This window comes from Chiloscyllium plagiosum, unplaced genomic scaffold, assembly GCF_037043375.1.
Source record: "Chiloscyllium plagiosum isolate Xiang-an unplaced genomic scaffold, Cpla_swu_hap1 HiC_scaffold_31, whole genome shotgun sequence".
Classification (NCBI taxonomy): Eukaryota; Metazoa; Chordata; class Chondrichthyes; order Orectolobiformes; family Hemiscylliidae; genus Chiloscyllium; species Chiloscyllium plagiosum.
The window spans coordinates 82,516,920-82,658,298 of NW_028270169.1; positions in this window are offsets into that span (position 1 = coordinate 82,516,920).

Sequence of the window (141,379 nt, forward strand, 5' to 3'; positions counted from 1 at the left end):
ATCACATGTCTGTGTGTCTGGAGTCACTTTTAGGCCAGACCAGGAAAGCACGGGAGATTCACTTCCTGAAAGTACATTGGAAAAGCAAATTGGTGTTTACGATCAACATTGACATCAACGTCACTGTTACTGACACCAGATTTGAGATCTCGATGTTTTATTAATTGTTCTTAACTTCCATTAGCTGCCAGAGCATTATCCTGGTCTGGATTATTCATCCAGTGTATTTTCCAAAACAGCACCATCTCCAAATGGGGGGCTATCAGAAACCACACAGAGCAAGTTATGTCTGTGCTGCTTGACAGCTCTATGAAAAGTCAAGGCCGATTGCCTTTGTCGTATCTACTGTGTTCAGCTGTTTCTTCATGTCACGTGCAGCAAATCGAATTGGTTGAAGACTGGCATCTGTGATTTTGTGGGCATCATGATGACGGTGAGTTGAATCGTCGACTCATCACTCCTGGCTAGAATGGTACAGATACTATTTCCTTGTTTTTTACACTGACGTGCAGAGCTGATCCATTAATAGAATGGGAATAATTGTGGAGCCCTCTCCATCAGTTAGTTGTTTAATCGTCTATCACGATTTTTGGCCGGATGTGGCAGGCTGCAGAGTTCCATCTGGGTGTATTGACCTTATGACAATTTCTCTCTCTCTCTATCATTAGATTTGGTTTCATTTGATTTGATAGGAGTCATTGTCGCATGTATCTAAGTAGAGTGAAACTCTTTGTTTATACACAGTTCTGGCAGATCATTGTGAGAGTTGGAGCTGCCTTTTTTTAAGAGACATGGAGTGGCCGAAATTTAAAAGTCTACTTCAACTGTCTGTTTTTGAAGACCCACAAAATAGCCAGAAATTAAAACAGATTGCTTCAGCATTAGTGAAAAAAAGGGAATTGAGAATGGCATTATTCCAAGGCAAAAGAAAGGATAATCTGATTTGCAAGATTCTGAAACATGCCAACATAGTGGTAAAGAAGGTTCTTTTTTTAAAAAAAATGATGATTTGTAACAGAACACGGATGAAATAATGTAATTGTAGTACAAAACCTTTGAAGAATCACTACAAAAGGTTACTTATTCTGATCTCAGTAAGGATTCTTTTCATCCACAAAAACAGCAACTCAAGTTATCTTTCAGAAGCTAGCTGCGCCTTTGAAACTAATTACAATAGTAATAAGTTCTAGTTAAACATTTAGTAAATAATTATGGGCACAGATTTTAACGTAATTATAAAACCTTAAAGAGATGCCTGCATGTCTTGTCTAATTCGCTGAGAAAAATGTTAACAGTAGAAATAATAATGATATTCCGAATTTCGTAACAGAATCAACTTTGTTATGTAAAATGTGACCACGGAATTTGATAAGAGATAGCCTGCGCATTGGAGAATAGAATTCATGCAATCCTTCAAGATAAACAATGAGGGGTATGACTAAAAAGAGCCCATCCACTAACTTTGGAATGCATTATAGAAAGATTCGAGGAGAAAGTGAGGTCTGCAGATGCTGGATATCAAAGTTGAAACTTTATTGCTGGAACAGCACAGCAGGTCAGGCAGCATCCTGGGAACAGGAGATTCGACGTTTCGGGCACAGGCCCTGAAGAAGGGCCTGTGCCCGAAACGTCGAATCTCCTGTTCCCTGGATGCTGCCTGACCTGCTGTGCTGTTCCAGCAATAAAGTTTCAACATTATAGAAAAATCCCAAGGACTAGAGATAACAAAAATCGTTAAACATCCGAAAAAAAAGAAGCTCGGACTGTGCATGCGAGTGTCCATCATTGATCAATTGTTTTACAAGATTGGTTCTGCAGAAGGGGTGTGGAGGGGACACTGACAAAGTTGTGTACGATCATTGCAACACAGAACGTATAAAAATACTGTCTTTTTACTGTAAAATCGAAGTGTGTCATTGATTTGCCTTCTGATCTGAGCTGAAGATTAAGGAAACGAATGTCTTCCCATGTCAAAGCCAGATTCGAGGAATATCCTTTGGTATTCTCCCAGCATTAACCAGGTTTTGCTTGAATTAAAGTTCATTCCGTACCTGTGTCCTGTCTGCCTCCAGAGTCTTTGATCCTAGCTGGGGAATGTCGCTCCTACAATAAGCAAGGACATATAAATCATAGGGTAAAGGAAAAACTTAGACTGAGGCATACAGGCTACACCAGAAAGGACATGCAATAGACAGTTAAACAGAGTCCAAAAGGCCAAGTGATTTTTTTTCCTCTACAGTGAGAAGTGATTTAATTTAAATAGACTGAGTGAACAGCAGCAGAAACTGAGAACCCCCTCAATACTGAAATACAGCGCCAGAGAATCTCAATGATATGGATCACTGACAGAGGGGAAATCAGCATCTCAGCTATGGGCCAAATGGTGATTGAAAAAGATTGCACACCACTTCCCTGGTTTTCTAATACACATTTCAATTTATGGAGCTCAATATCGTGAGTGTGTCTTATTTCTTATTTTCCAAAGTTTAGCATGGACAGAAAATCATTTTGTCGCCGTATTTTGTGTTCAATAAACAAATTTTACTCCTCATTCCTCACTTTAGATGTATCCTTGAATCTGTTCTTCATATGAGTTATGAAGGGTAACATTCCAATACTGATGACTGAGGAATATTATTTTCCATCCCTCCAGTCTGAACTGCCATAACCCACAATTCTCCCTGTTTTCTGTCTCCTCCACAATACCATAATCACAGTGTAATTGAAGTCCAGTAAATGACATTTCATCACAGTTCACTAACATCGATAACATTAATAGCACAGGCCTCATCTGCCTCTCTCTGAATCTGGAATAACAATCTGAATTGCATTTGTCACGTTCAATTCTTTGTTAACATATCCATGCCATTTGTCTGTTATAACCCCATGTTTCTCAGACGCACATTCGCCTCAGATCATGAACTATAAAAATTGTCTCAGTGTTTAATTGAAATTATGATGCTTGATCAATAGTTCCAGGATGTATGTTTCCATTTATAATCAGAGACGCATGCTTCCGTTCTGATTAACTTATGGCATTTCTCCTGCATCCAAGACAGATTGAATGGTTACACTCAATTGATCTACGAGCCTCAAGATTTGTTCCATCAGTCGCCCTCACATAGCCCATCCAGAAAATGACAGTTTGAATCATTGTTTTGAATTTGAATAGAACAATATTGAATTGAAAGGCGTTGGCTGGAGCTATTTGTTTAGTGGCTGTTATTGATGTCAGTCTCCGTGGATCCGAGATGTGTCACTGGAGGGTTTGCCTCTTCTATTAATTAAGGACTCGGTTCAATGTGTTATCCCAGTATTGGCGGGAGCATCAATGACTGGACGAACAGGGATCAGTAGCTCGAGAGACAGGGGAGGAGAGATCAGAATCTGAGAACATTAGACTGGAATGTTCCATTAATGGATCAGAATCTGTGAACTTTAGACTGGAATATTACAACAGACAGGGGTTTATCCTTGCGTCTTTACTGCCTTTCTCAGACATTCCATCTGACCATTAAGCTGAGTTGAACTGAATTGCAGTTCATATTCAAATTTTAAAATTTGGAAGTCATCATTTTCAGATCCTGTCAAAAATTTCACACCTTACTGATTATAACTAGCAAATTACTATTCACAACTTACTCAACAATACGCGAGGAGAAACTAGACTGTTCCTAATCTCCATTATCTTTTTTCTTCATTCATATTTACATTTCTGCATATTCTCCCCACTCACCATCCTGCCCAAGGCCACTATCAGGATATTTCAGTCTCCTTCTCAGCCTCAATGCAACTGCTGAATAATCCATCGTTTGTGCCTTTGGTAGATCCAGATATAACCGTTTTAAGTCCCTTCTAACTATGCTTACGTCACAAAATATTTGCACTTGAGATGGTTAGTTTGTCTTCTCCACAGAATCTGTCAGATGGGCAGACAGTGCAAGGTGGTCAAGTCATTGACTCATAATCAAACGGCACAGAATAATAATCTTTTGGTGTCTCATGAAGGAAGTTCATGGAATGCACTGAAATCAACACCACTGGTTTTCAACAGAAGCATATCTGTTCGCCTCATGTCCTTTAGAGAAGGCAACGGGTTATCCTTTCATGTTCAGGTCTCTGTGTGACTGCAAACCCACAGCATTGTGTGTAACTCTTTATTACCCTGTGCAACAGCTGAATCAGCCACTCAGTTCAAGATCAGCATAACATGCTGGCCTGACTAGAGCTGCACACATCCCGTGAGGGAAGAACAAAAGGAAAGATAGCTCCCTTTCTCTGCCTGATTTCCACGTTCCTGTAAGTCATTTCCATTCAGGTAGGTGACCATTCCCTGTTTCAAGTGAATTCTTTCTGATTGAGTGTCCCTCTGAAAGTGATATACATCTCCATCGACACCTTTGGTGTTGATTGACGCACAGATGTAAGAAACTTCAAAATTCCACATCATTCGCAGTGCAGAGAGAAGGAATGGCTTTTTTTATACCACAGGAAAGAAGCTGAGACAGCTAAGTGAGGGAATAGAATTATTGTGATCAACCGTAGAGTGTTGTTGAGATAGCATTTGGAATATTGTGCACAGATTTTCTCTCCTTTCTCAGGAATAATCCTCTTGGCAGAAAGAGTATAAAGGAGTTTCACCAGACTAATTTTTGGGATGATTGTACCATCGGGAGTGCATGAGGCTTAATCTGTTGCGCTTTGAAGAATAAGAGGTGATTGCATTGAAACTTAATCTGATGGACAGTCACTCATTATATTCCAAATAGAACTATTACGGTGATAAATTCCATGTTTTTATTTACTTGATTTACATGATTCTCGAATGCTTAAAAGACTCTGAGAACGTTCCGCTCACTCCACGCCATTCCCCATTTCGATTGAGAGAGAGAGAGCCAGTATTTAACGACACTCTTCCAACATTAATTCAGTGCATTTGGTGTGTGATCATACATAGAACTTCACGTTATCCACCATCGCGACAGGAGCCACACACCTTCATTCTAAATCATTCTATCCCCACCAGCTTCTGACCCCCACGGATGATTTCCACATATCCATGTAACCAGCTTGAGGTGCTGAATGAGCTCCTCTTTTAACTTTGGAAATGTGCAGTGCCTGGCAGCACTGTTACATGAATGTTACCGACACTTTAACAGTACAAACGTGAATTTTGTTTTGGTCTTGCTGAATATGGACACAGACTCGTTCAGGAGCTGAGTGGGGAAAGAATGTTCTGAATATTGTGTGATCTTCAGTGATCACTCCGCTTCTGATCTTGGGATAGATGGGGGGCGCCGGGAATGGGGGCACATAGACGTTGACGAAGGAGTTGAAGATATTTGTGATGAGGAAGTTAATCTGGGGATCTCCTGAAGCGATGTCCCGGCACTGAGAGGATTGTCGGCCACCGACCACAAACATCTTCCTTCGTGCTCTGAAAGACCCCAACCAATGAGGAGTTTAGACCTGATTCTCATTAAGCTCAAATAAGTAGGTGGTCCCGATGACATCCTCAGTCAACTACTGCCTTGATATCAAGGCCATTCACTCTTTCCTGAGTCCTTGTGTTCACCTCTTGTTCATATCAATAGGTGACGGTGTATGTGTAGAGAGTGTTTTCCTCTCACAGAGAGTAATCAATGTCAGGACTTATCTGGACTAGAGAGTTAGGGGAGCTACATCACTGTAAGTACTTAAAGAGGTGGTGCATGAATCTTTGATCTGTCAGAGAGCTGAGGAGTGTGAAGAACTGGGCATTAAGGAGGAGTTAATGCTAGCAGTAGATCAGCCATGATTGTATACAATGGCTTGACCGTCCGAATGACCTATTCCTGTTCCTTATGTTTTCATTTTCTGTAATTTCAAAGTAAACGGCTGTAATTTTCCTGGATGTACTGTTATTGTATGTTGTAATCAGAGAGACCAAAGCATTTTTGAGTAATCTCTGAGTGAGGTATGGAGCTTTATTCATAACGAATCCTGGTCTAGACCAAGACCAACAAATTAAGCACAAGTTGCAGAGAGGCGGCACTCTGTAAACAGACCAGAGGCGTCTTTCAAAACCAGTCTGAATTTCCAAATAACATTTTCCAATTCGTACCAATCTGTGCGTGACAGTTGTGAGGGATTAAATGAAATCCTGTGTTACTGTGGACCAGGTATTTGGAGCAAGTAGCCCCCATCTGCACCTTACAGGAGCTGTGAGAGGCTGAATGCACCATAGTAACACGGGACTGTGGAGCAAGAGTGGGTCATCAGACACTTTGTCACGGCTCTACCATGCACTATGATCTGATTAAGGTCTCAGCAGCACTTTTCTGTCAGTGTACCATTTCCCTTCATTCATTTGTCTTTCAAATGTCTTACATAGATAATTTTGAACAAATAGAAATATCCAGGCATCACAATCTTCTGTGGAAGGGAATTTACACTTTACAACACTTTGAGAATATCTTGTTCGTGGTCTGACCAATGTTGGAGGGTCACTCATGTCTTTTCCCACTCCTCTATTGGTGAAAGCAAATTTTAAATGTAACCAGTTGAGTGCTGTGTCCAATGATATAGGTATCGGACTGTGTAATTTTCTCGAAAAATCTGAGACACAGAAAGTTTAACTGTGGACAAATGGTAAAATGATAGAGTGTCTCAAATATTACTCTGACTTTGGACTTATTCTGCTCACAGAAATATCTGGGAATGCGGATTTCTTCCTGGAACAGTTGGATTTGACTGAATTCCCTTTATTTCGAGGTGTACAGAGATTCCTATGAATCCTCATCAGGAATCCTCCGCGAGTGATAAAGATGACTCAAGATTTTTGTGTTCTCACACCTTGCTTTCAGGCAGAACAAAATAAGAGAGAGAGAGAGACCAATTGGCTGCTGCTTCTGAAGCAAGTAATATTTGTCTCCGTCTCTGTGTGGAAAAATCCAAGAATGTCAACTGTACACCAAACTGGAGCATGTGCACTCTCCATGTACATTCTCTGGAATGGGTGATAATAGTCTGTATGCTGTATGCAGCATCATTGTTGTTGTTGTGCACAGTGCCTTGCATTAGCAAAAGAAAATAGTGTGCCGTTTTGTGATTTGATGAGATGTTTATATGCATCTGCGTAATTTTTAAAAATGGGTTAATATCTTCATAATATTTGTGTTAATACCAATGCATCTCATTCAAAAAAATATTATCTAGCAAGAGAAAATATGTATCCAGCTGAAAGACTTCTCTGAAAATCGTGGTTCAATAGGATTTCTCATCTTAGATCTAAACAGATAATCTCCGATAACAGAAGGCCTTTATTTCAGGAATGAGTAAAGGGAAGCATCTTTGAACATCTCTGAAAGGAATTCTATCCGGTTTTTAGTTTAGAGGATCAGACCTGCACCCAATGTATCTGATGTGGTCTCAGCAATGCCCTGTACAGATACAGTGAAATATTCCTAATTAAACCCAGTACCCGTTGCTACAAACAACATCACTCCACTTACCTTCAGCACACTTGCTGCATCTGCAGACAGACTTCATATGATTCATGTACCAAGAACATGAAAAACATCTGCAATCTCTCTCCATTTAAATTGTTCCCGACTGCAATAGACAACTCACATTATGTTATTACTGCTGAGGGTATGCTCACTAACCTTCCCTGTCTACATCATAATGCAGATTCACTACCTCCATTTGAAGATCTCTTGAATGATCATTTTGGTGTACGAGGTAGTTCAGCTTTGATCTATTCAGTCCCTTCATGCAGATATTTTACATAGATTATTGATCATTGATGACTCTAAAGTGATTTCTGAGTCAAAACTAGTTACAGATTTCTTTTAAAAAAAGATCATATATCTCGACTGTCTATTTCCTGTTAGTGACAGCATCCCTGTTCCTGTGCAGCTGTTCAGGCGGGTTGAATGGCCTCGTCCTGGGCTGTGTAATGTACTCAACGAGCTGAATTACTTCATCCTATATTCCTGTGTAATTCTTTGGACGGGCAGAATGGTCTCCTCCCGTCTCATTGTAACGATCTGGGCTGAATGGGATGGTCCTCTACCCTGTAATCGCATTGAGGGGTGGATTGAGGAAACAACACATGGGGTAGGGGCAGCAGTATATCTCTAGAACAGCCGGGAGCGTGCATTGAGGGAACAACACATGGGATAGGGGCAGCAGCATATCTCTGTACAGCCTCGAGGGATGGATTGAGGTAACAACTCATGGGATAGGGGCAGCAGTATATATCTGTAACAGCCTCGAGGGGTGGATTGAGGGAACAACAGAAAGGGTAGGGGCAGCAGTATATCTCTGTAACTGCGTCGAGGGGTGGATTGAGGGAACAACACATTGGAAAGGGCAGCAGTTGGCCATTTAGCGGCACCATTCAGAATGATCATGGCTGAACCGAGTGTGTCTGACCATCCGTCTCCTATCTGTTCCCAATAAACATTGACTCACCTTTCCGGCAAAGATCAGTCAAGTTCAAACTAAAATACCTTAATTAACCGAGTCTTCACTGCTCCCTGAGGATGGCGACACCACAGATAGCACAACAGTAAAGGGAAAGGGACATCCTTCTTTCATTGTGGGACACATTTAAAAAAAAACGGTGTTGACCTCACATCAAATCACTGCCCCTTTTCGGATATAATGGTACAATAACCAAGAATCGAAATTAACCATTGTGCCCTCCAATCTTTTCACACATTACCACTGACTGTTTCCAATCAAATATGTTGCTGCTGCTGTCTCAGGAAGAGAATACCTGATAGCATAACACCACACGAGCATTAATAAAGCAGCAGAATTAGACAATTTGGCCTGTCGAGTCTGATATACCATTCAGTCATTTCTAATATGTTCCTCAACATCATTCTCCGACCTTCTCCCTAGAATCCTTTATCTACTTATAATTCAAAAAACTTATTTATTTGTGTCCTAATGGCACTCGCGTCTTTGTCTTAATGTGTATTTAAGTGTGTGTGTCCATGTGCTTGTTATTTTTTGTATTTGCGTGACTATGTCTGTCTTTGTATCTATCTGTCTGTGTGTTTCTATCTATGTTTGTGTCTATTTGTGTGTGACTTTTTATGTCTTTGTGTGCTTCTACGTGTGTGCTTGTTACCTCCTTGTATGCATTGTGTATGTTAGTATATTGGGGTATTTACCAATCCGCCTGTGTATTTCTATGTGCAATCTCTGTGCAATGGGTTATCTGTTCTTCTGCGAGTGAGAGAGATGAGGTTGGAACTGACAGTAGGTTTGAATTGCGGATTGCTCTTCAATGAACACTGCTTCTTATTCGGTTGGTGGGACGTGTTTTGTTTCAGAATCTCCACACAAGGCCACATGGTCCTCTCTGGCTTTCTCCAGAATCCATCCCACATATCAGGGTAGGGGGATGAGGGAACTGATATCCGGCACTCCACCATCCGGCTTGGCCCTTTCTGTCTTATTCAAGGCTGTTTCTCCTGGAATGGGAGAAAGGGAGGGAATGAGTGAGGGTGGGAGTGGATGGACCTGCTGTTAGTACTGGACTAGGTGAGGTGTGACATGGTGAGGTGGCCGGAGGGAGTCTGTCCACATTGTTGTATCCATGTAGTGCTATTAGCGTGCGGGGCCATTGCACCAGGGACAGGAAATGTGGGGGATGGAAGGTGGTGAATTCAACAGTGAGCGTGGTCATGCTTGAGCCTTATTTGGAGATAGAGTGTGAGCCTTGGTCGAGGGTAGGTGTTATAAGAGACATACAGAGCATGTGAGGAAGCAGTGAGAATATAAGGTGACACTTATCCTGACAGAGCGGAATAGATATTGATACTCGTCCTGTATTTCTGGACATGTCTTCAGCTCATCTCAGCATCGTAGTAAGCCTCCCCGAATGTCTTATCCAAGTCTATCACTAATAGCGACACAGGCTGTGTTCCTCAGATTCCACAGAATAAGTTTGGGTGGGTCTTACAAATAGCAAGGAGAAACAGACTTGTGTTATATATCTGAACCAAAACTGTCGCGCAAATATTTTGCATCATATGCTCTGGAAATTATATGTGCAACTATACTCAAAGGGAAGCTATGACATACTGATATTATCGCTGGACTCTTAACCCAGAGACCCAGGTAATGTTCTGGGGACATGGTTTCAAATCCTGCCATGTCAGATTGTGGAATTTGAATTCAATAAGTATCTGGAATCAAGGGTTTATGATGATCAGGAATCCATTCCTGATTGTTGGAAAAACTCATCTGGTTCCTTTAGGGAAGGAAACGGCTGTTCTTATCTAGTCTGGCCTGCATGTCATTCCAGATCCAAGGCAATGCTGTTGACTCTTAAATGCCGTCTGGTATGGCCAGTAAATGCTGGTTATCCAGAGAAGACCTCATCCTGTGAATGAGTAACAAATACTCCTAGGTTCTGCAATAATAATGGATGGTGTCAAGTTGCATCGAAACTGAGTTAACTAAGTGACTGCTAATATTGTGAAAAATAAATTCCTTAAGTGTATATTAGGTAGGTTGAAGAGTATGTTGTGAACCAAACTAGAGAGCAGATCATTTCGGATTTGGTGTGTGATACTGTTTAAGGATGATCAGTCATGATCATATTGAATGGTGGTGCAGGCTCGAAGGGCAGAATGGTCTACTCCAGCACCTATTGTCTTTTGGCTGTGGTGTGGTCGGAAGGACTGATTACTAACCTTACTCTGAAGCAGCATTGAAGGAATAGTGACATTAATATTTTGTATTTTACACGGTGTCTGCATTCAATGTGGAATGTTTGAACATTCTGGTCAAATATCATGGAAGCCCAGAGGCTAGAGTGTCAAGTTCGCTCCAGTGAATTGGGAAAATACATTATAACATTCAGTAGGAGAGCAATGGTTGTTAGACCCATATAGTCTTACAGCACGGAGACAGGCCATTCGGCCCAAACTGGTCCATTCCGAACAAAATGTCCATTCACACTAACCCCATTTCCCTGCCATTTCCCTGTATCCTTCTTATCCTTTCCTACCTGTGAATTTGTCCAAATGTATTTTAAATTTTGTGAACGTACCCGCCTCAACCACTTCTGCTGGCAGCTCATCCCATATGCATACCACCCTGTGTGTAAAAGACATTTCCCCTCAGGTTCCATTTTACTCTTTCCCTCTGACCTGAAATTGATGCCCTTTAGTCCATGATTGCCCATTCCTGGGGAAAAAAAGAATGAGTGCATTGACTCTATTCATGCCTCCCATGATCAGATCTACCTCAGCCTCATGCATTCGAAAGTAAAAACTCCTAGCTTGTTCAACCTCTCACTATAACTCAGACTATTGAGTCTTGACAACATCCTTGTAAATTTCTTCTGCACTCTTTCCAGTTTAATAACATCCGTCCTCGAGTAAAGTGAACAAAACTGAACATGACGCTACAAGTATGGACTCGCCAACATCTTGTATAACTGCAAAATAACTCCCTAATTTCGATACTCGGTGCTCTGACTGATGAAGGCCGGTGAGTCAAATGCCTTTTTCAGTGCCTTGTCTACCTGGGATTCCACTTACAGAAAACCGTGCACCTGAATTCCAAGGTCACTCTGTTCCCCTGCACTCCTTAAGGCCTTGCAATTCACCATGAAGCTCCTGCCTTGATTTGACTTTTTAAAATGCAAGAACTTACACTTATCTGAATTAAACTCCATTTGACATTTCTCGGCCCAATTCCCCACCTGATCAAGGTCCTGCTGTAATTTCTGAGATTTCTGATAACCTCCCTCACTGTCAACGATATCACCTATTTTAGTGTCACCTTGAAACTTACAAATCATGCCTGTACATTTTCATCTAAATCATAGATATGTGTAATATATGAATATATAGTCCCAGCACTGACCGCTGAGGCATTCGACTCATCACAGGCCTCCAGTCTGACAATCATCCTTCCACGATTACCCTCTTCTTCCTATCATCAAGCTAATTTTGGACCTAATTTGCCAATTCCCCCTAAATTCCATGTGATCTAACCTTCCAGAGCAGCGTACCATGTGGAAACTTATTGAAGGCCTTACTGAAATCTATATATACAACCATGCCCTTGCCAAAGTTACTGGTCACTTCATCAAAGCAGTCTAAAAAATTTGTGATCCATAATCCCCTATTCACAAGGCCCTGTCTTTCCAAATGCATATATATCTTCTCCAGCAGAAGCTTCTCAAGTAACTTACCTGCTACAGATTTTAGGTTTACTGGTCTATAGTTCCCAGGTTTTTATTTGTCGCCCTTCGTGAATAACGGCACAGCATTCACTACCCTCCAGTCCTCCAGGACCTCACCCATGGGCTACCGATGATGTAACAGTACCAACCAGGGCCCCCGCTATTTCTTTCCTGTCCTCTTGCAGTGTTCTTGAATATATATGGTCAGGACCAGGAGATTTATAGAAATACTACAAAGTCTGAAAAATATGTCTATTTATTTCAGGTAAAACACCCAAGAGTGAGAAAGTGAGTTAACAATGATGAGCATAATAAATTAAAGATTATATTAATCACAGGAAGTGACTTCAGAAGAATTCCACACAAGAATCCTGAGAATTCTCAGAAATTTACAATCCAGGAAAGGAGGGCCATGAAACGGGTAAGGAAGTCAAAAAGCGAACATACATGCAAACAAACAGGAACACGAAGACTGCATAAATCTATGTTCTATATTTCAAAGGAAAGAGAAAAGCATAGTCAAATGTGGTAATCTTCAATCAGGAGAGACGAGTTTATTGTGGGTAACAGGGAAATGGCCAAGCAAATAACCAGTTACTTTGATTCTGTCTTCATGGAGGAAGATCCAGAAAATACGACGTCATCATATAGGACTTGTTGATCGACAGACATAAAGTCAATTTATATCAGTAACAAGACTCTACATGAACATGGAGCTGGATTGAGCATTGCTTACCTTGACAAACCAGATGTATGTCTTACCAAAATCTTCAGAAATAAACCACTAATAGAAGTATTGTTTGCACTGTCGATGACTGTGTTATAGATGAACGGTAGTGATCCAAGCATCTACAAAGAAAGAAGAGATAGTGTGGAGAACTGCAGACCAATTAACTTGACATTTGTGGGGAAACTGTTGGAGTCTATTATATAGGATGTGATATTCGTTATATAGAAATTAACAGCAACATTGGAGAGAATCAGTATGCATGTCTGAAAGGGAAATCATACTTGACAAGCTTTGGAATTGTTTGAAGTTGATTCTTACAGCACACATAATGGGGAACCAGTACAATTGGCATATTTTAGATTATCAGAAGGCTTTCTATAAGAACTCATATAATGAGTTCGTAAATGCAATGAATGTGAAGGGTATTTGGAGGAATATATGCAAGTGGTAAATTAAAGTTTGGATTGCCTTCTTTTAAGGGAGTCAGAATATGTATATGAAGACATGTTGAAGCAGTTTAACAGAGTGTTGGTGAGTACTGTACCTGGAATATTGAGTTCAGTTTTGGTCACCAAATCTGAGAAAGAATATACTGACCACAGAGAAAGTTCAATGGACATTCTCCAGATTAATCCCTCAGTTGGCGAGATTGCGTGATGAGGAAACTCGGCCTGTGTTCTCTAGAGTTTCAAAGAGTGAGAGGTTGGTCACAGTGAAATTTAGAAAATTCACAAAAAAATTGACAAGTTGGAAATAAACAGAATGTTTTTTTCCGGCTGCCTAATCCAAATTCAAGGGAAATAGTGCCAGGATAAAGGATAGACCATTTAAGACTGCAATAAGGAGGAATTTCTGCACGCTTGGGGACTAACTAACAGAGGGGCATGGAAACCTGCTGCCAGGAATAGATTACGGAGAATTCCCAGATATTCTACAAGTGTGTCCAGCGGAACAGAATGACCAGGGAACAGGTAGGACTCATTAGTGACTTGCCAAATTGCATCCAAATGAAGTTTAGTGGTAAGAGACACAAGGTGGTGGTTGACTCCTTGTGTGACTGGAGGCCAGTGTCCAATGGTATACTACAGGGATCAGTGCTGTGTCCCTTATTATTTGTGATTCGGATGTGCTGGTGTTGGGCTAGGTGGACAATGCTAAAAATCGCATAACACCAGATTATAGTCCAACAGGTTTATTCGGCGGCACTACCTTTCGAAGTGCTGTTTCTTCATCAAAGCGCGCAATCACCTGATTGAGAAGTAGTGCTTCGAAAACTAGTGCCTCCGAACAAACCTGTTGGACTCTAACCTGATATTGTGTGGTTTTCAACTTTAATATTTGTGGTAATCAAAAATGATGTCGCTGTGAATATGGACGAGGGGTGGAGAGTGTGATAAGTAAGTTTGTGTTTGATACGCAGATTGGCCGGTTGGTTGGCAGTGAGGTAGAAGGCCTTAAGTTACGGGAAGATACAGATGGAATGGTCAGCTGGGAAGATCAATGGCAGATGGAATGTAACCCTGATTAATATGAGGTGATGCACTTTGGAAGAAGGAACCAGACGGGGGAGGACTCAATGAATGGCAGCACATTAGGAAGGTCAGAAGGTGCTCTCCACAAATCCCTGAATGTGATTACAGGTTAATACACAATTTGGGAAAGCATGGGGGACTGTAAACATAACCTTGATTCATTGTGACACAGATTATAAGAACTATTCGGAACTTTGGTGATGCCAACATGGAATACTGTGTGTAGTTCTGGGAATCACATTACAGGAAGGATGTGACTGCACTGGAGGGGGTGCAAAGGAGATTCACCAGGATGTTCCATGGGATGGAGCACATAATCTATGGAGAGAGGCTGGATAAGCTTGGGTTGTTTAGTTTGGAGGAGAGGAGGCTGAGGGGGATGCGATTCTGAAGGATAGGATTACGAGGAGCATGGACAGTGTGGATGGACAGCAGCTGTTCCTTTTAGTCAAAGGGCCACACTTTTAAAGTGAAGGGTTTGCGTTTTCGTGAGGATTTGAGGATTGCTTTTCACCCAGAGTGTGTTGGGGTCTGAAATGCTTTTCTTGAGAGGCGAGTTGTCATGGTAACCTCAAAGTCAATTAGAAAATACACGGTCGTGCACTTGAAATGCCTTAACATTCACGGCGACGGTTGTTGTGTCGCAAAGTGTGTCTAATGTAGACCGTGCTGTATTTCTGATACTACAGAGTCTTTGCTTCTGTGATTGTATGGCTGTTGAAGGCCAATCACTGAGTACCTTAAAATAGGAATTGATAAGATTCTGAAGAATATCTTAACAAAGTTTTTTTTTTACGCAGAACCTGTAATATTTTCTGAAAATATGTCAACGGCAAAATTAGGGGAAAAATGTGCACCTTTCCTACAGTTTGATACCAGATAATTGAGGACCGGAAAATAGCAGAACTATGGGGCAAATACATCAGTTATGCCTTCACAGAAGAAAGCAAAACAAAAAAGAAAACTTCCAAGCAATACGAGAAAACTTTAGTCTGCTGAGAAAAAGGGAATAGAATTAAATTATCAACTAAACAGTACAGACGAAATATCGGACTGAAATTAATGGGCATAGACAAAGTCAACAGAGATTCATGAAATAGGAATCATATTTGAGTAAGTGGCTTTTAGCAAAATTATGTAGAAGCTATCAATGCAATACGAGTGGAATTTCAGAAAGATTTTTGATAAATCCCCAAGCCTATTGTGCAAGTTTGAATCCTGTGGGATTGGGGCTAATACATGGACATGGTTCTCGAAGGACAGAGCTGGCAGGAAACAGTGAGTAGGAATAAAACAACTTTTTTTTAATGGAAGGCTCAGAGTATACAGCAAGTATCGTGGCTTGGGAGCCAGCTATTGCCAATACACATCATATATTTGGTTGAGTGTCTCAAATGCAATATTCCCAAGTTTGCTGATAGCATTAAACAACATCAGCTTGTGAGTGGGTGAGGAGGATGTAAACAAAAGCTCCAAGGTGACTGAGATAACTGAAATGACTGGGCAAATACGTGGCGGATGGAGAGCAATGGGAGAGATGAGATGCTGTGTACTTTGATGGGAACAAAAGAGTGGCAGCCTATCATTTGAAAAGGGAGTGGTTGAAAAATGTTGCTCTATAAAGGAACTTAAGCTGTATTTTTGTTTATTTCTGTGCATCGTCCGAATCCATGTAAGGAGTTCTGAATCCAGGAGTCAATACTGGTAATGGCATTGGCACGCTGACCAGTGTATATAGATCCAGCAAGTGGGGAACTGAACAGCAAGTGGGCGGCACGGTGGCACAGTGGTTAGCACTGCTGCCTCACAGCGCCAGTAGACCCGGGTTCAATTCCCGCCTCAGGCGACTGACTGGGTGCAGTTTGCATGTTCTCCCCGTGTCTGCGTGGGTTTCCCGGGGCCTCCGGTTTCCTCCCACAGTCCAAAGATGTGCAGATCAGATGAATTGGCCACGTAGTGTTAGTTAAGGGGTAAATGTAGGGGTTACGTTTCGGCGGGTTGGTGTGGACTTGTTGGGCCGAAGGGCCTGTTTCCACACTGTAATTTAATCTGAATATTCAAAAGAATCTGGATCGCCCTGTACACTAGTCACTGAAAGCAATATTTCAGGAGCAGCAAGTAGGGAAGAAGATAAATTCCAGTGGGATTTGAGTACAGGAGTAAGAGTATTTTACTGCACCTATACAGGGCCTTGGCGAGACTCCATCTAGAACATTGTGCAGCATTGTGTGCAGTTTTGGTCTCTGTTCTCTCAATATCAACCTGATATTGACAGAGGGCAGTAAAGGATGACCAGACTGATCTCTGGGATGACAGACTTGTTATGGGATCTGAGTTTGGGGGTCTAGACTTGTGTTCCATGCGGTTTAGGAAAATGAGTGGAGATCTCAGTGAAATATATAACACTCTGATTGGGCGAGACAGATTGAAAGCAGGGATGGTAATTCCCCTGGCTCGGATGTCTAAAACAAGGGGCCGAAGTATCAGGTACAGACAGGCCGCTTTGCATTGAGGTAAGAATAAATGTCTGCACTCTGAGTCTGGTGAACCAGGGGTACTCTCTCCCAGATCAGGCTGTGGAAGTCATGGCGCTGAATATAAATAAGGATTTCTGGAAATTAAAGGGATAGGGCGAGAGCAGGAGTACGGTGTGAAGATAGCAGGTCAGCTATCAGTCCAATAACACAGTAACTGTGTTTCTGTGCAACACTGTGTTGTCGAAAATCGTGCAATATTAATAATGGGGTGTATGGAAAAAAGAAGGTAAGGGGCGAACCCCCAACAATATCAGTAAAAACCAAAAATTAAGTTTGGTCTAACAACCACACTAGTTGAGTCTAAATAAATCTTTAAATCACATTTTGTAATGGAACAGTGCTATAAATCTAACACTTTCACACTGCAGTCACTCACTGGAGCACTGTACCTTTCACCGGAAAGCACGTGAGGGCTGAATAACCACGTGATGCCGATGGGGAATTCCGGGTCTCCTCAAGATTCTCTCCACAGCTTGAAATAAAGTTCTTTCTCAATGTAGTCTACAATTTCCAGTTTCAGGATCAGTTTCAAGGCCACCTGAGCGTATTGCATTACTGTTTTAGCTGACCACATTGTTTGTACACTTTGCAGAGAGAGGATCCTGAGGAAGGGTTTTGCTGTTCAGCTGGTTCCTGACAAGGAAGCGCGTCACAGTGAATGGGAATTAACTTTATAGAAAAAAGATTCGCGAATCACATTGCAGCCAAATTGTATTTAATCAACACGTGTTATCGGAGAACTGCCTGTATATTGAATGGAGGAGCAAAACTGATGGGCTGAAGGCACTCCAGCAGTTTTCATTTTATGTTTCACAATGTTTAAACATATTAAGGGATATGATTATGTCTGGAGAAAACTGCACTGAGGAGATGTTCGGCCATTAACTAGCACAGGGAAAGCTCAATGTGTTGTATGACCTGCTCCTGTCACAATGTTTCTGTGCAGTGTGTGGGAAAGCTCTGCAAATATTGTCACAAGCTCTCAACTGTTAGGAAAGAGGTCTCTGCAGGGTCGACAGGATTGTGTTTCCCATTCCCTTTTCTACTAACGAGGCTGGGGCCTGGGGTTCGGTACAGGTTTATCATTTAAGACCTCAGTGCAGTTTGATACAATTGAGTGTCTTGTTTGGCCGATTCAGAGATCATTGAAGAGTTTATCACATGTCTCTGTGTCTGGAGTCACTTTTAGGCCAGACCAGGAAAGCACGGGGGATTCACTTCCTGAAAGTACATTGGGGAAGGAAATCGAAGTTTACAACTGATATTGAACACAAGATCACTATTACTGACACCAGATTTTAGATCTTGATATTTTATTAATTGTTTTTAATTTGCACCAGCTGCCAGAGCATTAGCCTGGTCTGGGTTAGTAATCCAGTGACATTTCCACAACAGCACCATCTCCACATGGGGACCTGTCGGAAACCGCACTGAGCTGGTTATTTCTGTGCTGCTTGACAGCTCTGTCAAATTAGGACTCCCACCAATTTAACTGTCGTGATGGGACTGAAGGACTAGTAAAGAGTCAGATTTTTGCAGTAATCCTCCTCTAAGTGGATTGGATATAGTTGAGTAATTTTCCACATTGCTAGGGAGATGTCGGAGTTGGAGCTGGAATGAAACAGCTTCCCCAGGGGCACGGTTGTTGTGCAGCACAAGTCTTCAGTCCTATTGCAGGAATGTTGTCAGGGCCCACTGCCTTAGTCGTATCTACAGTGTCCAGCTGTTTGTTTCATGTCACCTGCAGTGAATTGAATTGGTTGAAGACTGCCATCGGTGATTCTGTGGGCATCATGGTGAGGGTGAGGTGGATAATTGACTCAACACTTCTGGCTAAGTATGGTGCAGATACTGCATCTTTTACACTGACGTACAGGGCTGTTCCATTATTTAGGGTGCGGATATTTGTGGAGTCCTCTCATCCAGAAAGTTGTTCAATTGTCCATCGACATTTATGCATGGATTTGACAGGCCGACGGAGCTTAGATCTGATTTGTTAGTCTTGGTATCATTTCTCCCTCTGTAGTAGATGTTAGTCCTGCTGTTTGGAGTGAAACCAGTCAGGTGTGGTCGCACTAATGGGTTGTCATCAGGTTTAGGTGCACGTGATTCCGACCCTGGCATGTTCGCACACACTCGTCACTGAACCATGGATCAGCTTGATGGTAATGGTAGACTGATGAAGTATCGTCGGCAAAATGTTACAGATTGTCATTGAATACAACTCTGCTTCTTCTGCTGTTGATTCTACAGCATCAGATGATAACCCAGTTTTAGCTGCATTATTTACAATTCAATTCAACTGACTGTTCCCCATTTGACACCGAGACCCATTCACCGATCAGCCCTGTACTCAGTGACCTACTCTGGTTTCCAATGTGGAAATACTTCCATTTTCATATTCGCGTTCTGCTGGAGTCTTTCCTTGGTGCCTCGCCTCCATTTTTTTGCATAAATTCAATCCATTTAAGGTACTAATCTGAATCTTCTCCTTTCCATAATGCCATCTTCTGTATTTGAAGTGAGTGTGTTTCCCTCTGTTTTTCTCCCTGACCATGATTCAGAGCTCTGTAGTGTCAGTGATGCCAACCTTATGCAATTTTTGAGTCAATGAACTTGTGCACTATGTGCTATTGTTCAGTTCCCAGTGTACGGCGCTCCATGTTGGACAAGATGTTTTGGCATCTTTGACATACGTCATTGGAAATTGCTCAAAAACAGAAATTGCTGAAGAAATTGCGAAAGGTGTTGCAGCACTTTCTGGAGTGAATGCAGAGTTAAACTTTCAGGTCCAGTTAATCTATAAAGCTACCAGTATCTCCAGAATTTTTTGTACACTTATTTCCAGTGTCCATAGTTATTTGTCGAATTGAATTTTTTTTCTGTGCCTATTCATTTCTGGTGAAACTCAGCAGGTCTGTGAACATCTGCAGAGAAAGAGAAACAGTGTTAGCGTTTCCAGTGTGACACTTCTGCAAAACTGAATACAATTGCAATATCGTCTTTTAATCACTTGCCAGAATTGGGGGATGGGTGGCAGGGAAAGGAGGGTGTGGCAAAAGACAAACAGGCTTTTAGCAGTGGTGAATGAGAAGATTCTGTAAAAGGTGTTTAAATTAAAGTGCAAGTGGGGGAAAGGGGTTCACTCTATTGATTGCAAGATAAAGAAGACACAACCACACACAGTCAAAGGGAGGCGAGGAGGGAGAATGTTGACCATATGGTATTATATAGATATGACCACAGATACGTTTTCACTGTAGTGATCAAAATCCCCTTTAAACAAAGGAATTCAGGTGCTTAACTTCTTATTGGCACTAGTAAGCGTTTTATGTCGCCTTAGTATTGTAACATGGAGAAAAACAAATAACAGTATGAAGATTGGGCTGAGTATTGGTTACCTGTGATGTTTAATATCGCTTCAAATTTGCAATGCTTATCTTTAAATGTTTATTCTTGAAGTTAGTATCAGATGGAGCGTAGAGATTGCGGGCTGACATTGTAGAAGCTTATAAAATCATGAGAGGAATGGATAGGGTGAATAGCCAAGATTTTCCACGGGCTGGGGGAGTTCAAGCATAGAGGGAATGGGTTTAAGGTGTTAGAGGGAATATTTAAAAGGGACGAAGGGAAAACGTTTCTACACAGAGTGTGGTGTAGGTATGGAATGGGCTGCCAGAGGAAGAGTGGTAGATTGCGTGTACAGCTGCAACATTTAACATCATTTGGACAAACATATGACTGGGAAACACTTAGAGGCATATGGGTAAAAGGAAAGCAGATGCGACTAGTATAGGTTGGAAAACTTGTCCAGCATGGACGTTTAGAAAAGCTTCACGCAGAGTCAGTGTGGGTGTGTGAAAGGGAAATGTTATTTTGCCTGTAAAATCATGCAAAGTACTTCTGGAGATGCCTGAAAATGTAACAAGCGGACTTGATAAAGGGGATCTGGTAGACGCAAAACGTTCCAGAGATTTTCCACAAGTATTACAAAATGATAGTTCTTACACAAAACAGAAGCTCTAGGACGTCGGATATTGTATTAACATGGGATGATGATTGGTGAACACAGAAATCAAAGAATCAGGATTCATGGATCTTTATGATAAACGTGTATCTGCTGGAGGACCACAGCTATCAGTCTGATGGCATGAGTTATTTACAATCTATACTGATAGTCTGAAGGAGGGAACTGAGTGCAATATATATCCGAGTTTGTGGATGACGCCCAGCCTGCAATTTCCACGTACATTTCCGCAACTGCACCTAACCATCGGAGTGGCCTTGATCTGCCCCTGTGTAGCAGGTCCGAAGGGCTGAATGGAACATCAGAACACAGGGCTGAGGAACACGAGGGGGCCATTCGGCCCTTTGACACTATTTCACCAGTAAATAAGGTCGTGGCTCATCTCATTGTGGTCCCAGTTGCACTTTGCTCTCCATCCACCATTATCTCTGATTCACCTGTCTATAGGCAAAGCCAGCCTCGGTATAATATAAATATCTGGCCACCCCAAATTCTGGGAAAGTGAATTCCCACTGGAATGAAATACCACTTTGTGATTTTTTTCTCACTCCAGTTGTGCCTGAGGATGGCGGGTGTCACTCTTTCCTTTTCTAGTCCAACTTTTCCACTGCTCACAACAAATTTTAAATGTAACCAGGTTGGTAATATGGCCGATGATAAAGGTCTCAGACTGGGTGAGGTTCAGTGACAGGAACAAGTCAGGCAGATTTCTTAAGTCAGCCACAAGTAACTAAGAGAACTAACGGATGCACATAGTGGATCTGTGGTTAGCACTGCTACCTCCCATCGCCAAAGAGCTGTGTTCAATTCCAACCTCTGGCAACCCTCTATTTGGATTTTGAACATTCTCCCCATGTCTGTATGGGTTTCCTACCAGTGTTCCAGTTTCCTCCCACAGTCCAAAGATATGCAGCTCAGAGTGGATTAGCCATGCTAAATTTCCCATAGTGCCCAGGGATGTGTAGGTTAGATAGGTTAGTGATGGGAAATGCAGGGTTACATGGATAGAGTAGGGTGGCAGGTCCGGGGGAGATACAGTTCTGAGGGTCAATGTGGACTTGATGGACGGAATGTCCTGCTTCAACACTATAGAGATTCTTTAAAAATGACAAGAAGTTTGGACTATACAAACACCCAGTGGGTATCTATCTGTTGCATTCTCCTCTAGGTTTTGTATGTTTCAATAAGATCACCTCTGATTCCATGAGTAACCTGTTAAAGCCTTCATAATATGAGGCCCTCATCCCTGGAATACATGAAGTGAAACATCTCCGAACTGCTTCCAATTTAGTTATATCCTTTCTCAGGTAAGGAGACAAAAATAATCTCATACACAGTTGCGGTTAACTTTTATTTTCTCAGTGGTGAGAGAATTTGGAACTCTCTTCCCCGCAGAGCATTGGAGGCAGAGATATTGAATATGTTTGAGGCACAGACAGAAGTATCAGAAGTAACAACAGAGTCAAGGATTATCGAGGAATTTGGGCGGCATGGTGGCACAGTGGTTAGCACCGCTGCCTCACAGCACCAGAGACCCGGGTTCAATTCCCGCCTCAGGCGACTGTCTGTGTGGAGTTTGCACATTCTCCCCGTGTCTGCGTGGGTTTCCTCCGGGTGCTCCGGTTTCCTCCCACAGTCCAAAGATGTGCAGGTCAGCTGAATTGGCCATGCTAAATTGCCCGTAGTGTTAGGTATAGGGGTAAATGTAGGGGTATGGGTGGGTTGCGCTTCGGCGGGTCGGTGTGGACTTGTTGGGCCGAAGGGCCTGTTTCTACACTGTAAGTAATCTAATCTAAAAAAGAATGGGCAGCAATTTGCAGTGTAGGGGAAAATGTAGACAGTGATACAAAATCACACCGCTCCAGAACATCCAGGAATATAATGCAAACCGAAATGATAATATTAATAAAATGTTAAGGGGGAATCCAAGATAGTAACGATCTGGAAGGTGTGCTTTGTTGGGCTCTGCATCACAGCACGGGCAAAGTGTTCCCTAACCCACTCCATCCCACCAATTTACTTAGAATTCAACCCTAAAAGAGTGATAGAAGCTTTACTGATCCCGGTGGAAATGATAAAACACGGGAAAGGATCGAGTAAGTCCCAACAAGTGGTGCCCCCGTCAGAAGCATCGAGCCTGCCTGAGGCTGCAGCTGCAACCCACTCTGCTCGTTCCATAGACCCAGTGCCTCACCAGGCCTTGGTCACTGAGTTCACCAAGTTATGTGAATTGATTGAAGCCATGATTGAAGAAGAGCTAAGCAGAGGCTAGAACCACTACCACTCTCAGACGCGCTCCAAAAACACGAGCAGCAACTTGACAGCCTTGGAAACAAAATGGACGATGTCAAGCGCCGAACTGCATGACAGAGTCTGCGATAATAAATTCCTCACGAGAGAGGATGCTCACCGTTGAAAAACAGGTTCATATCTTAATTGAACATGATGACGACCTTGGGAACAGGGGCAGGATGAAGAATGTTCACATCGTCGGTCTGCTGGACCAGACAGCAGGTGGTCAGCCAGTGAGGATTTTTTGAGAACTGGCTGCAGCGATTCCTTCACTTCGAAACTGAAGAGGGACGGGTGAAGACTGAGACAGTCCATCGGGTTACGGTGCACAGATCAGGCTCAGAATAGCGCTCTCGCCCTGTCCGCGTGCGGTTACACAGTTATGGGGATAAACAAAGACTAATGGAAGCTTCCAGAACCCAGCGGCAAGATCCAATGCCTTTAATTCACGGGCTCCAGGATTATGTCCTTTCGGAACGTTTCGGCGGCTGTGATTCAGAAAAATATCTTTTGATGATATAGAACATACAACATTACAGCGCAGTACAGGCCCTTCGGCCCTCGATGTTGCGCCAACCTGTCATACCAATCTGAAACCCATCTCACCTACACTATTCCATGTACGTCCATATGCTTGTCCAATGACGACTTAAATGTACTTAAAGTTGGCGAATCAACTACCGTTGCAGGCAAATCATTCCATACCCTTACTACTCTCTGAGTAAAGAAAGTATCTTTGACATCTGTCCCATATCTATGACCCCTCAATTTAAAGCTTTGCCCCCTCATCTTCGCCATCACAATTCTTGGATAAAGGCTCACCCTATCTAACCCTCTGATTATCTTATATGTCTCTATTAAGTCACCTCCCAACCTTCTGCTCTCTAACGTAAACAGCTTCAACTCCCTCAGCCTTTCCTCGTAAAACCTTCCCTCCATACCAGACAACATCCTAGTAAATCTCCTCTGCACCCTTTCCAAACCTTCCACATCCTTTTATAGTGCAGTGACCAGAACTGTACACAGTACTCCAAGTGCGGCCGCACTAGAGTTTTGTACAGCTATAGCATAACTTCATGGTTCCTGAACTTGATCCATCTATTGATAAAAGTTAAAACACTGTATGCCTTCTCAACAACCCTGTCAACCTGGGTGGCGAATTTCAAGCATCTGTGTGCCTGGACACCGAGATGTCTCTGCTCATCTACACTACCAAGGATCTTTCCATTATCCCAGTACTTTGCATTCCGTTTACTTCGACCAAGGTGAATCACCACACACTTGTCCACATTAAACTTCATTTAACACCTCTCAGCCCCGCTCTGCAGTTTATCTATGTCTCTCTGTAACCTATAACATCCTTCGTCACTATCCACAACTCCACCGGCTTTAGTGTCATTTGCAAATTTACTAAGCCACCCTTCTACACACATCGAGGTCGTTTATGAAAATGACGAACAGCAGTGGAGCCAACACCGACCCACTACTAACTTAACTCCAGGATGAACATTTCTCATCAACCACGGCCCTCTGTCTTCTTTCAGCAAGCTAATTACTGATCCGAACTGCTATATCTCCCACAATCCCATTACTCCGCATTTTTTACAATAGCCCACTGTGGGGGACCTTATCGAACACCTTGCTGAAATCCATATACACCACATCAACCGGTTTGCTCTCATCTACCTGTTTGGTCACCTTCATAAAGAACTCAATAAGGTTCGTGAGGCACGACCTACCCTTCACAAAACCGTGCTGACTATCCTTAATCAATTTATTCTTGCCTAGATGATTATAACTCCTATCTCTTATAATCTTTTCCAACACTATATCAACAACTAAAGTAAGGCTCACTGGTCTATAATTACCAGTGTTTTCTCTACTCCCCTTCTTGAACAGGGCAACCATATTTGCTACCCTCCAGTCTTCTGGCATTATTCCAGTAGACAGTGACGATTTAAAGATCAATGCCAAAGGCTCGGCAATCTCCTCCCTGGCTTCCCAGAGGATCCTCAGATAAACCCAATCCGGCCCAGGGGACTTACAGACTTTCACACTCTGCAGGATTTCTAATACCTCCTCCTTGTGAACCTCAATCATAACTAGTCGACTAGCCTGTATCTCAGTAATCTCCTCGACAACATTGTCATTTTCTGGAGTTAATTTTGTTGAAAAAATATTCAGTTAGTGCTTCCCCTATCCCCTCTGACTCCATACACAACTTCCCACTAATATCCTTGATTGGATCTAATCTTATTTTCGTCATTCTTTTATTCCTTAAATATCTATAGAAAGCCTCAGGGTTTATCCTGATTCTATCAACAACTTCTCATGTCTTGTCCTGGCTCTTCTGAGCTCTCACTTTCGGTCTTTCCTGACTACCTTGTAACCCTCAAGCGCCCTAACTGAGCCTTCACATCTCATCCTAAAATATGCCTTCTTCTTCCTCTTGACCAGAGATTCCATTTCCTTCGTAAACTATGGCTCCCGCACTCTACAGCTTCATTCCTGCCTGACAGGTACATACCTATCGAGGACACACAGTAGCTTTTCCTTGAATAAGCTCCATATTTCTAATGTGCCTATCCCCTTCAGTTTTCTTCTCCCACCTATGCTTCCTAAATCGTGCCTAATCGCATCGTAACTACCTCTCCCCCAGCTCTAACTCTTGCCCAGTGGTATACACCTATCCCTTGATATAACTAAAATAAATATACCAGAATTGTGATCGCTGTCACCAAAGTGCTCACCTGATTCCAAGTCTAACACCTCTCAAGAGAAGAGTAAGGGAACTCGGGAATCAGTATTCCCTCTGGTACCCAACGGTTCTCCATATTGAATTTAATGGATCCATGAACTAGTCTGACTCTGCAGAGAAAGCGAAAACTTTGTGGAAATTTTAAATTCCCCTATCGATTTTTTTCGTTTTTTTGTTTTTTTTATTTGTTTAGTTTTGGAAAGTTTTGAGAGCTTGTCAGTTGTAATAGTTTTCAATTGTGCAGTTTTTAAGCTCTTTGAGACTTTGTTTATTAATGATAAGTAATTCGAGTTCTTCCTCTATCGAGTTCAAGTGTTGCTACAGTCTGTTCTGGAAAATGGTATGCTTAAATGGTGTACCTGGAACATGAAGGGGAGCCATTGCCCAGTCAAGAGGAAAAACTTACTTTCTAGTCTTAAAAAAGAGAGGGTGGATTTTGTCCTAATGCAGAAGATGCACCTCGATGACTAGGAACATTTGATGTTACAACAGGGCGGGGTTGAACGGGTTTTTATTTTCGTCTTTTAATCCTAGGAATAAGGGAGAAGCCATACTGGATAAGAAGAATCTTCCATTTAAATTGCGAATCCCACACCTGGGATTGGACAATATTCACCACTATTAGTGATTTACTCTGATACTGAAGCAAACTCCTCTTTCCTAATGCCTTGGAGTTAATGCCAGAATTGAGAGAGATGCCCTCCAGACTGTCAAGCAACAATGTGACATGACAAAACCTCATGGGTTCATATCAAAGCCTGACACGGAAACCTCCTGCGGATTCACCTCTCTCAGCCTCACGGTGTCAGATCAAACACTAACACGGAAACCTCTTGCTGACTCCCCTCCCTCACCTTCACGGTGTCAGATCAAACACTGACACGGAAACCTCCTGCTGACTCCCCTCCCTCAGCCTCACGGTGTCAGATCAAACATTGACACGGAAACCTCCTGCTGACTCCCCTCCCTCAGCCTCACGGTGTCAGATCAAACACTGACACGGAAACCTCCTGCTGACTCCCCTCCCTCAGCCTCATGGTATCAGATCAAACACGGACACGGAAACCTCCTGCTGACTCCCCTCCCTCAGCCTCACGGTGTCAGATCAAACACTGACACGGAAACATCTTGCTGACACCCCTCCTCAGCTAATGGATCAGTGTCCCTCTACATTGAACAACACTTGATGGAATCCCTTTTTTAGTCCCACTCCTCCACTGCTCACAACAAATGTTAAATGCAACCAGGTTGGTGATGTGGCCGATGATATTGGTCTCAGATTGGGACAGTGTCAGTTTTAGGAACAAGTCAGGCGAGGTTCTTTAATAGAACATAGAACATAGAAGAATACAGCGCAGTACAGGCCCTTGGGCCCTCGATGTTGCACCGATCCAAGCCCACCTAAACTACACTAACCCACTATCCTCCATATACCTATCCAATGCCCTCTTAAATGCCCATAAAGAGGGAGAGTCCACCACTGTTACTGGCAGGGCATTCCATGAACTAACGACTCGCTGAGTGAAGAACCTACCCCTAACATCAGTCCTATATCTACCCCCCCTTAATTTAAAGCTATGCCCCCTTGTAATACCCGACTCAATACGCGGGAAAAGGTTCATACTGTCGACCCTATCTAACCCCCTAATCATCTTGTACACCTCAATCAAGTCACCCCTAAACCTTCTTTTCTCTAGTGAAAACAGCCCCAAGTGCCTCAGTCTTTCCTCATACGATTTTCCTTCCATACCAGGCAACATCCTGGTAAACCTCCTCTGCACCCGTTCCAATGCCTCCACATCCTTCCTATAGTATGGCGACCAAAACTGCACACAATATTCCAGATGCGGCCGTACCAGAGTCTTATACAACTGCATCATGACCTCAGGACTCCGGAACTCAATTCCTCTACCAATAAAAGCCAGTACGCCATATGCCTTCCTCACCGCACTATTTACCTGGGTGGCAACTTTCAGAGATCTGTGTACATGGACACCAAGATCCCTCTGCTCATCCACACTACCAAGTATCCGACCATTAGCCCAGTACCCCATCTTTTTGTTATTCTTCCCAAAGTGAATCACCTCGCACTTAGCTACATTGAATTCCATCTGCCACCTTTCTGCCCAGCTCTGCAGCTTCTCTATATCCTGCTGTAACCTGCCACATGCTTCCTCACTGTCAACAACTCCTCCGACTTTTGTGTCATCCGCAAACTTGCTCACCCAACCTTCTAACCCCTCTTCCAGGTCATTTATAAAAATGACAAACAGCAATGGTCCCAAAACAGATCCTTGCGGAACACCGCTAGTGACGGCACTCCATGAAGAAACTTTGCCATCAACTACTACCCTCTGTCTTCTTCCATCCAGCCAATTCCTAATCCAAACCTCCAACTCACCCTCAATGCCATATCTCCGTATTTTCTGCAGTAGCCTACCATGGGGAACCTTATCAAACGCCTTACTAAAATCCATATATACCACATCTACCGCTTTCCCCTCATCAACCTCCTTCGTCACCTTTTCAAAGAATTCAATAAGGTTTGTGAGGCACGACTTGCCCTTCACAAAACCATGCTGACTATCCTTGATCACATTATTCCTATCTAGATGTGCATAAATCCTATCCCTTACAATTCTCTCTAAGACTTTGCCCACAACAGAAGTGAGACTCACCGGCCTATAGTTACTAGGGCTATCCCTACTCCCCTTTTTGAACAAGGGAACCACATTTGCTATCCTCCAGTCTTCTGGGACTACTCCTGTAGACAAAGAGGACATAAAAATCAAGGCCAATGGCTCTGCAATCTCCTCCCTTGCTTCCCAGAGAATCCTAGGATAAATGCCATCAGGCCCAGGGGACTTATCTATTTTCACCTTTTCCAGGATTTCCAACACCTCTTCTCTACATACCTCAAAGCCATCCATTCTACTTATTTGTGCCTCAGTATTCTCATCGACAACAATGCCCTGTTCCTGAGTGAATACTGAAGAAAAGTATTCATTCAGTGTCTCCCCAATCTCTTCCGCCTCCACACGCAACTTCCCCCTACTATCCTTGACTGGACCTATTCCTACCCTAGTCATTCTTTTATTCCTAACATACCTATAGAAAGCCTTAGGGTTTTCCCTAATCCTATCTACTAAGGACCTTTCGTGTCCCCTCCTTGCTGCTTTTAGCTCTCTCTTCAGGTCCTTCCTGGCTACCCTATAACTCTCAATCGCCCCAATTGAACCTTCACGTCTCATCTTGAGATAGGCCGCCCTCTTCCATTTAACAAGGGATTCCAATTCCTTATTAAACCACGGCTCCCTCGCACGACCCTTTCCTACCTGCCTGACAGGTACATAATTATCAAGGGCACTCAATAGTTGCCCCTTGAACAAGTTCCACATATCATTTACACTCTTGCCTTGGAGTCTACTTTTCCAAGCCACACATCCTAAGTCATGCCTCACCGCATCATAATTTCCCTTACCCCAGCTATAATTCTTGCCCTGTAGTACACACTTATCCCTCTCCATCACGAGTGTAAAAATCACCGAATTATGGTCACTATCCCCAAAGTGCTCACCTACCTCTAATTCTAACACCTGGCCTGGTTCGTTACCCAGAACCAAATCCAGTATGGCCTCACCTCTTGTTGGCCTGTCTACATATTGTGTCAGGAAACTCTCCTGCACACATTGAACAAACACTGACCCATCTAACGAACTTGAGCTATAGCTTTCCCAATCAATATCAGGAAAGTTAAAGTCCCCCATAACAACCACCCTATTACTGTCACTCATCTCCTGAATCACCTTCCCAATCCTTTCTTCAATGATTCTAGGACTATTAGGAGGCCTGTAAAAGACTCCTAACAGGGTGACCTCACCTTTCCTATTCCTAACCTCAGCCCAAACTACCTCAGATGGCAAGTCCTCATCCATCGTCCTTTCCACCGCTGTAATACTATCTTTGACAAGCAATGCCACACCTCCCCCTCTTTTACCCCCACCTCTAAACCTACTAAAACATTTAAATCCCGGAACCTGCAACAGCCAATCCTGTCCCTGTTCTAGCCATGTCTCCGTAATAGCCACAACATCGAAGTCCCAGGTACCAACCAACGCTGCAAGTTCACCTACCTTATTTCGTATACTTCTTGCATTGAAGTATACACACTTCAAGCCACTTCCCTGTTTACAGGCACCCTCCTTGGAAATTGATGCCATGTTCCTCACCTCCCTACACTCCAGGCCCTGCACCCTGAAGCTACAATCTGGGTTCCCATGCCCCTGCCGAGTTAGTTTAAACCCCCCCCCAAGAGCACTAGCAAACCTCCCCCCAAGGATACTGGTTCCCCTCAGGTTCAGGTGTAGACCATCCTGTTTATAGAGGTCCCACCGTCCCCAGAAAGAACCCCAGTTATCCAAAAACTGGAACCCCTCCCTCCTGCACCATCCCTGAAGCCACGCATTTAATTGTTCTCTCTCCCTATTCCTCGAATCTCTATCACGTGGCACGGGTAACAAACCAGAGACAACAACTCTGTTTGTTCTAACTCCAAGCTTCCAACCTAGCTCCCTGAAAGCCTGTCTAACATCCTCAGCACTCCTCCTACCTATGTCGTTGGTGCCAATGTGGACCACGACTGCGGGTTGCTCCCCCTCCCCCTCCAGGACCCGGAAAACACGATCAGAGACATCACGTACCCTTGCACCTGGGAGGCAACATACCAAACGTGAGTCTCTCTCGTTCCCACAAAACCGCCTATCTGTGCCACGAACTATCGAGTCCCCAATTACTACTGCTCTGCTCTTCTTCACCCTTCCCTTCTGAGTAACGGGGACAGGCTCCGTGCCAGAGACCTGAGCCCCGTTACTTACCCCTGGTAAGTCATCCCCCCCACAAGTATCCAAAACGGTATACTTGTTCTTGAGGGGAATGGCCGCAGGAGGTCCCTGCACTGGCTGCTTCCTCCCAGTCCCCCTCACTGTAACCCATCTATCTGCCATCTTTGGAGTTACTACTTCCCTATAACTCTGATCTATGACCCCCTCTGCCTCCCGAATGATCCGAAGTTCATCCAACTCCAGCTCCAGTTCCCTAACACGGTCTTGGAGGAGCTGGAGATGGGTGCACTTCCTGCAAGTGTAATCGGCAGGGACGTCGATGGCATCCCTCACCTCATACATGTTGCAGGAGGAACATTGCACTGCCTTCACTGCCATCCCTCTAAAGCTAACTGTTTAAACAAAAACTGTGTCTAAATAATACAAGCAAAATTCAGCACTTACCTGCTTGCCACAACAGATGTTATTATTAGGTTAGAGGAGGAGGGCGGGTGGGAGGCACTACCCGTGTAGTGCCTCGGGTTCCTCTCCTTCACGCTTTTAAAGGGGGAAAAACTAACCCAGCTAAGCTTACACTAACTGCTTCCGGGTCTCGGCTGCCCCTCTGCTTGCCGTCACTTCCTCTGCTGCTCCCGCTCTTTCTGTGAAGGAGAGAGAAAACAAAACACCGATGCCCGCTACAGGTAAGTAATTTTGAAAAAAACTCTTACCTTAGCTGTAGTCTCCCGGGTTCACCTCAACTCGGCCGCTGCTCCCACTCAAATGACCGTTGGTGGTGAAACAGTGAGTATTTATACTCACAGTTCTCCTTCCCGGCTGCCCCTCTGCTTGCCGTCACTTCCTCTGCTGCTCCCGCTCTTTCTGTGAAGGAGAGAGAAAACAAAACACCGATGCCCTCTACAGGTAAGTAATTTTGAAAAAAACTCTTACCTTAGCTGTAGTCTCCCGGGTTCACCTCAACTCGGCCGCTGCTCCCACTCAAAAAAAAAAAAAAAAAAAAAAAAAAAAAAAAAAAAATCTGCTAAAACAACACGTTTATGATCCAGAGCAATGTTACTCAAAGTATGATGGAAAGATAAATGGCAATCTGTTTGGGTATTGCAGATATACAATCAATATTCCCCTTTTTAAAAATGCTGACACACACACACACACACTAAATTGTCCGTAATGTTCAGGGATTTCTAGGTTATGTGCAATAGTCAGGGGTAAATATAGGGAAACGGGTTGGGAAGGTTGGTATGGACTTGTTGGGTCGAAGGGCCTGTTCCAACACTGCAGGGATTCCATAAAAATAAAAATGGTAACGATGACTGTAGAGGTCTTTTTTAGCTCACACACATTGCTGTGATGAGGAACAATGAAGGAGAGAGAGTGCAATAGGTCATTCCTTCTCGGACAGATTACATTTTCTCCCTCTCTGAGTTGAATCACACAGTAATGTCATCCTCTCCCAAACTGAACCATGTGAGGTCTCCTTGTACATTGTCCAAACTATGTCTCCATCACATTCCCTGTTCCATGTAGGTGCATCATTGCTGCTATCATACACAGAGCCATACCCTTGACAGAAAATGGTCCCGGTCTATTTGAAGATCTGTTTATATGTCCCTGCGATCATTAAAAATTAAAAATGTTTAATTTATTCAGAATACCTATGTTAAACTGAATGCATTTTTAAAAGAAATATAGAAATTGCTGGAAAAGCTCGCCAGGTCTCTCAGTACCCAGATGCTGTATCTGTACCAGCCTCCACCACTCCCTCTGGCAGCTCATTCCATACACATACCAACCTCTGCGTGAAATGGTGCCCTTTAGGCCTCATCAAAACCTTTCCCCTCTCACTTTCCACCAATGCCCTCTAATTTTGGACGCCCCTAACCTGGAAAAAACCCCTGACTACTCATCCTATCCATGGCCATTTTGATTTTATAAACCTTTAATGCTGCAAAATGTGATCCCAATCAACACGAATGGCTGTACTTTCAGTCATCCTGGGCCTAAATTCTGAAATGCAATACTGACACCTCTTCCTTCTCCATCAAGTCACAATTCTAAATCCATTTTAATTAGTTTGTTCAGATATATCCTGAGACACTTCTGTGAGCTTTACGCATGGACCTTTGTGCCCTGAGGTAGGGATACTAGCATCACTCAGCAATACCCATAAAGCTGTATCAGTATTCTCCTGTTTTTTATTTCATCCGACTGTCCTGATATGCTGAGACATAGCTCTGCAACAGGCAGAACGTGAATCCAGGCCTTCTATCCCTGAGCTAGGAACACTACCACACAAGTTCAGGAATTGGAATCAAATCCAGAGCTCTGTCTCAGAGACAGGGACACTACCATACCCAGATTTAGGGTCATATTTTAGTGGCCACTTTCAGCTTGGTGTGGATTTATTATAATCAGGTTACCATTACTGAATTACAAACAACACTTTGTATTATTAAACAAATGCAAGATATTTATCTCAACTGTAGGATATTGAGTGTACGTGCTGTACCATCGAAATTAACTATAAACATCTTTAATTGCTATTATCTGTAGTCTGCAATTTTAAGGAAAGAAATCCTGCAGACACACTCTGCACAATGGAAGGGTCTCAAATAGATATTTATTACTGAAAACCAGAAACAAAGGAAGAGTTTAATTTCTGACCCCAAAACACCGATCACTCTTACCCAACTCTCACGTGTGACTTCCCTTTTTCCTAAAACCATGAAATGACACCAGGCCGCTGATTACTGTCCAGCCTCTCCTCCCCACTGACTGTGTCTGCAATCTGTCCCTCCTCCCCCTAACCATACAAGGCAAACCAAGCTCAGGGTCTTTGTGAAAATCAAAGCCGGAGTGTGTAGGCCTCCTGGAGACGATGGGCATTTTAAAATTGAAGGGGGAGGATGCGGTGGCAGTAATATCACTCACTGGGCTGAGGGGTGGCTGATGGAGTTTAGTTTGGATTAATGCGAGGTATTGGGTTTGGTAAATCAAACAACAGCAGGACATTTACAATTAAAAGTAGAGTCTTTGGCAGTGTTGCAGAATAGAAACCTAGGTCGTTAGGTATAATTCTTTAAAATTTGCATCTCATATACATAGTGTGATTAAGAAGGTGTTTAACACACATGTATTCATAGGACAGACCTTGGGATTGGGATGTCATGTGGTTATACAAGACATTGGTGAGACCTCTTCTGGAATATTGTGTCCAGTCTGGTCATCCTGCCCGCTCATTTCATAGGCACACCACCCTCTGGGTGAAAAAGCTGCCCCTTAGGGCACTTTTGAATGTTTCCCCTCTCACCTTAAGCCCATGTCCTCTAGTTTTGGACTCCCCATACCCTTAGAAAATACCTTGACTATTCACTTTGATATTACTGACGTTGATATTATTAAGCTGGAGAGGATTGAGAAGACAATAACCTGGATGTTGCTGGGAAAGGAGGGAGTGAGCTATGAGGAGAGGCTGGGACTTTTTTCACTGAAGAATATGAGATTAAGCAGTAACTTTACAGAGGTTTATAAAATAATGAGGGTTACAGAGAAGCTAAAGGGCTGATGTCTTTTCTCTAGAGTTAAGGATTCAAAACTGACGGATTTTTAAGGTGTGAGGAAAAAAGATTTATGAAAGTCATGAGAGGTAATTATGTTAGACAGATGCTGGCTTGTGTGTGAAATGAACTTCCAGATGAAGTGATCAAAGCAGGGGCAGTTACAACGTTTAAAGGATATTTAGATCAGTCCATGCATAAGACATCAGTTTGGATGGTGCTGTGAGCAGCTGCCCTCTCCCTGCCCGTCTCTGAATGAATCCCTGTTGGTTTTCATCCTCGGCCAATGCCTGTGCAGTGGCGTGTGGCGGCCAGCAGAGTGTGGCATTGTATCACTTTAAGCACCACAGAGGCTGCCAAACCTGCCCCACACAGACACACGCAGATACATACACGGGGATGGTGAGGACACGGCGTGAAGCTCATCTAGTAACGTTAATGAAACATAAAGAAATGCTCAATTCGCCTAGTAAACTGTTAAAATATGAGTGACAGATCTGCCAAATTCGACTGTTTAAATAAAAAAAACATCAATTTATTCTTTTCAATCTGAAAGTGAACATTTTACATCAACTACTCACAACTCTGGGACCCTCTTTCTCTTAACTGCTTATTACCCGACTCCAGCTCGATAGCAATATATTGTTTCTGGGTCTTCTATCCTCTCGTATCACAGGTGCTTGTAAGCTCTCAGTTCAGAACAGCATTCCCTCTCTCTTGAAGGTATAGTACACACTTTCAACTTCATCACATTATACCCTGATGAATATCGGTAAGTGGGACCTATCCGGGTTTCTTTTGCTCTGTGCTTTGTCAATATTTCATTCGCTCCGTCTGGTTTGTATCAGGACGTTTGTTGCTCCATTGACAGCATGTCATTATTCGACTTTGTCCATCGGAATATATCAGTATTTCACTTGATCACACTCGTGTATGTGGGGCAGGATTTCAGTTGTTTCATGTGGGCTGTGACACGATGACAATCTCAATGTTTCTAGATGGCACCGAACCTCGAAGAACTCTGAAATCTATGGAGGACAGTGTGGAACTCTAACAGGACAGTGACACGTTGATGTAGTGTTCAGGTTTATGGCAGATGGGGATCAGTGCAGATTAGTTTGAGGTGATACACTTTGGTAGGAAAGACAATGAATGACAGTTTAAAACAGGCTGTGCCATGATAAAGGGGCTGCAGGAACAGAGAGCGCTGGGTGTATATGGGCATAGATTGTTGAAGATGTCAGGACAGGTGAGGAGAGTAGTAACTGTCACAGATTAGTTTCAGTATCTGAGCTGTTTACAGGAGGAGGTGTAGGAGGGAGTCTCCGTGCTCCCTTCCTGGGAGGTGGTGGTGACGATGTGTTGTCAGCCCACCCTCCTGCCCACTGAGACCGTGGGGATTCCATTTGTACCAGCTCAACACAAAAGGGAGATGTCATCAGGGCCACGGCTTCTAAGTTGTGCCGGGGGGAAACGGAGCTGCCAGTGGGTTTAAAGTGAGAATTGCCCTTCACTGAACATTGCTCCTTACTCGGTCGGTGGGACGTGGATGTTTCAGAATCTCCACACGAGGCGTCCCGGTCCTCTCCGGCTCGTGCCAGGGTCCTCCCCACATGGCAGGGGGAGGGGGGAGGGAAAGGATATCGGGCACTCCACCACCTGGATAGGCCCTTTCTGTCCTATTCCAGGCTGTTTCTCCTGGAATGGGAGAAAGGGAGGGAGAGAGATGGTGGGAATGGGTGACCCTGCTGTTAGTGTTAGTGTAGGTGGGGACGGCCTCATGGTGAGGTGTCCGGAGGGAGTCAGTCCACAGTGTTGTATCCATGCATTGTTATTAAATTGAGGGGGTGGTGGTAAAGTTGAGAGAAAGAGAGAGAGAGAGAGAAAGAGAGACAGACAGAGACAGAGAGAGACAGAGAGAGAGAAGGTGCTGCATACTGCAGTGAGAGTGGTGGACCATGAGCCTTGTTCGGGGGTCGGTGCTGTAACAGATATACTCTTTGAGTGTGAAGGAGCAGAGAGAATACAGTGAGCCTTATCCTGACAGTGCGGGGAAGGTTATTGATGCTTGTCCTATATTGCTGGACATTTCTTCAGACTCAGGATACTGCACTGAGCTGGGTGGGGAGCTCAGACCATGCTCGGTGGTTCTGGTGGTGTGGCCCACTCTGGGAAGAGAATGTTCCCCCTCTGTACTAGCCCATCCACCAGGACCTCCGTGCTCCTTATCTGTTATGATCGGGGTAAACTGTGCAGGGCAGCTCCTAACAGAGAAAGCTCAACCTTGTGCTCAGTGGCCTTTTAAAGATGGCGCCAGTGTCATGGATCATGGAATATCCAGGGGCACCCGGGCGATGGTGAGTACCTCCAGCCATATTGGGTGGGAGAATCGGGCTGGTATTGAATGAGAGGCACACCATGGGGTAGGATGGGTAGTTAATGAGTTGAGTTCGATAAGATAGCACCAGGAAACTAGCTCGGCCTTGTGTAAATGATCCCTCTGTCACAGTCAATGGAAATGGCACTGAGACAAATTATTGTTAGATTTAGCTCAATGAGTCAAAGACTCTTCTGACCCTACATCCAGATACAAAGCTGCAGAACAAATACTCATCAAAAACTCTGCATCATCTGAACTCCCACCAATATAATGTTCACCTACAATTCCTGGAAACACTTATGTTACAGGATGCTGTTAAAATGTTTTCATTTCTGCATTCTGAAACCAGGGAACACATCCTTCCATAACACTGTCTCGCAGTATCCCCCTCTCTGTCTATTTCCCATATCCCTCCCATTTGTTGTTGCTTAAACTGATTCCCCCTCCAACTCTGTATCTCTGTGGCAGTGATGTTCACACTCACAGCACCCCATTGTCAGGGCACAACGGAGAGATGGAGTTGTAAAAGGATGGGAGCTGCACATCCTGTCACTTCCAGCATGGGCTGCAAGTTTCCCACACAGGGCAGGTATCTAACACAGTGTTACAGATCAATGCACTGGGGTGGTGTACACAGTCCTACATGCTGGGAGGGTAACTGCTCCTGGTTTACAGATTAATTCACGGGTGACCACTGCACAGGTCGCTGTGCTGGTCAGACTGTCTGGTTGAGGTTTATAGATAATGCCCTGTTGTGTTCTGCACAGCTCCCCGTGCTGGGCAAATATCGAATCCGGGTTTATAGATCAATGCACTGCTGTGATCTGCACAGCTCCCGGTGTTGGACAGATATCTAATCCGGGTTTATAGATCAATGCACTGCTGTGGTCTGCACTTCTCCCGGTGTTGGACAGATATCTCGTCCGGTTTTATAGATCAATGCACTGCTGTGGTCAGGACTTCTCACCATTCTGGTGTGGTCTGGGTTTATCGATCAATGCCCTGATCTGATCTGCGCAGTGTTCCACTCTGGACAGATTGCTGGATTGTATTGACCAGTGCAGTGGATGAATCTGGGCAGATTGCTGGGTTGTACTGAGCAGTACACTGGCCTGGTCTGCACAGTGTTCCACGGTGAACAGATATCTCCTCTGAGTTGATGGTGTCTGGGCTGGTTCTGTGAGGTGGATTGATATTGTGGTATATCTAACCATTTCAGCTGATCTGGAGATGCCTTTAGTTCCCATTCCTGTGAATGGACCCTCCGTCTCTCACCCCATTAATATTACAGTGTGTCCTTGCACAGTACATCATGTTGGTGGGGTGATACGGGGGAAAGATGATGGACAGGTCAAGGAACGCTCTGTTCCAAACATTCGATAACTGCCATTCCCCAGAAAGTTCTCTCCCCGACATTCTATAACTGATATTCCCCGGAACGTTCTGTCCCTGACATTGTTTGTGAACGGCCGGACGTCAGTGAATTGAACAAACGATAAGATCCCGCGGGTAGAGATCCCGTTCCAGGGAGAAGGAGACACTGTTCCGAAGGCCCCTCGGGCAGTTAAAGGCGTGAATACGTTTTCCCTGCGTTTACATTTCTCCACGACACAGGATCGACCACAATTTAGACCAAAATACAGGAATTCCCAAACTCCGTTTGTCTTCAGGAAACTGGGAGAGAATCCCTCAGGACCGTAACGTTTCCACCCTCTGTATTAGGAACTGGGAAGGAGTGACCTGTGTCTGCTCTCAGTGATCGAGTGTGTGGGAATGTTCTGGAAACCATCTGTCCTTATGGATGTGTCTCTGTGTGTTTGGGGAGGGAGGGTTTCTTGAGGTTTATGTCATATTTCTGTCAGTAATACCGACCTTCCCAGTTGTTATTCCAGCTCCAATTATTTTAATAATACGCTGAATACAGGGAACACATTTAAAAATCTCACTGGGTCCCCGATCAAACGGGTCTCTTTGCCTCCAGGCTGATGGATAATGGGTTTGTCTTCCTTCCTCACAGTTAACGTAGTGACCATCTACGTCCTGCTTTATAAAGATTGTGGATTGTCTCCATGTGTCAGACGTTACCTGGGGGCCATGGCAGCGGCGGATCTCCTGGTCATTATCCTCGACCTGATCCTGAGACACATTCCCATTGTATATCGGAAACAGTTTTATATCCTGAGGGATTCCGTCCCCGTGTGTAATATCCACGCCATCCTGGTTTATGCAGCCACTGACTGCACTGTCTGGTTCACCGTCACTTTCACCTTTGATCGGTTTGTGGCCATTTGTTGCCAGAAGCTGAAAAGTAAATATTGCAGTGAGAAGACGGCGGCTGTGGTACTGGGAGCAGTGACTGTGCTGAGCTGTTTAAAGAACATTTCCTGGTACTTTATGCTCACGGCTCGGTATTGGCTGTGGAACAATTCCATGTTTTGTTCTGTAACAATAGCTGTTCGATTCTCCAGTGTTTGGGGCACAATCGAGTCCCTCCACCACATTCTAACCCCGTGTGTCCCATTTCTCCTGATTCTGCTGCTCAATGTTCTCACCGTCAGACACATTGTAGTGACCAGCAGAGCCCGCAGGAGACTCCGCGCTCACACCAATGGGGACGCTCAGTCTGACACTGAAATGAGAAACCGAAAAAAATCCATCATTTTACTGTTTGTGATCTCGGCCAATTTCATCCTGTTATGGCCAACGCTCATGCTGTATTCTATATGGAAACGGATGTGGTGGATTGGGTATCAGTCTGTGTTTCTCCATCCCTTTGTGCAGGAATTGGGCTTCATGCTGCAGCTCCTCAGTTGCTGCACAAACACCGCGATTTATGCTGTGACCCAGACTAAGTTCAGGCAGCAGCTGAAGAATGTGCTGAAATATCCCTTCACCCAAATCCATCCATCCATCAAATTCCCTCATTAATCAATCCATCCGGGATTTTCTCATTTCAGTTCAGTGTTTCAGCGATGGAGCAGCCTGTCGCTATGGTAACAGACTGAGGGTAGCGCTGGGTTGTCCATCCTTATCCCACAGCGAGGTTACAGGGAAACATTTCAATGTTTCTCACAACTCAGGGGCCAGTGAGAAAAGGCACCATCCCACTGACTGTATCCATCATTTCCGTTTGTAAACAATAAAAATGTTGATTAAAACGTGCCGAGCAGCAGAGTGACCGATGTTGTTGGGTGTCTTTGTGTTGGAGAAGCTGAGCTGGAGAGAGACAGACTCAACCCCAAGTCCTGGTCCTCAGGGAAGGGGAGGGGACCACGCCCTGAGCTCAGGAGCTGGGTTTAACTCCCTCTGACACCCCCCTACTCCAACCTGACCACCCCATTTCCTCTCCCCCACTCTTCCTCCTCAATTCTCTCCCTCTCTCTCTCTCTCTCTCTGCACACTGTGTCTCTCTCACCTCCTCTCCCTTTCACTCTCTCTGGTCCCCTCTCAGACACCCCCCCCAACCCGGTTTCTCCACCTGCCTCCACTATTCTTTCTGCCGCACTCTCCCCCTCTCTCTCTCACACCCCAACATGAGTTTCTCCACCTGCCTCCATTCTTCTCTCTCCCCCTCACCCTCACTCTCTCTCTCCTGCCGTCTCTGTCTCCCTCCCGCAATTCCGTCTCTACACCAATTTCCCCACCTCCCACATCTTTCAATCATCTCACCCCCACCCCCCACACGCAGCTTCACCACAAACACCCAGTCTCTAGGTTAGAGGGAGAGGGAAGGACCAGGGAGACAGAGTGTGTCAGAGAGAGAGGAAGGGCAGGACAGGAGGGAGAGAGGTTGAGTCAGAGAGAAACGGAGGGAGGTGGGGCGAGAGAGAGACACCGAGAGAGGGGGATCGAGAGTGAGAGAAGATGGAGAGAGAGCGAAGGAGCAGGGAGAGACAGAGGGAGAGAGAGAGGGAAGGGAGAGATAAGGTGAGGGACGGAGAGAGAGAAATAGGGGAGGACATAATGAGAGAGGGGTCAGAGAGAGGGGGACAGAGAGAGGGGGACAGAGAGAGGGGGGACAGAGAAAGGGGGGAGATAGAGAGGGTGACAGAGAGAGGGGCACAGAGAGTGGGGGAGATAGAGGGTGTCAGAGAGAGGGGGACAGAGAGAGGGGGACAGAGAGGGGGGAGACAGACGGTGTCAGAGAGAGGGGGACAGAGAGAGAGGGACACCGAGAGTGGGGGAGATAGAGGGGTGTCAGGAGAGAGAGGGGGACAGAGAGAGAGGGGGACAGAGAGATGGCGACAGAGAGAAGGGGGAACAGAGAGAGGGGTACAGAGAGAGGGGGACAGAGAGAGAGGAGGGCAGAGAGAGGGGGGGGCAGAGTGTGGGGAAGATTGAGGGGGACAGAGAGAGAGGGGGACAGACAGAGGGGGACAGAGAGAGGGGGACAGAGAGAGAGGGGGACAGTGAGGGGGGGAAAGAGAGAGGCGGGTGGGAGGGTGAGGGGGCAGAGAGTGGGCGACAGAGAGAGGAGCACAGAGAGAGGGGGATATAGAGGGGGATAGAGGGAAGGGACAGAGAGAGGGGTACAGAGTGGGAGAGAGAGAGGGGGTCAGAGAGAGGGGGACAGAGAGTGGGGGGATGGAGAGAGTGGGGGACAGAGAGAGGGGGACAGAGAGAGGGGGCAGAGAGAGGGCGACAGAGAAGGGGTCAGACAGTGGGGGAAGAGAGAGAGGGGACAGAGAGAAGGGGACAGAGAGAGGGGGAAAGAGAGACGGGGGGACAGAGAGAGGGGGCAGAGACAGAGAGGGCAGAGAGAGAGGGACAGAGAGAGAGGGGGCAGAGAGAGAGGGGGCAGAGAGAGAGGGGGACAGAGATAGAGGGGGACAGAGAGAGGGGGACAGTGAGAGAGGGGGACAAAAAGAGAGGGGTGACAGAGAGAGAGGGGGACAGTGAGGGGGTATAGAGAGAGGTGGGTGGGAGAGAGTGGGGGTCAGAGAGTGCGGGAGATAGAGGGGGTCAGAGAGAGAGGGGGGCAGAAAGAGGCGACAGAGAGAGGGGCACAGAGTGTGGGGGAGACAGAGGGGTCAGAGAGAGGGGGACAGAGAGAGGGGGTGATAGAGGGGACAGAGAGAGGGGGACAGAGAGAGGGGGACAGAGAGTGGGGGACAGAGAGGGGTACAGAGTGGGGAGGAGAGAGGGGGATAGAAAGAGGAGGACAGAGGGTGTGGGGATGGAGAGAGTGGGGGACAGAGAGAGGGGGAGAGAGAGAAGAGGACAGGGAGAGGGGGAGATAGACGGGACAGAGAGAGGGGATAGTGAGTGGGGGGATGGAGACAGTGGGGGACAGAGAGAGAAAGGGGGACAGAGAGAGAGGGGGACAGAGAGGAGTACAGAGTGAGGGGAGAGAGGGGGACACAGAGTGGGGGGATGAAGAGAGTGGGGGACAGAGAGAGAGGGGGACAGAGAGAGAGGGGGACAGAGAGGGGGGCAGAGAGAAGGGGGCAGAGAGAGGGTGACACAGAGGGGGCCAGAGAGAAAGGGGAACAGAGAGAGGGGGACAGAGAGAGAGGCGGACAGAGAGATGGGGACAGAGAGAGAGGCGGGTGGGAGAGAGAGGGGGTCAGAGAGAGAGGGAACAGAGAGAGGGGTACAGAGAGAGAGGGGGACAAAGAGGGGGGATAGAGAGAGGCGGGTAGGAGACAGAGGGGGACAGAGAGAGGGCGACAGACAGAGTGTGGAGGACAGAGAGTGGGGTAGATAGAGGGGGGCAGAGAGATGGGGACAGAGAGTGAGGGGGACAGAGAGAGGGGGCAGAAAGAGGGCGAGAGGGAGAGGGGGACAGAGTGGGGGAGACAGAGAGAGAGGGAGACAGAGAGAGGGGAGACAGAGAGAGAGGGAGACAGAGAGAGAGGGGACAGAGAGAGAGAGGGGGACAGAGAGAGTGGGACAGAGAGAGGGGGGTCAGAGAGAGGGCGACAGAGAGGGGTGGAACAGAGAGAGGGGGACAGAGAGAGAGGGAGACAGAGAGAGGGTGCAGAGAGAGAGGGGGACAGAGAGAGAGAGGGTACAGAGAGAGAGGGGGACAGAAAGAGAGGGTACCGAGAGAGAGAGAGGGGCAGAGAGAGAGGGGGGGGGGTCAGAGAGAGAGGGGCAGAAACAGGGGGGGACAGAGAGAGAGGGGGACAGAGAGAGAGGGGCAGAGAGAGAGAGGAAAAGAGAGAGGGGGATAGAGAGACGGTGACAGAGAGAGGGGGGCAGAGAGAGTTAGACAGAGAGAGAGGGGGACAGAGAGAGAGAGATGGGGACAGAGAGAGGGGTCGGGTGAGCAGAGAGAGTGGGGGCAGAGAGAGGGCAACAGAGAGGGGGTCAGAGAGCGGGGGAGAGAGAGAGGGTACAGAGAGAGGGGGACAGAGAGAGAGGGGGACAGAGAGAGGTGGGGACAGAGAGACGGCGACAGAGAGAGGGGCGACAGCGAGAGAGGGGGACAGTGAGGTGGTACAGGGAGAGGCGGGTGTGAGAGAGTGGGGGTCAGAGAGAGGGCGACTGAGAGCGGGCGACAGAGTGAGGGGGACAAAGAGAGGGGGGACATTGAGGGGGTCAGAGAGAGAGGGGGTCAGAGAGAGAGGGGGCCAGAGAGAGAGAGGGGTGAAAGAGAGAGGAGGGACAGAGAGAGGAGGGACAGAGAGAGGAGGACAGAGAGAGAAGGGGTCAGAGAGAGGGGGGACAGAGAGGGGGCAGAGAGAGGGAGACAGAGAGAGGGGTACAGAGTGGGGGAGAGAGAGGGGGTCAGAGAGAGGGGGACAGAGAGTGGGGGGACAGAGAGGGGGGCAGAGAGAGTGGGGGCAGAGAGAGAGGGGGCAGAGAGAAAGGGTGAGAGAGAGGAGGTCAGAGAGCGGGAGAGAGAGAGAGGCGGCAGTGAGAGGGGGATAGAGAGAGGGGGACAGAGAGAGGGGTACAGAGTGAGGGAGAGAGAGGGGGTCAGAGAGAGGGGGACAAAGAGTGGGGGGACAGAGAGGGGGGCAGAGAGAGCGGGAGAGAGAGAGAGAGGGGTCAGTGAGAGGGGGATAGAGAGAGGGGGACAGAGAGAGGGGGACAGAGGGGGGGGCAGAGAGAAGGGGGCAGAGAGAGGGTAACAGAGAGGGGGACAGAGAGCGGGGGAGAGAGATAGGGGACAGAGAGAGGGGGACAGAGAGAGGGGGAGATAGACGGAACAGAGAGAGGGGATAGAGAGTCGGGGACAGAGAGGGGTACTGAGTGGGGGGAGAGAGGGGGACAGAGAGTTGGGGGATGGAGAGAGTGGGGGACAGAGAGAGGGGGAAAAGAGAGAGGGGGACAGAGAGCGGGGCAGAGAGAAGGGGGCAGAGAGAGGGTGACACAGAGGGTGCCAGAGAGAAAGGGGAACAGAGAGACGGGGACAGAGAGAGGGGGACAGAGAGAGAGGCGGGTGGGAGAGAGAGGGGGTCAGAGAGGGGGGATAGAGAGAGAGGGGGACAAAGAGGGGGGATAGAGAGAGGCGGGTAGGAGACAGAGGGGGACAGAGAGAGGGCGACAGAGAGAGAGGCGGACAGAGAGAGGGAGACTGAGAGAGGGGGGCAGAGAGAGGGGGGACAGAGAGTGGAGGACAGAGAGAGGGGGCAGAGAGCGGGGCAGAGGGAGAGGCGGTTGGGAGAGAGAGAGTGGCTCAGAGAGAGGGCGACAGACAGAGGGGGACAGAGAGTGGAGGACAGAGAGTGGGGTAGATAGAGGGGGGCAGAGAGAGGGGGACAGAGAGTGAGGGGGACAGAGAGGGGGCAGAAAGAGGGCGAGAGGGAGAGGGGGACAGAGTGGGGGAGACAGAGAGAGAGGGAGACAGAGAGAGAGGGAGACAGACAGAGAGACAGGGAGACAGAGAGAGAGGGGACAGAGAGAGAGAGGGGGACAGAGAGAGTGGGAGACAGAGAGAGAGACGGTACAGCGAGCGAGGGGACAGAAAGAGAGGGTACCGAGAGAGAGAGAGGGGCAGAGAGAGAGGGGGGATCAGAGAGAGAGGGGCAGAGAGAGAGGGGGACAGAGAGAGAAGGGACACAGAGAGAGAGGGGCAGAGAGAGAGGGGGGCAGTGGGGGGGGGGAAAGAGAGAGGGGGGACAGAGAAAGGGGGAACACAGAGAGGGGGGATAGAGAGACGGTGACAGAGAGAGGGGGGCAGAGAGAGGGAGACAGAGAGAGAAGGGGAGAGAGAGAGAGAGGGGACAGAGAGAGGGGGGGACAGAAAGACGGCGACAGAGAGAGGGACGACAGCGAGAGAGGGGGACAGTGAGGTGGTACAGGGAGAGGCGGGTGTGAGAGAGTGTGGGTCAGAGAGAGGGCGACTGAGAGCAGGCGACAGAGAGAGGGGGACAGAGAAGGGGTCAGAGAGAGAGGGGGTCAGAGCGAGAGGGGGTCAGAGAGAGAGGGTGCCAGAGAGAGAGGGGGGGAAAGAGAGAGGAGGGACAGAGAGAGAGGAGGAACAGAGAGAGGACAGAGAGAGAAGGAGTCAGAGAGAGGGGGGGACAGAGAAGGGGGGACAGAGAGGGGGGAATAGAGAGACGGTGACAGAGAGGTGGCAGAGAGAGGGAGACAGAGAGAGGGGTACAGAGTGGGGGAGAGAGAGGGGGTCAGAGAGAGGGGGACAGAGATTGGGGGGACAGAGGGGGCAGAGAGAGCGGGAGAGAGAGAGAGGGGGCAGTGAGAGGGGATAGAGAGAGGGGGACAGAGAGAGGGGGACAGAGAGGGGGGCAAAGAGAGAGGGGGTAGAGAGAGAGGGCGACAGAGAGGGGGTCAAAGAGCGGAGGAGAGAGAGAGAGAGGGGACAGAGTGAGGGGGACAGGAGTGAGGGGGACAGAGGGGGGGCAGAGAGAGGGGAACAGAGAGAGGGGAACAGAAAGAAGGGGACAGAGAGAGAGGTCGGGGGAGCAGAGAGAGCGGGGACAGAGAGAGGGCAACAGAGAGGGGGTCAGAGAGCGAGGGAGAGAGGGGGACAGAGAGATAGGTGACAGAGAGAGAGGGGGACAGAGAGACGGCGACAGAGAGAGGGCGACAGAGAGAGTGGGGGACAGAGAGTGGGGGAGATAGAGAGGGTCAGAGAGAGGGGGGGTCAGAGAGAGAGGGGGGGACAGAGAGAGAAGGGGCAGAAAGAGGAGACAGAGAGAGGGGGACAGAGACAGAAGAGGACAGAGAGAGAAGGGGTCAGAGAGAGGGGCGACAGAGAGAGGGGGGACAAAGAGAGGGGGAACAGAGAGAGGGGGCAGAGAGAGACAGAGAGAGGGGTACAGTGTGAGGGAGAGAGGGGGTCAGAGAGAGGGGGACAGAGAGTGGGGGGATGGAGAGAGTGGGGGATAGAGAGAGAGAGAGAGGAGGACAGAGAGGGGGACAGAGAGAGAGGGGGCAGAGAGAGGGCGACAGAGAAGGGGTCAGAGAGCGGGGGAGAGGGAGGGGACAGAGAGAGGGGGACAGAGAGAGAGGGGGCAGAGAGAGAGGGGGCAGAGAGAGAGAGGGGGCAGAGAGAGAGGGGGCAGAGAGAGAGAGGGGGCAGAGAGAGAGGGGGACAGAGAGATGGCGACAGAGAGAGGGGCGACAGACAGAGGGGGGACAGTGAGGTGGTACAGGGAGAGGCGGGTGTGAGAGAGTGGTGGTCAGAGAGAGGGCGACAGAGAGAGGGGGACAGAGAGCGGGGGAGAGAGAGAGGGGGTCAGAGGGAGAGGGGGACAGAGAGAGAGGGGGGCAGAAAGAGGCGACAGAGAGAGGGGTGCAGATAGGAGGACAGGGAGAGAGGGGGCAGAGAGAGGGCGACAGAGAGAGGGGGCCAGAGAGAGAGGGGGAACAGAGAGATGGCGACAGAGAGAGGGTGACAGAGAGAGAGGGGGACAGAGAGAGAGGGGGACAGAGAGTGGGGGAGATAGAGGGGGTCAGAGAGAGAGGGGGTCACAAGAGAGAGAGGGGACAGAGAGAGAAGGGGGCAGAAAGAGGAGACAGAGAGAGGGGGACAGAGACAGAGGAGGACAGAGAGAGAGGGGGACAGAGAGAGAGAGGGGACAGAGAGAGAAGGGGGCAGAAAGAGAGGGGGGCAGGGGGGGACAGAGAGAGGGGGACAGAGAAAGGGGGAACAGAGAGAGGGGGGATAGAGAGACGGTGACAGAGAGAGGGGGCAGAGAGAGGGAGACAGAGAGAGAGGGGACAGAGAGAGAGAGGGGGGGGCAGAGAGAGGGGTCGGGGTGGCAGAGAGAGTGGGGGCAGAGAGAGGGCAACAGAGAGGGGGTCAGAGATCGGGGGAGAGAGAGAGGGGACAGAGAGAGGGCGACAGAGAGAGAGAGGGACAGAGAGAGGGGGGCACAGAGAGACGGCGACAGAGAGAGGGGCGACAGCGAGAGAGGGGGACAGTGAGGTGGTACAGGGAGAGGCAGGTGTGAGAGAGTGGGGGTCAGAGAGAGGGCGACTGAGAGAGGGGGACAGAAAGCGGGGGACAGAGAAGGGGTCAGAGAGAGAGGGGGTCAGAGAGAGGGCGACAGAGATAGGGGGCCAGAGAGAGAGGGGGCCAAAGAGAGAGGAGGCCAGAGACAGGGGGGCAGAGAGAGAGGGGGAACAGAGAGTGGGGGAGATAGAGAGAGAGGGGACAGAGAGAGAGGGGGACAGAGAGACGGCGACAGAGAGACGGTGACAGAGAGAGAGGGGGACAGAGAGTGGGGGAGATAGAGGGTGTCAGAGAGAGAGGGTGTCAGAGAGAGAGAGGGGGACAGAGAGAGGAGGGGGCAGAAAGAGGAGACAGAGAGAGGGGGACAGAGACAGAGGAGGACAGAGAGAGAAGGGGTCAGAGACAGGGGGGCAGAGAGAGGGGGGGACAGAGAGAGGGGGGACAAAGAGAGGGGGGCAGAGAGATAGGGGACAGAGAGAGGGCGACAGAGAGGGGGTCAGAGGGCGGGGGAGAGAAAGAGGGGACAGAGAGAGGGGGTCAGAGAGCGGGGAGAGAGAGAGGGGACAGAGAGATTGGGACAGAGAGAGGGGAGCAGAGAGAGAGGGTGCAGAGAGAGAGGGGGCAGAGAGAGGGGGTGACAGAGAGGTGGTCAGAGAGCGGGAGAGAGAGGGGACTGAGAGAGGGGGATAGAGAGAGGGGGCAGTGAGAGAGGGGGCAGAGAGAGAGGGCGACAGAGAGGGGGTCAAAGAGCAGGGGAGAAAGAGAGGGGACAGAGAGGGGGGATAGAGAGAGGGGGACAGGGAGAGGGCGACAGAGTGAGGGGGTACAGAGTGAGGGGGACAGAGAGAGGGGGGCAGAGAGAGAGGGGGCAGAGAGAGAGGGGGCAGAGAGAGGGGTCGGGGGGGCAGAGAGAGTGGGGGCAATGAGAGGGCAACAGAGAGGGGGTCAGAGAGCGGGGGAGAGAGACAGGGGACAGAGAGAGGGGGACAGAGAGAGTGGGGGACAGAGAGAGATGGGGACAGAGAGAGATGGGGACAGAGAACGGCGACAGAGAGAGGGGTGACAGAGAGAGAGGGGGACAGAGAGAGAGGGGGACAGAGAGTGGGGGAGATAGAGGGGGTCAGAGAGAGAGGGGGTCACAAGAGAGAGAGGGGACAGAGAGAGAAGGGGACAGAAAGAGGAGACAGAGAGAGGGGGACTGAGACAGAGGAGGACAAAGAGAGAGGGGGACAGAGAGAGAGAGGGGACAGAGAGAGAAGGGGGCAGAAAGAGAGGGGGGCAGGGGGGGACAGAGAGAGGGGGGACAGAGAAAGGGGGAACAGAGAGAGGGGGGATAGAGAGACGGTGACAGAGAGAGGGGGCAGAGAGAGGGAGACAGAGAGAGAGGGGACAGAGAGAGAGAGGGGGGGCAGAGAGAGGGGTCGGGGTGGCAGAGAGAGTGGGGGCAGAGAGAGGGCAACAGAGAGGGGGTCAGAGATCGGGGAGAGAGAGAGGGGACAGAGAGAGGGCGACAGAGAGAGAGAGGGACAGAGAGAGGGGGGCACAGAGAGACGGCGACAGAGAGAGGGGCGACAGCGAGAGAGGGGGACAGTGAGGTGGTACAGGGAGAGGCAGGTGTGAGAGAGTGGGGGTCAGAGAGAGGGCGACTGAGAGAGGGGGACAGAAAGCGGGGGACAGAGAAGGGGTCAGAGAGAGAGGGGGTCAGAGAGAGGGCGACAGAGATAGGGGGCCAGAGTGAGAGAGGGGGCCAAAGAGAGAGGAGGCCAGAGACAGGGGGGCAGAGAGAGAGGGGGAACAGAGAGTGGGGGAGATAGAGAGAGAGGGGACAGAGAGAGAGGGGGACAGAGAGACGGCGACAGAGAGACGGTGACAGAGAGAGAGGGGGACAGAGAGTGGGGGAGATAGAGGGTGTCAGAGAGAGAGGGTGTCAGAGAGAGAGAGGGGGACAGAGAGAGGAGGGGGCAGAAAGAGGAGACAGAGAGAGGGGGACAGAGACAGAGGAGGACAGAGAGAGAAGGGGTCAGAGACAGGGGGGCAGAGAGAGGGGGGGACAGAGAGAGGGGGGACAAAGAGAGGGGGGCAGAGAGATAGGGGACAGAGAGAGGGCGACAGAGAGGGGGTCAGAGGGCGGGGGAGAGAAAGAGGGGACAGAGAGAGGGGGTCAGAGAGCGGGGAGAGAGAGAGGGGACAGAGAGATTGGGACAGAGAGAGGGGAGCAGAGAGAGAGGGTGCAGAGAGAGAGGGGGCAGAGAGAGGGGGTGACAGAGAGGTGGTCAGAGAGCGGGAGAGAGAGGGGACTGTGAGAGGGGGATAGAGAGAGGGGGCAGTGAGAGAGGGGGCAGAGAGAGAGGGCGACAGAGAGGGGGTCAAAGAGCAGGGGAGAAAGAGAGGGGACAGAGAGGGGGGATAGAGAGAGGGGGACAGGGAGAGGGCGACAGAGTGAGGGGGTACAGAGTGAGGGGGACAGAGAGAGGGGGGCAGAGAGAGAGGGGGCAGAGAGAGAGGGGGCAGAGAGAGGGGTCGGGGGGGCAGAGAGAGTGGGGGCAATGAGAGGGCAACAGAGAGGGGGTCAGAGAGCGGGGGAGAGAGACAGGGGACAGAGAGAGGGGGACAGAGAGAGTGGGGGACAGAGAGAGATGGGGACAGAGAGAGATGGGGACAGAGAACGGCGACAGAGAGAGGGGTGACAGAGAGAGAGGGGGACAGTGAGGTGGTACAGGGAGAGGCGGCTGTGAGAGAGTGGGGGTCAGAGAGAGGGCGACTGACAGAGGGGGACAGAGAGCGGGGGAGATAGAGGGGGTCAGAGAGAGAGGGGAACAGAGAGAGAGGGGGACAGAAAGAGAAGGGGCAGAAAGAGGCGACAGAGAGAGGGGGACAGAGAGAGAGGGGGACAGAGAGAGAGGAGGACAGAGAGAGAGGGGGACAGAGAGAGGGAGGGACAAAGAGAGGGGGAACAGAGAAAGGTGGGACAGAGAGAAGGGGGGATAGAGAGACGGTGACAGAGAGAGGGGGCAGAGAGAGGGAGACAGTGAGAGTGTTACAGAGTTGGGGAAAGAGAGGGGGTCAGAGAGAGGGGGGCAGAGAGAGAGGGGGGGACAGAGAGAGAGGGGGACAGAGAGGGGGTCAGAGAGCGGCGGAGAGAGAGAGGGGACAGAGAGAGAGGGGGCAGAGAGGGGGGGGCAGAGAGAGAGGAGGCAGAGAGACGGCGACAGAGAGAGAGGGGCGACAGAGAGAGGGGGACAGTGAGGTGGTACAGAGAGAGGCGGGTGTGAGAGAGTGGGGGTCAGACAGAGGTCGACAGAGAGAGGGGGACAGAGAGGGGGTCAGAGAGAGGGGGGGTCAGAGAGAGAGGGGACCAGAGAGAGAGGGGGCAGAAAGAGGCGACAGAGAGAGGGGGCCAGATAGGAGGACAGAGAGAGAGAGGGGGCCAGAGAGAGAGGAGGCCAGAGACAGGGGGGCAGAGAGAGAGGGGCATAGAGAGAGGGGGAGCAGAGAGTGGGTGAGATAGAGAGAGAGGGGCAGAGAGAGATGGGGGCAGACAGAGGGGGACAGAGTGAGGGGGACAGAGTGAGGGGGGCAGAGAGAGAGGGACAGAGAGAGGGGGACAGAGAGAGGGAGGCAGAGAGTTGGGGACAGAGAGAGTGGGGGACAGAGAGAGAGGGGGACAGAGAGAGAGGGGGACAGAGAGAGAGGGGACAGAGAGAGAGGAGGACAGAGAAAGGGGGGACAGAGAGAGAGGTAGGTGGGAGAGAGAGGGGGACAGAGATGGGGGAACAGAGAGCGCGGGACTGAGAGAGGGGGACAGAGAGAGAGGGGGACAAAGAGGAGGGATAGAGAGACGCGGGTGGGTGAGAGAGGGGGACAGAGGGGGACAGAGAGTGGGGAGATGGAGAGAGTGGTGGACAGATAGAGAGAGAGAACATAGAAGAATACAGCGCAGTACAGGCCCTTTGGCCCTCGATGTTGCGCCGATCCAAGCCCACCTAACCTATACTAACCCACTATCCTCCATATACCTATCCAATTCCCGCTTAAATGCCCATAAAGAGGGAGAGTCCACCACTGCTACTGGCAGGGCATTCCATGAACTTACGCCTCGCTGAGTGAAGAACCTACCCCTAACTTCAGTCCTATATCTACCCCCCCTTAATTTAAAGCTATGCCCCCTTGTAATACCCGACTCCATACGCGGGAAAAGGTTCACACTGTCAACCCTATCTAACCCCCTAATCATCTTGTACACCTCAATCAAGTCACCCCTAAACCTTCTTTTCTCTAATGAAAACAGCCCCAAGTGTCTCAGTCTTTCCTCATACGATCTTCCTTCCATACCAGGCAACATCCTGGTAAACCTCCTCTGCACCCGTTCCAGTGCCTCCACATCCTTCCTATAGTATGGCGACCAAAACTGCACACAATATTCCAGATGCGGCCGCACCAGAGGGGGGGGACAGAGAGAGCGGACGACAGAGAGGGGCTCGGAGAGAGAGAGAGAGGATACAGAGAGAGGGGGACAGAGAGAGGGGGACAGAGAGTGGGGGGATGGAGAGGGTGGCAGACAGAGAGAGAGGGGGACAGAGAGGGGGGAGAGATAGAGTGGACAGAGAGAGAGGGACAGAGAGAGGGGCAAAGAGAGGGGGACAGAGAGAGGGGGGACAGAGAGAGGGGGGGCAGATAGAGGGGGAGACAGAGAGAGAGATGGGTGGGAGAGAGAGGGGGACAGAGAGAGGAGGACAGAGATGGGGGAACAGAGAGAGCGGGACTGAGAGAGAGGGGGACAGAGAGAGAGGGGGACAAAGAGGAGGGATAGAGAGATGCGGGTGGGAGAGAGAGAGGGGGACAGAGGGGGACAGAGAGTGGGGAGATGGAGAGAGTGGTGGACAGATAGAGAGAGAGGGGGACAGAGAGAGCGGGCGACAGAGAGGCGTCAGAGAGCGGGGAGAGAGAGAGGATACAGAGAGAGGGGGACAGAGAGAGGGGGACAGAGAGAGGGGGGCAGAGAGAGAGGGGGCAGAGAGAGAGGGTGACAGAGAGAGGGGACGGGGGGGCAGAGAGAGAGGGGGCAGAGAGAGAGGGTGACAGAGAGAGGGGACAGAGAGAGGGGGGACAGAGAGAGGGGGAGACAGAGAGAGAGGTGGGTGGGAGAGTGAGGGGGGCAGAGATGGGGGAACCGAGAGAGAGGGGGCCAGAGAGAGAGGAGGCCAGAGACAGGGGGGCAGAGAGAGAGGTGGAAATGTGTTGCTGGAAAAGCGCAGCAGGTCAGGCAGCATCTAGGAAACAGGAGAATCGACGTTTCGGTCATTAGCCCTTTCTTCAGGAATGAGGCTTGTGTCAGTGGAAGGGTACTGGTCGGTACGGCGGTAAAGAAAGAAGCGGAGTGCTTTGAGTCCTTCGTGATGGGGATGGAGGTGTACAGGGACTGGATGTCCATGGTGAAAATAAGGCGTTGGGGACCGGGGAAGCGAAAATCATGGAGGAGGTGGAGGGCATGGGTGGTGTCCCGAACGTAGGTGGGGAGTTCTTGGACTAAGAGGGACAGGACCGTGTCGAGGTATGCCGAGATGAGTTCGGTGGGGCAGGAGCAGGCTGAGACAATGGGTCGTCCGGGGCAGTCAGGTTTGTGGATTTTGGGCAGGAGGTAGAAGCAGGAGGTGCGGGGTTGTGGGACTATGAGGTTGGAGGCGGTGGATGGGAGGTCCTCTGAGGTGATGAGTTTATGGACGGTCTGGGAGATGATGGTTTGGTGGTGGGGGGTGGGGTCATGGTCAAGGGGGCAGAAGGAGGAGTTATCTGCGAGTTGGCGTTTGGCCTCAGCGGTGTAGAGGTCGGTGTGCCAAACTACTACCGCGCCTCCCTTGTCTGCTGGTTTGATAGTGATGTTGGGGTTGCGACGGAGTGAATGGAGGGCTGCGCGTTCCGAGGGTGAGAGGTTGAAGAAGGGCTAATGCCCGAAACGTCGATTTTCCTGTTCCCTGGATGCTGCCTGACCTGCTGCGCTTTTCCAGCAACATTTCCATCTCTGATCTCCAGCATCTGCAGACCTCACTTTCTCCTCGGCAGAGAGAGAGGGGCAGAGAGAGAGGGGGAACAGAGAGTGGGGGAGATAGAGAGAGAGGGGCAGAGAGAGATGGGGGCAGACAGAGGGGGACAGAGAGAGAGGGACAGAGAGAGGGGAGACAGAGAGAGGGAGGCAAAGAGTTGGGGAGATAGAGGGGGTCAGAGAGTGGGAACAGAGAGAGGGGTACAGAGTGGGGCAGGGGAGATGGGATGTCAGAGAGAGGGGGACAGAGAGTGGGGGGATGGAGAGAGATGGGGGGACAGAGAGGGGGGAGAGATAGAGTGGACAGAGAAAGAGAGGGACAGAGAGAGTGGGGGCAGAGAGAGGGGGCAGAGAGAGAAGGGGGCAGAGAGAGAGAGGGGGACAGAGAGAGAGGGGGACAGAGAGAGAGGGGACAGAGAGAGGGGGGACAGAGAGAGGGGGACAGAGAGAGGGGGAGACAGAGAGAAAGGTGGGTGGGAGAGAGAGAGGGGGACAGAGATGGGGGAACAGAGAGAGCGGGACTGAGAGAGAGGGGGGCAGAGAGAGAGGGGGACAAAGAGGAGGGATAGAGAGATGCGGGTGGGAGAGAGAGGGGGACAGAGGGGGACAGAGAGTGGGGAGATGGAGAGAGAGGGGCAGAGAGAGATGGGGGCAGACAGAGGGGGACAGAGAGAGAGGGACAGAGAGAGGGGAGACAGAGAGAGGGAGGCAGAGAGTTGGGGAGATAGAGGGGGTCAGAGAGTGGGATCAGAGAGAGGGGTACAGAGTGGGGCAGGGGAGATGGGATGTCAGAGAGAGGGGGACAGAGAGTGGGGGGATGGAGAGAGATGGGGGACAGAGAGGGGGGAGAGATAGAGTGGACAGAGAGAGAGAGGGACAGAGAGAGTGGGGGCAGAGAGAGGGGGCAGAGAGAGAGGGGGGCAGAGAGAGAGGGGGACAGAGAGAGAGGGGGACAGAGAGAGAGGGGACAGAGAGAGGGGGGACAGAGAGAGGGGGACAGAGAGAGGGGGAGACAGAGAGAAAGGTGGGTGGGAGAGAGAGGGGGACAGAGATGGGGGAACAGAGAGAGCGGGACTGAGAGAGAGGGGGGCAGAGAGAGAGGGGGACAAAGAGGAGGGATAGAGAGATGCGGGTGGGAGAGAGAGGGGGACAGAGGGGGACAGAGAGTGGGGAGATGGAGAGAGTGGTGGACAGATAGAGAGAGAGAGGGGGACAGAGAGCGCGGGCGACAGAGAGGCGTCAGAGAGCGGGGAGAGAGAGAGCATACAGAGAGAGGGGGACAGAGAGAGGGGGACAGAGAGAGGGGTCAGAGAGAGGGGGGCAGAGAGAGAGGGGGACAGAGAGAGAGGGGACAGAGAGAGAGGGCAGAGAGAGAGGGTGACAGAGAGAGGGGACAGAGAGAGGGGGGACAGAGAGAGGGGGAGACAGAGAGAGAGTTTGGTGGGAAAGAGAGGGGGACAGAGATGGGGGAACAGAGAGAGCGGGACTGAGAAGAAGGGGGACAGAGAGAGAGGGGACAAAGAGGAGGGATAGAGAGATGCGGGTGGGAGAGAGAGGGGGACAGAGGGGGACAGAGAGTGGGGAGATGGAGAGAGTGATGGACAGATAGAGAGAGAGAGGGGGACAGAGAGAGCGGACGACAGAGTGGCGTCAGAGAGCGGGGAGAGAGAGAGGATACGGAGAGAGGGGGACAGAGAGAGGGGGACAGAGAGAGGGGGCAGAGAGAGAGGGGGCAGAGAGAGAGAGAGGGTGACAGAGAGAGGGGACAGAGAGAGTGGGGGCAGTGAGAGGTGGCAGAGAGAGGGCAGAGAGAGAGGGGACAGAGAGAGGGGGACAGAGAGAGATGGGGCAGAGAGAGAGGGGGACAGAGAGAGTGGGACGGAGAGAGGAGGGCAGAGAGACAGGGGAGAGAGAGAGGGGAACAGTGAGTGGGTACAGCAAGAGAGGGACAGAGAGAGAGGGACAGAGAGAGAGGGGCAGAGAGAGGGGGTTCAGAGAGAGGGGGACAGAGAGAGAGGAGGACAGAGAGGGGGGACAGATAGAGGGGACAGAGAGAGGGGGAACAGATAGGGGGGAATGAGAGAGAGGGGATAGAGAGACGGTGACAGAGGTGGGGCAGAGAGAGGAGGGCGACAGAGAGAGGGGGACAGAGAGAGAGAGGGGGACAGGGAGGGGGGCAGAGAGAGAGGGCGAGATAGAGGGGACAGAGAGGGGGACAGAGAGAGGGGTTCAGAGAGAGGGGGACAGAGCGAGGGGGATATAGTGGGGGACAGAGAGAGGGGAACAGAGAGTGGGGGACATAGAGAGGGGTACAGAGTGGGGGAGAGGGGGGTCAGAGCGAGGGGGACAGAGAGTGGGGTGATGTAGAGAGTGGGGGACAGAGAGAGAGAGGGGGAGACAGAGAAGGGTCAGAGAGAGGGAGAGAGAGAGGGGACAGAGATGGGGGAACAGAGAGAGCGGGACAGAGAGAGAGGGGGACAAAGAGGAGGGATAGAGAGAGGCGGGTGGGAGAGAGATGAGGACAGAGGGGGACATAGAGTGGGGAGACGGAGAGAGTACGGGACAGAGAGAGAGAGAGGGGGACAGAGAGAGAGGGTGACAGAGAGGGGGTCAGAGAGCGTGGGAGAGAGAGAGGACACAGAGTGAGGTTGACAGAGACGGGGGACAGAGAGGGGGACAGAGAGAGAGGGCAGAGAGAGTGGGTGACAGAGAGAGGGAGATAGAGAGGGGGCAGAGAGAGAGGGCAGAGAGGGGGCAGAGAGAGAGGGGGACAGAGAGAGGGGGACAGAGAGAGGGGGACAGAGAGGGGGGGACAGAGGGAGGGGGTGACAGAGAGAGGGGGACAGAGAGAGGGGGACAGAGAGAGAGGCGGACAGATAGAGTCGGGACACAGAGGGGGGACAGAGAGAGGGGGCAGATAGAGGGGGGCAGAGAGAGAGGGGGACAGAGAGAGTGGGACAGAGAGAGGAGGGCAGAGAGAGAGGGGGACAGAGAGAGAGGGGACAGAGAGAGAGGGGGACAGAGAGAGAGGGGCAGAGAGAGAGGGGGCAGAGAGAGAGGGGGGCAGAGAGAGAGGGGGACAGAGAGTGGGGGAGATAGAGGGCGATAGAAGGGACAGACAGTCGGGGAGATTGAGGTGGTCAGAGAGAGGGGGACAGATAGAGAGGGACAGAGAGTGGGGCAGACTGTGGGGGTTCAGAGAGAGGGGTGACAGAGAGGAGAAGGACAGAGAGAGGGGGACAGAGAGAGAGGGACAGTGAGAGAGGGGGACAGAGAGAGAGGGGGGACAGAGAGAGGGGGCAGAGAGTGGGGCAGATAGAGGGGGGGCAGAGAGAGGGGGGATAGAGAGAGGGGGACAGAGAGACGGTGACAGAGAGGGGGAGAGAGAGGGCGACAGAGAGAGGGGAACAGAGAAAGGGGGCACAGAGAGAGTGGGGCAGATAGAGGGGGGCAGAGAGGGGGGATAGAGAGAGGGAGGACAGAGAGACGGTGACAGAGAGGGAGAGAGAGAGGGCGACAGAGAGAGGGGAACAGAGAAAGGGGGAACAGAGAGAGTGGAGCAGATAGAGGGGGGCAGAGAGAGGGGGGATAGAGAGGTGGGGACAGAGAGAGGGGGGCAGAGAAAGGGGGCACAGAGAGAGAGGGACAGAGAAAGGGGAGACAGAGAGAGGGGGACAGAGTGTGGGGGAGAGAGAGAGGGGGTTCAGAGAGAGGGGGGACAGAGAGAGGGGGGACGGGGGGGACAGAGAGAGGGGGACAGAGTGAGGAGGGACAGAGAGACGATGACAGACAGAGAGCAGAGAGAGGGCGACAGAGCGGGAGGGACAGAGAAAGGGGGGGCAGAGAGAGGGGGGACAGAGAGTGGGGGCAGAGAGAGAGGGGGGACAGAGAGAGGGGGGACAGAGAGAGGAGGGACAGAGAGACGGTAACAGAGAGGGTGGAGAGAGTGGGCGACAGAGAGAGGGGGATAGAGAGAGGGGGACAGAGGGAGGGGGGACAGAGAGACGGTGACAGAGAGGGGGGAAGATAGGGCGACAGAGAGAGGCGGGTCAGAGAAAAGCAGGGACAGAGCGAGGCGGGTCAGAGAAAAGGGGGACAGAGAGAGGGGGTCAGAGAGAGAGGGGAGAGAGAGAGGGGACAGAGAGAGGGGGACCGAGAGAGAGGGGAGAGAGAGAGGAGACAGAGAGTGGGGCAGATAGAGGGGGTCAGAGAGAGGGATGACAGAGAGAGGGGAACAGAGAGAGGGGAACAGAGAGAGGGGGCAGAGAGAGAGGGGGGACAGAGAGAGGGGGGACAGAGAGAGGGAGAGAGAGAGAGGGGGGACAGAGAGAGGGGGACAGTGAGTGGGGGGACAGAGAGGGGGGGCAGAGAGAGGGGGGACAGAGAGAAGGGGGACAGAGAGGGGGGGACAGAGAGAGGGCGACAGAGAGAGGTGGACAGAGAGAGGGGGACAGAGAGAGTGCGAAAGAGTGAGGGGGTCAGAGTGAGGGGGGACAGAGAACGGGGGTCAGAGAAAAGGGGGGGACAGAGACGGGGGTCAGAGAGCGCGGGGGAGAGAGAGGGGACAAAGAGAGGGGGACAGAGAGAGAGGGGACAGAGAGTGGGGTAGATAGAGGGGTGCAGAGAGAGGGGGGCAGAGAGAGGGGGGACAGAGAGAGGACGACAGAGAGAGGGGGGACAGAGCGAGGGGGGACAGAGAGAGAGAGGGGGGACAGAGAGAGGGGGACAGAGAGAGAGGGGGCTGAGAGAGTGGGGACAGAGGGGGGGGGAACAGAGAGAGAGTGGACAGGGGGGGACAGAGAGACGGTGACAAAGAGGGGACAGAGAGAGGGCGACAGAGAGAGGACAGAGAGAGGGGTGACAGAGAGGGGGGACAGAGAGAGAGGGGACAGAGAGGGGGAGACCGAGAGAGAGGGGCAGATAGAGGGGGGCAGAAAGAGGGGGGGGCACAGAGGGAGGGGGGACAGAGAGGGGGCAGAAAGAGAGCGACAGAGAGAGAGGGGGACAGAGAGAGGGGGTGACAGAGCGGGGGCAGAGAGTGGGTGAAAGAGAGAGCGGGACAGAGGGAGAGGGGGCAGATAGAGGGGGACAGAGAGAGGGGGACAGAGAGATGGTGACAGAGAGGGGGCAGAGAGGGGGGACAGAGCGCAGTGGGGGACAGAGAGAAGGGGGGAGAAAGAGGGGACCAGAGGGAGGGGGGACAGAGAGTGGGGGACAGAGAGAGGGGTACAGAGTGGGGGAGAGAGAGGGGGCAGAGAGAGGAGGACTGAGGGGGGACAGAGAGACGTTGACAGAGAGGGTTAGAGAGTGGGCACAGAGAGAGGGGGGACAGAGAGAGGGGGAATAGAGAGAGGGGGGTAGAGAGAGGGGGAGAGAGAAGGAGGGGAGCAGAGAGAGGGGGCCAGAGAGAGGGATACAGAGGGAGGGGTGACAGAGAGACGGTGACAGAGAGGGTGCAAACAGAGAGAGGGGACAGTGACGGGGGGACAGGGAGAGGGGGGGACAGAGAGAGATGGGGACAGAGAGAGGAGGAGCAGAGAGAGGGGACAGAGGGAGGGGGACAGAGAGACGAGGACAGAGAGAGGGGGCAGAGAGAGGGTGACAGGGGGGGGGACAGAGAGCGGGGGAGAGAGAGAGGGGTACAGCGAGACGGGTACAGAGAGACGGGGACGGAGGGGGGGACGGGGGAACAGAGAGAGGGGTGGACAGACAGAGGGGGACAGAGAGATAGGGACAGAGAGACGGGGACAAAGAGGGGTGACAGAGAGGGGTGAGGACGGAGAGAGGGGGGACAGAGAGGGGTGAGGACAGAGAGAGGAGGGGTGACAGAGAGAGGGGTGACAGAGAGAGATGGGGACAGAGAGGGGGGACAGAGAGACAGGGAAAAAGAAAGGGGGCAGAGAGGGGGTGACAGAGAGAGAGGGGGGACAGAGAGGGGGGAGAGAGAGGGGGCAGAGAGAGGAGGGACAGAGAGAGGGGGTACAGAGAGAGGGGGAGCAGAGGGGGGACAGAGAGGGGGGGACGGGGGGAGACAGAGGGGAGGGACAGAGGGAGGGGACAGAGGGAGGGGTGACAGAGAGAGGGGACAGAGGGAGGGGTGACAGAGAGGGGGCAGAGAGAGGGGGGACAGAGAAAGGGGATCAGAGAGAGGGGGACAGAGGGGGGGAACAGAGAGAGATCGGGGACAGAGAGAGATGGGGACAGAGAGGGGGACACAGAGAGAGCAGGACAGAGAGAGGGCGACAGGGAGAGGGGGGACAGAGAGCGGGGGAGATAGAGGGTGTCAGTGAGAGGGCGTCAGAGAGAGAGGGGTACAGAGAGAGGGGGTACAGAGAGTGGGGGACAGAGAGTGGGGGACAGAGATTGGGGGACAGAGAGAGGGCAACAGAGAGGGGGCGACAGAGAGGGGTGACAGAGAGGGGGGACAGAGAGGGGGACAGAGAGCGGGGGAGATAGAGGGCGTCAGTGAGAAGGGGTCAGAGAGAGAGGGGACAGAGAGAGAGGGGACAGAGAGAGGGGGACAGAGAGAGGGGTACAGAGTGGGGGAGAGAGAGGGGGAGAGAGAGGGCCACAGAGAGAGGGGGACAGAAAGAGGGGGACAGAGAGAGGGGGCAGAGAGAGGGGGGACAGAGAGAGGGGCACAGAGAGTGGCGGAGATAGAGGGAGTCAGAGAGAGGGGGGCAGAGAGAGGGGGCAGAGAGTGGGGGAACAGAGAGAGGGGGGACAGAGAGAAGGAGTCAGAGAGAAGGGGAGACAGAGAGAGGGGGACAGAGAGAAGGGGCAGAGAGAGGGGGACAGAGAGAGGGGGTCAGAGGGAGTGGGGACAAAGAGTTGGGGACAGACAGAGAGAGGGAACAGAGACGGTTGGACAGAGAGACGGGGACACAGAGAGAGGTGACAGAGAGTGTGTCAGAGAGAGGGGAACAGAGAGAGGGGGATGGAGAGAGTGGGGGACAGAGGGGGTTGGGGGGACGGAGAGGGAGAAGACAGAGAGAGGAGGGACAGAGGGGGTGCAGTAAGAGATGGGGACAGAAAGAGCACGGGGACAGAGAGAGGGGGGACAGAGATGGGGGGACAGAGAAAGTGGGACAGAGAGAGGGGGGACAGAGAGAGGGGACAGAGAGAGAGGGAGACAGAGGGAGGGGGTCAGAAGGAGGTGTACAGTGTGGGGAAGAGAGGGGGGTCAGAGAGAGGGGGTCAGAGAGAGGGGAAAAGAGAGAGTAGGACAGAGAGACGGGTATACAGAGAGGTGACAGAGAGGGGGCTGAGAGAGTGCGACAAAGAGAGGGTGACAGAGAGAGGGAGGGACAGAGAGAGGCGGGTGGGAGAGAGAGGGGGACAGAGAGAGAGGGGACAGAGAGTGGGGTAGATAGAGGGGTGCAGAGAGAGGGGGGCAGAGAGAGGGGGGACAGAGAGAGGGCGACAGAGAGAGGGGGGATAGAGCGAGGGGGGACAGAGAGAGAGAGGGGGGACAGAGAGAGGGGGACAGAGAGAGAGGGGGCTGAGAGAGTGGGGACAGGGGGGGGGAACAGAGAGAGAGTGGACAGGGGGGGACAGAGAGACGGTGACAAAGAGGGGACAGAGAGAGGGCGACAGAGAGAGGACAGAGAGAGGGGTGACAGAGAGGGGGGACAGAGAGAGAGGGGACAGAGAGGGGGAGACCGAGAGAGAGGGGCAGATAGAGGGGGGCAGAAAGAGGGGGGGGCACAGAGGGAGGGGGGACAGAGAGGGGGCAGAAAGAGAGCGACAGAGAGAGAGGGGGACAGAGAGAGGGGGTGACAGAGCGGGGGCAGAGAGTGGGTGAAAGAGAGAGCGGGACAGAGGGAGAGGGGGCAGATAGAGGGGGACAGAGAGAGGGGGACAGAGAGATGGTGACAGAGAGGGGGCAGAGAGGGGGGACAGAGCGCAGTGGGGGACAGAGAGAAGGGGGGAGAAAGAGGGGACCAGAGGGAGGGGGGACAGAGAGTGGGGGACAGAGAGAGGGGTACAGAGTGGGGGAGAGAGAGGGGGCAGAGAGAGGAGGACTGAGGGGGGACAGAGAGACGTTGACAGAGAGGGTTAGAGAGTGGGCACAGAGAGAGGGGGGACAGAGAGAGGGGGAATAGAGAGAGGGGGGTAGAGAGAGGGGGAGAGAGAAGGAGGGGAGCAGAGAGAGGGGGCCAGAGAGAGGGGTACAGAGGGAGGGGTGACAGAGAGACGGTGACAGAGAGGGTGCAAACAGAGAGAGGGGACAGTGACGGGGGGACAGGGAGAGGGGGGACAGAGAGAGATGGGGACAGAGAGAGGAGGAGCAGAGAGAGGGGACAGAGGGAGGGGGACAGAGAGACGATGACAGAGAGAGGGGGCAGAGAGAGGGTGACAGGGGGGGGGGACAGAGAGCGGGGGAGAGAGAGAGGGGTACAGCGAGACGGGTACAGAGAGACGGGGACGGAGGGGGGGACGGGGGAACAGAGAGAGGGGTGGACAGACAGAGGGGGACAGAGAGATAGGGACAGAGAGACGGGGACAAAGAGGGGTGACAGAGAGGGGTGAGGACGGAGAGAGGGGGGACAGAGAGGGGTGAGGACAGAGAGAGGGGGGTGACAGAGAGAGGGGTGACAGAGAGAGATGGGGACAGAGAGGGGGGACAGAGAGACAGGGAAAAAGAAAGGGGGCAGAGAGGGGGTGACACAGAGAGAGGGGGGACAGAGAGGGGGGAGAGAGAGGGGGCAGAGAGAGGAGGGACAGAGAGAGGGGGTACAGAGAGAGGGGGAGCAGAGGGGGGGACAGAGAGGGGGGGACGGGGGGGAGACAGAGGGGAGGGACAGAGGGAGGGTACAGAGGGAGGGGTGACAGAGAGAGGGGACAGAGGGAGGGGTGACAGAGAGGGGGCAGAGAGAGGGGGGACAGAGAAAGGGGATCAGAGAGAGGGGGACAGAGGGGGGGAACAGAGAGAGATCGGGGACAGAGAGAGATGGGGACAGAGAGGGGGACACAGAGAGAGCAGGACAGAGAGAGGGCGACAGGGAGAGGGGGGACAGAGAGCGGGGGAGATAGAGGGTGTCAGTGAGAGGGCGTCAGAGAGAGAGGGGTACAGAGAGAGGGGGTACAGAGAGTGGGGGACAGAGAGTGGGGGACAGAGATTGGGGGACAGAGAGAGGGCAACAGAGAGGGGGCGACAGAGAGGGGTGACAGAGAGGGGGGACAGAGAGGGGGACAGAGAGCGGGGGAGATAGAGGGCGTCAGTGAGAAGGGGTCAGAGAGAGAGGGGACAGAGAGAGAGGGGACAGAGAGAGGGGGACAGAGAGAGGGGTACAGAGTGGGGGAGAGAGAGGGGGAGAGAGAGGGCCACAGAGAGAGGGGGACAGAAAGAGGGGGACAGAGAGAGGGGGCAGAGAGAGGGGGGACAGAGAGAGGGGCACAGAGAGTGGCGGAGATAGAGGGAGTCAGAGAGAGGGGGGCAGAGAGAGGGGGCAGAGAGTGGGGGAACAGAGAGAGGGGGGACAGAGAGAAGGAGTCAGAGAGAAGGGGAGACAGAGAGAGGGGGACAGAGAGAAGGGGCAGAGAGAGGGGGACAGAGAGAGGGGGTCAGAGGGAGTGGGGACAAAGAGTTGGGGACAGACAGAGAGAGGGAACAGAGACGGTTGGACAGAGAGACGGGGACACAGAGAGAGGTGACAGAGAGTGTGTCAGAGAGAGGGGAACAGAGAGAGGGGGATGGAGAGAGTGGGGGACAGAGGGGGTTGGGGGGACGGAGAGGGAGAAGACAGAGAGAGGAGGGACAGAGGGGGTGCAGTAAGAGATGGGGACAGAAAGAGCACGGGGACAGAGAGAGGGGGGACAGAGATGGGGGGACAGAGAAAGTGGGACAGAGAGAGGGGGGACAGAGAGAGGGGACAGAGAGAGAGAGGGAGACAGAGGGAGGGGGTCAGAAGGAGGTGTACAGAGTGGGGAAGAGAGGGGGGTCAGAGAGAGGGGGTCAGAGAGAGGGGAAAAGAGAGAGTAGGACAGAGAGACGGGTATACAGAGAGGTGACAGAGAGGGGGCTGAGAGAGTGCGACAGAGAGAGGGTGACAGAGAGAGGGAGGGACAGAGAGAGGCGGGTGGGAGAGAGAGGGGGACCGAGAGAGGGGGAACAGAGAGGGGTGGGACAGAAAGAGGAGGACAGAGAGAGGGGGTCAGAGAGAGGGGGACAGAGAGAGAGGGACAGAGAGAGAGGGTGTCAGAGAGCGAGGGGGACAGAGAGAGGGGGTACAGAGAGAGAGGGGGACAGAGAGAGATGGACAGAGATAGAAGGGGACAGAGAGAGAGGGGGACAGAGAGAGGGAGACAGAGAGAGGGGGACAGAGCGAGGGGGACAGAGCGAGGGGACATAGGGAGGGGGGACAGAGAGAGGGGGACAGAGAGAGTGGGAACAGAGAGAGTAGGGGCAGAGAGAGGGGACAGAGGGAGGGGGGGCAGAGAGACGATGACAGAGAGGGGGCAGAGAGAGGGGGACAGAGAGCGGGGGAGAGAGAGAGGGGTACAGAGACACGGGTACAGAGAGACGGGGACAGAGGGGGGGAACGGGGGACCAGAGAGAGGGGTGGACAGAGACAGGGGGACAGAGAGACAGGGACAGAGAGACGGGGACAAAGAGGGGGGACAGAGAGGGGTGAGGACAGAGAGAGGGGGGACAGAGAGGGGTGAGGACAGAGAGAGATGGGGTCAGAGAGAGGGGGGACAGAGAGACGGGGACAAACAAAGGGGGCAGAGAGAGGGTGACAGAGAGAGAAGGGGGACAGAGAGAGGGGGAGAGAGGGTGCAGAGAGAGGGGGTATAGATGGAGGGGGGACAGAGAGAGGGGGAACGGGGGTGACAGAGAGGGGGGACAGAGGGAGGGGTGACAGAGATGGGGAAGAGAGAGGGGGACAGAGAGAGGGGGGATGGAGAGAGTGGGGGACAGAGGGGGTTGGGGGACGGAGAGGGAGAGGACAGAGAGAGGATGGACAGAGGGGGGACTGTAAGAGATGGGAACAGAAAGAGCACGGGGACAGAGAGAGGGGGGAGAGAGAGACGGGACAGAGAGGGGGGACAGAGAGAGGGGGACACAGAGAGAGGGGGACAGAGAGAGAGAGGGGGACAGAAGAAGGGGTACAGAGTGGGGGAGAGAGAGGGGGTCAGAGAGAGTAGGACAGAGAGACGGGACGACAGAGAGAGGGAGGGACAGAGAGAGAGGGGTACAGAGAGAGAGAGGGGGGGACAGAGAGAGAGGGTTTCAGTGAGCGGGGGACAGAGAGGGGCGGACAAAGAGAGAGGGGGGCAGAGAGAGGAACACAGAGTGTGAGGGGGAGGTAGACGGGGTCAGAGAGCGCGGAGATAGAGGGGGTCAGAGGGAGGAGGGACAGAGAGTGGGGAAGATAGAGATTAGATTAGATTACAGTGTGGAAACAGGCCCTTTGGCCAACAAGTCCACACTGACCCGTCGAAGTGCAACCCACCCGTACCCCTACATTTACCCCTTACCTAACACTACGGGCAATTTAACCTGGCCAATTCACCTGACCCTGCACATTTTTGGACTGTGGGAGGAAACCGGAGTACCCGGAGGAAACCCACGCAGACACGGGGAGAATGTGCAAACTCCACACAGTCATTCGCCTGAGGCGGGAATTGAACCCGGGTCTCTGGCGCTGTGAGGCAGCAGTGCTAACCACCGCGCCACCGTGCCGCCCACGGGGACAGAGAGAGAGAGAGAGGGAGACAGAGAGTGAGGGACACAGAGAGTGAGGGAGATGGGGGGGGTCAGAGAGAGGGGGACGAAAAGAGGGGGAGGTAGACGGGGTCAGAGAGAGCGAGACAGATGGCGGGAAGGTAGTCAGAGGGATGGGGGGACAGAGAGTGGGGGACAGAGAGAGGGGTACAGAGTGGCAGAGAGAGGGGGACAGAGAGTGGGCAGAGAGAGGGCAACAGAGAGAGGGGGACAGAGACCGGGGGAGAGAAAGGGGGACAGAGAGAGGGGAACAGAGAGAGAGATGGGGACAGAGAGAGAGGAGGACAGAGAGAGGGGGGGACAGAGAGAGGGGGGAAGAGAGAGAGGGGGCAGAGAGAGAGGGGGAGAGAGAGAGGGGGACCGAGAGAGAGAGGGGAACAGAGAGGGGGGACAGAGAGAGAGGGGGACAGAGAAAGAGGGGGACAGAGAGCGGGGGGAACAGAGAACAGGGGGGACAGAGAGCGGGGGGTTAGAGAGCGGGGGAGACAGAGAGAGGGAGACAGAGAGGGGGGTACAGAGAGAGGGGGACAGAGAGCGGGGGAGGTAGAGGGCGTCAGTGAGAGGGGGTCAGAGAGAGAGAGTGGGACAGAGAGAGGTCAACAGAGAGAGGGGGACAGAGAGTGGGGGACAGAGAGTGGGGCACAGAGAGTGGGAGAGAGAGTGGGGGAGAGAATGGGGAGAGAGTAGGGGAGAGAGAGGGCTACAGAGAGAGGGGACAGAGAGGGAGCAGAGAGAGGGGGGACAGAGAGAGGGGGACAGAGAGAGGGGGACAGAGAGAGGGGGATAGAGAGGGAACAGAGAGAGGGGGACAGAGAGGGCGGGACAGAGAGAGGGGCATAGAGAGTGGGGAAGATAGAGGGGGTCAGAGGGAATGGGGACAGAGAGAGGGTTACAGAGTGGGGGAAAGAGAGGTTGTCAGAGAAAGGGGGACAGAGAGAGGGGGGACAGAGAGAATGGGGACAGAGAGAGGGCTACAGAGAGCGGGGGACAGAGAGCGGGGACAGAGAGAGGGGGACAGAGAGGGGGACAGAGAGAGGGGGACAGAGAGTGGGGGACAGAGAGTGGGGGGATGGAGAGAGTCGGGGACAGAGGAGGTCGTGGGGGACAGAGGGCGAGAGGACAGAGAGGGGGCAGAAAGAGGGGACAGAGGGAGGGGGGGCCGAGAGAGGGAGACAGAGAGAGGGGGAGATATAGGGGGTCATAGGGAGGGGGGAGAGAGAGTGGGGGAGAGGGAGGGGGAGAGAGAGGGCTACAGAGAGAGTGGGACAGAGAGAGGGAGACAGAGAGAGGGGGTAGAAAGAGGGCGACAGAGGGAGTGGGACAGATGGAGTGGGACAGAGGGAAAGGGGACAGAGAGACGGGGTCAGATAGAGGGGGACAGAGAGAGGGGGAGATAGGGGGGACAGAGAGTGGGGGACTGAGAGAGGGGTATAGAGTGGGGGACAGAGAGTGCTTCAGAAAGAGGGGGATAGAGAGCTGCGGACAGAGACTGCGGGACAGAGAGAGGGGGATGGACTGAATGGGGAACGGGGGGCAGGGGTGGACGGAGAGGGAGTGGACAGAAAGAGGAGGGATAGAGAGGGGGGAGAGAAAGAGATGCGGACAGAGAGAGCACGGGGACAGAGAGAGAGAGGGAACAGAGACAGTGGGACAGAGAGAGGGGCTACAGAGAGAGGGGGGACAGAGGGAGGGGGACAGAGGGAAGGGAGACAGAGAGATGGTGACTGGGAGGGAGCAGAGAGAGGTGGACAGAGAGGGGGGGACAGAGAGAGAGGGGGTCAGAAAGAGGGCGACAGAGAGAGGGGGGACAGAGAGAGGGGACAGAGAGAGAGAGGGACAGAGGGAGGGGGACAGAGAGAGGGGGACAGAGGGAGGGGGACAGAGGGAGGGGGGACAGAGAGAGGGGGACAGAGAGAGAGGGGGACAGAGAGGGGGAACAGAGAGGGGGGGACAGAGAGGGGGGACAGAGAGAGAGGGGAAAGAGAGAGGGGGAACAGAGAGAGAGATGGGGACAGAGAGTGAGGGGGACAGAGAGGGGGCAGAGAGTGGGCGACAGAGATAGGGCCACAGAGAGTGAGGGAGATAGAGGGGTTCAGAGAGAAGGGGGACAGAGAGTGGGGGACAGACAGTGGGGGGGACAGAGAGTGGGGGTCAGAGAGAGGGGGACATAGAGATGGGGACAGAGAGAGGGGGGAACAGTGAGAGTCGGGGACAGAGAGAGGGGGGACAGAGAGAGGGGCGACAGAGAGAGGTTGGACAGAGAGGGGGGGCCAGAGGGAGGGGGACAGAGGGAGGGGGGACAGAGAGATGGTGACTGGGAGGGAGCAGAGAGAGGTGGACAGAGAGGGGGGGAACAGAGAGAGAGGGGGTCAGAAAGAGGGCGACAGAGAGAGGCGAGACAGAGAGAGGGGGAGAGAGAGAGAGGGACAGAGGGAGGGGGACAGGGAGAGGGGGCAGAGGGAGGGGGGACAGAGAGAGGGGGACATAGAGGTGGGGACAGAGAGTGGGGGACAGAGAGAGATGGGGACAGTGAGAGGGGGGAACAGTGAGAGTCGGGGACAGAGAGAGGGGCTACAGAGAGAGGGGGGGACAGAGAGGGGGGGCCAGAGGGAGGGGTACAGAGGGAGGGGGGACAGAGAGATGGTGACTGGGAGGGAGCAGAGAGAGGTGGACAGAGAGGGGGGGACAGGGAGAGAGGGGGTCAGAAAGAGGGCGACAGAGAGAGGGGGGACAGAGAGAGGGGGACAGAGAGAGAGGGACAGAGGGAGGGGGACAGAGAGAGGGGGCAGAGGGAGGGGGACAGAGGGAGGGGGGACAGAGAGAGGGGGACAGAGGGAGGGGGACAGAGGGAGGGGGGACAGAGAGAGGGGGACAGAGAGAGGGGATAGAGAGAGGGGGACAGAGAGAAAGGGACAGCGGGAGGGGAACAGAGAGAGGGGGGCAGAGGGAGGGGGACAGAGGGAGGGGGAAAGAGAGAGGGGGACAGAGGGAGGGGGACAGAGGGAGGGGGGACAGAGAGAGGGGACAGAGAGAGAGGGGCACAGATAGTGTGGGTGATAGATGGGGTCAAATAGAGGGGACGGAAAGAGGGGGAGGTAGAGGGGGGCAGTGAGAGCAGGACAGAGAGATGTGGAGATAGAGGGGTCAGAGGGAGGGACGACAGAGAGTGGGGGGACAGAGAGAGGGGACAGAGAGAGAGAGGGACAGAGGGAGGGGGACAGAGAGAGGGTGACAGAGAGAGAGGGGGACAGAGAGAGGGGGACAGAGGGAGGGGGACAGAGGGGGGGGACAGAGAGATGGTGACTGGGAGGGGGCAGAGAGAGGGGGACAGAGAGGGGGGGACAGAGAGAAAGGGCGTCAGAAAGAAGGCGACAGAGAGAGGGGGCAGAAGGAGGGGGACAGAGAGAGGGGACAGAGAGGGGTTGATAGAGAGGGGGAACAGAGAGAGATGGGGACAGAGAGAGGGGTGGACAGAGGGAGAGGTACAGAGAGACGGTGACAGATATGGCGACAGAGAGAGGGGGACAGAGAGAGGGGGACAGAGAGAGGGGTCAGAGAGAGGGGGAACAGAGAGAGTGGGGGACAGAGAGAGGGGGTACAGGCTATAGAGAGAGGGGCTACAGAGAGATGGGGGACAGAGAGGGGGGCACAGAGAGGGGGGACAGAGAGAGGGGGACAGAGAGAGGGGAACAGAGGGAGGGGGACAGAGAGAGGGGGGACAGAGGGAGGGGGACAGAGAGATGGTGACTGGGATGGGGCAGAGAGAGGGAGACAGAGAGGGGGGACAGAGAGAGGGGGACAGAGAGAGGGGGACAGAGGGAGGGGGACAGAGTGAGGGAGGACAGAGAGACGGTGACAGAGAGGGCGACAGAGAGAGGGGGACAGAGAGGGGTGGACAGAGGGAGGGGGACAGAGGGAGAGGGGACAGAGAGAGGGGGACAGAGAGAGGGGGACAGAGAGAGGGGGACAGAGAGAGGGGGGCAGAGGGAGGGGGACAGAGGGAGGGGACAGAGAGAGGGGGACAGAGGGAGGGGGGAGACAGTGAGTGGGGGCACAGAGAGTGGGGGACAGAGTGGGGGAAAGGGAGGGGGAGAGAGAGGGCTACAGAGATAGTGGGACAGAGAGAGGGGACAGAGAGAGGGGGACAGAGAGAGAGGGGGACAGAGAGAGGGGCAGAAAGAGGGCGACAGAGGGAGGGGGACAGAGAGAGCGGGACAGATGGAGGGGGACAGAGAATGGGGGAGTGAGAGAGGGGGGACAGAGTTGGGGAGAGAGAGTCCGTCAGAGAGAGGGGGACAGTGAGCCGGGGACAGAGACTGGGGACAGAGAGAGGGGGATGGACTGAGTGGGGAACGGGGGGAGGGGTGGACGGAGAGGGAGTGGACAGAGAGAGGAGGGATAGAGAGGGGGGACAGAAAGAGATGCGGACAGAGAGAGCACCGGGACAGAGAGAGAGAGTGAACAGAGACAGTCGGACAGAGAGACGGGGACACAGAGAGAGGTGACAGCGAGGGGCAGAGAGAGGCGACAGAGAGAGGCGACAGAGAGAGGGGTCAGAGAGAGGGGGACAGCGAGAGGGGACAGAGAGAGGGGGGCAGAGAGGGGGACACTGAGAGAGGGGGTCAGAAAGGGAGGGGGACAGAGAGAGAGGGACAGAGATAGGGGGACAGAAAGGGGGGGACAGAGAGAGAGAGGGCTGCAGAGAGAGGAGGGACAGAGAGAGGGGGACAGAGAGCGGGCGACAGAAAGCGGTGGACGGGGGGTGAACAGCGAGATGGTGACTGAGAGGGGGCAGAGAGAGGGCTACAGAGAGGGGGGTACAGAGGTTTGGGACAGAGAGAGGGTGGACTGGGGGGGGCAGAGAGATGGGGACAGAGAGAGGGGGGACAGAGAGACAGTGACAGAGAGGGGGCAGAGAGAGGGCAATAGAGATGGGGGGACAGAGAGCGGGGAACAGAGCGAGGGGACAGAGAGATAGGGGTCAGAGAGAGGGGGGACAGAGAGGCAGTGACAGAGAGGGGGCAGAGAGAGGGCAATAGAGATGGGGGGACAGAGAGCGGGGAAAAGAGCGAGGGGGCAGAGAGATAGGGGTCAGAGAGAGGGGGACAGAGAGAGGGGGGACAGAGAGAGAGGGGACAGAGAGAGGGGGGGGGACAGAGAGAGAGGGGGACTGAGAGAGAGGGGGACAGAGAGAGAGGGGGTACAGAGAGAGAGAGGGGGTACAGAGAGAGAGGGGGACAGAGAGCGGGGGGGAGAGGGGGGTACCAGAGAGGGAGCAGAGAAAGGGGGAGAGAGAGGGGACAGAGAGAGAGAGAGAGGGGGGACAGAAAGAGAGGGGGGCAGAGAGAGAAGGGGCAGAGAGACGGTGACAGAGCGGGGGCAGAGAGAGGCCAAAAAAGAGAGGGGACAGTGAGAGGGGGACAGAGAAAGGGGGGACGAGGGGGACAGAGAGAGGGGGGACAGAGAAACTGTGACAGAGAAGGGGCAGAGAGCGGGCGACAGAGAGGGGGGGACGAGGGGGACAGAGAGACGGTGACAGAGAAGGGGCAGAGAGATGGTGACAGAGAAGGGGCAGAGAGCGGGCGACAGAGAGGGGGGGACGAGGGGGACAGAGAGACGGTGACAGAGAAGGGGCAGAGAGACGGTGACAGAGAGGGGGCAGAGAGCGGGCGACAGAGAGTGGTGGACGGGGCGGGGGGCGAACAGAGAGATGGTGACTGAGAGGGGGCAGAGAGACGAGGACAGAGAGAGGGGGGACAGAGAGACGGTGACTGAGAGGGGGCAGAGAGACGAGGACAGAGAGAGGGGGGACAGAGAGACGGTGACAGAGAGGGGGCAGAGAGAGGGCGATAGAGATGGGGGAACAGAGAGCGGGGAACAGAGCGAGGGGCAGAGAGAGGGGGTCAGAGAGAGAGAGCGTTAGAGAGAGAGGGGGACAGAGAGAGAGGGGACAGAGAGATGGTGACAGAGTAGGGGCAGAGAGAGGGCGACAGAGGGGGGGTTGTGAGAGGAGGGACAGAGAGAGGGGGAGAGAGAGAGAGGGGGACAGAGAGAGGGGGACAGAGAGAGAGGGGGACAGAGAGAGTGGGACAGAGAGAGGAGGGACAGAGAGAGGTGGACAGAGAGGGTGGGGGACAGAGAGAGGGGGACAGAGTGGGAGAGAGGGGGGCAGAGAGAGAGGGACAGAGAGTGGGCAGAGAGAGGGCAACAGAGAGAGGGGGACAGAGACCGGGGGAGAGAGAGGGCAGAGAGAGGGGGGGAACAGAGAGAGAGAGGGGGACAGAGAGGGGGGACAGAGAGGGAGGGGGACAGAGAGAGAGGGGAAAGAGAGAGGGGGGACAGAGAGAGGGGGGACAGAGAGAGGGGGACAGAAAGCGGGGGACAGAGAGCGGGGGAGGTAGAGGGCATTAGTGAGAGGTGGTCAGAGAGAGAGTGGGACAGAGAGAGGGCAACATAGAGAGGGGCACAGAGAGAGGGGGACAGAGAGTGGGAGAGAATGGGGGAAAGAGTGGGGGAGAGAGGGGGCAGAGAGAGGGGGACAGAGAGAGAGGAAGGACAGAGAAAGGGGGACAGAGAGAGAGGGGGACAGAGAAGGGACAGAGAGAGGGGGACAGAGAGGGGGGGACAGAGAGGGGGAGAGAATGGGGGAGAGAGTGGGGGAGAGAGGGGGCAGAGAGAGGGGGGACAGAGAGAGGAGAGACAGAGAGAGGGGGACAGAGAGGGGGGCAGAGAGAGGGGCACAGGGAGTGGGGACGATAGAGGGGGTCAGAGGGAGTGGGGACAGAGAGAGGGAGACAGAGAGAGGGGGACAGAGAGAGAGGGGGAAAGAGAGAGGGGGGAAAGAGAGGGGGGACAGAGAGAGGCGGACAGAGAGAGAGGGGAAAGAGAGGGGGGACAGAGAGAGAGGGGGACAGAGAGAGTGGGCAGAGAGGGGGAACATAGAAAGAGGGGGACAGAGAGCCGGGGAACAGAGAACGGGGGGACAGAGAGCTGGGGGTCAGAGAGAGGGGGGACAGAGAGAGGGGGACAGAAAGCGGGGGACAGAGAGCGGGTGAGGTAGAGGGCATCAGTGAGAGGGTGTCAGAGAGAGAGTGGGACAGAGAGAGGGCAACATAGAGAGGGGCACAGAGAGAGGGGGACAGAGAGTGGGAGAGAATGGGGGAAAGAGTGGGGGAGAGAGGGGGCAGAGAGAGGGGGGAACAGAGAGAGAGAGGGGGACAGAGGGGGGGACAGAGAGGGAGGGGGACAGAGAGAGAGGGGAAAGAGAGAGGGGGGACAGAGAGAGGGGGGACAGAGAGAGGGGGACAGAAAGCGGGGGACAGAGAGCGGGGGAGGTAGAGGGCATTAGTGAGAGGGGGTCAGAGAGAGAGTGGGACAGAGAGAGGGCAACATAGAGAGGGGCACAGAGAGAGGGGGACAGAGAGTGGGAGAGAATGGGGGAAAGAGTGGGGGAGAGAGGGGGCAGAGAGAGGGGGGACAGAGAGAGAGGAAGGACAGAGAAAGGGGGACAGAGAGAGAGGGGGACAGAGAGGGGACAGAGAGAGGGGGACAGAGAGGGGGGGACAGAGAGGGGGAGAGAATGGGGGAGAGAGTGGGGGAGAGAGGGGGCAGAGAGAGGGGGGACAGAGAGAGGAGAGACAGAGAGAGGGGGACAGAGAGGGGGGGCAGAGAGAGGGGCACAGGGAGTGGGGAAGATAGAGGGGGTCAGAGGGAGTGGGGACAGAGAGAGGGGGACAGAGAGAGGGGGACAGAGAGAGGGGGGACAGAGAGCGGGGGACAGAGAGCGGGGACAGAGAGAGGGGGAAGAGAGAGAGGGTCAGAGAGAGTGGGACAGATGAGGTCGTGCGGTACAGGGGGGGAGAGGACAGAGAGTGGAGGGACAGAGGGGGGAACAGTAAGAGATGGGGACCGAGAGAGCATGGGGATATAGAGACGGGGACAAAGAGAGGGGGGACAGAGAGAGGGGGACAGAGAGAGGGGGACAGAGAGAGAGGGGAGGGAGAGAGGGGACAGAGAGAGAGGGGCAGAGAGAGGGGGACAGAGAGAGAGGGGCAGAGAGAGGGGGACAGAGAGAGGGGGACAGAGAGAGAGGGGGACAGAGAGAGAGGGGGAACAGAGACAGTGGGACAGAGAGACGGGGACACAGAGAGAGGTGACAGAGAGGGGGCAGAGAGAGGGTGACAGAGAGAGGGGTCAGAGAGAGGGGGACAGCGTGAAGGAAGGACAGAGAGAGGCGGATGGGAGAGAGAAGGGGACAGAGAAAGGGGAGACAGAGAGGGGGACAGTGAGAGAGGGGGTCAGAGAGAGAGGGGGACAGAGAGAGAGAGAGAGGGACAGAGAGGGGGGGACAGAGAGGGGGTGCAGAGAGAGAGGGGAAAGAGAGAGAGTGGGCAGAGAGAGAGGTGGACAGAGCGAGGGGGACAGAGATAGAGATGGGGACAGAGAGAGAGGGGGACAGAGGGGGGGACAGAGAGAGGGGGACAGAGAGAGGGGGGACAGAGAGAGTAGGGACAGAGAGAGGGGGACAGAGAGCGGGCAACAGAGAGGGGTGGACGGGGGGAACAGCGAGATGGTGACTGAGAGGGGGCAGAGAGAGGGCTACAGAGAGGGGGGGACAGAGGTTTGGGACAGAGAGAGGGTGGAATGAGGCCGGAGGGCAGAGAGACGGGGACAGAGAGAGGGGGGACAGAGAGACAGTGACAGAGAGGGGGCAGAGAGAGGGCGATAGAGATGGGGGGACAGAGAGCGGGAAACAGAGCGAGGGGGCAGAGAGAGAGGGGGTCAGAGAGAGGGGGGGGCAGAGAGAGAGGGGGACAGAGAGAGAGGGGGATAGAGAGAGAGGGGTTACAGAGAGAGAGGGGGACAGAGAGAGAGGGGGTCAGAGAGAGGGGGTCAGAGAGAGAGGGGGTACAGAGAGAGAGAGGGACAGAGAGGGGGGGCAGAGGGGGGGCAGAGGGGGGTACCAGAGAGGGAACAGAGAAAGGGGGAGAGAGAGGGGGCAGAAAGAGGGGGGAAAGAGAGAGAAGGGGGCAGAGAGAGAAGCGGCAGAGAGACGGTGACAGACCGGGGGCAGAGAGAGGCCAACAAAGAGAGGGGACAGTGAGGGGGGGACAGAGAGAGGGGGGGCGAACAGAGAGACGGTGACTGAGGGGACAGTGAGGGGGGGAAAAGAGAGAGGGGGGGTACGAGGGGGACAGAGAGACGGTGACAGAGAGCGGGCAGAGAGCGGGCGACAGAGAGTGGTGGACGGGGGGGGGCGAACAGAGAGATGGTGACTGAGAGGGGGCAGAGAGACGAGGACAAAGAGAGGGGGGACAGAGAGACGGTGACAGAGAGGGGGCAGAGAGAGGGCGATAGAGATGGGGGAACAGAGAGCGGGGAACAGAGCGAGGGTGCAGAGAGAGGGGGTCAGAGAGAGAGAGGGATATAGAGAGGGGGGGACAGAGAGAGAGGGGACAGTGAGAGAGAGGACAGAAAGGGGATGGGGGGGCACCAGAGTGGGGGGGGACAGAGAGAGGGGACAGAGCGAGAGGGAACAGAGGGAGAGGGGACAGAGAGATGGTGACAGAGTAGGGGCAGAGAGAGGGCGACAGAGGGGGGTAGTGAGAGGAGGGACAGAGAGAGGGAGAGAGAGAGAGTGGGGGACAGAGAGAGGGGGACAGAGAGAGAGGGGGACAGAGAGAGAGGGGGACAGAGAGAGGGGGACAGAGAGAGGAGGGACAGAGAGAGGTGGACAGAGAGAGGGGGGACAGAGAGTGGGGGACAGAGAGTGGGGGACAGAGAGAGGGGGACAGAGAGAGAGGGGGACAGAGAGAGAGGGGGACAGAGAGAGGGACAGAGAGAGGGGTCAGAGAGAGGAGGGACAGAGAGAGGTGGACAGAGAGAGGGGGGACAGAGAGAGGGGGAACAGAGAGAGGGGGACAGAGTGGGGGAGAGAGAGGGGGGGCAGAAAGAGAGGGACAGAGAGTGGGCAGAGAGAGGGCAACCGAGAGAGAGGGACAGAGACCGGGGGAGAGAGAGGGGGCAGAGAGAGGGGGGGACAGAGAGAGAGAGAGGGGGGCAGAGAGGGGGGACAGAGAGGGAGGGGGACAGAGAGAGGGGGACAGAGAGAGGGGGACAGAGAGAGAGGGGGAAAGAGAGAGAGGGGGAAAGAGAGGGGGGACAGAGAGAGGAGGACAGAGAGAGAGGGGAAAGAGAGGGGGGACAGAGAGAGAGGGGACAGAGAGAGTGGGCAGAGAGGGGGAACATAGAAAGAGGGGGACAGAGAGCCGGGGAGCAGAGAACGGGGGGACAGAGAGCTGGGGGTCAGAGAGAGGGGGGACAGAGAGAGGGGGACAGAAAGCGGGGGACAGAGAGCGGGGGAGGTAGAGGGCATCAGTGAGAGGGGGTCAGAGAGAGAGTGGGACAGAGAGAGGGCAACATAGAGAGGGGCACAGAGAGAGGGGGACAGACAGTGGGGCACAGAGAGTGGTGGAGAGAGTGGGGGAGAGAGAGGGCTACAGAGAGAGGGGGACAGAGTGGGGGAGAGAATGGGGGAAAGAGTGGGGGAGAGAGGGGGCAGAGAGAGGGGGGACAGAGAGAGAGGAAGGACATAGAAAGGGGAACAGAGAGAGAGGGGGACAGAGAGGGGACAGAGAGAGGGGGCAGAGAGGGGGGGACAGAGTGGGGGAGAGAATGGGGGAGAGAGTGGGGGAGAGAGGGGGCAGAGAGAGGGGGGACAGAGAGAGGAGAGACAGAGAGAGGGGGACAGAGAGGGGCGGCAGAGAGAGGGGGGATAGAGAGAGGAGGGACAGAAAGAGGGGGACAGAGAGAGGGGGACAGAGAGGGGACAGGGAGAGGGGGATAGAGAGGGGGTGACAGAGGGAAGCGGGCGGAGGGAGGGGGGACAGAGAGATGGTGACTGGGAGGGGGCAGAGAGAGGGGGACAGAGAGGGGGGACAGAGAGAGGGGGACAGAGGGAGGGAGACAGACCGAGGGAGGACAGAGAGACGGTGACAGAAAGTGCGACAGAGAGAGGGGGACAGAGAGGGGTGGACGGGGGATGAACAAAGAGATGGTGACTGAGAGGGGGCAGAGAAAGGGCTACGGGGGGGTCAGAGAGGGGAAGACAGAGAGAGAGGGGGGCAGAGAGACTGTGACAGAGAGGGAGCAGAGAGCGGGCGACAGAGAGAGGTGGACGGGGGCGAACAGAGTGATGGTGACTGAGAGGGGGCAGAGAGAGGGCTACAGAGAGGGGGGACAGAGGTTTGGGACAGAGAGAGGGTGTACTGAGAGAGGGGGCAGAGAGACGGGGACAGAGAGAGGGGGGAAAGAGAGACGGTGACAGAGAGTGGGCTGAGAAAGAGGGAAAGAGAGAGGGGGGAAAGAGAGACGGTGACAGGGGGGGCAGAGAGACAGGGACAGAGAGGGGGCAGAGAGAGGGCGATAGAGATGGGGGAACAGAGAGCGGGGAACAGAGCGAGGGGGCAGAGAGAGGGGGGCAGAGAGAGAGGGGGACAGAGAGGGAGGGTGTCAGAGAGAGAGAGGACAGAGGGGGGAATGGGGGGGCCATAGTGGGGGCCAGAGAGAGAGGGACAGAGAGGGGGGGGAAACAGAGAGAGGGAGAACAGAGGGAGGGGGTCAGAGGGAGGGGTCAGAGGGAGGGGTACAGATGGAAGGTACAGAGTGGAGGAGAGAGAGGGGCAGAGAGAGGGCGATAGAGATGGGAGGACAGAGAGCAGGGAACAATGCGAGGGGGCAGAGAGGGGGCGACAGAGGGGGAGGGCAGAGAGACGAGGGACAGAGAGAGGGGGACAGAGAGAGGGGGACAGAGAGAGAGGGGACAGAGAGAGAGGGGGACAAAGAGAGGGGGGGCAGAGAGAGAGGGGGTCAGAGAGAGAGAGGACAGAGGGGGGACCGGGGCGTACCAGAGTGGGGGGGCATAGAGAGGGGGACAGAGCGAGGGGTCAGAGAGAGAGAGGGATAGAGAGAGAGAGGGGGACAGAGAGAGAGGGGACAGAGAGAGAGAGGACAGATGGAGGGACGGGGGGGACCAGAGTGGGGGGGGCACAGAGAGGGGGACAGAGAGGGGGGACAGAGAGGGGGAACAGAGATGGGAGAACAGAGGGAGGGGGACAGAGGGAGGGGGACAGAGTGGGGGAGAGAGAGGGGGCAGAGAGAGGGCGATAGAGATGGGGGGACAGAGAGCGGGGAACAGTGCGAGGGGGCAGAGAAAGGGGGAAGAGAGAGAGGGGGACAGAGAGAGGGGGGACAGAGAGAGGGGGGACAGAGAGAGGGGGACAGAGAGAGGGGACAGAGGGGGGACACAGAGGGGGGGAACTGAGGGTGGAACAGAGAGAGAGGGGACAGAGAGGGGGCAGAGAGAGGGCAACAGAGAGAGAGGAGACAGATAGCAGGGGAGACAGAGAGGGGGGGAGAGAGGGGGATGAGAGAGAGGGGGGGTGAAAGAGGGGTTGGTGAGAGAGGGTGTGAGAGTGGGGAGAGATAGGTGGAGAAAAAGCGGGGAGAGAGAAGGGTAGAGAGAGAGTGGGGGAGAGGTGCTGGAGAGAAAGCGTGTAGAGAGGGGGGAGAGAGTGGGGAGAGACAGGGGAGAGACAGGGGTGGGGGAAGAGGGGAGAGAGAGGGGAGGAGAGAGAGAGGGGAGTGAGAGAGGGGTGAGAAAGAGGGGGTGAAGGATTGGGTGTGAGAGAGAGGGTGTGTTTGAGAGAGAGTCGGTGTGAGAGAGAGGGGTGAGAGAGAGAGGGGTGAGAGAGAGAGAAGGTGTGAGAGAGAAGGGGTGTGAGAGCGAGAAGAGGTGAGAGAGAGAGAAGGGGTGTGAGAGAGAAGGGGTGTGAGAAATAGGGGTGGAGAGGGAGAGAGAGACGTGGGGTGAGAGCGAGAGAGTGGGGTGAGAGAGTGAGATGGGATGGAGAGAGTGGGGGTGAGAGAGACAGAGGGAGATGGAGGGGGAGAAGGAGGGGGCAGAGATGTGGAGAGAGAGGGGGATGGGGGTGAGAAGGGGTTTAGAGAGAAGGGTTGATTGAGAGTGAAAAAGTGGGGGGTAAGAGAGAGAGTGGAGTGAGAAGGAGAGGGTGTGAGATAGAGAGTGGGTGAGAGAGAGGGGTGAGAGAGAGGAGGAGAGAGAGAGGAGGAGAGAGAGGGGGAGGGGGAGAGAGAAAGGGGGAAAGAGAGAGGGGAAGAGAGAGAGAGGGGGAGAGAGAGAGAGGGGTGGAGAGAGAGGGGGAAGAGGGAGGGGAGAGAGAGAAGGGGAGAGAGGGGGCTGAGAGAGAGGTGTTGAGAGAGAGGGGGTGAGAGAGAGGAAGTGAGAGAGAGAGAGGGTGAGAAACAGGGGTGTGAGAGAAAAGGGGTGTGAGAGAGAAGGGATGTGAGAGAGAAGGTGTGTGAGGCAGAGGGGGTGGGAAAGAGAGAGCGACGTAGGCTAAGAGAGAGAGAGTGGGGTGAGAGAGTGAGATGGGAGTGAGAGAGAGGGGGTGTGAGAGACAGGGGGAGAGAAAGGGTAGTGAGTGGGAGGCAAGAGAAGGGCTAGAGAGGGGTGAGAGCGAGGGGTCAGAGCGAGGGGTTGAGAGAGAGAGGGGTTGAGAGAGAGAGAGGGGAGAGAGAGAGAGGGGGTGGGAAGGTGAGAGAGCTGGGTGAGAGGGCGCTGAGAGGGAGAGGTGGGAGTGAGTGACAGAGAGGGGGTGGGAGAGAGAGGGGGTGAGAGAGAGAGAGGGGGTGAGAGGGAGGGGTGAGAGAGAGGGGGTGAGAGAGTGAGGGTGTGAGAGAGTGAGGGGATGAGAGTGAGGGGGTTTGAGAGAGGGGGTGGTGAGAGAGAGAGGGAGTGAGAGAGAGGGAGTGTGGGAGAGAGGGGTGAGAGCGAGGGGTGAGAGCGAGGGGTTGAGAGAGAGAGGGGTTGAGAGAGAGAGGGGAGAGAGAAAGAGGGGGTGGGAAGGTGAGAGAGCTGGGTGAGAGGGCGCTGAGAGGGAGAGGTGGGAGTGAGTGACAGAGAGGGGGTGGGAGAGAGAGGGGGTGAGAGAGAGAGAGGGGGGTGAGAGAGAGGGGGTGAGAGAGAGGGAGCAAGAAGGAGAGAGGGGATGAGAAAGAGGCAGAGAGATGGTGGGAGAGAGGGAGGGGGTGAGAGAGCGAGGGTGTTTGAGAGTGTGTGTGTGAGAGAGAGGGGGGATGTGAAAGAGATTGGGGTGGGAGAGAAAGGGGTGACAGAGAGAGAGGGGAGGGGGGAGAGAGGGAGATGGATGTGAGAGAGAGGGGTTGAGAGAGAGGAGGTGAGAAAGAGAGACAGTGAGTGAAAAAGAGAGAGAGTGTAAGTGAGAAAGAGACAGCGTGAGTGTGAAAGAGAGAGGGGGTGAGAGAGCGAGGGGTGAGAGAGAAGGGTAGGGTGAGAAGGGGTGAGAGAGAAGGGGTGAGAGACAGAAGGGATGGGACAGAGAGAGAGAGAGAGAGACTGTGATGAGAGAGGGGGGAGAGAGAGTGAGATGGGAGTGAGAGGGGGTGTGAGAGAGGGCTAAGAGAGAGAGAGGGAGTGAGAGAGAGGGAGGTGGGAGAGAGAGGGGTTGAGAGACAAGGGGTGATTCAGAGATAAAGTGGGGAGACGGTAAGAGAGAGAGAGGAGTGAGAAGGAGAGGGTGTGAGAGAGAGAGGGTTGAGAGAGAGCGGGGTTGAGATAGAGAGGGGTTGAGAGAGAGAAGGGCGTAAGAGAGAGAGAGAGAAGGGGAGTGAGAGACAGAGTGGAGTGAGAGGGAGGGGAGTGAGAGAGAGGGGTGAGAGAGCACGGTTGAGAGAGGGGGTTGAGAGAGAGAGGGGGTGAGAGAGGGGTTGAGAGAGGTGGATTGAGAGAGAGAGGGGGTGAGAGAGGGGTTGAGAGAGATGGATTGAGAGAGATTGGGGGAAATAAGGGGTAAGAAAGAGAGAGACGTGGGCTAAGAGAGAGAGAGAGAGTGGGGTGAGAGAGTGAGCGTGGGGTGAGGGAGTGAGTGGTGTGAGAGAGTGAGATGGGAGTGAGAGAGAGGGGGTGTGAGAGACAGGGGAGAGAGGGGGTAGAGAGTGGGGGGCAAGAGAGGGGGTAGTGAGAGGGGAGAGAGAGGGGGAGAGAGAGAGGGGTGAGAAAGAGAGAGAGTGAGTGAAAAAGAGAGAGAGTATAAGTGAGAAAGAGAGAGGGGGTGAGAGTGTGAGGGGTGAAGAGAGGGGGTGGGGTGAGAAGGGGTTGAGAGAGAAGCGGTGAGAAACAGAGGCGATGGGACAGAGAGAAACTGTGGTGAGAGAGAGAGGGGTGAGAGAGTGAGATGGGAGTGAGAGGGGATATGAGAGAGGGAGGTGAGAGAGAGAGGGGGGTGAGAGACAAGGGGTGATTGAGAGAGAAAGTGGGGAATGGGTAAGAGAGAGCGTGGAGTTAGAAGGAGAGGGTGAGAGAGGGAGGGGTGAGAGAGAGAGGGGTGAGAGAGCGAGGGGTGAGAGAGAGGGGGTGGGAGAGAGAGGGGGTGAGAGAGAGAGAGCTGAGTGAGAGGAGGAGGTGGGAGTGAGTGACAGAGAGGGGGTGGGAGAGAGAGGCATTAAGAGAGAGGGGGGTGAGAGAGAGGGAGTGAGAAGGAGAGAGAGGGGATGAGAAAGAGGCAGAGAGATGGGGATGTGAAAGAGATTGGGGTGGGAGAGAAAGGGGTGACAGAGAGAGGTGAGAGAGAGGGGGTGAGAGAGAGTGTGGCGGGAGAAGGGGCGGGGAGTGAGAGCGAGTGTGTGAGAGAGTGTGTGTGAGAGAGAGGGGAGATGTGAAAGAGATTGGGGTGGGAGAGAGAGGGGTAACGGAGACAGAGAGAGAGAGGAGAGAGAGTGGGGTGAGAGAGAGTGTGGCGGGAGAAGAGGCGGGGAGTGAGAGCGAGTGTGTGAGAGAGTGTGTGTGAGAGAGAGGAGGGATGTGAAAGAGATTGGGGTGGGAGAGAGAGGGGTAACGGAGAGAGAGAGAGGAGAGAGAGAGGGGTGAGAGAGAGATGGATGTGAGAGAGAGAGGGGTTGAGAGAGAGGGGGTGAGAGAGTGAGGGTTGTTGAGAGAGGGTGTGGTGAGAGGGGGCAGTGAGCGAGAGAGGGAGTGAGAGAGCGCGCGGTGAGAGAGAGGGGTTGAGAGAGAAAGAGAGGGGCGAGAGAGAGGGTTAGAGAGAGGGGGGTGACCGAGAGGGGTGAGAGGGGTTAGAGAGAGGGGCAGCGCAGGGTAAGAGAGAAAGTGAGAGGGGTGAGGGGGTGTGAGATAGAGGAGGGGTGAGAGGGGGTGACAGAGAGAGGGGTGAGAGAGAGGGGATGAGAGAGTGAGGGGGGTTGAGAGAGGGGGTGGTGAGAGAGGGGTGGTGAGAGACACAGGGAGTGAGAGAGAGGTGTGAGAGAGAGGGGTGAGAGACAAGGGGTGTTTCAGAGTGAGAAAGTGGGGAGTGGGTAAGAGAGAGAATGGGGTGAGAGGGCAGTGAGAGGGAGAGGTGGGAGTGAGTGACACAGAGGGAGTGGGAGAGAGAGGGGTGAGAGAGAATGGGGGTGAGAGAGAGGGAGCGAGAAGGAGAGAGAGGGGATGAGAAAGAGGCAGAGAGATGGGGATGTGAAAGAGATTGGGGTGGGAGAGAAAGGGGTGACAGAGAGAGAGGGAAGAGAGAGGGGGGTGAGAGAGAGATGGATGTGTGAGAAAGGGGTTGAGAGAGAGGGGGGTGAGAGACTGAGGGGGTTAGAGAGTGAGGGGATGAGAGTTTGAGGGGTGTTGAGAGAGGGGGTGTTGAGAGAGGGGGTGAGAGAGAGGGGTGAGAGAGAGGGTGTGAGAGAGAGGGGTGAGAGAGAGGGGTTGAGAGAGAGGAAGGTGGGAGAAAGAGAGGGTTGAGAGAGGGGGTGTGTGAGAGAGAGTGGGGTGAGAGGGCGGTGAGAGGGAGAGATTTAAGTGAGTGACAGAGAGGGTGTGGGAGAGAGGGGCGAGAGAGAGGGGGTGCGAGAGAGAGGGTGTGTGAGAGTGTGTGTGAGAGAGGGGGGGATGTAAAAGAGATTGGGGTGGGAGAGAGAGGGGTGACGGAGAGAGAGGGGAGAGAGAGGGGGAGTGAGAGAGAGATGGATGTGAGAGAGATAGATGGTTGAGAGAGGGGGAGTGAGAGACTGATGGGGTGAGAGAGTGAGGGGATGAGCGATTGAGGGGGGTTGAGAGAGGGGGTGAAGAGAAAGGGGGCTGACAGAGAGAGGGAATGAGGGGTTGACAGAGAAAGACAGGGTTGAGAGAGAGAGTGGAAAAGAGAGAGGGGAGAGTGAGGGGGTGAGAGAGTGAGGGGATCAGAGAGTGAGGGGATTTGAGCGAGGTGGTGGTGATGGGGGGTGAGAAAGGGGTGAGAGAGAGCTGAGTTGAAAGAGAGTGGGGTTGAGACAGAGAAGGGGGTGAGAGAGAAGGGGGGTGAGAGAGGGGGGGAGTGAGGGGTTGAGAAAGATGGGTTGAGAGAGAGGAGGTGAGGGGGGATACTGAGAGAGAGACGGAGAGAGAGCGACAGACACAGAGAGAGATAAAGCAAGAGTGAAAGAGAAGAGGTGAGGGAGGTAGGGTGGACTGAGAGAGTGGTAGTGAGAGAGTGAGAGTGCCAGACAGAGAGAGCATGAGCGACAGAGAGAGAGAGAGCACGAGCAAGAGAGAGCGAATGAGAGAGACCGTGAGATAAGAGAGAGAGGGAGGCAAGAGAGAGGGAGAGAGGCAGGGAGAGAGAGATAATGTGAGAAGAGGATGAGAGAGTGAGAGAGACCGCAAGGGGAAGAGAGCGAGCTGAAGTGTGTGAGAGAGAGAGACGTAAGAGAGGGGTGTGGGAGAGAGGGGCGAAAGAGGAGGGGAGACAGGAGGAGAGAGAGAGGGGGCGGGGGAGGGGGAGGGAGAGGGAGAGGGGAGAGAGAGGGGGCAGAGAGATGGGTGGATAGAGGAGGAGAGGGGGGAGAGAGGGGGAGAGAGAGGGTGAGAGAGAGAGGTGTTGAGAGAGAGGGGGTGAAAGAGAGGAATTGAGAGGGGAGGTGAGAAACAGGGGTGTGAGAGAGAGAACGGGTGTGAGAGAGAAAGGGTGGGAGACAGAGGGGGCGGGAGAGAGAGAGAGACGTGGGGGGAGAGAGTGCGAGTGGGGTGAGAGAGTGAGATGGGAGTGAGAGAGAGGGATGTGAGAGACGCGGGAAAGAGGGGGTAGAGGATGGGGGCAAGAGAGAGGGGGAGAGAGAGGGGAGAAAGAGAGAGGAATTGAGAGTCAGAGAAGTTGAGAGAGCGCGGTTGAGAGAGGGGGTGGAGAGAGAGGGGTTGAGAGAGAGGGGTTGAGAGAGATGAGGGAAATAAGGGGTGAGAGAGAGAGAGAGAGACGCGGGCTTAGAGAGAGAGAGTGGAGTGAGAGAGTGAGTGTGGGGTGAGAGAGTGAGTGGGGTGAGAGAGTGAGATGGGAGTGAGAGAGAGGGGGTGTGAGAGACAGGGGCAGAGAGGGGGGTAGAGAGTGGGGGGCAAGAGAGGGGGTAGAGAGAAGTGAGAGAGAGGAGAGAGAGGAGTTGAGGGAGAGAGAGAGGAGTTGAGAGACAGCATGAGAGAGAGGGGGTGAGAAAGAGAAAGAGAGTGAGTGAAAAAGAGAGAGAGTGTAAGTTAGAAAGAGAAAGAGTGAGTGAGAAAGAGAGACCAGGTGAGAGAGCGAGGGGTGAGATAGAGGGGGTGGGGTGAGAAGAGGTTGAGAGAGAAGGGGTGAGAGACAGAGGTGATGGGACAGAGAGAGAGAGACTGTGGTGAGAGAGAGAGGGGTGAAAGAGTGAGGGGGTTGAGAGAGGGGATAGTGAGAGAGGGGTGGTGAGAGACACAGGGAGTGAGAGAGGTTTGCGAGAGAGGGGGTGAGAGACAAGGGGTGATTGAGAGAGAGAAAGTGGGGAGGGGGTAAGAGAGAGAGTGGAGTGAGAAGGAGAAGGTGTGAGAGAGAGATGGGTGTGAGAGAGGGGTGAGAGAGCGAGGGGTGAGAGAGAGGGGGTGAGAGAGAGGTGGTGAGAGAGAGAGACAGCTGGGTGAGAGGGCGGTGAGAGGGAGAGGTGGGAGTGAGTGACAGAGAGTGGATGGGAGAGGGGGGTGAGAGAGAGAGGGGGTGAGAGAAAGGCTGTGAGAAGGAGAGAGAGGGGATGAGAAAGAGGCAGAGAGATGGTGGGAGAGAGGGAGGTGGTGAGAGAGGGAGGGTGTGTGAGAGTGTGTGTGAGAGAGAGGGGCGGATGTGAAAGAGATTGGGCTGGGAGAGAGAGGGGTGATGGAGAGAGAGGAGTGTGAGAGGGAGATGGGTGTGAGAGAGAGAGAGGGAGTGGTGAGAGAGGGGTTGATAGAGAAAGAGAGGGGTGAGAGAGAGGGCGTGACAGAGAGTGGTGAGAAAGACGGGTTGAGAGAGAAAGAGAGGGGAGTGAGAGAGAGAGAGGGGAAGAGAGAGAGGGGTGAGTGAGGGGGTGAGAGAGTGAGGGGATGAGAGAATGAGGGGGTGTTGAGAGAGGGTTTGGTGAGGGGTGTGAGAGAGGGGTGAGAGAGCAGGGTTGAGATAGAGAGGGGTTGAGAGAGAGAAGGGGTTGAGAAAACGACTGGGGGTGAGAGAGGGGGTTGCTAGGGGTGAGAGAGAGTTAGTAGGGTGTGAGAGAGAGTGGAATAAGAGAGGGGGTAAGAGAGGGGTGCAGTGAGAGAGAGGGGCTGAGAGAGACATGGGGTGCAAGAGAGGGTGGGTGAGAGTAGGAGGGGCTGAGAGAGAAAGGGCCTGAGAAAGAGATGGGCTGAGAGAGATGGGTGAGATGGGGAGTGTGTGAGAGAGGAGGGATGAGAGTGGGAGGGGAAAGAGGGACGGGATGAGAGAGGGAGGGTGACAGAGAGGGGTGTGAGAGAGAGAGGGGTGAGAGAGAGGGCAGAAAGAGCGTGGAGAGAGGGAGGGTGTGAGAGTGGAAGGGGGTGAGAGAGGGACGGGATGAGAGAGGGAGGGCGGGAGAGAGAGAGGGGTGTGAGAGAGAGAGAGGTGAGAGAGAGGAGTGAGAGAGGGGGAGAGAGAGGAGTGAGAGAGGGGGAGAGAGGGGTAGAGAGAGAGGGAGAGAAGGTAAGAGAGTTAGAGTGGTGTGAGAAAGAGAGGGGTGACAGAGAGAGGGGCTTGAGAGAGAGAGGAGGAGTAAGGGGGGTGAGAGTGGGGGGTGAGAGGGGTAGGTAGGTGAGGGAGTGTGGGGGTGATGGGGGTGGGGGTGTGAGGGAGCTGGGAGGGAGATAGAGGGGGTGTGAGAGGGGGTGGGAGAGAGAGGTGTGTGAGAGAGAGCTGGGTGAGAGGGAGTGAGGGGGGTTGAGAAAGAGAAGTGGGTGAGAGAGAGAGTGGGTGTGAGAGAGAGGTTGGTGAGAGATGGGGAATGAGAGAGAGTGGGGTTGAGAAAGAGAGAGATGGGAGTGAGAGAGAGAGGGTGAGAGAGAGGGGAAGAGAGAGAGAGGGGTGAGAGTGAAGGAGAGGGAAGGAGAGAGGGGATGAGAAAGAGATAAAGAGAGGGTGGGAGAGAGGGAGGGGGTGGGGGGGTGAGACAGAGAGGGGTGAGAGAGCGCGGTTGAGAGAGAAGGTGGTGAGAGAACGAAGGGTCGTGAGAGAAAGGGGAGTGGGAGAAAGGGGGTGAGAGAGAGCGGTTGAGAGAGAGGTGGAGAGAGAGATTGAGAGAGGGGTTGACAGAGAGGGGGTTGAGAGAGAGACGGGGAAAGAGGGGGTGAGAGAGAGAGGGTTAGAGAGAGAGGGGAGAGAGAGGGGTTGAGAAAGATGGGTTGAGAGAGAGAGGAGGTGAGGGGAGGACTGAGAGAGAGAGACGGAGAGAGAGAGCAACAGAACAGAGAGAACGATAGAGCAAGAGTGAGAGAGAAGAGGTGAGAGAGATAAGGTGGACTGAGAGAGACAGACAGGAGAAGGGGGAGAGAGGGGGTGAGAGAGAGGAGGAGAGAGGGGGTGAGAGAGGTGTTGAGAGAGAGGGGGTGAGAGAGAGGAATTGAGAGAGGGGGTGAGAAACAGGGCTGTGAGAGAGAGAAGGGGTGTGAGAGAGAAAGGGTAGGAGATAGAGAGGGTGGGCGAAAGAGAGACGTGGGGGAGAGGGTGAGAGTGGGGTGAGAGAGTGAGATGTGAGTGAGAGAGAGAGACGTGGGCTTAGAGAGAGAGAGTGGGGGAGAGAGTGAGACGTGGGCTAAGAGAGAGAGAGTGCGGGAGAGAGTGAGAGTGGGGTGAGAGAGTGAGATGGGAGTGAGAGAGTGGGGGTAGAGAGTGGGGGGCAAGAGAGGGGAGAGAGAGGGGGAGAGAGGGAAGAGAGAGAGAGGGGACAGGAGAGAGAAGAGTTGAGAGAGAAGGGGTGAGAGAGGGGGTGAGAAAGAGAGAGAGTGAGTGAAAAAGAGAGCGCGGGTGAGAGAAAGGGGGGTGAGAGAGAGGGGTTAGGGGTGAGAGGGGGTGAGAGAGAAGGGGTGAGAGAGAGGGGTGGGGTGAGAGGGAGATGAGAGAGAAGGTGTGAGATACAGAGGGGGTGGGACAGAGAGAGAAAGATTGTGGTGAGAGAGAGGGGTGAGAGAGTGAGATGGGAATGAGAGGGGGGAGTGAGAGAGAGGGAGTGTGTGAGAGAGAGGAGTAAGAGAGAGAGGGGTTGAGAAAGATGGGTTGCGAGAGAGAAGAGGTGAGGGGGAGGACTGAGAGAGAGAGAGACGGAGAGAGAGAGACAACAGACAGAGAGAACGATAGAGCAAGAGTGAGAGAAGTAGGGTGGACTGAGAGAGAGGGAGACAGACAGACAGACAGAGAGCATGAGCGACAGAGAGAGAGAGAGAAAAAGAGCGAGAGAGAGCGAGCGAGAGAGACCGTGAGATGAGAGAGAGAGGGAGGCAAGAGAGAAGGAAATAGCCAGGGAGAAGAGAGAGTGTGAGAAGAGGGTGAGAGAGTGAGAGAGAGCAAGAGGAAGAGAGCGAGTGGAAGAGTGAGAGAGAGAGGATGCGAGAGAGAGAGGGCGGAGAGAGAGGGAGGCGAGAGAGGAGGGGAGAGAGGAGGAGAGAGAGGGGGAGAGGGCGGGAGAGAGATGGGAGAGGGGGTTGTGAGGAGGAGAGAGCAGAGGAGAGGGGGTGAGAGAGGAGGAGAGAGAGGGGGAGAGAGGGGGAGAGAGATGGGAGAGGGGGTTCTGATGAGGAGAGAGCGGAGGAGAGGGGGTGAGGGAGGGGGCAGAGAGAGGGGGAGAGAAGTGTCAGAGAGAAGAGGAGAGGGGGAGAGAGAGGTGGGAGAGAGATGGGGAGGGGAGTGAGGGGGTAGGAGTGGAGGAGAGGAAGGGGGGGTGAGAAAGAGGGGGTGAGAGAAAGGTGTTGAGAGAGAGGGGGTGAGAGAGAGGGGTGTGAGGGAGAAGGGGTGTGAGAGAGAAGGGGTGGGAAGGAGTGAAATGTGGGGTGAGAGAGAGAGAGAGAGTGGGGTGAGAGAGTGAGATGGGAGCGAGAGAAAGGGGATGTGAGAGACAGGGGGAGAGAGGGGGTCGAGATTGGGGGGCTAGCGAGGGGTAGAGAGAGAGTGGAGAGAGAGGGGTAGAGGGGGGAGAGGGGATGAAAAAATTGGGCAGAGAGTGGGAGAGAGAAGGGGAGAAAGAGGGGGAAAGAGAGAGAGGGTTTGAGAACGTGGGTGAGCGAGGGGTTGAGAAAGAGAGAGTGCGAGTAAAAAAGAGAGAGAGAGTGTAAGTGAGAAAGAGAGAGTGAGTGAGAAAGAGAGCATGGGTGAGAGAGGGGGTTGAGAGAGAGGAGGTGGGGGTAAGGGGTGTGAGAGAGAAGGGGTGATTGAGAGAAAGAAAGTGGGGAGGGGATAAGAGAGAGTGGAGTGAGAAGGAGAGGGTGTGAGAGAGAATGGGCGAGAGAGAGGGGGTGAGCGAGAGGGGTGAGGGGGTGAGAGAGAGAGGGGTGAGAGAGAAGGGCTGAGATAGAGGGGTTGAGAGAGGGATGGATGAGAGAGTAAGGGTTGGAGAGAGTGAGGGGATGAGAGAGTGAGCTGGGTTGAGAGAGGGGGTGGTGAGACAGAGTGGGGTGAGAGAGGGGGAGAGAAGGGTGAGAGAGAGGGGGAGGGGGGTAGAGAGAGAGAGGGGTTGAGAGAGAGAGAGAGGGTTGAGGGAGAGAAGGGGGTGAGAGAGAGTGGGGGAGTGTGAGAGAGAAGGTGTAGAGAGAGGGGTTGAGAGAGTGAGAGAGGATGAGAGAGGGGGTTAGAGAGAGAGGGAGAGAGAGAGGAGTGGGAGAGAGAGGGGGGTGGGTGAGGGAGTGGGGTGAGTGAGAGAGGGCGATGTGAGGGGGTGAGAGAGAAAGGGGGAGAGACAAAGGGGGAGTGAGAGTGGGTCAGAGAAAGACTGGAGGTGAGACAGAGAGGGGGTGGGAGAAAGGGCATGAGAGAGAGAGAGGGTTTGAGAGAAATGGAGTGAGAGTGAGATGGGGTGAGAAAGAGAGGGAGTGAGAAGGAGAGAGAGGGTATGAGAAAGAGACAGAGAGAGGGTGGGAGAGAGGGAGGGGGTTGGAGAGAGGGAGGGGGTGAAAGAGAGAGAGGGGTAAGAGAGAGAGGGGTGTGAGAGAGAGTATGGGTGAGGATGTAAGAGAGCGAGAGTTTGGGAATGAGAGAGGAGTGAGAGAGCAGGTGAGGGGGTGAGAGAGAAGTGGGTTAGAGAGTGGGATGTGAGAGAGAGAAGGGTAAGAGAGAGAGAGAGCAAGGGGTGAGCGAGAGGGGATTTAGAGAGGGGGGTTTGAGAGAGCGAGAGAGAGCGGGTGAGTGAGAGAGAGAGAGGAGGATGAGGGGGTGAGAGAGAGGGTGAGAGAGAGGGGTTGAGAGAGAGGGTGTGAGATAGAAAGGGGTGAGAGAGAGTGGGGTGAGAAAGGGAGAGAGGGCTGAGAAAGGGAGAGAGTGGAGAAAGAGAGAGGGGAGAGAGAGGGGGCTGAGAATGAGAGAGAGGGGAGAGAAAGAGAGGGGGTCAGAGAAAGAGTAAATGTGTGGGAGGGGGTGAGAGAGAGGACATGGGAGAGAGAGTGGGAGAGAGAGGGGGTGAGAGAGAGGGATTGAGAGAAAGGGGGAGAGATAGAGAAGGGGTGAGAGAGAAAGGGGGGCAGCGAGCGAAAGAGGGATGAGAGAGATGGGACGTGAGACAGAGAGTGAAAGTGGTGAGAGAGGGGCTGAGATAGACAGTGAATGATGGGTTGAGAGAGAGAGAGAGAGAGAGAGAGACAGAGAGAGAACGAGTGAATGGATGAGAGAGTTAGAGTGGTGTGAGGGAGATGGGCTGAGAGAGTGGGCGTTAGAGAGTGACAGAATGAGAGCAAGGAGGAGGGAGGAAGAAAGGGGTCAAAAGAGAGAGAGAAATGGGGTGAACGAGAGAAAGAGGGCACGAGAGAGGGGGTATACAGAGAGAGAGAGAGAGCGGGGGTGTGAGACAGAGCACGGGAGGGAAGGGGAATGAGAGAGAGAAAAAGGGAGCAAGAGACAGAAGACAATAGAGCGAGAGAGAGTGCGGGAGAGAGACAGGGGTGTGAGAGAGAGGGGTGAGAGAGAGAGACACAGAGAGGTGGGTAAGAGACACGGGGTGTGGGCGGGGGAGATAGAGTGAAGGGGTGAGCGAGAGAGGGAGTGAGAGAGGGTATAAAGGGGAGAGAGGGTGAGGGGTGACAGAGAGAAAGGGGTGAGAGTGACAGAGGAGGGTGGAGAGAGAGGGGGTAAGATAGAGCGAGGGGGAGAGAGATAACAAGGTGAGAGAGAAAGGGGGTGTGAGAGAAAGTGGCTGAGAGAGAGAGGCTGAGAGAGAGGGTGTTGAGAGAGAGGCAGTGAGAGAGAGAGGGTGAGAGAGATAGTGAGTGGTGAGAGAGAGAGGGCGTGAGAAAGAGAGTGGGTAAGAGAGAGGGCGTGAGGAAGAGAGGGGTGAGAGAGGGGGAGAGAGGGGGGAGAGGTGGTGAAGAGGGGGTGAAAGGTTGAGACAGTTAGTAGGGTGTGAGAGAGAGGGTGTAATAGAAAGGGGGAAAGAGAGTGGAGTGAGAGAGGGGGTGAGAGAGAGGGGGCAGTGAGAGAATGGCTGAGGGAGACAGGGGGTGCAAGAGAGGGTGGGTGAGAGCGGGAGGGGCTGAGAGAGAGAGGGGCTGAGAGAGAGATGGACTGAGAGACAAATGGGCTGAGAGAGAGGGGTGAGATAGGGAGAGTGTGAGAGAGGAGGGATATAAGTGGGAGGGGGAAAGAGGGACGGGATGAGAGAGGGAGGGTGATAGAGAGGGGTGTGAGAGAGAGAGGGGTGAGAGAGAGGGGAGAGAGAGGGAGGAGAGAGGGAGAGTGTGAGAGTGGAAGGGTGTGAGAGAGGGATGGGATGAGAGAGGGAGGACGTGAGACAGAGGGGTGTGTGTGTGTGAGAGAGAGAGAGAGGTGAGAGAGAGAGGGTGAGAGACGGGGAGAGAGAGGGGAGAGGGAAGGAGAGAAGGTAAGAAAGTTAGAGTGGTGAGAGAAAGAGAGGGGTGACAGAGAGGGGTTTGAGAGAGAGAGGGGTGTAAGAGGGGAGTGAGAGAGAGGGGTGAGAGGGGTAGGTGGGTGAGGGGGTGTATGGGGGATGGGGGTGGGAAAGGGTTTGGAGAGGGGTGAGGGAGGTGGGGGGGAAGATAGATGGGGTGTGAGGGGGTGGAGAGAGAGAGGTGTGTGAGAGGGGGTGAGGGGGCTGAGAGAGAGAGGTGGGTGAGAGAGAGGGGGGTTTGAGAGAGAGGTTGGTGAGAGATGGGGAATGAGAGAGGGGGGTTGAGAGAGGGAGGGGGTGAGAGAGAGGGTGAGAATGAGGGTGGTGAGATAGAGGGAGTGAGAAGGAGAGAGAGGGGATGAGAAAGAGATAGAGAGAGGGTGGGAGAGAGGGAGGGGGTGAGAGAGAGGGGATGAGAGAGAGAGAGAGAGAAGTGTGTGAGAGCGCGGGAGGGGTGCAAGAGAGGTGAGTAAGAGAGAAGGGTATGAGAGAGGAGATTTGAGAGAGAGAGGGGTGAGAAAGAGCGCGGGTGAGGGGGTAAGAGAGAAAGGGGTTTAGAGAGCGGGGGTGAGAAAGCGAGGGGCTGACAAAGAGAGAGGGGGTTTGAGAGAGCGAGAGAGAGCGGGTGAGAGAGGGAGGAGGATGAGGGGGGTGAGAGAGAGAGGGTGAGGAAGAGGTATTGAGGGAGAGAAGGGAGAGAGAGAGCGAGAGAGAGCGGGTGAGAGAGAGAGAGAGAAGGATGAGGGGGTGAGAGAGAGAGAGGGTGAGAGAGAGGGGTTTTAGAGAGAGAAGGGGTTTGAGAGAGCAAGAGAGAGCGGGTGAGAGAGAGGGAGGAGGATGAGGGGGGTGAGAGAGAGGGTGAGAGAGAGGGGGTTTAGAGAGAGAGGGGGTTTGAGAGAGCGAGAGAGCGCGTGAGAGAGAGAGAGGAGGATGAGGGGGTGAGAGAGAGAGGGTGAGAGAGAGGGGTTTAGAGAGAGAAGGGGTTTGAGAGAGCAAGAGAGAGCGGGTGAGAGAGAGGGAGGAGGATGAGGGGGGTGAGAGAGAGAGAGGGTGAGAGAGGGGTTGAGAGAGCGAGGGTGTTTAAGAGGGCGAGAGAGCGCGGGTCAGAGAAAGAGAGAGGAGGATGAGGGAGGTGAGAGAGAGAGGGTGAGAGAGGAGGGTTGAGGGAGAGGGGGGTTTGAGAGAGCAAGAGAGAGCGGGTGAGAGAGAGAGAGAGGAGGATGAGGTTGTGAGAGAGAGAGGGTGAGAGAGAGAGGGTGAGAGAGAGGGGTTGAGAGAGAGAGGGGCTTGAGCGAGAGGGGGTTTGAGAAAGCGAGAGAGAGCGGGTGAGAGAGATTGTGGAGGATGGGCGGGGTGAGAGAGAGAGGGTGAGAGAGAGAGAGAGGAGGATGAGGGGTGTGAGAGAGAGAGGGGTTTTAGAGAGAGAGGGGTTTGAGAGAGCGAGAGAGAGCGGGTGAGAGAGGAGAATGAGTGGGGTGAGAGAGAGAGGGTGAGAGTGAGGGGTTTTAGAGAGAGAGGGGGTTTGAGAGAGCGAGAAAGAGTGGGTGAGAGAGAGAGGATGATGAGGGGGGTGAGAGATGGATTGAGAGAGAGGGGGTTTGAGAGAGCGAGAGAGAGCGGGTGAGAGAGAGAGGAGGATGAGGGGGGTGAGAAAGAGAGGTTGAGACAGAGGGGTTGACAGAGAGAGGGGTTTTGAGAGAGCGAGAGAGCGCGGGTGAGAGAGAGAGGAGGATGAGAGGGTGAGAAAGAGACGGTGGGAGAGAGGGGTTGAGAGAGAAAGGGGGCTTGAGAGATCGAGAGAGAGCAGGTGAGAGAGAGAGAGGAGTATGAGGGGGGTGAGAGAGAGAGGCTGAGAGAGGGGGGTTTTAGAGAGAGAGGGGGTTTGAGAGAGCGAGAGAGAGCGGGTGAGAGAGAGAGGAGGATGAGGGGGGTGAGAGATAGAGAGAGGGTGAGAGAGAGGGGTTTTAGAGAGAGGGCGTTGAGAGATCGGGTGAGAGAGAGAGGAGGATGAGGGGGGTGAGAGAGAGGGTGAGAGAGAGGTGTTGAGAGAGGGGGGTTTGAGAGAGCACGGGTGAGAGAGAGAGAGAGGAGGATGAGGGGGGTGAGAGACAGAGGGTGAGAGAGAGGGGTTTTAGAGAGAGAGGGGATTGAGAGAGCGAGAGAGAGCGGGTGAGAGAGAGAGGAGGATGAGGAGAGAGGGTGAGAGAGAGGGATTGAGAGGGAGAGGGGGTTTGAGAGAGCGAGAGAGAGCGGGTGAGAGAGAGGAGGATGAGGGGGGTGAGAGAGAGAGGGTGTGAGAGAGAGGAGGATGAGGGGGGTGAGAGAGAGGGGTTGAGAGAGAGGGGATTTAAGAGAGCGAGAGAGAGGGGGGTGAGAGACAGAGGGTGAGAGAGATGGGTTTCAGAGAGAGAGGGGTTTGAGAGAGCGAGAGAGAGCAGGTGAGAGAGAGACGAGGATGAGGAGAGAGGATGAGAGAGGGGGGTATAGAGAGAGAGGGGTTTGAGAGAGCGAGAGAGAGCGAGTGAGAGAGAGAGAGGAGGAGGAGGGGGTGAGAGAGCGAGCGGGTGAGAAAGAGGGGTTGAGAGAGAGGGGGTTTGAGAGAGCGAGAGAGAGCTGTTGAGAGAGTGAGAGAGGAGGATGAGGCGTGTGAGAGAGAGAGGGTGAGAGAGGGGGTTTTGAGAGAGAGGGTGTTTGAGAGAGTGAGAGAGAGAGGAGGATTAGGGGGTGAGAGAGAGAGAGAGGGTGAGAGAGAGGGGTTGAGAGAGAGAGGGGGTTTGAGAGAGCGAGAGAGCGGGTGAGAGAGAGTGAGGAGAATGGGGGGTGAGAGAGAGAGGGTGAGAGCGAGGGGTTGTGATGGAGGGGGTTTGAGAGTACGAGAGAGTGGGTGAGAGAGAGAGGAGGATGAGGGGGGTGAAAGAGAGAGTGAGAGAGAGAGGTGTTTTAGAGAGAGGGCGTTTGAGAGAGCGGGTGAGAGAGAGAGAGGAGGATGAGGGGAATGAGAGAGAGAAGGTGAGAGAGAGGGGGTTTGAGACAGCGAGAGAGATCGGGTGAGAGAGAGAGGAGGATGAGGGGGGTGAGAGAGAGAGAGAGGGTGAGAGAGAGGTGTTGAGAGAGGGGGTTTTGAGAGAGCGAGAGAGCACGGGTGAGAGAGAGAGGAGGATGAGGGGGTGAGAGAGAGAGGGTGAGGGAGAGGAGTTGAGAGAGAGGAGGTTTGAGATAGCGAGAGAGAGCTGTTGAGAGAGTGAGAGAGGAGGATGAGGCATGTGAGAGAGAGAGGGTAAGAGAGAGGGGTTTTTGAGAGAGGGGGGTTTGAGAGAGCGAGAGAGAGCGGGTGAGAGAGAGAGAGGAGGATGAGGGGGTGAGAGACAGAGGGTGAGAGAGAGGGGTTTTAGAGAGAGGGGGGTTTGAGAGAGCAAGAGAGAGCGGGTGAGAGAGAGAGAGGAGGATGAGGGGGGTGAGATGGAGAGGGTGAGAGAGGTTTAGAGAGAGAGGATGTTTGAGAGAGCGAGAGAGGATGGGTGAGAGAGAGAGAGGAGGATGAGGGGGTGAGAGAGAGAGGGTGAGAGAGAGGGGTTTAGAGAGAGAGGTGGTTGAGAGAGTGAGAGAGAGCGGGTGAGAGAGAGTGAGGAGGATGAGGGGGGTGAGAGAGAGAGGGTGAGAGCGAGGGGTTTGAGAGAGGATGTTTGAGAGTACGAGAGAGTGGGTGAGAGAGAGAGAGAGGAGGATGAGGGCGGTGAGAGAGAGAGGGTGAGAGAGAGGGGTTTTAGAGAGAGAGGGGTTTGAGAGAGCGAGGAGAGTGCTGGTGAGAGGGAGAGAGGAGCATGAGGGGGTGAGAGAGAGAGAGAGTGAGAGAGAGGGGTTTTAGAGAGAGGGGATTGAGAGAGCGAGAGAGAGCAGGTGAGAGAGAGAGGAGGATGAGGGGGTGAGAGAGGGTTGAGAGAGAGAGAGGGGTTTGAGAGAGCGAGAGAGCGGGTGAGAGAGAGAGAGTGGAGGATGAGGGGAGTGAGAGAGAGAGGGTGAGAGAGAGGGGTTGAGAGAGAGGTGGTTTGAGAGAGCGAGAGAGAGCGGGTGAGAGAGAGAGTGGAGGATGAGGCGGTGAGAGAGATAGGGTGAGAAAGAGCGGTTGAGAGAGAGAGGGGTTTGAGCGAGCGAGTTAGAGCGGGTGAGAGAGAGAGGAGGATGAGGGGGGTGAGAGAGGGTGTAAGCGAATGTGTTGAAAGAGCAAGAGAGAGCGGGTGAGAGAGAGGAGGAGAATGAGGGGCGTGAGAGAGAGCGTGAGAGAGAGAGAGGAGGATGAGAGCGGTGGGAGAGAGAGAGGGTGAGAGAAAGGGTTGAGAGAGAGAGGGGGTGTGAGAGTGCGAGAGAGAGCAGGTGAGAGAGATAGAGGAGGATGAGGGGGTGAGAAAGAGAGGGTGAGAGAGGGGTTGAGAGAGAGGGGGGTTTGAGAGAGCGCGTTAGAGCGGGTGTGAGGAGAGGAGGATGAGGGGGGTGAGAGAGGGTGTAAGCGAATGTGTTTGAGAGAGCAAGAGAGAGCGGGTGAGAGAGAGGGAGGAGAATGAGGGGGGCGAGAGAGAGGGTGAGAGAGAGAGAGGAGGATGAAGAGCGGTGGGAGAGAGAGAGGGTGAGAGAAAGGGGTTGAGAGAGAGAGGGGGTGTGAGAGTGCGAGAGAGAGCAGGTGAGAGAGAGAGAGGAGGATGAGGGGTGAGAAAGAGAGGGTGAGAGACGGGGGTTTTAGTGAGAGAGGGGGTTTGAGAGAGCGAGAGAGAGCAGGTGAGAGAGAGTGAGGAGGGTGAGGGGTGAGAGAGAATGGGGTGAGAGAGAGGGGTTTTAGAGAGAGGGGGTTTGAGAGAGCGGGTGAGAGAGAGAGAGTAGGATGAGGGGGCAGAGAGAGGGGGTTGAGAGAGAGGAGGTGGGGGTAAGGGGTGTGAGAGAGAAGGGGTGATTGAGAAAAGAAAGTGGGGAGGGGATAAGAGAGAGTGGAGTGAGAAGGAGAGGGTGTGAGAGAGAATGGGTGCTCTTTCAAACACATTCGCTTACACCCTCTCTCACCCCCCTCATCCTCCTCTCTCTCTCACCCGCTCTAACTCGCTCGCTCAAACCCCCTCTCTCTCTCAACCGCTCTTTCTTACCCTATCTCTCTCACCGCCTCATCCTCCACTCTCTCTCTCTCACCCGCTCTCTCTCGCTCTCTCTCGCTCTCATCCTCCTCTCTCTGTTCCCCCTCTCTCTGTCCCCATCTCTCTCTGCCCCTCTCTCTCTATCTCCTCCACTCTCTGTTCCCCCTCTCTCTCTCTGCCCCCCTGTCTCTGGCCTCCTCTCTCTCTCCCCCTCTCTCTGTCCCTCCTGTCTCTGTCCCCCTCTCTCTGTCCCTCCTCTCTCTGCCCCACTCTGTCACCATCTCTCTCTCCCCTCTCCCTCTGTTCCTCTCGCTCTGTCCCCTCTCTCTGCCCCCCCCCCCAATCTGGTCCCCCCACCACCACTCTGGTCACCCCCTCTGTACACTCTCTCTCTGTTCTCCCTCTCTCTGTCCCCCTCTCTCTCTGACCCCCCTCTCTCTGCCCCCTCACTCTGTTCCCCGCTCTCTGTTCCCCCATCTCTATCGCCCTCTCTCTGATCCCCCCTCTGTCCCCGTCTCTCTGCCCCCTCTCGGTCACCGTCTCTCTGTTCGCCCCCCCGTCCACTCCTCTCTGTCGCCCGCTCTCTGCCCCTCTCTGTCACAGTTTCTCTGTCCCCCCTCTCTCTGTCCCCCTCGTCCTCCCCTCTTTCTGTCCCCCCCTCACTGCCCCCTCTCTGTCACTGTCTCTCTGTCCCCCCTCTCCCTGTCCCCGTCTCTCTGCCGCATCTCTCAGTCCACCCTCTCTCTGTTCCCCCTTTCTCTGTTCCCCTCTCTCTGTCCCCCTCTCTCGGTACCCCCTCTCTCTGTCCCCCTCTCTCTGTCCCTCCCTCTCTCTGTCCACCCCTCTCTTTCGCCCGCTCACTGCCCCTGTCTGTCGCCTCTTTCTGCCCCTCTCTCTCTGTCCCCCCGCTCTCTGTCGCCCTCTCTCTGACCCCCACTCTCTCACATCCGCCTCTCCCTGTACCACCTCAATTCCCCTCCTCTCTGTCACCCCTCTCTCTGTCTCCCTCTCTCTGTCGCCCTCTCTCTGTCCCCATCTCTCTGTCCCTCTCTCTCTCCCCGCTCTCTGACCCCCTCTCTGTCGCCCTCTCTCTGCCCCCTCTCTCTGCCCCCCTCTCTGTCCCCCCCTCTCTCTCTATTCCCCCACTCTCTCCATCCGCCCACTCTCTGTCCCCCTCTCTGTCGGCCTCTCTCTGCCCCTCTCTCTCTGCCCCCTCTCTGTCACCCTCTCTCTCTGTCCCCCTCTCTCTCTGTCCCCCTCTCTCTCTGTCGCCCTCTGTCTGCCCCTCTCTCTCTGTCCCCCTCTCTCTCTGTCCCCCTCCCTCTCTGTCGCCCTCTGTCTGCCCCCACTCTCTCTGTCCCCTCTCTCTCTGTCGCCCTCTGTCTGCCCCTCTCTCTCTGTCCCCCTCTCTCTCTGTCCCCCTCTTTCTCTGTCCCCCTCTCTCTCTATCCCCCACTCTCTCCATCCGCCCACTTTCTGTCCCCCTCTCTCTGACCCACCCTCTCTCTCCCACACTGTACCCCTCTCTCACTCCCTCTGCCTCCTCTCTCTGTCACCGTCTCTCTATCCGCCCTTCTCTCTGTCCCACCTTTCTCTGTCCCCCCTCTCTGTCCCCCTCTCTCTGAACCCTTCTCTCTCTGTCCACCTCTCTCTCTGTCCCCCTCTCTCTGTCTCCTCTTTCTGCCCCCTTCTCTCTCTGTCCCCCTCTCTCTCTGATCCCCTCTATCTCCCCACTCTCTGTCCCACTCTCTCTGTCGCCATCTCTCTGTCCCCCTCTCTCTCTGTCCCCCCTCTCTCTCTGTCCCCCTCTCTCTCTGTCCCCTCTCTCTCGGTCCCCTCTATCTGTCCCCTCTCTCTCCCACCCTCTCTGACCCCCTCTCTCCCCGCTCTCTGACCCCCTCTCTGTTGCCCTCTCTCTGCCCCCGCGATCTCTGCCCCCCGACCCCTCTCTCTGTCCCCTCTCTCTGTCTCCCTCTCTCTGTTCTCCTCTCTCTGTTCCCCTCTCAATGTCCCCTCTCTCTTCTCCCCTCACTCCTGTCCCCCTCACTCTGTCCCCACTCTCTCCCCCGCTCTTTGACCCCCTCTCTGTCGCCCTCTCTCTCTCTGCCCCCTCTCTCTGCCCCTCTCTCTGTCCCCCTCTCTCTATCCCCCTCTCACTGCCCCCTCTCTCTCTCCCGCTCTCTGCCCCCACTCTCTCTGCCCCCCTCTCTGTCCCCCCCACTCTCTGTCCCCTCTCTCTGACCCCCTCTCTCTCCCCCACTCTGTACCCCTCTCTCTGTCTCCCTCTCTCTGCCCCCCTCTCTGTCACCGTCTTTCTATCCCCCTTCTCTCTGTTCCCCCTCTCTCTGTTCCCCCTCTCTCTGTCCCCCTCTCTCTGTCACCCCCTCTCTCTGTCCCCCCTCTCTCTGTCCCCCCTCTCTGTCTGACCCCCTCTATCTCCCCCACTCTCTGTCCCCTGCAATCTGTCGCCCTCTCTCTGACCCCCACTCTCTCTGTCCCCCTCTCTCTCTCTGACCCCCTCTCTCTCTGACCCCCTCTATCTCCACCGCTCCCTGTCCCCCCTCTCTCTGTTGCCCTCTCTCGCTGTCGCCCTCTCTCTGTCGCCCTCTCTCTGACCCCCTCTCTCACACCCGCCTCTCCCTGTACCACCTCACTGTCCCCCTCTCTCGCTGTCGCCCCTGTCTCTGTCCCACTCTCTCTGTCCCACTCTCTCTGCCCCCGACCTCTCTCTCTGTCCCTTCTCTCTATCTGACCCCTCTCTCTCTATCCCCCTCTATCTGTCCCCTCTCTCTCCTACCCTCTCTGACCCCCTCTCTCCCCCGCTCTCTGACCCCATCTTTGTTGCCCTCTCTTTGACCCCTCTCTCTGTCCCCCTCTCTCGGTTTCCCTCTCTCTGTTCCCCTCTCTCTGTCCCCCTCTCTCTTTTCCCCTCACTCCTGTCCCCCTCACTCTGTCCCCTCTCTCTCCAAAGCTCTTTGACCCCCTCTCTGTCGCCTCTCTCTCTGCCCCCTCTCTCCTTCTGCCCCCCTCTCTCTGTCCCCCTCTCTCTATCTCCCTCTCACTGCCCCCTCTCTCTCTCTCCCGCTCTCTGACCCCCTCTCTGTCACCCTTTCTCTCTGCCCCCTCTCTCTCTGCCCCCACTCTCTCTGCCCCCTCTCTGTCCCCCCCACTCTCTGTCCCCCTCTCTCTGACCCCCTCTCTCTCCCCCACTCTGTACCCCTCTCTCTGTCTCCCTCTCTCTTCACCCCCTCTCTGTCACCCCCTCTCTCTGTTCCCCCTTTCTCTGTTCCCCCTCTCTCTGTCCCCCTCTCTCGGTCCCCCTCTCTCTGTCCCCCTCTCTCTGTCCCTCCCTCTCTCTGTCCCCCCTCTCTCTGTCCCCCTCTCTCTCTGACCCCCTCTATCTCCCCCACTCTCTGTCCCCTGCTCTCTGTCGCCCTCTCTCTGACCCTCACTCTCTCTGTCGCCACTCTCTCTCTGACCCCCTCTCTCTCTGACCCCCTCTATCTCCCCCACTCTCTGTCCCCCCCTCTCTATTGCCCTCTCTCGCTGTCGCCCTCTCTCTGTCGCCATCTCTCTGACCCCCTCTCTCATACCCGCCTCTCCCTGTACCACCTCACTGTCCCCCTCTCTCGCTTTCGCCCCTCTCTCTGTCCCACTCTCTCTGTCCCACTCTCTCTGCCCCCCGACCCCTCTCTCGGTCCCTTCTCTCTCTCTGTTCCCCTCTCTCTCTCCCCCCTTTCTGTCCCCTCTCTCTCTCCCCCGCTCTTTGACCCCCTCTCTGAAACCCTCTCTCCCTGCCCCCTAACTCTCTGTCTCCCTCTCTCTATCACCATCTCACTGCCCCTCTCTCTATCTCCCGCTCTCTAACCCCTTCTCTGTCATCCTCTCTTTCTGCCCCCTCTCTCTGCCCCCTCTCTCCCTGCCCTCTCTCTCAGTCCCCCTCTCTCTGTCCCCATCTCACTGCCCCCTCTCTCTGCCCCTCTCTCTCTGCCCCCCTCTGTCTGAACACCGTCCCCGTCTCTGTCCCCCCTCTCTCTGTCCCCCTCTCTCTGTTCCCCTCTCTCTGTCCCCCTCACTCTGTCCCCCCTCACTCTGTCGCCCTCTCTCTGTCCCCTTCTCTCTGTCTCCCTCTCTCTGTCCCCTCTCTTTCTCCCCCGCTCTTTGATCCCCTCTCTGTCGCCGTCTCTCTCTGCCCCCTCTCTCACTGCCCCCTCTCTCTGCCCCCTCTCACAGTCCCCTCTCTCTCCCGCTCTCTGACCACCTCTCTGTCACCCCCTCTCTCTGCTCCCCCTCTCTCTGCCCCCCTGTCTCTGTCCCCCTCTCTCTGCCCCCTCTCTCTCTCCCCCGCTCTCTGACCCCCTCTCGGTCGCCCTCTCTCTATCCCCCTCTCTCTCTGCCCCCCTCTATCTGCCCCCTCTCTCTCTGCCCCCCTCTCTGTCCCCCTCTCTCTCTGTCGCCCTCTCTCTGTCCCCTCTCTCTCTGCCACCCTCTCTCTCTGTCCCCCTTTCTCTGTCCCCCTCTCTCTGTCGCCCTCTCTCTGTCCCCATCTCTCTGTCCCCCTCTCTCTTTTCCCCTCACTCCTGTCCCCCCTCTCTGTCCCCCTCTCTCTCTGTTGCCCTCTTTCTGCTCCCATCTCTCTGCACCCCTCTCTGTCCCCCCTCTCTCTGTCCCCCTCTCTCTATGTCCCCTTCTCTCTATCCTCTTCTCACTGTCCCCTCTCTCTCTCTCCCGCTCTCTGTCCCCCTCTCTCTGTCCCCCCTCTCTCTGTTCCCCCCTCTCTCTGTTCCCCCTCTCTCTGTTCCCCCTCTCTCTGCCCCTCCTCTCTGTCCCCCCTCTCTCTGTCCCCCTCTCTCTGCCCCTCTCTCTTTCTGCCCCCTCTCTCCCAGCCCCCCATCTCTCTGCCCCCTCTCTCTGTCGCACTCTCTCTGTCTCCATCTCTCTGTCCCCTTTCTCTCCCCCGCTCTCTGTCCCCTCTCTCTCCCCCGCTCTCTGACCCTCTCTCTGTCGCCGTCTCTCTATTCCCCTCTCTCTCTGCCCCCCTCTATCTGCCCCCTCTCTCTCTGCCCCCCTCTCTGTCCCCCTCTCTCTCTGTCGCCCTCTCTCTGCCCCCTCTCTCTCTGCCACCCTCTCTGTCCCCCTCTCTCTCTGTCCCCCTCTCTCTGTCGCCCTCTCTCTGCCCCCTCTCTCTCTGCCCCCTCTCTCTCTGCCCCCCTCTGTCTGAACACCGTCCCCGTCTCTGTCCCCCTCTCTCTCTGTCCCCCTCTCTCTGTTCCCCTCTCTCTGTTCCCCTCTCTCTATCCCCCTCACTCTGTCCCCCCTCACTCTGTCGCCCTCTCTCTGTCCCCTTCTCTCTGTCTCCCTCTCTCTGTCCCCTCTCTTTCTCCCCCGCTCTTTGATCCCCTCTCTGTCGCCGTCTCTCTCTGCCCCCTCTCTCACTGCCCCCTCTCTCTGCCCCCTCTCACAGTCCCCTCTCTCTCCCGCTCTCTGACCACCTCTCTGTCACCCCCTCTCTCTGCCCCCCTCTCTCTGCCCCCCTCTCTCTGTCCCCCTCTCTCTGCCCCCTCTCTCTCCCCCGCTCTCTGACCCCCTCTCTGTCGCCCTCTCTCTATCCCCCTCTCTCTCTGCCCCCCTCTATCTGCCCCCTCTCTCTCTGCCCCCCTCTCTGTCCCCCTCTCGCTCTGTCGCCCTCTCTCTGCCCCCTCGCTCTCTGCCACCCTCTCTCTCTGTCCCCTTTCTCTGTCCCCCTCTCTCTGTCGCCCTCTCTCTGTCCCCATCTCTCTGTCCCCCTCTCTCTTTTCCCCTCACTCCTGTCCCCCCTCTCTGTCCCCCCCTCTCTCTCTGTTGCCCTCTTTCTGCCCCCATCTCTCTGCACCCCTCTCTGTCCCCCCTCTTCTGTCCCCCTCTCTCTCTGTCCCCTTCTCTCTATCCTCTTCTCACTGTCCCCTCTCTCTCTCCCGCTCTCTGTCCCCCTCTCTCTGTCCCCCTTCTCTCTGTTCCCCCTCTCTCTGTTCCCCCTCTCTCTGCCCCTCCTCTCTGTCCCCCCTCTCTCTGTCCCCCTCTCTCTGCCCCTCTCTCTTTCTGCCCCCTCTCTCCCATCCCCCCATCTCTCTGCCCCCTCTCTCTGTCGCCCTCTCTCTGTCCCCATCTCTCTGTCCCCTTTCTCTCCCCCGCTCTCTGTCCCCTCTCTCTCCCCCGCTCTCTGCCCCCCTCTCTGTCGCCCTCTCTCTATCCCCCTCTCTCTCTGCCCCCCTCTCTCTCCCACGCTCTCTGTCCCCTCTCTCTCCCCCGCTCTCTGACCCTCTCTCTGTCGCCGTCTCTCTATCTCCCTCTCTCTCCGCCCCCCTCTATCTGCCCCCTCACTCTCTGCCCCCCTCTCTGTCCCCCTCTCTCTCTGTCGCCCTCTCTCTGCCCCCTCTCTCTCTGCCACCCTCTCTGTCCCCCTCTCTCTCTGTCCCACTTTCTCTGTCCCCCTCTCTCTGTCGCCCTCTCTCTGTCCCCATCTCTCTGTCCCCCTCTCTCTTTTCCCCTCACTCCTGTCCCCCCTCTCTGTCCCCCCCTCTCTCTCTGTTGCCCTCTTTCTGCCCCCATCTCTCTGCACCCCTCTCTGTCCCCCCTCTTCTGTCCCCCTCTCTCTCTGTCCCCTTCTCTCTATCCTCTTCTCACTGTCCCCTCTCTCTCTCCCGCTCTCTGTCCCCCTCTCTCTGTCCCCCTTCTCTCTGTTCCCCCTCTCTCTGTTCCCCCTCTCTCTGCCCCTCCTCTCTGTCCCCCCTCTCTCTGTCCCCCTCTCTCTGCCCCTCTCTCTTTCTGCCCCCTCTCTCCCATCCCCCCATCTCTCTGCCCCCTCTCTCTGTCGCCCTCTCTCTGTCCCCATCTCTCTGTCCCCTTTCTCTCCCCCGCTCTCTGTCCCCTCTCTCTCCCCCGCTCTCTGCCCCCCTCTCTGTCGCCCTCTCTCTATCCCCCTCTCTCTCTGCCCCCCTCTCTCTCCCACGCTCTCTGTCCCCTCTCTCTCCCCCGCTCTCTGACCCTCTCTCTGTCGCCGTCTCTCTATCTCCCTCTCTCTCCGCCCCCCTCTATCTGCCCCCTCACTCTCTGCCCCCCTCTCTGTCCCCCTCTCTCTCTGTCGCCCTCTCTCTGCCCCCTCTCTCTCTGCCACCCTCTCTGTCCCCCTCTCTCTCTGTCCCCCTTTCTCTGTCCCCCTCTCTCTGTCGCCCTCTCTCTGTCCCCATCTCTCTGTCCCCTCTCTCTCCCCCGCTCTCTGATCCCTTCTCTGTCACCCTCTCTCTGCCCCCTCTCTCTCTGCCCCCCTCTCTGTCCCCCTCTCTCTCTGTCCCTCTCTCGCTCTCTATCCCCCACTCTCTCCATCCGCCCACTCACTGTCTCCCTCAATCTCCCCCACACTGTACCCCTCTCTCTGTCTCCCTCTGCCCCCTCTCTCTGTCCCCCCTCTCTCTGTCCCCCCCTCTCTGACCCCTTCTCTCTCTGTCCTTCTCTCTCTCTGTCCCCTCTCTCTGTCTCCTCTCTCTGCCCCCTTCTCTCTCTGCCCCCCTCTCTCTCACTGACCCCCTCTCTTTCTGACCCCCTCTATCTCCCCCACTCTCTGTCCCCCTCTCTCTGTCGCCGTCTCTCTGTCCCCCTCTCTTTCTGTCCCCCTCTCTCTCTGTCCCCCTCTCTCTCTGTCCCCTCTCTCTCTGTCCCCCTCTATCTGTCCCCTCTCTCTCCCACGCTCTCTGATCCCCTCTCTATCCCCGCTCACTGACCCCCCTCTGTTGCCCTCTCTCTGACCCCCTCTATCTCCCCCACTCTCTGTCCCCTGCTCTCTGTCGCCCTCTCCCTGACCCCCACTCTCTCTGCTCCCCTCTCTCTGTCCCCCTCTCTCTCTGCCCCCTCTCTCTCTATCCCCCTCTATCTGTCCCCTCTCTCTCCCACCCTCTCTGACGCCCTCTCTCCCCCGCTCTCTGACCCCCTCTCTGTTGCCCCCTCTTTGACCCTGCTCTCTCTGCCCCCCCGACTCCTCTCTCTGTCCACCTCTCTCGCTTTCCCTCTCTCTGTTCCCCTCTCTCTGTCCCCCTCTCTCTGTTTCCCTCTCTCTGTTCCCCTCTCTCTGTCCCCCTCTCTCTTTTCCCCTCACTCCTGTTCCCATCACTCTGTCCCCTCTCTCTCCCCCGCTCTTTGACCCCCTCTCTGTCGCCCTCTCTCTCTGCCCCCTCTCTCTCTCTGCCCCCTCTCTCTGTCCCCCTCTCTCTATCTCCCTCTCACTGCCCCCTCTCTCTCTCCCGCTCTCTGACCCCCTCTCTGTCACCCTTTCTCTCTGCCCCATCTCTCTCTGCCCCCACTCTCTCTGCCCCCCTCTCTGTCCCCCCCCACTCTCTGTCCCCCTCTCTCTGACCCCCTCTCTCTCCCCCACTCTGTACCCCTCTCTCTGTCTCCTCTCTCTGCACCCCCTCTCTGTAACTGTCTTTCTATCCCCCTTTCTCTCTGTTCCCGCTTTCTCTGATCCCCCTCTCTCTGTACCCCTCTCTCTGTCCCCCCTCTCTCTGTCCCCATCTCTCTGTCCCCCTCTCTCTCTGACCCCCTCTATCTCCCCCACTCTGTACCCCTCTCTCTGTCTCCCTCTCTCTGTCCCCCTCACTCTGTCCCCCCTCACTCTGTCGCCCTCTCTCTGTCCCCTTCTCTCTGTCTCCCTCTCTCTGTCCCCTCTCTTTCTCCCCCGCTCTTTGATCCCCTCTCTGTCGCCGTCTCTCACTGCCCCCTCTCTCACTGCCCCCTCTCTCTGCCCCCTCTCACAGTCCCCTCTCTCTCCCGCTCTCTGACCACCTCTCTGTCACCCCCTCTCTCTGCCCCCCTCTCTCTGCCCCCCTCTCTCTGTCCCCCTCTCTCTGCCCCCTCTCTCTCCCCCGCTCTCTGACCCCCTCTCTGTCGCCCTCTCTCTATCCCCCTCTCTTTCTGCCCCCCTCTATCTCCCCCACTCTCTGTCCCCTGCTCTCTGTCGCCCTCTCTCTGACCCCCACTCTCTCTGCTCCCCTCTCTCTGTCCCCCTCTCTCTCTGCCCCCTCTCTCTCTATCCCCCTCTATCTGTCCCCTCTCTCTCCCACCCTCTCTGACCCCCTCTCTCCCCCGCTCTCTGACCCCCTCTCTGTTGCCCCCTCTTTGACCCTGCTCTCTCTGCCCCCCCGACTCCTCTCTCTGTCCACCTCTCTCGCTTTCCCTCTCTCTGTTCCCCTCTCTCTGTCCCCCTCTCTCTGTTTCCCTCTCTCTGTTCCCCTCTCTCTGTCCCCCTCTCTCTTTTCCCCTCACTCCTGTTCCCATCACTCTGTCCCCTCTCTCTCCCCCGCTCTCTGACCCCCTCTCTGTCACCCTTTCTCTCTGCCCCATCTCTCTCTGCCCCCACTCTCTCGGCCCCCCTCTCTGTCCCCCCCACTCTCTGTCCCCCTCTCTCTGACCCCCTCTCTCTCCCCCACTCTGTACCCCTCTCTCTGTCTCCTCTCTCTGCACCCCCTCTCTGTAACTGTCTTTCTATCCCCCCTTCTCTCTGTTCCCGCTTTCTCTGATCCCCCTCTCTCTGTACCCCTCTCTCTGTCCCCCCTCTCTCTGTCCCCATCTCTCTGTCCCCCTCTCTCTCTGACCCCCTCTATCTCCCCCACTCTGTACCCCTCTCTCTGTCTCCCTCTCTCTGTCCCCCTCACTCTGTCCCCCCTCACTCTGTCGCCCTCTCTCTGTCCCCTTCTCTCTGTCTCCCTCTCTCTGTCCCCTCTCTTTCTCCCCCGCTCTTTGATCCCCTCTCTGTCGCCGTCTCTCTCTGCCCCCTCTCTCACTGCCCCCTCTCTCTGCCCCCTCTCACAGTCCCCTCTCTCTCCCGCTCTCTGACCACCTCTCTGTCACCCCCTCTCTCTGCCCCCCTCTCTCTGCCCCCCTCTCTCTGTCCCCCTCTCTCTGCCCCCTCTCTCTCCCCCGCTCTCTGACCCCCTCTCTGTCGCCCTCTCTCTATCCCCCTCTCTTTCTGCCCCCCTCTATCTGCCCCCTCTCTCTCTGCCCCCCTCTCTGTCCCCCTCTCTCTCTGTCGCCCTCTCTCTGCCCCCTCGCTCTCTGCCACCCTCTCTCTCTGTCCCCTTTCTCTGTCCCCCTCTCTCTGTCGCCCTCTCTCTGTCCCCATCTCTCTGTCCCCCTCTCTCTTTTCCCCTCACTCCTGTCCCCCCTCTCTGTCCCCCCCCTCTCTCTGTTGCCCTCTTTCTGCCCCCATCTCTCTGCACCCCTCTCTGTCCCCCCTCTTCTGTCCCCCTCTCTCTCTGTCCCCTTCTCTCTATCCTCTTCTCACTGTCCCCTCTCTCTCTCCCGCTCTCTGTCCCCCTCTCTCTGTCCCCTTTCTCTCTGTTCCCCCTCTCTCTGTTCCCCCTCTCTCTGCCCCTCCTCTCTGTCCCCCTCTCTCTGTCCCCCTCTCTCTGCCCCTCTCTCTTTCTGCCCCCTCTCTCCCAGCCCCCCATCTCTCTGCCCCCTCTCTCTGTCGCCCTCTCTCTGTCCCCATCTCTCTGTCCCCTTTCTCTCCCCCGCTCTCTGTCCCCTCTCTCTCCCCCGCTCTCTGCCCCCCCTCTGTCGCCCTCTCTCTATCCCCCTCTCTCTCTGCCCCCCTCTCTCTCCCACGCTCTCTGTCCCCTCTCTCTCCCCCGCTCTCGGACCCTCTCTCTGTCGCCGTCTCTCTATCTCCCTCTCTCTCCGCCCCCCTCTATCTGCCCCCTCACTCTCTGCCCCCCTCTCTGTCCCCCTCTCTCTCTGTCGCCCTCTCTCTGCCCCCTCTCTCTCTGCCACCCTCTCTGTCCCCCTCTCTCTCTGTCCCCCTTTCTCTGTCCCCCGCTCTCTGTCGCCCTCTCTCTGTCCCCATCTCTCTGTCCCCTCTCTCTCCCCCGCTCTCTGATCCCTTCTCTGTCACCCTCTCTCTGCCCCCTCTCTCTCTGCCCCCCTCTCTGTCCCCCTCTCTCTCTGTCCCCCTCTCGCTCTCTATCCCCCACTCTCTCCATCCGCCCACTCACTGTCTCCCTCAATCTCCCCCACACTGTACCCCTCTCTCTGTCTCCCTCTGCCCCCTCTCTCTGTCCCCCCTCTCTCTGTCCCCCCCTCTCTGACCCCTTCTCTCTCTGTCCTTCTCTCTCTCTGTCCCCTCTCTCTGTCTCCTCTCTCTGCCCCCTTCTCTCTCTGCCCCCCTCTCTCTCACTGACCCCCTCTCTTTCTGACCCCCTCTATCTCCCCCACTCTCTGTCCCCCTCTCTCTGTCGCCGTCTCTCTGTCCCCCTCTCTTTCTGTCCCCCTCTCTCTCTGTCCCCCTCTCTCTCTGTCCCCTCTCTCTCTATCCCCCTCTATCTGTCCCCTCTCTCTCCCACGCTCTCTGATCCCCTCTCTATCCCCGCTCACTGACCCCCCTCTGTTGCCCTCTCTCTGACCCCCTCTATCTCCCCCACTCTCTGTCCCCTGCTCTCTGTCGCCCTCTCTCTGACCCCCACTCTCTCTGCTCCCCTCTCTCTGTCCCCCTCTCTCTCTGCCCCCTCTCTCTCTATCCCCCTCTATCTGTCCCCTCTCTCTCCCACCCTCTCTGACCCCCTCTCTCCCCCGCTCTCTGACCCCCTCTCTGTTGCCCCCTCTTTGACCCTGCTCTCTCTGCCCCCCCGACTCCTCTCTCTGTCCACCTCTCTCGCTTTCCCTCTCTCTGTTCCCCTCTCTCTGTCCCCCTCTCTCTGTTTCCCTCTCTCTGTTCCCCTCTCTCTGTCCCCCTCTCTCTTTTCCCCTCACTCCTGTTCCCCTCACTCTGTCCCCTCTCTCTCCCCCGCTCTTTGACCCCCTCTCTGTCGCCCTCTCTCTCTGCCCCCTCTCTCTCTCTGCCCCCTCTCTCTGTCCCCCTCTCTCTATCTCCCTCTCACTGCCCCCTCTCTCTCTCCCGCTCTCTGACCCCCTCTCTGTCACCCTTTCTCTCTGCCCCATCTCTCTCTGCCCCCACTCTCTCTGCCCCCCTCTCTGTCCCCCCCACTCTCTGTCCCCCTCTCTCTGACCCCCTCTCTCTCCCCCACTCTGTACCCCTCTCTCTGTCTCCTCTCTCTGCACCCCCTCTCTGTAACTGTCTTTCTATCCCCCCTTCTCTCTGTTCCCGCTTTCTCTGATCCCCCTCTCTCTGTACCCCTCTCTCTGTCCCCCCTCTCTCTGTCCCCATCTCTCTGTCCCCCTCTCTCTCTGACCCCCTCTATCTCCCCCACTCTGTACCCCTCTCTCTGTCTCCCTCTCTCTGCACCCCCTCTCTGTCACCGTCTTTCTATCCCCCTTCTCTCTGTTCCTCCTCTCTCTGTTCCCCCTCTCTCTGTCCCCCTCTCTCTGTCCCCCCCTCTCTGTGTCCCCCTCTCTGTGTCCCCCCCTCTCTGTCCCCCCTCTCTCTCTCACCCCCTCTATCTCCTCTCCTCTCTGTCCCGTGCTCTCTGTCGCCCTCTCTCTGACCCCCACTCTCTTTGTCCCCCTCTCTCTCTCTGACCGACTCTCTCTCTGACCCCCTCTATCTCCCCCGCTCCCTGTCCCCCTCTCTCTGTTGCCCTCTCTCGCTGTCGCCCTCTCTCTGACCCCCTCTCTCACACCCGCCTCTCCCTGTACCACCTCCATGTCCCCCTCTCTCGCTGTCGCCCCTCTCTCTGTCCCACTCTCTCTGTCCCACTCTCTCTGCCCCCGACCCCTCTCTCTGTCCCTTCTCTCTATCTGACCCCTCTCTCTCTGTCCCCCCTCTATCTGTCCCCTCTCTCTCCCACCCTCTCTGACCCACTCTCTCCCCTGCTCTCTGACCCCCTCTCTGTTGCCCTCTCTTTGATCCCGCTCTCTGCCCCCCCGACCCCTCTCTCTGTCCCCCTCTCTCGGTTTCCCTCTCTCTGTTCCCCTCTCTCTGTCCCCCTCTCTGTTTCCCTCTCTCTGTTCCCCTCTCTCTGTCCCCCTCTCTCTTTTCCCCTCACTCCTGTCCCCCTCACTCTGTCCCCCCTCTCTCCCCCGCTCTTTGACCCCCTCTCTGTCGCCTCTCTCTCTGCCCCCTCTCTCCTTCTGCCCCCCTCTCTCTGTCCCCCTCTCTCTATCTCCCTCTCACTGCCCCCCTCTCTCTCTCCCGCTCTCTGACCCCCTCTCTGTCACCCTTTCTCTCTGCCCCCTCTGTCTCTGCCCCCACTCTCTCTGCCCCCCTCTCTGTCCCCCCCACTCTCTGTCCCCCTCTCTCTGACCCCCTCTCTCTCCCCCACTCTGTACCCCTCTCTCTGTCTCCCTCTCTCTGCACCCCCTTCTCTGTCACTGTCTTTCTATCCCCCCTTCTCTCTGTTCCCCCTTTCTCTGTTCCCCCTCTCTCTGTCCCCTTCTCTCTGTCCCCCCCTCTCTGTCCCCCACTCTCTCCGCCACCCCCACTCTCTGTCCCGCTCTCTGTGACCCCCTCTCTCTCCCCCACTCTGTACCCCTCTCTCTATCTCCCTCTCTCTGCACCCCCTCTCTGTAACCGTCTTTCTCTCCCCCCTTCTCTCTGTTCCCCCCACCGACCCAACCTCCACTCCCGGCACCTTCCCTTGCAACCGCAGGAGGTGCAACACTTGCGCCCACACCTCCCCCCTCACTTCTCTCCAAGGCCCCAAAGGAAACTTCCATATCCGCCACAGATTCACCTGCACCTCCACCCACATCATCTACTGCATCCGCTGCAGCCGGTGTGGCCTCCTCTATATTGGGGAGACAGGCCGCATACTTGCGGATCGATTCAGAGAGCACCTCTGGGCCACCCGGACGAACCAACCCAACCACCCTGTAGCACAGCATTTCAACTCTCCCTCCCACTCCACCGAGGATATGCAGGTCATTGGACTCATCCACCGCCAAACCCCAACAACGCGACGGTCGGAGGAGGAGCGTCTTATCTTCCGACTGGGAACCCTCCAACCACAGGGGATGAACTTGGACTTCACCAGTTTCTTCATCCCCCCTCCCCCCACCTTGTCTCAGCCGAATCCCTCCAGCCCGGCACCGCCTTCCTGACCTGCAGTCTTCTTCTTGACCTCTCCGCCTCCATCCTACTCCGACCTATCACCCTCACCTTGACCTCTTTCCACCTATCACATTTCCAACGCCCCTCCTCCAAGTCCCTCCTCCCTACCTTTTATCTTCTCCTGCTGAACACTCTCTGCTCATTCCTGAGGAAGGGCCTGTGCCCGAAACGTCGAATCTCCTGTTCCCTGGATGCTGCCTGACCTGCTGTGCTGTTCCAGCAATAAAGTTTCAGCAAGACAGAACTCCCAGGGAGAGAGATAGGACAGAGAGAGAGAGAGAGAGAGGAGCTGCAGCAGCAGAGAGATAGAGCTGAGAGAGTGGCGTGGTGGTGGGGGCTGTGATGTGGCTAGAGCGATGTACAGACAGGAATAGCAAGATCCCACAGAGCTGTCAGACAGATGCAGAGAGAGATTTGCAGAACACTGGGAAATGTACATTGGACAGAGATGTGAAGGATGTTGAGAGATAGGGATTGAAGGAAAGATGTGTGAGAGAGAACTGGGAACACAGAAATAGACATGAGAGCCGCAGAGAGAGAGGGAAGCAGTGAAATCTGTGGGATCAGATCCCTCTCTAGCATTTTGCTCCTTTGTCTCTCCCCGTTCCCACAGACAGCCTGAATCCCACTGTGCGTGTTTGTGTGTGAGTGTGTGTGTGTGCGTGCGTGGTATGTGTGTGTGTGTGTGTCTGTGTGTGTGTGTAAGTGAGTGTGTGTGTCTGTGTGTGAGTCTGTGTGTCTGTGTGTCTGTGTGTGTCTGTGTGTGTCTGTGTGTGTGTGTCTGTGTGTGTGTGTGTCTGTGTGTGTGTGTGTCTGTGTGCGTGCGTGGTATGTGTGTGTGTGTGTGTCTGTGTGTGTGTAAGTGAGTGTGTGTGTCTGTGTGTGAGTCTCTGTGTGTGTCTGTGTGTGTGTCTGTGTGTGTGTCAGTGTGTGTGTCAGTGTGTGTGTGTGTCTGTGTGTCTGCGTGTGTGTGTGTCTTTGTGTGTGTGTCTGTGTGTGTCTGTGTCTGTGTGTGTGTGTGTGTGTGTGTACGTGTCCGTGTGTGTGTGTGTGTCCGTGTGTGTGTGTGCTTTCGTCTGATGATTCCTCATGGCAGAATAATTTGATTCTCTGTCTCAGTATTGTCCTCGTTTCAGCTCCCAAATCGAATGTTAAATCATCCACGATCCTATTGAATACCAGAGCAGGCTCGAGGGGCTGGATGGTCTCCTGTTCCTATTTCGGATGGTCTTATGTTGTTAACACTACCTCCCAGCTCTTGGCCCCCACACTGGAGGTTAGGACGACACAAGGGCCTGATTTATAGAGGGCTGCCCTCTTCCGTGAGTCTCGGAGGGAACCAGCCTGATTTGGATTGGAGTTGCAGCCTCTCAGTGAGAAGTGAAATCTTCTTGAGGTTCCCCTCAGTCTCTCACTGTAAGGTGGAGCAGGCCAGTCTCGGGGAAGCAAACAGCAGGCCAGATGTGCTCTGTCCTCCAGCTCCATTTCAGACGGCCAGATGGGAGGGGCTTGTTTCCTTCATCAGCTTCCCGTGCTCTCCCTTCTGGGTTAGGGTGGGGCCGAATGGCCTTGCTCCTGGCTCCTATTGAGGTGCAGACTGGCTATGAGTGGGTTATACAGGGCATGTCCCTGGAGTGAGGTTGGTTAGCTCAGTTGGCTGGGCAGTTAGCTTAACACACTAGCTAGAGTTGGAAGGACTCTCCTTCCAAACCTCTCCCCTCAGCCGGACCATGGTGACCCTCTGTTTACATCCCCACCAGACACCGCTCTGTAATGAGGAGCTGTCCCATGCTATGGTAAGGCTATGGTGACATTACATTGGTTTGTACCTGGAGCACTGTGTGCAGGACTAGTCACTGCATTGCCAGAGGGATGTTAGTGTGTGGGGAAGGTTTACTGGATGAATCCCCACTGGAATGAATAGCACTCTCTTTCCCCCAGTTAAGTCACTCTTACAGCTTTTGTGTCTTTGGAGACACAAGGACCAATTCATCTGAAACAGCAGCTGGATTTTATTTTCACGGGCACCCAATAAGATTGGCTCGTTTACATACATGCACACACACGCACACACACACACACACTCCCTCAAACACAAACACAGACACACTCTCAAAAACACATACACACAGGCACAACTCTCTCTCTCACACACACATACAAGCACACACTTTCTCTCTCACACACATACACGCACAGACATACGCTCCCTCAAATACACACATGGACACGCTCTCTCACACATACATGCAGACACACTCTCTCTCTCACAGAAACACTCTCTCTCACACACACAGACACTCTCTCTCATGCACACAGACACACACTCTCTCTCACACAGACACACACTCTCTCTCTCACACACACATACACACACGCTCTCTCATTTACAGACACACTCTCACACACACATTCTTATTCTCTCACACACCTACTCACTCTCACGCACATAGACACACTCTCTCTCTCACACACACTCTCTGTCTCTCACACACACACTCTCTCTCACACTCATACACACACACAGACACACGATCCCTCAAGCACACACAGACACTCTTTCTCACACACACAAAAACACACAGTTACACTCTCTCTCACACACACATACACACGCAGACACACACTCCATCAAATACACATAGACACACTCTCACACACATGCACACAGACACACACTCTCTCACACATACATACACACTCTCTAGCACACAAGACAAACTGTCATACACACACATAGACACACAGACACATGCACACACAGACACACACACATTGACACACAGATACATTCTCTCACACACAGACACACTCTCTCACACACACAGACACACTCACACACAGACACACTCTCTCACACACATACACACACATACACACTCTCTCACACACACCCTCACTCACACACATGCACACAGAGACACACACACCGTCAAACATACACACAGCCACACACTCTCACATGAACATGCACTTCCTCTCTCACACACATATACAGACACACAGAGATACACATGCATCCACTCTTTCACACACACAAACACGGGAAGTCTCTCTCTCTCACACACACACACACACAGCTGTAAAGGCATTGTCGGGGTGTTGCTGGAGAAATGATATCTCCGAGGACTGAGCCATGATCTCACATGATGACTGCTCCAGGGGGACAGACAGCAGCTGCAGAGACTTGTTGGATCTTCCTGTGCACCACCTCTTGCATCGACAGCATTAGTCTGTTTGGGTGCCTGATTTTCTAAAATGTCTCCAAGCAACAAGTAACAATAGATTGATGAACGTTTCCCTCCAAACCATGTTTCAGACACATGCTGCTGTGATTTTCCACTGATTGTGCAAAATGATCTGGATCTGCTGAAATGGGGAGTGGCTTCCATTTCAAATTACGACACCAGAGTGCCTCGGGGACCCTGAGGAAATGATCAGGGAATTGCATCTGTTCCATTCTATCCTCTGCAAACTGTACCACCAGATAGTGCTCCCTCAGTACCTCAGATAGTGCTCCCTCAGTACCTCAGATAGTGCTCCCTCAGTACCTCAGATAGTGCTCCCTCAATACCTCAGATAGTGCTCCCTCAGTACCTCAGATAGTGTACCCCCACTACCTCAGATAGTGCTCCCTCAGTACCTCAGATAGTGCTCCCTCAGTAGATCAGATAGTGCTCCCTCAGTACCTCAGATAGTGCTCCCTCAGTACCTCAGATAGTGCTCCCTCAGTACCTCAGATAGTGCTCCCTCAGTAGATCAGATAGTGCTCCCTCAGTACCTCAGATAGTGCTCCCTCAGTACCTCAGATAGTGCTCCCTCAATACCTCAGATAGTGCTCCCTCAGTACCTCAGATAGTGTACCCCCACTACCTCAGATAGTGCTCCCTCAGTACCTCAGATAGTGCTCCCTCAGTAGATCAGATAGTGCTCCCTCAGTACCTCAGATAGTGCTCCCTCAGTTCCTCAGATAGTGCTCCCTCAATACCTCAGATAGTGCTCCCTCAGTACCTCAGATAGTGTACCCCCACTACCTCAGATAGTGCTCCCTCAGTACCTCAGATAGTGCTCCCTCAGTAGATCAGATAGTGCTCCCTCAGTACCTCAGATAGTGCTCCCTCAGTACCTCAGATAGTGCTCCCTCAGTACCTCAGATAGTGCTCCCTCAGTAGATCAGATAGTGCTTCATCAGTACCTCAGATAGTGCTCCCTCAGTACCTCAGATAGTGCTCCCTCAGTACCTCAGATAGTGCTCCCTCAGTACCTCAGATAGTGCTCCCTCAGTACCTCAGATAGTGCTCCCTCAGTAGATCAGATAGTGCTCCATCAGTACCTCAGATAGTGCTCCCTCAGTACCTCAGATAGTGCTCCCTCAATACCTCAGATAGTGCTCCCTCAGTACCTCAGATAGTGCTCCATCAATACCTCAGATAGTGCTCCCTCAGTACCTCAGATAGTGCTCCATCAATACCTCAGATAGTGCTCCCTCAGTACCTCAGATAGTGCTCCCTCAGTACCACAGATAGTGCTCCCTCAGTACCTCAGATAGTTCACCCTCACTACCTCAGATAGTGCTCCCTCAATACCTCAGAAAATGCTCCCTCAGTACCTCAGAAAGTGCTCCCTGAATACCTCAGATAGTGCTCCCTGAATACCTCAGATAGTGCTCACTCAATACCTCAGATAGTGTCCCCTCAATACTTCAGGAAGTGCTCCCTCAATACCTCAGATAGTGCTCCCTCAATAACTCGGAACATGCTCCCCCAAAACCTCAGATACTTCTCCCTCAATACCTCAGAAAGTGCTCCAGCAATATCTAAGAAAATGCTCCCTCCGGACCGCAGATAGTTCTCCCTCAGAACCTCAGAAAGTGCTTCCTCAATACTCAGATAGTGCTCCCTCAATAACTCAAAGTGTTTCCTCAATACCTCAGAAAGTGCTCCCTCACTACCTCAGATAGTTCTCCCTCAGTGCCTCAGATAGTGCTCCCTCAATAACTCAGAACGTGCTCCCTCAGTACCTCAGAAAGTGCTCCCTCAATACTTCAGAAAGTGATCACTCAGTACCTCAGATAGTTCTCCCTCAGTACCTCAGGTAGTGCTCCCTCAATACCTCAGATAGTGCTCCCTCAGTAGCTCAGAAAGTGCTCCCTCAATACCTCAGAAAGTGCTCCCTCAATACCTCAGATAGTGCTCCCTCAGTAGCTCAGAAAGTGCTCACTCAATAACTCAGAAAGTGCTTCCTCAATACCTCAGAAAGTGCTCCCTCACTACCTCAGATAGTTTTCCCTCAGTACCTCAGATAGTGCTCCCTCAATAACTCGGAACGTGCTCCCTCAGTACCTCAGATACTTCGCCCTCAATACCTCAGAAAGTGCTTCCTCAATACCTCAGATAGTGCTCCAGCAATATCTACGAAAGTGCTCCCTCAGGACCTCAGATAGTTCTCCCTCAATACCTCAGAAACTGCTCCCTCAGTACCTCAGAGACTGCTCCCTCAATTCCTCCGAAAGTGCTCCCTGAATACCTCAGAAAGTGCTTCCTCAATACCTCAGAAAGTGCTCCCTCAATACCTCAGAAAGTGCTTCCTCAATACCTCAGAAAGTGCTCCCTCACTACCTCAGATAGTTCTCCCTCAGTGCCTCAGATAGTGCTCCCTCAACAACTCAGAACGTGCTCTCTCAGTACCTCAGATACGTCTCCCTCAATACCTCAGAAAGTGCTCCCTTCATACCTCAGAAAGTGTCCCCTCAGTACCTCAGAAAGTGCTCCCACAATACCTCAGATAGTTCTCCCTCAGTACCTCTGAAAATGCTCCCTTCATACCTCATAAAGTGTCCCCTCAGTACCTCAGAAAGTGCTCCCACAATACCTCAGATAGTTCTCCCTCAGTACCTCACATAGTGCTTCCTCAGTACCTCAGACAGTGCTCGCTCAATACCTCTGAAACTGCTCCCTAAATACCTAAGATAGTTATCCCATAATACGTCAGATAGTTCTGCCTTAAAACCTCTGAAAGTGCTCCCTCAATACCTCAGCTCTTGGTCCCTCAGTACCTCAGAAAGTGCTCCCTCAATACCTCAGAAAGTGGTCCCTCAGTACCTCAGAAAGTGCTTACTCAATAACTCAGAAAGTGCTCCATCAATTCCACAGATAGTTCTGCCTCAGTACCTCAGAGAGTGCTTCCTCTATACCTCATAAAGTGCTTCCTCAATACATCAGATTGTGTTCCCTCAATGCCTCAGAAAGTGCTTCCTCAATACCTCAGAAAGTGCTCCCTCAGTACCTCAGATAGTGCTCCCTCAATACCTCAGAAAGTGCTCCATCAATATCTCAGATAGTTCTCCCTCAGAACATCAGATAGTGCTTCCTCAATAACTCAGAACGTGCTCCCTCAGTACCTCAGATAGTGCTCCGTCAATACCTCAGAAATTGCTCCCTCAGTACCTCAGAAAGTGCTTCCTCTATACCTCAGAAAGTGCTTCCTCAACACCTCAGATAGTGCTCCCTCAATACCTCAGAAAGTGCTCCCTCAATACCTCAGAAAGTGCTCCCTCAGTACCTCAGAAAGTGCTCCCTCAGTACCTCAGAAAGTGCTCCCTCAATACTTCAGATAGTTCTCCCTCTGTACCTCAGATAGGTCTCCCTCCATACCTCAGAAAGTGCTCCCTCAATACCTCTGATAGTTCTCCGTCAATACCTCTGAAAGTGCTCCCTTAATACCTCAGAAAATGTCCCCTCAGTACCTCGGAAAGTGCTCCCTCAATACCTCAGAAAGTGCTCCATCAATACCTCAGACAGTGCTCCCTCAATACCTCTGAAACTGCTCCCTAAATACCTAAGATAGTTATCCCACAATACTTCAGATAGTTCTCCCTCAAAACCTCTGAAAGGACTCCCCCAATACCTCAGATAGTTCTCCGTCAATGCCTCAGATAGTGCTCCCTCAATACCTCAGATAGTTCTCCTCAGAACCTCAGATAGTGCTCCCTCAATACCTCAGATAGTTCTCCGTCAATGCCTCAGATAGGGCTCCCTCAATACCTCAGGTAGTTCTCCCTCAGTACCTCAGATAGTGCTCCCTCAATACCTCAGATCGTTCTCCGTCAATACCTAAGATAGTGCTCCCTCAATACCTCTGAAAGTGCTCCCGCAGTACCTCAGAAAGTGCTCCCTCAATACCTCAGAAAGTGCTCCCTCAATACCTCAGAAAGTGCTCCCTCAATACCTCAGATAGTTCTCCCTCAGTACCTCAGATAGTGCTTCCTCAGTACCTCAGATAGTGCTTCCTCAATACCTCAGAAAGTGCTCCCACAGTACCTCAGATAGTTCTCCCTCAATACCTCAGATAGTGCTTCCTCAGTACCTCAGAAAGTGCTCCCTCAATACCTCAGGTAGTTCTCCCTCAATACCTCAGAAAGTGCTCCATTAATACCTCAGAAAGTGCTCCCTCAGTACCTCAGATAGTTCTCCCTCAGTACCTCAGATAGTTCTTCCTCAGAACCACAGAGAGTGCTTCCTCAATACCTCAGAACTTGTTCGCTCAGTACCTCAGATCGTGCTCCCTCAATACCTCAGAAAGTGCTTCCTTAATACCTCAGATAGTGAACATAGAACATAGAACATAGAAGAATACAGCGCAGTACAGGCCCTTCGGCCCTCGATGTTGCGCCGATCCAAGCCCACCTAACCTACACTAGCCCACTATCCTCCATATGCCTATCCAATGCCCGCTTAAATGCCCATAATGAGGGAGAGTCCACCACTGCTACTGGCAGGGCATTCCATGAACTCACGACTCGCTGAGTAAATAACCTACCCCTAACATCTGTCCTATACCTACCCCCCTTAATTTAAAGCTATGCCCCCTTGTAATAGCTGACTCCATACGTGGAAAAAGATTCTCACTGTCGACCCTATCTAAACCCCTAATCATCTTGTACACCTCTATCAAGTCACCCCTAAACCTTCTTTTCTCCAATGAAAACAGCCCCAAGTGCCTCAGCCTTTCCTCATACGATCTTCCTACCATACCAGGCAACATCCTGGTAAACCTCCTCTGCACCCGTTCCAGTGCCACCACATCCTTCCTATAGTATGGCGACAAAACTGCACACAATACTCCAGATGCGGCCGCACCAGAGTCTTATACAACTGCAACATGACCTCAGGACTCCGGAACCCAATTCCTCTACCAATAAAAGCCAGTACGCTATATGCCTTCTTCACCACACTATTTACCTGGGTGACAACTTTCAAAGATTTGTGTACAGATAGTGCTACCTCAATACCTCAGAAAGTGCTTCCTCAATACCTCAGAAACTGCTTCCTCAATACCTCAGATAGTGCACCCTCAATACCTCAGAGAGAGCTCCCTCAATACCTATGATAGTTCTCCTTCAATACTTCAGATAGTTCTCCCTCAAAACCTCTGAAAGTGCTCGCTCAATTCCTCAGATAGTTCTCCCTCAATACCTCAGATAGTGCTCCTCAATACCTCAGATAGTTCTCCATCAACACCTCTGAAAGTGCTCGCTCAATTCCTCAGATAGTTCTCCCTCAATACCTCAGATAGTGCTCCCTCAATACCTCAGATAGTTCTCCGTCAATACCTCTGAAAGTGCTCCTTCAATACCTCAGATAGTTCTCCCTCAATGCCTCAGATAGTGCTCCCACAATACCTCAGATAGTTCTCCCCCAGTACCTCAGGAAGTGCTCCCTCAATACCTCAGAAAGTGCTCCCTCAATATCTCAGAAAGTGCTCCCTCAGTACCTCAGATAGTTCTCACTCAGTACCTCAGAAAGTGCTCCCTAAATACCTCAGAAAGTGCTCCCTCAGTACCTCAGAAAGTGCTTCCTCAATACCTCAGATAGTGAACATAGAACATAGAAGAATACAGCGCAGTACAGGCCCTTCGGCCCTCGATGTTGCGCCGATCCAAGCCCACCTAACCTACACTAGCCCACTATCCTCCATATGCCTATCCAATGCCCGCTTAAATGCCCATAATGAGGGAGAGTCCACCACTGCTACTGGCAGGGCATTCCATGAACTCACGACTCGCTGAGTAAATAACCTACCCCTAACATCTGTCCTATACCTACCCCCTTTAATTTAAAGCTATGCCCCCTTGTAATAGCTGACTCCATACGTGGAAAAAGATTCTCACTGTCGACCCTATCTAAACCCCTAATCATCTTGTACACCTCTATCAAGTCACCCCTAAACCTTCTTTTCTCCAATGAAAACAGCCCCAAGTGCCTCAGCCTTTCCTCATACGATCTTCCTACCATACCAGGCAACATCCTGGTAAACCTCCTCTGCACCCGTTCCAGTGCCTCCACATCCTTCCTATAGTATGGCGACCAAATCTGCACACAATACTCCAGATGCGGCCGCACCAGAGTCTTATACAACTGCAACATGACCTCAGGACTCCGGAACCCAATTCCTCTACCAATAAAAGCCAGTACGCTATATGCCTTCTTCACCGCACTATTTACCTGGGTGGCAACTTTCAAAGATTTGTGTACAGATAGTGCTACCTCAATACCTCAGAAAGTGCTTCCTCAATACCTCAGATAGTGCTCCCTCAATACCTCAGAATGTGGTCCCTCAATACTTCAGAAAGTGCTTCCTCAGTACCACAGAAGGTGCTCCCTCAATACCTCAGATAGTTCTCCCTCAGTACCTCAGAAAGTGCTCCCTCAATACCTCAGATATATCTCCATCAGTACCTTTGATAGTGCTTCCTCAGTACCTCAGAAAGTCTCCCCTCAGTACCTCAGAAAGTGCTTCCTCAATACCTCAGATAGTGCTCCCTCAATACCTCAGATAGTTCTCCCTCAGTACCTCAGAAAGTGCTCCCTCAATACCTCAGAAAGTGCTCCCTCAATACCTCAGAAAGTGTTCCATCAATACCTCAGAAAGTGCTCCCTCAGTACCTCAGAAAGTGCGACCTCAATACCTCAGAAAGTGCTCCATCAATACCTCAGATAGTGCTTCCTCAATACCTCAGATAATTCTCCCTCAATACATCAGATAGTGCTCCCTCAATACCTCAGATAGTTATCCCTCAATACCTCTGAAAGTGCTCCCTCAAGACCACATATAGTACTCACGCAGAACCTCAGCTAGTGCTTCCTCAGTACGTCAGAAAGTGCTCCCTCAATACCTCAGAAACTGCTCACTCAGTACCTCAGAGAGTTCTCCCTCAGTACCTCAGATAGTTCTCACTCAGTACCTCAGATAGTGCTCCCTAAATACCTCAGAAAGTGCTCCCTCAGTACGTCAGATATTGCTCCCTCAATGCCTCAGATAGTGCTCCCTTAATACCTCAGAAAGTTCTCCCTCATTACCTCAGATACTTCTCCCTCAGTACCTCTGATAGTTCTCCCTCAGTACCTCAGATAGTGCTTCCTTAATACCTCAGAACTTGTTCCCTCAATACCTCAGAAAGTGATTCCTCAATGCCTCAGATAGTGCTCCATCAATATCTCAGAAAGTGCTCCATCAGTACCTCAGAAAGTGCTTCCTCAATACCTCAGAAAGTGCTCCATCAATACCACAGATAGTTCTCCCTCAGTACCTCAGATAGTGCTCCCTCAATATCTCAGAACATGCTCCCTCAATAACTCATAAGGTGCTTCCTCAATACATCAGATTGTGTTCCCTCAATACCTCAGAAAGTGATTCCTCAATGCCTCAGATAGTGCTCCCTTAATACCTGTGGTGAAAGGGTTAAAATTGTGTCCCAATACATGTGTGAATCTAACCGAAAATGGAAGGTGTCGCTTAGTCCCGTGTGAATCTTATTACACACCTTCCCGTGTGAATCTTCTTATCTGTATGTGACCAGAATGGAATGTGTTTTTCAGCCTTGCTCTGCTGTTCACATGAATGTTTAGATCTCGAAAAGAGTATATCAGCTGGAAAAGTCTCCAGTTCGGTAGAGTCTGCTCCGGGGTTGCGTTTAACCGCCGAGCGTGGGTTGTTGGCAACCGCTCTACGAGAACTGACGGCTCCCAGTTCCGGTAACACGTAGAGTGAGTATAAACCAGACCCGTTGTAAGTACGAGACCTGGTTGTGGCGACGCTGCGGGGAATAAAACACTTATATTCTAGCAGACTCGCCTCTTGGCTGTTTGTTCTGTGTCAGACTACTTTCCTGCGAGCCTGGTCCTTGACCTTGAGAATTTTTTTAAAACATTTTGGCGTAGCCGGCAGGATCAATCGCAATTGAGGAAAGATTTTGATACAGAACAATGTTTTGGAAAAAGGCTAAGAAACCAGAGGAACAAACTGTGGAGGTCCCGACCGTCCCGGGATGGCATGGACCGTGGCATGGCGTGGCAGTTTGTTTGAGAAATGGTGGGGGGCGACCGGAGAACTGGGAGGCCGAGGGCGTAGGAACCCCAGGGTCGCTGCTGTCCACCCTTGAGAGGATCCCAGTCCTGCCGAAGAACCCCTTGCCTGGGGTACAGCGGAGGATGTGGGCCTGTGCGGCGGCTTGTAGACAACAGTCAGACAAGCGCCAAAAAGCTGAAGCAGAATTAGCCCTCCTGAAACATGAGCAGGGACTCAGTTCGGGAGATGCCTCTATGTTGAGGCAGGAAATTATGAAGTTAAAAGCTGAATTGACAGCATTAACTGAACTAGCAGGACGAACTATTATGTATCTGTCTGCTAAGAAACGGAAAGAGAAAAGGAAGGTCCCTCGAACCCCGGACCCAGTACAAGTACGGGCGTTTGTAGCCCAGTTAAATAACGGGGATCGGTGGGATATCGATCATTGGGATGGGAACATTTGGGGAGATTCAGATGATCAGTACAAAGAGGACCCACCCGTACTCCAAGCTAAACCAGTGGTTAGGAGAAAGCAGGTTCAGAGACGTCTCCCAGTGCAACGGGAGGTAATGTTAGATGAGGAAGGAAACCCTATACGGAATGAACAAGGGGAGGCAATTATGCATGAATTACCGCGGGCTCAGCCTCCTGCAGAATTCTCTGAATTAACGGAAGACTTCACTACCGATGAGGTGCTGTTTATCACCCAGAAAACCCGACGTAATCCTGGGGAGCCGTTAGAGCTATGGCTAATTCGGCTCCTCGAGGAAGGGGGGCAACAAGTGCAGGTAGACTATCAGGATGCTCCCAAGTTTGGTGGATTAGCAAAGGATGCTGCCATAGACCTGGGGTACCGCAGACAAGCCAAGGATATGGTAATAGATCGCAGTATGGGGACCTTATTTGGGATGTATGCCAGGGCAGTGGCCGAACAGTATCCCTTCCCGTCCGATTGGCCCCCCTTGGAAGGAACTTGGACAACAATTAAGGAAGGGGTTCAGAGGCTAACCCGTTTGTGTGTGCGGGATGCCCTGTTGCTGGGAGTGCTGGACGAGGTAGATAACACAAATGTTAGTAGACAGACTAGAGACCACCTAGTGAAGACTGCCCCCCCCCCCCCCATTATAAACCACTGTTATTAACCATAATGTTGAGAGGACGGGGAGAAACCCTAGGAGATGCCCGTAGTATGATGAGGGAGATGGGTGGTTTGGGGGATTGGGGACCCACAACCCGTGCTTCTCAGGGGGGCACGGAGGGGCGTCGCCCTGAGGCTCGGGCAGGGGGAAAAGTAAACCCTAATCAAGGAAGTAACCAAGGCCCCTCACGGCGTGCTTTGTGGCAAGCTTTGATACGGGCGCAGGTCCCAGCATTAGAGATTGATGGCCTACCTACACCGGAATTAAAAGACTTATGCAGACGAAAGGGGCTGAAGGTGTCCCGGGTAGAGACGGAGTCCCGACCCACTATGGAAGACCTAGTGGAATTACTAACACAAAAATGTCAGACACGGGGTCCGGTTGTTAATGAGCCTCGAAGGGGTAGAACTTCCACTTCCCAGCGGTGGGAATCCTCGGAGGACGAGGAGGAGGAGGAGGTACGGCCTCACCTCCGAGAGTGTTATAAAGTGGATTGGCGTGGCCGGAAACCTAGTAAGAAAGGCAAGAACAAAGAAGGGCGAGGCAAACGTCTTTACCCAGTGCTGTCTGGGGAAGATGAATGGGAGGAACAATAGGAATCGGGCCAAGCCCCAAGGGTTTGCCCACGAACGAGCCAATGGTCAGCAGACGACATTCGACCTCATGTATCATTGACTATCTATTGGCGCAAATCCGTCCAAACCGTTATGGCTCTAGTGGACACAGGGGCGGAGGCCACCTTAATCTATGGGACGCCCCATAAGTTTAAAGGAACCCCAGTCACGCTGGTTGGGCTGGGAGGTAATCTGATTGAAGGAAAAACAGTACAATTGCCCCTAAAGATAGGTACAATGCCCATTAAAACTTATTCAATTATCATTACACCAGTTAGAGGATGGATCCTGGGAATGGACATTCTGGCCGGTTTAACACTTCACCTCCAACAAGGGAAGTTTGAATTTGGAATCACGAAAATGGCTTTGCGCTGTAGGACGGTGTTAGTGGGAAAGGTTAAAATGGACCCCTTCCCCATCCCGATCGCCGATCGCGTAATAAGTCTTCGACAGTATAGGATTCCCGGCGGACATAAAGAAATATCCGCCACAATTAAGGATTATTTGGAAGCGGGAGTGCTTAGGACATGCACCACGGCGTGGAATAACCCCTTATGGCCCGTACATAAAGCCGATGGGTCATGGCGGATGACGGTAGATTATTGGCAACTAAACCGTCACACTCCGGCCTTGACGGCAGCGGTCCCGGATGCCGTCACTATTATAGGACGAATCCAACATCATCCAGGGGTGTGGTACGGAGTAATTGATTTGGCTAATGCCTTCTTCACAATTCCTATTCCCGAAGATAGGCAGGAACAGTTCGCATTCACTTGGGAGGGTAGACAATTCACGTTCACGCGATTGCCCCAAGGATATCTGCATAGCCCTACTATCTGCCACCGGATAGTTGCAGAACACTTGGCTGCCTTTAAAGTGCCTGACGAAGTGATGATCTCGCACTATATTGACGATATGATGATACAGGGGACAAGTCAGAAGCAGGAATTGCTGGACCAACTGGTTCAACATATGCGAGGATATGGGTGGGAGATCAACCCAGCCAAAATCCAGGGTCCCTCACAAACGGTAAAATTCTTAGGAATCGTGTGGAACAAGGGGGAAAGGGAAATCACTGCGAAAGCTAAAAATAAGATTCAGGTCTTTGCCGTCCCTCACACCCAGAAGGACGTGCAGCAATTTATTGGGTTATTCGGATTCTGGAGACAGCATATTCCCCATTTAGGACAAATTTTAAAACCTTTGTATCGAGTTACGAGGAAAAAGGCAGCGTTCGGATGGACGGAGGTCCATCAAACTGCATTTGAAATGGCCAAGCAAGCGATACAGCAAGCTGTATCCTTGGGAAAGATACAGTCAGGACCTGTAGAACTGCAAGTCTCAGCACAGGAGGATTATGCCAATTGGAGCTTATGGCAAAAACAGGGAAGAACCCGTAAGCCATTGGGATTTTGGTCCCGAAAATTACCCCCGGCAGGGGAACGGTATACCCCCTTTGAGAAACAGTTATTAGCATGCTACTGGGGCTTGGTGGAAACCGAAGCCCTGACCATTGGACATGAAGTGATCATGAGAACAGCTATCCCTATTCTTCCGTGGGTACTTAGTGACCCCACTACCCACCGAATAGGAACTGCCCAAGAGAGCAGCATCATTAAATGGAAATGGTATGTGTCGGAGGGAGTGCGGACTGGACAGAAAGGAGTGTCAGTCCTACATGAGCAAGTGGCGGAGGCCCCTGAGGAAGGGGAAAAACGGTTTGAGGTGATTGAATACAAGGAATCACCCGTTAAGATGGGAAAACGGTATGATGAACTGACCCCGGATGAACAAGCCACGGCTTGGTTCGTAGATGGGTCAGCCCAATGGAAAGCGGGACAGCGTAGATGGAAAGCTGCCGCCTTTAACCCAAAACAAGGCACTACCCTAGAAGAATTAGGGGAGGGAAAAAGTAGTCAGTGGGCAGAATTAAAAGCAGTGCATATGGTAGTCATGTCGGCTGGACTGGACTTACGAGCGTTAACTACACAGACTTTGGTCCAACAAAAACCTACGGTGATGAAGACCGGATTAGGATTGATTTGTCCCCCTGGGACCTATGGGCATATCCTCCCGCGATCGGGATTGTCACTAAAGGGGATTGATGTAATGGCAGGAGTAATTGACGCGGACTACCAAGGAGAATTGGGAGTAGTCCTGGTCAACATTACATCTGGACCTTATGTGATACAGAAGGGAGACAGAATAGCACAATTAGTTATTTAACCATGTAACCTTACAACGGTGGAAGAGACGGGAGCTCCCGTTAAGGTTACTGAGCGTGGGCCGGGGGGATTTGGGTCTACTGACACTAAGGGTGCCAAGGTATGGGTACGCCAGACAACTGGTCCCCCCAAACCGGCAGAGATCATAGCCCAAGGAAAAGACAGTCTGGTCACCATTATGTATCCTGGGGAATCAGTCTGGAGGAGTGTGCCAGCTCAGTCGTTGGTACCCTTATCGAAACAAAATGTAGGTTGGAAAATTAGTAGTGAGGAACGACAGCAAGATGATTTTAAGTGCGCGTCAAATCAATGGTGTACAATTTTAGATCTCACGAGTGATTGTCAAATGTATACTTGTGTACGATGTTATAAGGGGAGAAATGTAACTTTGATAACCCCTAACTGTACATTGATGTTGAATGCAACGGTGAATATGTGTCATTGGAATATAACCGCTCGTGAATGTGAAAGCTCAAACGGGACACGATGGAACATCACGACTGGAGATGAGGACATCTGGATCAGCAATGGAACAGGTATTCAAAACCGGACTCGAATGTTATGGCTGATCTTGGTGCGCCCTAACGTCTCTGACGCGCACCGCACACAGTTGGCTCCCATTATGTCAACTTGTCAGCAGATGGCCCAGGCAGTACTGCACACTGATGTTCACTGGCAGGTGCGGCTGCCGGCTATCCCAGAATGCCAACATAAGAGGAGGCGGCGTGCATGGTATGACACTCTACTGGGAGGTGCAGGAACTGTCATGGGTATCTCAAATGCTATTGACTCTGAGGTAACCCGTACTAAATTATCTAACACGGGACAGGCCACCTCACAAGGACTACATACTATTGGAAGGTGGATGCCATCCGTAATGATGACTCAAGGAGAGACAGTGAAATAATGATACGATCTCTGCAATGGGAACTGGATGTCTGGGGTGCCACTCAGGAACTGTTTGAGAACATTACGGCTCAGTTAAATTGGACTGCCTGTCATATTCAAATGTTGCATGCTCAAATAAAGAAAGAACGCTTTTTGCGTGTGGTAACATCCCCCAATGTACAAGCGTGGAGGGGAATATGGAATGTATCTGAGAAATTGTGGATGATAACCCATCCATGGTGTAACGCAACTATGTGTAACGGATACTTTGTTACCATGAATGTAACCCACACTGTTACGGTCTGTCGGTATTATGTATTACCAGTGATAACATCTTCTGGATATTATTTTCTGAAGACAAGGGGACAGTGGTTTAGCCCAGATACCAATATTACCTATGATCTGTCCGCTTGTGAACAGACTGATCAGGGGAAAACTTGCCTACTGATGGACAGGTATCGGGACCCTTGCTTGACCAAGGGAACGGCCCTGTGCGAATGGACTGTTGAAACTCCAAGGGACATGATGTGGCAGATTGGGCCACACACGCTCTGTGTGGCTACCGATAATCCACATCCTATCGGGATGCCTCTCAAATGTCTATCAGTGGCACTGGCAGAATCAGACCTATCTGTTGACCACTTATAGCAGTGCTCGCCACTTTACCAAGGTGCAGTGGAAAGTGCTGATGAATCCTTGGAACATTTCCCTGGATCGGTTTAAGCGAGCATTGGACCGATCCGAGGAGCTTAAGAAGATATTACGAAAGCATCAAACCAATGTCACCAAGGTTACGGTGTCTACCTTTATACATGGACAGGAGGTAGTACATGCTGCCCGTGTAGTGGACGTGGAGTCAGCTCATCATTGGTGGGACATATTGAGTGGTATGTCCTCCACTGCGGGGACATTCCTGTTCCCACCCTTGTCGATCCTGGTAGCGGTCCTGGTGATTTTAACATGCTGTAATGTCCTGACTTGCTTGTATATTTGGCGTGTACGTAGGCGCTTGTTAGAAAGAATACATATGTGCATAATGTAACACATGTATTGGGCCAAGCAGTGGAATGTGGTGAAAGGGTTAAAATTGTGTCCCAATACATGTGTGAATCTAACCGAAAATGGAAGGTGTCGCTTAGTCCTGTGTGAATCTTATTACACACCTTCCCGTGTGAATCTTCTTATCTGTATGTGACCAGAATGGAATGTGTTTTTCAGCCTTGCTCTGCTGTTCACATGAATGTTTAGATCTCGAAAAGAGTATATCAGCTGGAAAAGTCTCCAGTTCGGTAGAGTCTGCTCCGGGGTTGCGTTTAACCGCCGAGCGTGGGTTGTTGGCAACCGCTCTACGAGAACTGACGGCTCCCAGTTCCGGTAACACGTAGAGTGAGTATAAACCAGACCCGTTGTAAGTACGAGACCTGGTTGTGGCGACGCTGCGGGGAATAAAACACTTATATTCTAGCAGACTCGCCTCTTGGCTGTTTGTTCTGTGTCAGACTACTTTCCTGCGAGCCTGGTCCTTGACCTTGAGAATTTTTTTTAAAACAATACCTCAGATAGTTCTCCCTCAGTACCTCAGAGTCTGCTTCCTCAATACCTCTGAAGGTGCTCCATCAATACCACAGATAGTTCTCCCTCAGTACCACAGATAGTTCTCCCTCAATACCTCAGAAAGTGCTCCCTCAATACCTCATAAAGTGCTTCCTCAATACATCAGATTGTGTTCCCTCAATACCTCAGAAAGTGCTTCTTCAATACCTCAGAAAGTGCACCCTCAATATCTGAGAAAGTGTTCCCTCAATATCTCAGAAAGTGATCCTTCAATATCTCATAAAGTGCTTCCTCAATACATTAGATTGTGTTCCCTCAATACCTCAGAAAGTGATTCCTCAAAACATCAGAAAGTGCTCCCTTAGTACCTCAGATGGTGCTCCCTCAATACGTCAGAAAGTGATCCATGAATTCCTCAGAGAGTGCTCCCTCAATACCTAAGATAGTTCCCTTCAATACCTCAGATAGTTCTCCCTCAAAACCTCTGAAAGTGCTCGATCAATACCTCAATAGTTCTCCCTCAATACCTCAGATAGTGCTCCTCAATACCTCAAATAGTTCTCCCTCAATACGTCAGATAGTTCTCCCTCAATACCTCAGATAGTGCTCCCACAATACCTCAGATAGTTCTCCATCAGTACCTCAGAAAGTGTTCACTCAATACCTCAGATAGTGCTCCCTCAATGCCTCAGATAGTGCTCCCACAAGACCTCAGATAGTTCTCCCTCAATACCTCAGATAGTTCTCCCTCAATACCTCAGATATTTCTCCCTCAGTACTTCAGCAAGTGTTCACTCAATACCTCAGATCGTGCTCCCTCAGTACCTCAGAAAGTGCTCCCTCAATGCCTCAGATAGTGCTCCCTTAATACATCAGAAAGTGCTCCCTCAGTACCTCAGATAGTTTTCACTCAGTACCTCAGATAGTTCTCCCTCAGTACCTCAGATAGTGCTCCCTCAATAACTCAGAAAGTGCTCCCTCAGTACATCAGATCTTGCTCCCTCAATGCCTCAGATAGTGCTCCCTTAATACATCAGAAAGTCCTCCCTCAGTACCTCAGATAGTTTTCACTCAGTACCTCAGATAGTTCTCCCTCAGTACCTCAGATAGTTCTCCCTCAATACCTCATAAAGTGCTTCCTCAATACATCAGATTGTGTTCCCTCAATACCTTAGAAAGTGCTTCGTCAATACCTCAGAAAGTGCTCCCTCAGTACCTCAGATAGTGCTCCCTCAGTAGCTCAGAAAGTGCTCCATCAATATCTCAGATAGTTCTCCCTCAGTACCTCAGAGGGTGCTTCCTCAATACCTCAGAACTTGCTACCTCAGTACCTCAGATAGTGCTCCCTCAATACCTCAGAAAGTGCTCCCTCAATACCTCAGAAAGTGCTCCCTCAGTACCTCAGAAAGAGCTTCCTCAATACATCAGACAGTGCTTCCTCAGTACTTCAGATAGTGCTCCCTCAATACCTCAGAAAGTGCTTCCTCAATACCTCAGAAAGTGCTCCCTCAATACCTCAGAAAGTGCTTCCTCAATACCTCAGATAGTGCTCCCTCAATACCTTAGAAAGTGCTCCCTCAATACCTCAGAAAGTGCTTCCTCAATACCTCAGATAGTGGTGCCTCAATACCTCAGAAAGTGCTCCCTCAATACTTCAGAAAGTGGTTCCTCAATACCTCAGAAATTGGTCCCTCAGTACCTCAGATAGTTCTCACTCAGTATCTCAGATAATGCTTCCTCAGTACCTCAGTAAGTGCACCCCCAATACCTCAGGTAGTTCTCCCTCAATACCTCGAAAGTGCTCCCTCAATACCTCAGAGAGTGTTCCATCAGTACCTCAGAAAGTGCTCCATCAATACCTCAGATAGTTCTCCATCAGTACCTCTGATAGTGCTTCCTCAGTACGTCAGATAGTGCTCCCTCATTATCTCAGAAAGTGTCCCCTCAGTACCTCAGAAAGTGCTACCTCAATACCTCAGAAAGTGCTCCATCAATACCTCAGAGAGTGCTCCCTCAATACCTAAGATAATTCTCCTTCAATACCTCAGATAGTGCTCCCTCAATACCTCAGAAAGGGCTCCCTCAATACCTCAGAAAGTGCTTCCTCAATACATCAGATAGTGGTGCCTCAATACCTCAGAAAGTGGTCCCTCAGTACCTCAGATAGTTCTCCCTTAGTACCTCAGATAGTGCTCCCTCAGTATTTCAGATAATGCTTCCTCAGTACCTCAGAAAGTGCTCCATCAACACCTCAGTGGGTGCTCCCTCAATACCTAAGATAGTTCTCCCTCAATACCTAAGATAGTTCTCCCTCAATACCTAAGATAGTTCTCCCTCAGTACCTCAGATAGTACTCACTCAGAACGTCAGCTAGTGCTTCCTCAGTACGTCAGAAAGTGCTCCTTCAATACCACAGAAACTGCTCGCTCAGTACCTCAGATAGTTCTCCCTCAGTACCTCAGATAGTTCTCACTCTGTACCTCAGATAGTGCTCCCTCAGTACCTCAGATAATGCTTCCTCAGTACCTCAGAAGGTGCTCCCTCAACACCTCAGATAGTGCTTCCTCAGTACCTCAGAAAGTGCTCCCTCAATACCTCAGGTAGTGCTCCTCAATATCTCAGATAGTTCTACCTCAATATCTCAGATAGCTCTCCCTCAGTACCTCAGAAAGTGCTCCCTCAATACCTCATAAAGTTCTCCCTCAGTACCTCAGGTAGTACTCACTCAGAACCTCTGCTAGTGCTTCCTCAGTACGTCAGATTGTGTTCCCTCAATACCTCAGAAAGTGCCTCCTCAATACCTCAGATAGTTCTCCCTCAATACCTCTGAAAGTGCTCCCTCATTACCTCAGATAATTCTCACTCAATACATCAGATTGTGTTCCCTAAATACCTCAGAAAGTGCTTCCTCAATACCTCAGATAGTTCTCCCTCAGTACCTCAGAGTGTGCTTCCTCAATACCGCAGAACTTGCTCCCTCAGGAACTCAGATGGTGCTCCCTCAATACCTCAAAGTGCTCCATCGTACCTCAGAAAGTGCATCCTCAATACCTCAGAATGTGCTTTCTCAATACCTCAGAAAGTGCTTCCTCAATACCTCAGAAAGTGCTCCCTCAGTCCCTCAGATAGTGCTCCCTCAATACCTCAGAAAGTGCTCCCTCAATACCTCAGAAAGTGCTTCCTCAATACCTCAGATAGTGGTGCCTCAATTCCTCAGAAAGTGCTCCCTCAATACTTCAGAAAGTGGTCCCTCAGTACCTCAGATAATGCTTCCTCAGTACGTCAGATAGTGCTCCCTCAATACCTCAGAAAGTATCCCCTCAGTACCTCAGAAAGTGCTCCCTCAATACCTCAGGTAGTTCACCCTCATTACCTCGAAAGTGCTCCCTCAATACCTCAGAGAGTGTTCCATCAGTACCTCAGAAAGTGCTCCATCAATACCTCAGATAGTTCTCCATCAGTACCTCTGATAGTGCTTCCTCAGAACCTCTGAAAGTGCTCGCTCAATACCTCAGATAGTTCTCCTTCAATACCTAAGATAGTTCTCCCTCAGAACCTCTGAAAGTGCTTGTTCAATACCTCAGATAGTTCTCCCTCAATACCTCAGATAGTGCTCCTCAATACCTCAGATAGTTCTCCCTCAATACCTTAGATAGTGCTCCCACAATACCTCAGATAGTTCTCCCTCAATACCTCTGAAAGTGCTCCCTCAATACCTCAGATAGTTCTCACTCAATGCCTCAGATAGTTCTCCCTCATTGCCTCAGATGGTGCTCCGACAATACCTCAGATAGTTCTCCCTCAATACCTCTGAAAGTGCTCCCTCAATACCTCAGATAGTTCTCCCTCAGTACCTCAGATAGTTCTCACTCTGTACCTCAGAAAGTGCTCCCTTAATACCTCAGAAAGTGCACCCTCAGTACCTCAGATATTTCTCACTCAGTACCTCAGATAGTTCTCCCTCAGTACCTCAGAGAGTGCTTCCTGAATACCTCAGAACTAGTTCCCTCAGTACCTCAGATAGTGCTCCCTCAATGACTCAGATAGTGCTCCCTTAATACCTCAGAAAGTGCTCCCTCAGTACCTCAGATATTTTTCACTCAGTACCTCAGATAGTTCTCCCTCAGTACCTCAGAGAGTGCTTCCTGAATACCTCAGAACTCGTTCCCTCAGTACCTCAGATAGTGCTCCCTCAATGCCTCAGATAGTGCTCCTTCAGTACTTCAGATAGTGCTCCCTCAATACCTCAGATAGTTCTCCCTCAGTACCTCAGAGGGTGCTTCCACAATACCTCAGAACTTGTTCACTCAGTACCTCAGATTGTGTCCCCTCAATACCTCAGAAAGTGCTTCCTCAATACCTCAGAAAGTGCTCCCTCAGTACCTCAGATCGTGCTCCATCAGTGCCTCAGAAAGTGCTACATCAATACCTCAGATAGTTCTCCCTCAGTACCTCAGAGTGTGCTTCTTCAATACCTCAGAACTTGCTCCCTCTGTACCTCAGATAGTGCTCCCTCAATACCTCAGAAAGTGCTTCCTCAATACCTCAGAAAGTGCTTCCTCAATACCTCAGAAAGTGCTTCCTCAATACCTCAGAAAGTGCTCCCTCAGTACCTCAGTTATTTCTCCCTCAATGCCTCAGAAAGTGCTCCCTCAATACCTCAGAAAGTGCTTCCTCAATACCTCATATAGTGGTGCCTCAATACCTCAGAAAGTGTTCCCTCAATACTTCAGAAAGTGGTCCCTCAGTCCCTCAGATAGTTCTTCCTCAGTACCTCAGATAGTGCTCCCTCAGTACCTCAGATAATGCTTCCTCAGTACCTCAGAAGGTGCTCCCTCAATACCTCAGTGCTTCCTCAGTACCTCAGAAAGTGCTCCCTCAATACCTCAAAAAGTGCTCCATCAATACCACAGATAGTTCTCCATCAGTACCTCTGAAAGTGCTTCCTCATTACGTCAGATAGTGCTCCCTCAATAGCTCAGAAAGTGTCCCCTCAGTACCTCAGAAAGTGCTATCTCAACACCTCAGAGTGTGCTCCCTCAATACCTAAGATAGTTCTCCTTCAATGCCTCAGATAGATCCCCCTCAAAACCTCTGAAAGTGCTTGCTCAATACCTCAGATATTTCTCCCTCAATACCTCAGATAGTGCTCCTCAATACCTCAGATAGTTCTCCCTCACAACCTCTGAAAGTGCTTGCTCAATACCTCAGATATTTCTCCCTCAATACCTCAGATAGTGCTTCCTTAATACCTCAGATAGTTCTCCCTCAATACCTCTGAAAGTGCTCCCTCAATACCTCAGGTAGTGCCCCCACAATATCTCAGATATTTCTCCCTCAATACCTCAGATAGTGCTCCCGCAGTACCTCAGAAAGTGCTCCCTCAGTACCTCAGGTAGTGCTCACTCAGAACCTCAGCTAGTGCTTCCTCAGTACGTCAGAAAGTGCTCCCTCAATATCTCAGAAACTGCTCCCTCAGTACCTCAGATAGTTCTCACTCAGAACCTCAGAAAGTTTTCCCTAAATACCTCAGAGGGTTCTCCCTCAGTACCTCAGATACTGCTCCCTCAATACCTCAGATAGTTCTCCCTCAGTACCTCAGAGAGTGCTTCCTCAATACCTCAGAACTTGTTCCCTCAGTACCTCAGATAGTGCTCCCTCCATGCCTCAAAACGTGCTCCCTCAGTACCTCAGAAAGTGCTTCCTCAATACCTCAGAATGTGCTCCATCAATACCACAGATAGTTCTCCCTCAGTACTTCAGATAGTGCTACCTCAATACCTCAGATAGTGCTCCCTCAGTACCTAAGAAAGTGCTCCCTCAATACCTCAGAAAGTGCTTCCTCAATACCTCAGAGAGTGCTCACTCAGTACCTCAGAAAGTGCTCCCTCAATACCTCAGAAAGTGCTTCCTCAATACCTCAGAAATTGCTACCGCAATACCTCAGAAAGTGCTCCCTCAGTACCTCAGAAAGTGCTCCCTCTATACCTCAGAAAGTGCTCGCTCAATACCTCAGAAGGTGCTTCCTGAATACCTCAGATAGTGCTCCCTCAATACCTCAGAAAGTGCTCCCTCAATACCTCAGATAGTGCTCCCTCAATCCCTCAGAAAGTGCTACATCAATACCGCAGATAGTTCTCTCTCAGTACCTCAGAAAGTGCTTACTCAATACCACAGAAATTGCTCCCTCAATACTTCAGAAAGTGGACCCTCAGTACTGTAGGGGTGGTGTAATTTTGTCCGGGATGCAATAATTATTGCCGGGGCTCTCTTCGGCTCGTGGATCAAGTCTGATACAAAAAGACGCGTCTGGTATATATTTATACTGCTCACTGGATCGGCTTGGTCCGTCAGCCGTCGGCCAAGAGAGTGACCCGGCTCATTAAAATAATTTTGGATCCCGAGAAAAGGAACACACGGACGAGTGTTGGGACGACCGGTAAGTGACTATACACGGGGGTACACACATTTAAAAAGGCCAGACAACTTCGTGCACGAATCAAGGTGAGAGAGTTTCTTTTTGTTCTTCCTTGTTGGCCGCGTGGTTTTGACAGTCATCTGTGAGAACGCCTTAAGCGTTTAAGACCAGGACCGAAGATAAGCCATGGGAAATTGTGGTTTTGACGGTTATCTGTGAAAATGCTTTAGGCGTTTAAGACCAGGACCGAAGATAGACCATGGGAAATTGTGGTTTTGACGGTTATCTGTGAAAATGCTTTAGGCGTTTAAGACCAGGACCGAAGATAGACCATGGGAAATCAGACTTTTAGGTCCACTAAGGACAAGTCAGGGAGGACTGTAAATGGAAAAGAAATACCCCCCGATAGTCCACTAGGTCGGAAATTGAGTTTATGGACGGAAAGCAGTAGGACAAAGGACTTAAAGAAAGAGACCATGATAAAATATTGTTGTTTTATATGGACCAAAGAACCTATCCGCGCCCCCTCGGTATTTGGCCCGAGTATGGGTCTGATGAAGACTGGGTGTGTCAACTCCTAAATATATATGTTAACAGAAAACAACCGTTTAACCCAGAAGAGAGCAAATACGCCGCCGCCTGGTTGGCGAGTGACTGCGGGGACCCCACGAGTCTCTGTCCTCTGATTCCCCAAACAGACCCGAGAAAGCCCCAGAAGTCTTGGGACGTCCTCACCGACGGTTTGCCCCCTTCTGCCCCGCCCCCGTATGTACAACCCGCGCACGGCCAGGCGTCCAGCGCGGACCTCCCTCCTGCGTCGGATAATCCCGGTTCCCGGCAGGTCATGCTCAGTGAGGGAGAGCCTGCTGGGGGGGACACAGGAAGGGAAGAAGAGCCCACCCCAGGCATTAGGAGATCAGCCCGAATTGAGATGCGGAGAGATCAAGAAGAGAGATTGGGTGCTGAGAGGGTTAACAATGTTGAACAGATGAACCCTTTACGAGAGGTGCCGTTTGGGAACGAACGGACCGGATTCGTAGTACAACCTTTAAATTCTGGGGATATCCGACAACTCCGTAATGAACTACCCCGTCTACTGGACGACCCTGTCAGTGTGGGAACACAACTAGACCAATTTCTGGGGCCCAGTATATACACATGGGCCGAATTGCAGGCCATGATGAGAATACTATTTAATTACGATGAAATTGTCATGATCCGGAATAGTGCAATGGCCATTTGGGATAGGGAGCATCAGGACGGCCCTCAGCGTGGAGAGCAGAAGTACCCCTTAGAGGACCCCCGGTGGGATCATAATGACGAGGGGGGACGGGCTAATATGACAGACCTCAGAAACCTTATAATCAGGGGAATCAAAACCTGCGTGCCTAAACAGCGGAATTTAGCGAAAGCATTCGAAGTTGGACAGAAAAAGGATGAATCCCCGAGTGAGTTTTTAGACCGTTTGCGGGAGTCCATACGAAAGTATTCAGGTTTAGACCCCGATGGGGAAATAGGCAAGGGCATGCTTAAGGTGCACTTTGTGACTAAGTCATGGCCTGACATTCAGAAGAAATTACAGAAAGTGGAGGATTGGGCTGAAAAAGATGTTACAGAATTATTACGGGAAGCACAGAAGGTGTACGTTCAGAGGGATGTAATAAGGGAGAAACAGAAGACAAAAATGATGGTGGCAGCCGTACGGGAAGCTTGTAAATCCACCGGAATGGGGGAAGAAGGTTATGGGATGGAAAGAGGAAGGTCGAGGAAAAGTTGGAGAGGGAGAGGAGCGAGACGGGGCAGAAGTGGGAGAGGAGGATCTTATGGAATCGAACGGCCTCAGGCGGCCGGATGTTACCATTGCGGGAAACTGGGACACTTCAAGAGGGATTGTCCCGATTTTAAAAGGGAGCGAAAAGGGATGTATGAAATGGAGCGCGAACAAATGGATTAGGGAAGTCAGGGGAGGATCGGAACACGGGCCTACCAAGAACCCCTGGTAAATTTACGGGTGGGCCCATTTAGACAAGATGTTACTTTCTTAGTTGACACAGGCGCCGGCAGGTCCTCAATCCCCCTCCATCCTAGGGGGGGTTGGCTTCCAGGCTAAAACATTAAACATTTCAGGAGTAAAGTGTGGGGTTTTCAGTGCAAGAATATTTGAACCACAACCCTTGCGGCTGGAGGAGGAGGAGCTCTAAGTGGAACTCCTTCACCTCCCGCACCTTCCCTATGGGTTGTTGGGACGGGATTTAATAGTCCGTTTCGGACTACGAATAGAAGTGGGAGAAGAGGAAGAATTAGCCATTACCATGTCATACCTTAGTGAGTCCCGATTGACAGAGATAGACCCTAGGGTTTGGGTCGCCAAAGGGAACCGGGGGGGGCTCGCAATTCGACCTGTGGAGGTAAAATTAAAGCCCCAGAGCCCCGACGTCAGAGTGCGCCAATACCCCATCTCTTGGGAAGGGAGGCAGGGCCTGAAGACAGTTACCAAATGCCTACCCCTCGCCCTGTTGCAAATTCGCACCCAGCCAAGACGGGATTTGGGCGTCTCCCCTTACGAAATGCTGTTTGGCCTCCCGTTCCATGGGCCGAAGGGAGAACCTCCCTTATTCGAGTCTCGGGACATGTTTGTGCAAAAATATGTGGTGGCTCTGGGGTCTGCTCTATCTCGTTTACGCCAACAGGGACTTTTGGCACAGACGCCGCCCCTCGAGTTTGCGGTGCACACCATCAAGCCGGGTCAGTGGGTCCTGATTAAAAGCTGGAAGCAACGCACCCTCGAACCAACTTGGGACGGTCCCTTCCTAGTACTTTTGACTACCGAAACGGCTGTCCGCACGGCCGAAAAGGGCTGGACACATTATACTCGGATCAAGGGACCGGTGCCACAACCGACGGAGGACGAACAAACCTCTCTGACAGAGGCATCTAAGGAACAGAGACCCTGAGAACAGACTAATTGGACTTTGGCGAGTTTAAAGGACTGTGTCCTCCGGCCGGACACGAGTGTTGCAACAAAATGCAGTCAATCGTATTGTTAACTTGCTTTGCCATTATCCTTCGGCTGGGTCATAGTGTGCGTGTTACCCAATTCGGCCTCTGGGAAAAAAAAACAGGCAGAGGACGGTCAGTGGCTCTCCATCTCCGTTCCTGCCAACAAGCCAACACAGACACTTAGCTTAGACCTATGTGGGTTGGTGCCCTGTGCGACTAAAAGTGAACTGAATCAGACTAAGCGTAACCTAGAGAGAGAAAGGGGATTCCAGGGTCAGACGTTAGTATTACAGTTGCATGGCAAAGAAGGCATCAATAGGCCTCCGGCCCCCGGGGTCCAGGCTATGGTGTCAATTGTCCGTGATCCCATCACCCATGGGCGGAATTGTGAGCAGAATCAGTGCAATCCACTCGTATCTGACCATAAAGACCTTGGGGAACAACGGGACGAGCCTTAATGGAACGATCCTGGGTATTAGGGTTGGGGGCCAGGCAGGACAGAAGGGGTTGCAGCTGTGCTGCACAACCATCACGGTCATTGAAGCTGAGTCTGGGGCCTCATCCACCCACGATGAGCAGGAAAAGGTTAGGATAATTGAGGTGATGGACTTGGAAAGGACCTTTGAAATAGAAACGGGATACGGGGAGGCGAATGCCTGGATGGAATGGGTCAAATATACGGTAAGGAGCATGAAAAAGAGTGATTGCTACGCGTGCACGGGTGCCCGTCCTAACCCTCAGGTGGTCCCATTCCCGCTGGGATGGGAGAAACATCCACAAGCCTTGGACTGCATGGTAAGGCTGTACCAGGACCGAGAGGCCTGGAACGACTCCACTTGTCGACCCTTGAGTTTGAAGTTTCCTCCCGTCAGGTCTAAAGGGGCGCCCCGCCCGCCATCATTCACAGGGGTAACGGGTACGCACCAAGCCTGCGTCTCTCGGACGTGACTGCAATGGGACAATGATGTGGGGACATTTGATAAGTGCAGCGGATCAATTCGGCGGGTCAAAGAAACTACCGGGGGCAGGAATTACTCACACATTCATGTACCCAGGGCAGACCTCTGGTGGTACTGTGGTGGGAGGATTCTGCGACCGACCCTGCCCCAAAAATGGGCGGGCACTTGTGCAATCGTTCAATTGGCCATCCCATTCACCGTGGCATTCGATAAACAAGAGCAACCCCGTTCCAGTAGAAGAACTAAGAGGGCTTTGGAGACCTCTTTCGATGATAACATATATTTAGATGTCATAGGGGTCCCCAGGGGTGTTCCTGACGAGTACAAGGCTAGGAACCAGATAGCGGCGGGTTTTGAGTCGTCACTGTTCTGGTGGGTGACTATCAATAAGAACGTGGATTGGATTAATTATATTTACTACAATCAGCAGAGGTTCATTAATTATACTCGGGATGCAGTGAAGGGAATAGCAGAACAACTAGATGCCACTAGCAGAATGGCGTGGGAAAATAGGTTGGCCCTGGACATGATGTTGGCAGAGAAGGGGGGTGTTTGTGTCATGATAGGCACTCAGTGCTGCACTTTCATCCCCAACAACACAGCCCCTGATGGGTCCATCACCCGCGCCCTGGATGGGCTCACCACATTGGCGGATGAACTCGCCGAAAACTCGGCCATCGATTCTGGCCTCACGGGTTGGTTGGAAGCTTGGTTCGGTAAATGGAAGGGGGTGGTCGTTTCCTTTCTCGTCTCATGTATAGTGGTGGCAGGGGTACTAACTGCCCTCGGGTGTTGCATCATTCCCTGCGCCGGGGGTTAACTCAGCGACTGATCGAAACCGCCCTTACTAAGAGGGATGTTCCCTATGGGCAGGTTGAAAGGATGAACCTCGAGATAGAACAGTCTGAATCCCTCTTGGGCGGGGGTAGCATTAGAGACGGGCAGCTTGATAAACAAGCTCGGGAGCTATTGGACGCCCTGGAGAAGAAACTCCCAGTTTAAAAATTACAAACCGTAAGAAAAGACACGGGGGATTTGTAGGGGGTGGTGTAATTTTTAAATCATTAACTGCTGTAGTAAGCACATAGTAAGTACAAAGCCACCATTTTAGTCTTCTCTACCCTGTAGGAAGCAGAGCAGACACTCCCCCAGATTTTCATGAATGGAACAATGGAAACAGCTTTCCTCGTGGCTGAGGGACCGCCCACAACCACGGCTGTACGTCACCATCCATATAAGGGAGAAGCGGGGAACTCGAACACTGATTGGCTGGGTGAATAACCAAATAATCTCATCCATCAGGAGGACAGTGGGGAACTTTAACACTCATTGGCTGAGACAGTAGAAGGCCCCGCCCACTCTTACATGTATATAACGTGCGGGGATGACAATCTGTGTGTGTGCCTCGTGGGAAGCCATTGAGGTAACACCCGGTTCTGCAGAATTGAATAATAGTTTTGGACCAACTCCTCCGTGTCTTTGTTCTTGGGAAGGGAAGCAGAGTGCCTGATGGGGGTCGCAGAGTCCGCTATCCTGCACATGTGTGTCTGTGGGGCTGGTTTAAATCAGACAGGGGGAGTCCCCTATCCTGCACACCCCTCTCTGTTCTCCCCTCTCTGTCCCCCCCTCTCTCTCTGTCCCCCCCTCTCTCTCTGTCCCCCCTCTCTCTCTGTCCCCCCCTCTCTCTGTCCCCCTCTCTCTCTGTCCCCCTCTCTCTCTGTCCCCCTCTCTCTCTGTCGCCCCCCTCTCTCTGTCCCCCCTCTCTCTGTCCCCCTCTCTCTCTGTCCCCCCCTCTCTGACCCCCCCCTCTCTGTCCCCCCTCTCTCTGCCCCCCCCTCTCTCTGACCCCCCTCTCTCTGCCCCCCTCTCTCTCTACCCCCACTCTCTCTGCCTCCCCCCTCTCTGTCCCCTTCTCTCTGTCCCCCTCTCTCTGCCCCCTTCTCTCTCTGCCCCCTTCTCTCTCTGTCGCCCTCTCTCTGTCGCCCTCTCTCTGTCCCCCTCTCTCTCTGTCCCCTCTCTCTCTGTCCCCCCCTCTCTCTGTCCCCCCCTCTCTCTGTCCCCCCCTCTCTCTGTCCCCCCCTCTCTCTGTCCCCCCACTCTCTCTGTCCCCCCCTCTGTCCCCCCCTCTCTCTGTCCCCCCCTCTCTCTGTCCCCCCTCTCTGTCCCCCCCTCTCTCTGTCCCCCCCCTCTCTCTGTCCCCCCTCTCTCTGCCCCCCTCTCTCTGTCCCCCCCCTCTCTCTGTCCCCCCCTCTCTCTGTCCCCCCCTCTCTCTGTCCCCCCCTCTCTCTGTCCCCCCCTCTCTCTGTCCCCCCTCTCTCTCTGTCGCCCCTCTCTCTCTGTCCCCCCTCTCTCTCTGTCCCCCCTCTCTCTCTGTCCCCCCTCTCTCTCTGTCTCTCTCCCCCCTCTCTCTCTGTCCCCCCTCTCTCTCTGTCTCTCTCCCCCCTCTCTCTCTGTCCCCCTCTCTCTCTGTCTCTCTCCCCCCTCTCTCTCTGTCCCCCCCCCCTCTCTCTCTCTCTGGCCTCTCTCTCTCTCTCTGGCCTCTCTCTCTCTCTCTGGCCTCTCTCTCTCTCTCTCTGGCCTCTCTCTCTCTCTCTCTGGCCTCTCTCTCTCTCTCTGGCCTCTCTCTCTATCTCTGGCCTCTCTCTCTCTCTCTGGCCTCTCTCTCTCTCTCTCTGGCCTCTCTCTCTCTCTCTCTGGCCTCTCTCTCTCTCTCTCTGGCCCCCTCTCTCTCTCTGGCCCCCTCTCTCTCTTGCCTCTTTCTGCCCCATCTCTCTCTCTGCCCCATCTCTCTCTCTGCCGCCCCTTCTCTCTCTGCCGCCCCCTCTCTCTCTGCTGCCCCCTCTCTCTCTGCCGCCCCCTCTCTCTGCCCCCTCTCTCTCTGCCCCCTCTCTCTCTGCCCCCTCTCTCTCTGCCCCATCTCTCTCTCTCTGCCCCATCTCTCTCTCTGCTACCCCCTCTCTCTCTGCTGCCCCCTCTCTCTCTGCTGCCCCCTCTCTCTCTGCTGCCCCCTCTCTCTGCTGCCCCCTCTCTCTGCTGCCCCCTCTCTCTCTGCCGCCCTCTCTCTCTGCCGCCCTCTCTCTCTGCCGCCCTCTCTCTCTGCCGCCCTCTCTCTCTGCCGCCCTCTCTCTCTGCCGCCCTCTCTCTCTGCCCCCATCTCTCTCTGCCCCCATCTCTCTCTGCCCCATCTCTCTCTGCCCCCATCTCTCTCTGCCCCCATCTCTCTCTGCCCCCATCTCTCTCTGCCCCCATCTCTCTCTGCCCCCATCTCTCTCTGCCCCCATCTCTCTCTGCCCCCATCTCTCTCTGCCCCCATCTCTCTCTGCCGCCATCTCTCTCTGCCCCCATCTCTCTCTGCCCCCATCTCTCTCTGCCCCCATCTCTCTCTGCCCCCATCTCTCTCTGCCCCCATCTCTCTCTGCCCCCATCTCTCTCTGTCCCCTCTCTCTAACCCCCTGTGTGTCGCCCTCTCTCTGCCCCCTCTCTCTAACCCCCTCTGTGTCGCCCTCTCTCTGCCCCCTCTCTCTAACCCCCTCTGTGTCGACCTCTCTCTGCCCCCTCTCTCTAACCCCCTCTGTGTCGCCCTCTCTCTGCCCCCTCTCTCTAACCCCCTCTGTGTCGCCCTCTCTCTGCCCCCTCTCT